This window comes from Sturnira hondurensis, unplaced genomic scaffold (assembly GCF_014824575.4).
Source record: "Sturnira hondurensis isolate 20B ecotype Veracruz unplaced genomic scaffold, ASM1482457v3 Scaffold0001872, whole genome shotgun sequence".
Classification (NCBI taxonomy): domain Eukaryota; kingdom Metazoa; phylum Chordata; class Mammalia; order Chiroptera; family Phyllostomidae; genus Sturnira; species Sturnira hondurensis.
In genome coordinates this window covers 17,998,477-18,142,655 of record NW_028074503.1, presented here as the reverse complement: position 1 = coordinate 18,142,655, position 144,179 = coordinate 17,998,477, and positions in this window count along the sequence as shown.

The window sequence follows — 144,179 nt, the reverse complement described above, 5'->3', positions numbered from 1 at the left end:
CCTCTAATGAACTACACTATTAACCCAAAATATAAGAGAAGAGGCAAATATTATTTCTTAGTTAAATTCCTTTTAGGTCAATTATATCTATTTCTTGCCCTGAAAACCTAGCCACGGAATGCCCAGGTCCTGGGGCACCATGATAACCAGGTACTCCCTGACCGGAGCTGAGCTGAAGAATGCAGGAGCAGAGCTCACATCCCTCCCCTCCCCGCTCTCTTTGAGTGAAGTGCTTTGTTTTCCAAAACCTCCTTTGGGAGGCTCCACAAACAACTGCTATTTAGCTCATAGATTCCAAAGATGATAAACAAAGGCTTTTTCCTGCAGGGACGGATATCTTACTTTCTGATGATTGAAATCTGGTTACTGGCACCCTCCCTGCAAATGACCCTGCCCCAAATCAAACAGAATCTGAGATATTCAAATGCAAGACGACTGAGAGTGTAGCAAAATTCAAATTAATGCTGACCTCTTCTAGCAGAATACATAACATGGTATACTTATTAAGAGGTGCATTTGAGCCATTTGGAGTTGAGAATTATGCTTTGCTGATTTCCAAAGAAGAAAAAAAAACATAACAACGAAGGCAGCTGTCCTAGTTTCTAGTTGGACACAAGAGTATTTACTCAGCAGAAAGCCAATCGGAGCTAATGGTTCTGAGTGCCTCTAATGGACCTCCCAGTTGGGTAGAGCCAACTTGGGCGTGAATAGAGAGATGGGGGTCCGAGAGTGGACAGGTCTGCTCAGATGTGGTCCGCTGCCTGCTCTCTCCTTGGGAGCTTCAAGATCCTCTCACAGAGCATGTGTGCATGCTTCCAAAGCTCAAGAGCTTGGACCAATCCCTCAAAGTTTGGAGGTTTATGAAATCTTCCAAATTGGAATGAAAACAGCTCCCTGGGTATTCTGCAGTGCTAGTAAATGGAAATGAAACATCTGAATGAAGGCAAAGCTTTCCCCAGACCTTCATCTTATTTCCTCTCAGATGTAATCCAAAATTAACACTTGCTCCAGACACCCAGCCTATTGCTCGAGGAACAATTCCTCAGCTTCAAAGAGGAGGGCAGCGGCTGGGGGCCTGCGTGAGTGGTGAGGGGCTCCCCCACTTGGAATTCCACCCTGATAACCCAACAAGAGGCGCACATTAGCATTTAATTATAATGACAGCAGATGCGATAACAAGGTTGTCTTCTCTGGCTCTGTTCCTGATGTCACCACAAGGGTTTCCAGTTGTTGCACTTTCTCATTTCCGGCTTGCTTGTTAATCTCAGCTCCTCCAGCTGCCCCCTGCCCTCCTGCTCTCCTTGCTGATATGTCTGATCCCACTTTGCGTGAGGCAATTGTATCCTTTCAGAGAAGTGGTTGCACGGGGCTGGGTCTTCCGCTTAGTGTGGCTCCAGCCATCTTCGTTTTCTGCAGGGCCACCTCACGCTCCTTTCCAAACCCTGTGACTTTATCTTCACCAAATTGTTGTATTTTAAAAAAGAGATTTCAAACCAAAATGATTCCTTTGTGGGATCCATGAAAGGCCACTTTTTTTCAATTCTGTGACTTGTTATTTGTAATTTGCTCCTCATTAGACTCTTGACCACCCCTAAGCTCCCTCCTTGCTTTTTTGTCTGTTTTCCCAACTCCCAGCTTCAATAGAATATGATCATTTAATTTTGCCCAATGTTTGGGCTTACGAAGCCGAAAATTAAGAACAAATAAAGTGGATTCATCAGTTGGTGATAGGCTGGAATTCTATATCGCTTTCTGCAAGAGTGAAACCTGAGGATGAAGGTGATTTGGGTAAAGTCGTGTATAAGTAGTTCACTCAATTTATAGTGCTTGAGATTTTGAACACAGTCAGGCATACGTATATTTTCAAGTTTTTAGTTTTCTAGTCCTTGTGGGGTAAATAGATGGTGAGGTACTATAGCAAATATGAAATAATGGGTATATGTAAGCTCTTTGAAGAGAAAAAAACATATCTTTTTCTTTTTTGTGTTATTTGCAGCATGACTCAAGATAACCAATTCTACAGTGAGTAATAGTAAGCTCCTACTTTTTTTGGAGCAGTTAACATATATCCAGTGTGGTGCTAAGCTTTTTATATATAGAATCTCATGACAGCTCTCTAGAGTCAGGACCATTGTACTATCCCCATTTTATAGGTACGGAAATGGAGGTGCTGGGGAGTTAGGACTTGACAAAGTTATTAGCAAAGTATTGTTGGAAACTGGCTGGAAACCCAGGCAGAGTATTCCTGTACCTGATAATCATGCTACAATTTTGCTTCTCCTGGAAGAGTGGAATAGCTGTTGTGATGAAGCATATGATCGCAGAAGCAAATCTCAAGCTTAGTAACAGAAAAGCCTGCATGTGATATGTGTGACCAGAACCCTAAGGTTCCAGAGACACAAAAGGATTTATTTTTTGGTCTTTAGAGGTGGACACATGGGATCAGAGAAAGTGCCTTAGGTATGGCAACACCTGCTGCAAACAAAGGGAAGGCCATTTGATTGCAGAGGATGAGAATGGGACCACCATTCCCATGCCTAACCTGTGGTTCTGCACGGGGAGTCACACACTCCTGGTCTTTTCCGAGGACAGGTTGCAGCGATGGAAACAGTGATAGACTTGAGGACTGGATTATTATTTAGGGAGTTTATTATTGCTGCTCATTTTGTAGCCAGCAGACTAACTTGTGCTATACTTGCAGTTAAAGTCTGAATGCAGAGACATCTTTCATACTCGGGGGTGAACTAAGGAGAGGAACTGGAATCTTTTGGCATTTGCAGGTGAGCTTTTCTTCTTTAAATCCTCTGCCTGCTCTTTAGGCTGGAGTTGTAGATGTACCCAGCAGGCACACTGGGCTGCAACATTGCTGATCAGAGGCCAGCTGTCTTCTTGATCGATCCTGACAAGATCAATGTGGAGTGCTCATATCAGAGGTCATTCCTTAAAGCTTCAAGTTTAGTTCAAAGACAAGGAAATATTACTATACATAAAAATGGAGAAGTTACAGATTTTTAGAAACAATTACGTCATTGTAGAGTTGAAAATATGAAAAATTTCAAGGAGTGAAATGTATTTATAGATATATAAATCCTTAGATAGTTCATATGAACCCTTTTCAGTGAGTCTTATTCAAAGATGCAATCAAGATTGATTGTAGATCAGGGTGACTTGTAATGATGTTCTTGAGTTGGGGACCCAGGTATTCAGGTATCAATGATTACAAATTCACTGAGCTGTATGGTTACAAGACTATCTACGGAGAGATGTGGGGAGAGCCAGAAACAAAACCACTTAACCCATTTCAAGTTTATTGTTGTTCCGGTGGTGTGGCTCTCGGTTATTTACGAGACTGTCTGTGGGGTTCAGCGCTTGAGACCTCCCGTCTAATAAAATAGCCGTGTCGTTTTTCCTGACTGAAAGGACCGACATATATCAAGACCTGCAATTTGTTTGATATCCTTTTGTGCACGAAGAGGAAAGGCTGCAGCATTTGTAGGTTAGTAAAAAGGAGGAGGAAGTTAAAGTGTATAGGTGGGTGAGAGGGACCTTACAGTTGCAGGTGCATAACAGTCCTTGTGTAGTTAACGTCTTGGGGGCACAGGACATTATACTAAGAATACTAAGGTTTCAAATATTGAAGTTGGGGCCATCAGTGTAAAGATTTAAATGGACCCCTTGCATATTTCTTTAGATTTTAAAGGCACCAAAACATCTCTTTCTTTCTAATGATTGGTTAAGCCACCCCTTACCTGAAGACACAAGTATAACCCTTAAAAAGCTATAACCCTGATTATGGAAGATGGCATTCCGACAAGTCCGCATTCCCACTGAGTTGCCATTCTATACATTACATTATGAATTACATTTTATAATGTAATTTCCCAAAGAAAGGTTTGTAATTACAGGATACAAAGATTATGTCCTGAATGAGCAATCTGACTCAGCACTATCCCAGGAAGTGAATAACCACTTAGTCTGTTGTCTAAATTATAAAATTATTATTTTTTACTGACAGAAAATAAAGCTGTGCCACATAAATTAAAGATACAAACATTGAATTTATTCTAGGATAAATTATCCTAGGCAACAGATAGGCCAGGATAATTTGACACAGGACATTTACTTAGAAGTATGTCTGTATGCTTGTGGTGTGTGTATGTATATTTACATATGTGAATGCATGAATGAGATACTGACATTATAAGGCTGAGGGTACAAGGGGGTACTGTTAGTACTGGGCTTGTCAGTGGGCACATGGAATTCTAAGTAGGACAGTGAGATTTTCTGACTAAAAACTGGGAGTTTCTTTTTTAAAAAAATTATTGATTGACTTGAGAGAGAGAAACTACATTGATTTGTCATTTCACTTATTTCTGCATTCATTGGTTGCTTCTTGCATGTGTCTCTACTGCAGACTGAGCCCACCACCTTGGCATAGTGATATGACACTCTAACCAGTGAGCTACCTGGCCATGGCAAGGCATTTCTTGTGGGCAGGACATAAATGTACAAATGAATGTGTGTCTGACCATGGACTTTTATAACAACTTATTGATGGCAATGGTGTCACATATCCCATACACACTCTTTCATGGCACGGTAGAGGGTAGCTTTCTTCTTCAAAAGGTATTTTTTCCACCCTGGCTGGTGTAGCTCAGTGGATTGAGTGTGGGCCTGCGAACCACACAATCATGGTCAGGGCACATGCCTGGGTTGCAGGCCAGTTCCCAGCAGGGGACTCACTAGACGCAACCATACATTGATATTTCTTTCCTTCTCTCCTTCCCTTCCGTTCTAAAGATAAATAAATAAATAAAAAACTATTTTTTAAAAAAGGTATTTTTTCTCTGGCTAGTGTTTCCTTCAACAATGCTGGGAATGTGGCTAAGATACAGTTTGGAGCAAAGACATCTTGTTCTTAACAGCTCCTGCCTTTTCCAGTAGAAATCATTTAGCCACTTCCTTCTGGGGTGGTCTCTACTAATAACATTGTTGAGTCATTAGGGAGCGATTATGGGAGTGACTTGGAGGAGCCCAATTGCACTCTTCTTGGGGCTCCCTAAGAATGGGGACACCTGGCATTGGGCAAAGTACTAGCTAGTAACTCACATGAAGCCCAGACAACTTTGCAGTAATTCTTCCAACTGTCTGACTCAATAGCAGCCTATGGAAGGGTATTTTTTATCTATGACAGTTGCAGCTTTCAATCCTAGATTGGATCTCTTCCTGTCCTCCCAGAAGATGTTTTAGAGATGTAGTAGCTTTAGCATATGATTGGTAAGGCCTTGAAATAAATCCCCAGCTAAAAGAGAGTCATGGTAGAGTACGGTGGGAAAGGGCGTTCAAATTCACTAGTAAATCTAATATCCTACGAGCACTATTTCTAAGAAAGGGGGAACTTCTTCATTTCTGCATTCCTGTGTTTCTTTCTAAGTTCCTTAACTCTCTTTCCCCCTTCTCTTTGTATTTTCATTCATCTGTAAAGTGGTTTTTATCAGATCAACTATCTGTACTTTGTGATATCTGGTTGCTACGTTTGGTTACATCTGAGGTGGGGTGTGGAACCTGTCAGTGACATGGTCTTTATGCGGGCTGAGTGTCTGTCCTCATTGTCCTCACTTTCTGTGGCCTTAAACAAATACCTTTCCTGTCAGAGCATTAGTTTTCTTTACCCTAAAAATACCTGGTGTTATCCATAAGCCACCTAACAAGTAGAAAGGAGATGGAAAGATCCAACTTGGAGAATGATGAATAGATGAGAAGACATGTAGTTAAAAAAATAAAAATTGCATTTGAGGCAATGGTCAATGAGTGGAATTTTGTAGAGAAAAGCAAAAGGAAAGGCAGAATAGGAAATGCTATGAACAGGGAGAATTAAACAGTAAAGAAAAACTGCACTGAGACAAAAAAGAAAGAGAACAGTTGGCAGAAAGGAGATTTGGTAGATGTGCAGAGAGAGATGGAAAGCCAAAGTTTCTTTAGTAGGAAAGCTCTCTGGGGTCACAGAACCTCTCTTGGGCACAGAGTGGCTGCCTGGCCAATGTGCCACACACAGACATTGTCCCCTTTTCTGGTGCCTGGGTTCTTCAGGACAATGTGTAGGTGAATGCTGCCAGGCATTTCTACCTTTAAAGGATGTCTTCCAAAGACCTCCCATAATTTCTGAAATTCTGAACAGAGTTATTAGATAAGAGCAGAAGCAATGTCTCCTGAAGATTCCTTAAAAATCCCCATTATTTATCTAAGAATCCACAAAATTATCCTCTTGACACGAAGGGGCAGTTCCAACAATAAACCTAGCATACCGAAGGTGAGGGGCCAAGTATTTGATGTGCCCTGTCTTTGCAGAGTTTCCGCCAGGGAAATACAAACCCAGACATATGACAAAGGTGGTAGAGATGTGTGTATGTATGTGCGTTTGTGTTTAAGTGACTTAAAAACTAAAGGGAATGGGCACTGATGACTTGAGAATCAGAGATATCTTCAGGGAAAAGGAGGAACATGAGAATAATATGGGAGATTTGACTAAATGGCGAGGCACGAGGTGCAGCAATTCCTGGTGATGAAGATGAGAACATGCTCAAAGGCATAAACAGTCATGGCATGAACAAGTGACAGGTAAGATACCCTGCTTATATCAAAGTAAAGTAAATAGATTCAGATGAGAAAAGGCCTTAAATGTCAGGATAAAAGGTGGTACCCTAAGCATATAAGATAAAAGTGGCCTGTGATTTGACAGTGTGAAAAGCTATGAAGCCTGTGTTTTCTTAGTACAGTTTGCTTTGCATTTTCAAATAATTTTTAATTTGTTTCTGCTTTGGGTACAAAAAGGTTCATTTTTTTGATGTATAGATTAGTATTATGCGTTCAATTTCATCAGTTTTGGGATCTGTAGGGGATGGCCACTCAGACTCCAAATTCTTATGATTTTTTTAGATTTAGCCTATTATATTTTATCAATAAGGACTGCATTCAGCTGCAAGTTACACGAACTTGATTATAGCTGCTTATTATGCAAACATTATTGTATTTTTCTCACACAATGAAACATCCAGAGGTAAGCAGTTCCAGGCATTGGGTCAGTGGTTTAGTGATGTTGAGACTGAATTCTCTGTGATTTTCTTAGCTTTTCCCATATTGTCTTAAGGTGTCTCCAGCCATTATATCCACAATCCAGACAGAAAGAAATAGTAAAGCAGAAGTTCCAGAATTGGGTCACCTAGCCTCTCTCAGTCACAGAGAAGCTAGGGAAGGGAGTTCTTGGCTTTGCAGACAACTCATTGAGGGGCAGAAATGGAGAAGAGGGATGGAATTAGTTTTTCATTGCCACAAATACTTATCTGGGTAATGCTTACTAATTATAATCTTTGTGTGTATTTTCAATATGAAAACAACTGTACAAACAAAGCCTGTGGTGATTGGTAAGTGTTCAGATGTTAATATTGTATACCAACCAACTGGATTTTTAAACTTTCATCCAAGGTTTGTTATTTGTAGTAGCTTTACACATATTATTCACAAATTTTCTATTTTCTGGTGCACAATTTCAATGCCAAATATAAGATTTCTTTCAAAACACTAATCAGTTCTTCAGCAAGAAGAACTATCTTTCCAAGAATTTTCTGCCTTAAGTTATGACTGTAGTCATCTTCCTAGTTGTCAATATTTATTTTGTCCTTGATATGCGCGGTCTTTATATTCATTATTCTTGTGTTCATGATGCTTCAAAGTAATTGTTGTTATCCTTATTTTTAAAAAATAAAGAAACCAAGGCTCAGATTAAAGCAAAGTGACTTGCTCAAGGACATGTGGTTGGAAAGTGCCTGGATAAATTTAGAGGCAATTCTCCATGTTTCAACGTCTGCTTATTTGGTTGGTTTATTTTCAGAAAGCTGTTGCTGACTTCCCTGTGCCATTTGAGAGAATTTGTGCTTTGTAATATCTACGTACCAATCCCATCTGGGTTAAAACTATGAGGATGAATTTGGAATAATTTTTCCTCGAATTCAACCTTGGGCTATGATTATCTAGAGTCAAAATGTAACATGCCAACTCCAAGAATTGTGAAAACAGGAGCTAGAATAGATATGTCTTGCTTCAACCATTAGGCAGAAGATAAAGATTAGGTTTTTAATAACTTGAATGTCTCCTTGTCCTCTGCTCTTAGCTGCTTCATTTTGAAGGTATGGTTTTTGCTCTTGAGCTTCTCCATGTCAGCTTTTCATTCAGTTCTTGCTTGAAAGGTACTGGTCAGATGTCTTCTTGTTAATGAACTTCCATGATGTGTTTGGAACAGGGTTCTCAACACACACATTAGAATCATGCTGGAAGCCTGAAAAAATATAAAAGCCTGTGCCAACCTCCGGAGAGTCTGGTTTAATTGGTGTGGAGTGGAGCCCAGACATCAGTATTTTATTTTGTTGTGTTTTGTTTTGTTTTTTTGGTTCCCCAGGTGATTTTAATGCTCAGCGTGAGTAGAAAACTACTGGCCTAGATGATTAATAGTGGTACTAATGGAGGGGAGGGAAGAGAGAGCCCCAGAGTGAGTGGTTCTCAAACCTTTTGGTCTATGGACCATTTTATGGCGTGTTGAAAGAAATAGGTCTCTTCAGGATTAGTAGAAATAATTGCCTGGCTTTTGATGAGGCACCAATGAGTGAAAGGATAAGTAAATGACTAACGAGAGAGAAGTTATGTGTAGAGAGTAACTTTATTGTTTCCATGATGCTTTTTATAGTTTTTTAAGTAGCATCATCCAAGTTTACTAGTGAAAAGAAAAACCAAACACTTGGGGAATAAATGCATTGAACAGAATATAGTTTTCGTTAGCGGCAAAACTTGAATTAGAACTTTAGTCCGATAAGACTTGGTCCAGATTCTGCTTCATTTATTCTGAAGATCCTCGGGGCCACCCCAATGGGGAGATCACCCTTCATGAATGCCTCTGGGAGCTCTCACTGAATGTACAGATTTGTACTGGGGGAGAGAATAACAGATCTGATTTGGTACCCAGATTTCATCTTACAGGAGCTCTGTCCTCAACAATTGTCTCCCAGTGATTAAAGAGGCCTGTTGTGTGCTTCAACCCAACGCTGTGTTGGTGTAGGTGCTCTCAGGGCTGTTTTCAATTTCCTGGGCCTAATGTATTTCCTTTTCTTTTGGTGTCAGATGCCTCTTTGTTCTCCAAAGCCCATTTCTTACACTTTTTTTTCTGTTTTAAAATTTGATTCATCTGAAATCTATACATTATTTCACAGACATCAGTGGCTTCTCTCCAGATTAAATTATTTAATGGCATTGTTTCATTGAAGTCTTCAGATTAGCTGTGGACACTTATTGGCAGAAAGAAACACGTCTTTACCATTGGGATAAAACATATTTTTTATTAGAGAAAAGAGCAACAAAATTGAATTTCTGTCTTTTAAATCTTAGCTGTGGAAAATGAAGACATCAGGTGCTTTAAAATGACAATTTACCTCTGAATCAAAATTAAGCAGCCGTCACCCAACCTGTATTTCCCTTCTCTTTCTCCCTCCTTCATCCCTTTTGCTGTTTCTCCCTCTCTCAATTTTCTCCTCTCACTCCCCTTCATTCCTTCAGCCCTCTCTCTCGTATGTCCTTCATCACTCACTCTCCCCCTACTCTTCCTCCTGCCCACTCTCTAGCTCTCCCTCCGCATCTCCACCCTTCCTGCGCTCCTCTTATTCATTTTCTTTTCTCTCTGTCCTTGCTCCCCCCTCCTTTGCTTGTTCTAACTTTCTCTATTCTGGTTGGCATATCTTCACATCTTTCTAGCCTTTATTCCTCTGGGTTTGGAGTTTTTAATTTCAAATGCCACTCATCTCAAGGAATAAATAAATCAGGGATCTGAGAGGAAACGGGGGGAAGAAATGAGGTCTGATTTCATTTCTTTCTTTTTATATGAAGCACTATCCTTGGGAGTTTTATAGAAACAAATGAAAAGAACATAAACTTTGCTTGTTTCACTCTCCAGGTGAGGAAATGGGGGCAAGGAGATCAGTGGCTACCTGAGCACTCCCTCCTGGAAGCCTGTACCCGCAATTAGGCATCTGGTTTTCAATCCTTTCTAGAGAATTGCTCTATCTGCCTGGAGTCCCATGTACTGTATATGTTCATGTATCTGCCAAAACAACTCCATAGCTGCAATCTGATATATATCATTACAATAACTTCCCTGTGCAGTGCGTGCCCATTTAACAAACGAGGTCAGGGGCCTAAGCAAGCTTTGGTAGGAAGAATCCTCAGCTGTTTGAGAGGAAAGTTGTGTCTTATATTGCAGACCCTGGAAACTCTAGTCAAACTTGGCAGCCTTGAATCACATCTTTCTGGATGCCAAGTTCAAAGGGGGCTTCATGAGTTGAGGGAGAGTGAAGCTGCGGGGGTCTGGAACATGCTGCTGAAGGAAGGAGGGAGCAGGGGCAGAAAGGAGAGGTCAGGAGGACTTTTCGCAGATCAATTTCACAATGCTGGAGGTTCCCAGAGCCCCCGGGGTGTCCCTGAAAATAAGAGGACAGCTTGGCAAAGGTGCTCCTGCAGTGGGATCTCTGTTTTCTGAATACAGGTACTTGGCAAGGGACTTAATGAGGTTGAATTCCCAGGCACTCTCAGCTCTCTAAGGTGGACTGTCGCCCTGGAGAGAGAAAGGTCTTTATCTTGGCAGATAAATCTCATAGGCTTACCTAATCAGGATCTACAACTTCAAATGTAAAAACAAGCAAACAAACAAACATCCCAAAAATCTAAGTGGCAAGCTCTTCTCTTCAAAATGAGTTAAGAAGACAACCTCAGAAATTTCTTTGAGTGAAGAATGTAGCAATCTCATGGAGAGCAGGCATTTTCCACGCCTGATTTAACCAAACACTTTTCAGTCACACTGTGCTAAAGACAGCACTTGACTGGGATGCTACACGCTCTTAGTCTTAATGGTGCTGCCATCTCCGCTTCACTGGGATTCCTCAGAACTGGCTTAGCCATGGGTGTAGTAATTGGACTCAATTATTCATTCCCAATAAATGAGCCGAGTAACTGGGAGTACATAGGATAGAAGTGAGGGAGGGTTGTTATCACCTTGAAACTGACAGTCAAGAAAATAGCATGAAAGTCTTCTTGACTATAAGGAAAGTTAAGAGTATTTCAGGGGAGGGTGTGTGGTCCTTGTTTGATCCCTCATTCCAGGTGAACTCAAAACAAAGAAGAGACGAGGGGTTGTCAAGATGGAAGGTTAGCACGATGGATTGTTGTCAGATTACCAGCTGAAAAAGAGTCATTACAAATGCTGAGTTGATATCTGGAATTAGGGGATTTGCAACCCACTAGCTGGGTCAACTCTGTAGATGTCAGGTTTTTCATCTGCAATATAATATATAGTATGTATATGGTAGAACAGTAGTGTGGGGGGAATAACACCTATTCTGGCTGCATTGCCAATTGTCATGAGACTCTAGCAAAAATGCGTGCAAAAAGCACGTTGAATAATAAAGCAAACTACTGTGCAATTAAACACATTTTTATAATTTTATACATTTCTTCTTTGTTCATGGTCTCTTTTCTAAGCCCATTACTCCTATGTCTTCTCTCCTGCTTTCACCATTTTCCTCTTTGTCTGCAGACTACAGCTGTCTGATTTGAGGAGTGAATCTTGTGCAAACAGATAGCAGAGCTCTTATACATGGCATGCTCAGCAGGAGAAGGAGAGAATGAATCCACATGTACTACCTTCTTTAAAGTGAAGGACCATAGAAAATATCCACTGATTCATTAATATAGAAATTTATTCATTAATTATGTATCTATAGAGGGTCCAATGTATCATAGGCACTGTCCTAGATACTTAGGATGTGGCAACAAATAATACATAGTCATCCTCTTGAAGATGTCAGAATCTAGTACTTTCTTGGAGTTCTTCCTGGAGAAATTTTATCATATGTTTTCTAAAAGAAGTCCAGAAGTTTGAGAGACTGTATAGGGACATTCTAAGCAGAGTGTGTGTGTTGTTTTGGAGGGATAGACTTCATCATACTACATACAGGGTGGGGCAAAAGTAGGCTTACAGTTGATCATAGAAATCTAGGAACCTCTCTCATTGTTCAGGAATCTATTAACAACTGTAAGCCTACTTTTGCCCCACCCAGTATGTTGAGAGTGCCTTTTGTATTTATTGTTTTTTTTCTTCTTCTTCCAGGAAGCAAAATACTGATAATCCATGTACCTAGGGAGTAAACCCATGATTTTTCCTATTTTCTGAATAAATCAAATAGCCATTGTATTGAGCCAAACTGGAGAGACAAAAGTGTTGCCAGACAGCTAACCAGGTTTTAAACTGTTTAATCACATGGTCAAGACAAAAACAAAGGAATGGAATAAACATAAAGTTGGCCATGAAGTTGGGTGAATGAAGTAAAAAAGGAGAAACTCTAATAGAGCAGCAGGTAAGGTGGAGACTTTCAAAAATAAAGTAGAGGACCATGTGTTAGGATACGGGTGAGTCTGCCATGGCTGAATGGATTCTTAAAAATTCCAAAGAATGGCATTTGGTAAGTGCTTTCTGAGCTAAATCACACCATTTAGAAGAATTCAGAGAATGATTCCAATATTCTCTATCAAAGGAAGAGAACACTTTTATTTATTCCATCAGAATGTGTACCCAAATTTTTATCTCTTTTATTATCAATATCAAATTAATTCAACATATATTTACTAGGAACCGCTCTGTGTAAGAACCTTAGGGATTCAAATAGACTAAGAGTCTTGGGATTTTCAAAGGTAAACCAAATGTTTTGGGTAGGTGTTGCCCTCGAGGAACTGACAGATGACTGAACAAATATAGCACACATAAAGATGACTCTCTAGGATGTGAGAAGCCAGGAGAGAGATATGTCTAATCTTGTATGGGGACTCAAGGAAAGCAGTGATCTTTTCATGCTGAAAGTCTCAGGGAGAATTAGGGAAGGGCACAGGAAGGAAGTAGCATTTGACCAGGGAAGTTATGAGATAATGAGAAGATGTTTGCTTCATATGAAGGAAATAAATTGAACCAAGATATTGAAGGAAGTGTGGCACATAAATAAAAAAACACACACACACAGGAACTCTAAGAGGGCAATGTTGGGAAATTAAGGTTGCAAAGGTGAGTTTGGGCTCAGTTACAAGATATGAAATCACTTAAAAGTTAAAAGGCTCATACTTTATTCTACAGCCAACAGGGAGCCACTGAGAGTGTTGTGTGTGTGTGTATGGTAATGTTATAGTCAGAACTGCACATCAGAAATATTAATTCAGCTATCAATCAACATGTATTTGTTGAATGATCTACTCATTGCAAGGTATTATGCCAAATGCTTATGAGAATACAAAATTAATACATCACATAATTCCTGATCTGAAGATCTTACATTTTGGGTAAGAAATAAATGCCATATTTAAAGGAGGATAACTAATTAGAGAGTTATTTTACAATTAATTCTGGATAAACAGTGATACTTCCAACAGTTTTTGGTTTCCACTGAGTAGAATCTGGAAACTTCCATAGTTGCAAATTTGTCTTTGTTCTTTGTAATCTGTTAGCTGGCTCTAAATGCTGCCTGTAGAAGGGGAATTACATAGTGAATCTGAGTGCTGCAAACTCACTACCCTGAGCAGACTTATAAAAATTTTTTTCCAAGGCCCTCTTCTGCCCCCAACTGTGAAGTGCATTTAGCTGAATGGAGAGTCTTCATTTCAGTGATTAATTGTATATTGCACTGTCCTAGAACCTGATATTTAATTATCCTAAATGCTTTATGAATATAGATTATGTGTCTCCAGGATCATCTGAGTGGGCCAGGGATGTTTGTTGAGTGATCTTTTCTCTAATCAATGTAAATTTTTCCAGAGACAGGCAGTGACTTGTTCATTGTCTGACTTTGAGCTGTAGCTATATCTGAAGAAAAGGACGTACCACCATAGGGCATCCTTTATCTCAGGCCAGGAATTTCGATGCTTACACCAGTTTCAGCTGACAATTCTGGCTTAGTTCCTTGTCAGTTAGGCATACATATGGACACACATCATTGGCAACATAAAACATAAAAGACGTTTTGTTTTTGTTTTGTGTTTTTCTTGTTTTGTTTTAGTTATTTATCTATTTTTTTAGATGGGGCGACCCCAAAGAAATTGCTTGCCCTTTACCGGTCAAAAATCTCTGGGAAGAACTTCCTCTTTGTCAACATCACCACCATCACCCTCATCGTCATGGCATTACTGTCAGCTTCATCATCAATATTTTACTAAATGCACTGATGTGTTTGGCTCATTTATTCGCTATAAAAGAGATATAGCAGCATGATTTATGGACCAGAGATGCCACTGTTATCTCCATATCAATAGACTATTCTCTCAAGTAATAGAATCAAAATCTCTCAAGTAATAGAATATAATGTGCTCTTGGTCAGGTGACTTTGCAATATGACTAACTGTGATATGGAGCTCAGCCCGAGGCCCCAAGAAGTAACACGAGTAAAGTTAGGACCTATACTTCTTTGTGGGTTAGATCTTATTCATTCCGTACAGAATCCACTGGGCTCATTGCCTACAGGCAAATAAGAAAGTGAGTTAATGTATCAGGTGCCTATGAAGGCACTAAATGTCTTCTCAAAACAGCTGCTTCCCTCCAAACCTTTCTTCATATTTTTCCTCCTATGGGAAGTTCTTCTTGGCCTTTCTCAGCCATACATTAAATCAGTCTTAAAACTGGCACAGATACAAGCCCTCATCTGGAAGATATTAGTCTTTCCAGAAGAACTTAGCCTGTAAACAAGTCAGAATTTAAATAAAATATCTGAAAATTAGATTTATTCCCTTGCCCTAAGGTTTCTACAGGTATTTATATCTTCTGGTTTAGCAGCCACATCCCTCAACATTGTTGAGTGTGAAAAGGGTGTGTGAAGATGTTGTGGGCTGGCGGGTGTTTTGAACTTCTCTATCTCCCAGATGCACCAGCTCTAACAGCCTGAAAATGATTTCCCTTTATGACGTTTCATACCACATTGCAAATCTAAATTGAGGCCTGTTTCTTAAATACATTTAAATATTAGCCGAATATAAAAATGTGAATACAGCCAACAATCCATGAATACGAAAATGCATTTCAAAACATTCTTCACCCTGAGAATCAGAAAATGGCATATCTGGGACAAGTGAAAATGGGTACAAAAGACCAAAATGGAAATGTGCCTCTTTGTGTATCTAAGCACTGCTATTGTGTCTATCACCAGAGTGCCTGGGCTTATTGTTGAGAAACATGTCTCCTTCTTAATGATGATAAACTCAGAAATATGCAGGAACAAAAGAGCGAATTTATAAATAACATGAACCTCATCTGTAATGGCCAGTATCGGGAGGCCCTTATGCAGATGCATCCAGATCATTAAGTGGCAATGCTGGCAACACTACAAATCCTTCAGCATGAGCAGAGGCCAGAAGGGAGAGGAGAAGGGAAGAAGGGATGAGAGGCAGGTGTTCTTTTTATTTTGTTTGGGGATCACCACAGTGACCTCCAGCCACAGATTTTAGCATGGCTTGCCCCTGTCACGTATTGCTGCCCTTCACAACCAAGGTCTTGGTTTACAGATCTTCTTTGTGAAAATTATTTCTAGAAATGAAAGAGGCCTAGATGGATTCAATAAAAAGCATATTACTTATTTAAATGCCATGGCTTTGTTGTTCCTGTGGTTTACATAAAATTTTCCATTTACATAGTTCCCAGTGATTCAGCTAAATCTATGCTGATATGTTCCATCTGACAGATGTAGAAATCTATCCTGACTGGTGACTTGACCAACACTGAGTCCAATGTTGTATAATTCTCTTTAACTTTTTAATAGAAAACCTCTGTTCCCCATTTTTCCCCTGCTGAGGCAGTTCTCAGTGTATCCTACACAGAATAAGGATTTACTAATTAACTTTCAGTATAGAGCAGATTCCCTAAATAAATATTTGTTAATAGAGTAGTTTTTTAATGGGCATGAACTGTTTTTTTTAATAATCACCCAAAGATCAAAAACAATTATGGAACAAATCGTATAACTTGAACTGTTTTTCATTCCATGTTTTGATATCATTTTCAATTTTTATCTATACATTTTATTGGAGGTTATTAACTATGTAAAGATTCACTCTAAGAGAACATATAATGTTCTTTTTTTCTCTTTAAAGAGTGGACGAGGTGGTTTTTTTCTTTGATCATACTGAAAATAACTTGTAGATGCTCCCATTCTTCTTGCATTTGTCTCATGTGCCTGTATTTCTACAGGGTAGACAGGAGCAGGTGTTCTTTGTATTTGAGAAACCCAAAAGGACAAGTGTCACTTGCCTTTGTGTAGATCCCCAGGTGCTATGTCAAATTCTGCAAATATAGTGAACAAATGACTGATTCTGGACCCTACTGGGCATAAAGTCTAGGGACAGTACTGTGTTCGATGCTGGAACGAGGATGAGTTATTTAACACATAGCTCTTGATCTTGGGGAATTACATTTAGAAAGAGAGAAGAGGCCTATACATGTAGATGATTAGCCATGTAATGCGATGTGTGACGTGGTGGTGGAGATATCAAGCACTATCAACACTCCTATGAAGGCATTTTATATTGAGACTTCCAAGGAAGACTTCTTGGGAGAGGTAGGGGCTGACTTGGAGTTTGGGGCAGATTGTGATTGGTGGAGAGGTTTGCAGTGTCTGACAACTAGGAAACAATGCCGGGCAATGTGTGAAGCACAATTACGTAATGCGTATCCAGAAGGCATCACATAGATCAATGTCATTAGAACAGAATTTGTATAGGAGGACAATGAGAACAACTTGACCAGGTTTGGGCTTGATGGTGAAGGGCTTTGAATAGCCTGTTAAGGAGTTTAATCATATAGGCCAGAGGAGTCCACTCAAGTTTCTTTAAATAAAAGAAATTGCTTCAGATTTATGTATCTAAGAGCTGGCAGGAATCTTGTGAGACCATCTGCTTCTAGCCCATGTTCTCACATAGCAAACCTGGACAGGTAGCATTATACCAACCTGGACAGGTAGTATTTCTTGTGGAACATTCTAACCCCCTCACCAAGTATATCACTATGTTCTTTCAGTTAAGATGTTGAGTCACTGCAATCCCACGTGGACAAACTGATTTTCACAAATCCAAGCCTAGTCTTGCTCATCTTGGACATATTTATGGGATAACTTTGATTACCTCGGACACTTGAAAGCCTGTCATTTGTCAGAAGTCAGTGTACTGGTCACCCAGCTGAATTTCAGCACGTTTTATAATTGTGATATATAGAGATGAAATAAAGTAATAACACTCTACTCCCTCACATGAAGATCCTTCTTACCCATCTGCTCTGATGTCTCTGTAACAATATTATGAAGTTGTATTTGACATGATGATCCAATGATGAGCAGGGTGATTCTCAGTGCAGCAATCTGAGTCTCAACTCTTGCATTCCTTTTTTACTTCCAGGCACTGTGTACGTTAAAGCTAGGTAAGCATTATTTTCTTTTTTTAAGTACATTAAGGGTGGGCAGTGGGCAGCCAGGAGGATAAATTAATTGTCTGCTTAATGCAGCAGAGTGCATTATCTTACCCAGAAGTGGAAATCTTTAGCTCCCAGGTAGCAACTTGATAGGAAAAAGCAACCATCTACTTCTCAGGGATTGAAAATATCACAAAGTGGCGCCGTCAGGGAGGCCTTGGACAAAAGCGAAATGTGTGTACTTGTCAAGATTGCATATGGGTCACGTTCTGGGCTGCTCAGTATTTTCTTCTTTTTACTCTGATGGCTGTCCTCTGGCCATTTTCTGCCCTAGAAGTGGGCTGGCCTCATTGCTCTCAAGTACACTTCTTGCTGTTTCTCCAGGCAGCTCTCTGTGACCCCTAGAACTTACAGCCTGATTTTCTGCAGGAGCTCAGGATGCCTGCACCCATCTAGATACCTGCTCCTTTGTTCTTGCTCTATTTATCTCCCACCCATTCTTGAAGGTCTGCCATCTCCAGGACACTTCCTGTGTCTATACGAACCCTCATTCACATTGATTTCACCTCTCAGGCCCACTCAGCCAAGGTCCATGCTGCATCACTTGGGACTGCATTGCATATGCTTGTTCTCGTTTCCGGTAGCTCCACAGAATCGCCCATGCAAGGATTTCTTTCTTCCTTTTTAAAAATATTGAATCATCGGGTTTCACCTTGGCTCTGCATCAGAATTAGCAATGGAACTTTGCAAAAACAAAGAGGCTGCATCCAGAGATTGTGATTCTGGGTAGCCTGATCCTCTGCATTTATATAAAGTCCTGTAGGTGATTCAGAGGTGGAGTTATGGTTCAGAAATTTTGACTTAGTGTTTTGCATAGCCTATTTTTGTTTTATGTGAGTAAATCTTCTCTTTGTAACTAAATTATGAGGCACTGCAGCTTTCATTGGAGTATTTTATCTTGCAGCATTTGCATTGTCAATAGTATAGTATATTGCTTTGGTTAATTCACTTGGCAGAGAGATTGGGAGAAGACATGGTTCTGACCCAAGATCTGCCTTTCTAGGGCAATTATTAAACAATTCTGATTACGATGCACGTGCAAAGGCTCCTTCTCCTCCCATCCAGAGGAGCCCTCACAGGGCATACACACTTCAAAAGAACACTGTTTATTTTGCCAGGAACAGAGAAGCCTGAAGGCATTTTTAGATATTTTTGATTTAGAATCCAGAATTTATATGAATAACAATAACCCCTGATGAAAATACAAATTTGGGATGATATGATAATGTATATCTAACCCTGGCTGTTATAAAATTTACTTGAGGCCCCGCCTGGTGTGGCTCAGTGGATTGAGTGCCAGCCTGCAAAATGAAACGTTGCCAGTTCAATTCCCAGTCAGGGTACGTGCCTGGGTTGCAGGCCAGGTCCCCATTTGGGGCTGTGTGAGAGGTGACCAATTGATGTATCTCTTGCACATCGATGCTTCTCCCTCTCTCTTTCCTCCCTCCTTGAACCTCTTTCTAAACATAAATAAATAAAATCTTTAATTTTTTTTTTACTTGAGGAAAGGGTAGAGTTCCATAACCTCATCAGAATCTCCAAAGAGACCAAAGCAAAGGAAAACGAAGTAGGTACAGCTCCTTGCTCAAGTGCCTGTGCCCCTCTGCATCCTGAAAAGAAATAAAATTAGGTGTGGGGGAGGATTTCATCCCACCCCATCCCCGCCCCACGGTCTTCCCTTTCTATTGCGGTGGGAATGTTATCTCACAGGAGGCGAGCACCACTGTACCACTGTAGAAATTCACCAGTATGGGGCACGGTGACAAAAATGTACCCATCTCTGGGGTAAGGACAGATGACCATCCTTGTACCTTGTTCAATAGCCAGACTGGTCAGACCAGACATAGATAGGCTACCTGTGCTCAGAAAGCGGTGCCCTTGATTGCCTGTAACCAGACATTGTGCCTCATACCAACCTGCACCAAGTAAGTTTATTGTACTGCCTTCTGACCGTGGCCTCCTCACCTGCCCACCACCTCCTGTTTCAGCTCGCTGTGTGAGAATTTGTTGAAGCTGGTCTTAGGGTACTGAGAGGTAAAGCAGCTGCCTCTGAAAGGCCTCATTCTTGCCTGGCTTTTAGGTCTTAGAGGCTGCTCGTCTCCTCTGTCTTAACTAGTTTTAGACCTCCTTCTGTCTCCCTCGTCTGCATTGAGGGGAAGCCGATTTTCACATACGTGCTCAGACACGCAGAAGCAAACTCCTAAGTGAATGAACTGGAATAGCTGTATTAATTTATACCTCGACAATAATGACCTTAAGACACAGAAGAATTATATATTAATTTGTTTCTAGCGTATAGCACTGCTCAGTTAACACATTTAGGAGAATATGCTTCCCTGTCTCCAGCTGTGAGGGTAAATGAGGCCGACTGAGGCTGCAGGCGGAGTTCAGGCAGCGTCCCACTAGATGGCAGGGTGGCCTCAGGGATGGACGGGGCTGCCGGCGGCTGCAAAACACTTTGTTTGCAGACATTATTTGACACACTCAAAAATCGACAATTTTTCTCCCGTTGTTCATTTGGATATTATATTTAAGCTTATTTATTTATGTGGGCACATACATCAGATGTATATTTACAAACAAATATGCCTACATTGTCCGAGAAGAGCGCGTGGCGGAAACAACGCCTCCCCTGCGCCCGCCAGGCCGGCTTCTGCGAAATTTCCTGCTCTGCAGGCGCCCTGCTGCGCTCCACAGCATCGCGCACACACCATCAGACCTTATTGATGTTGGGAAGGGGAGAGATGTCTTTGAAAGTCAAAGGGCATAATCCCTTCCAGGAGGGAAACTGTTTTTAACACATGGCTTGGTCAGTTAGGGGCGCTTAGGAAAAAAAAAATGTGGAACAATCAGCATTTTACATTCAAACCTTCCCTGCAAAAAAGATTAAAAGTAAAACCAGATTAGAGATTTGAATTGTATTCAAATCCTTTTTCCCCTTTCCTCTCCCTGGTCCTCTAATCTCTTCAACTCTTTTACCTTCCTGCCTCTCCTCGTCTTTGTTCCTGTTTCTATCACATCTCCCTCCTCTTTCTTTTCCCTTTTTATTCCTTGTGAGTCACCCCATCTCCCCTTTCTTCAATCCTTTGTTCTCTCGGAGTTTGTTGCTGCTTAGATGCTCCTGAGCCGGCACCCCTTTCTGCCGTCTTTTCCGGTTAGTGAATTGTTAACATGTCACAGGAAGAGGTAACTGCTCTTCTCTGCTCCTGGATGCTGCGGCTTGCACACCGCTTTCATCCGAGCAGGAGAGTCCCAGCTAGGAGCCGCTGCCCCTTGTCTGCAAATGGCTTTACAGGGTTCAGACATTTAGTATGCAGGAGGGTCTTTCATTATTTTGTTCCTCATCCAAGTTTAGGTCGGATGAAAATTTCAGTTAAAAAAGCCTTCTGGAAAAGGGAGACTACCCATGACAGAACGAGCAGAGTCCAGCAGCCTTCGAGTAAGCCTGGCTTTTGCCGTTGTCTGCTGTGGGAGCATTTCAGGAAACTCATGGAAGCGGAGGACCACTTTCCCTCCACTCCTGGAAGCTTCTCTGCCTCAGTGGTCCAAAAGGCAACTCTGTATCAGAAATTTTAACTTTTACTAATTTTCTTTCCAGATAAAATTCAAGTCACCTTTTTTAATAGTCTTCCATCCAATTATTCACACAGGTTTCTGTAGTCCTGTATGCCTTTTGTCTTTTCGGTTGTAGGATCATTACCTGATGAATAAATTGTGCGTAAAGAAAAATAGAACAAAAAATGATCAACACATTTTGGGCTAGATTAGAAAGCAATGCTTCCCCCTTAAATATATACACGAAGATATGTAGGCAGTTAGTTACATGCAACTCTTTATAACAGGTACGGATATGGTTAAGATCTGCTTTGATATTTACATGATGGTATATACTTTTTTGGAAAATGGTGTTGTCCTCACTTCTCTGACCTACCATAAATTTAAAATTTCATAGATGTGAACCACAGAAACAAATAGATATTATGAACGTGCTATTGCCTCCCACTTTATTACCTTGCAAAATTGTTGTTCATGGTAATTAATATACATTTAAGAGCTTGAAATTTTGAAGTTCTTTCAGAAGCTTTCAGAACAGTAATGTTTAATTGAAGTTTCTTTGTTAAACATATTGTGCTGTATTTTTAGTAACAGGAAAGCTATGTCAAGGAGTCACAATACATTCAGTTGTAGAAAAATATTACCAAACAAACCATCCATCTCTTAAAGATATTGGGTATCAGTATTTACTCTCCTGGCTTCCCTTTTTTTCCTTTCCCCCTTTCTTTCTTTACATCTTTCCTGTATGTTATTGTGGTCATTAATTAGAAATTCATGTCAGCTGTTTGTAGAATTGTTTAAAAGCCACTGAATTGCCTTGTTCAAGGTAGCATTTTCTTCGACTACAGATGCTGACCATCTCCAAACCAGTAGGCAGGTTATGGCATTTTATAAATGCATGTCCTTATCATAAATCTCAACCAAGTCCCCTAGATTATTTCAAGGAAATTTTTCTTCTCAGCCAATACTGGGCACATTTAGAAATGTAAGGAAAAAAATTGTTCTGCTCCTGGTGGGCTGTGGGAAGCTTCCTGTTGTTAGGCGAATAATTGAGCAGTTTACATTAATCAGGAGCTCTTTGCAGAGGAGGAGTCTGGAGAGGGTTAATTACTGAGGTAAAACAACTACAGAGTTCAGCTTACTGGGGTGCTAATTGGGTAACAGGTGAACATAAATAGTGAGGAGAAGCAGGAAATTAGAACATAGGAGGAAAAATGAAGATGTTAAGTTCCACAACCCTTATAAATGTACTTAGGTCATTGGTACGGCAAACTGAGCAGCAAGCTGTTTTTACCCCTTTCAGAAATCTCAGGCTGCTGTGCTACGACTGGAATTGGTTTGGGAGAGAAAGGCTTGTGGGTTTCCTGTTGAGTGAGTGACCTCAGCTGGACCAAACGCCTGCGCTCTGGGCTTTCGGTACTATTGCTGTGTGTGGCAGGTCAAGGGAACTGTGGGTGAAGCTGGGCTTACTGCCAGTTATGGTCTAACCAGGAGGCTCCAGGATAGCCCTGTCTTCCTGTATCTACTCAATGCCGATATATCCTTTAATAAGATTAGACATTGTTCACTTTTCAAATAAACGTTAGGTTTAAATTATCAACAGTTCTGAAAGAAGAAATATGGTGATTTGTTTCCACTTTAAGGCGTGTTGAATTGAGATCATATCTCTCCTTTTCCCTAGAGCAGATTTGAAAGAAAGGACCAGCAATCCACAACCTGGGCTGCAGGGGAGGTCACCCAGGAAGTGCTTAAAACTCCCCACACTCAGGCGGCACCCAAGACCAGTTCAATGAGAACCTCAGCCAATGGGACTCACACATCAGTAAAGGTAGAACATCCCAGGTGATTCAGACAAGTCAAGATTAAGAGCCATAAACCGGAGAGAAAAGCAGAGTTTAGAAAACAGCAACTATCCTGTGACATAGTGTAATTAGTTTGTGTTTAATGTCAGACATTTGCACGTCTGTGAGGGATACAGGGAGATTGTGTGCAAGGGCTGCAGAGATAATTAAAAGGTGATGTAATTCCTGTGCTAAATGCTTGGGGGAAGCAGTGGTATTTAAGACTAGAATTAAGAACTGGGGACCTGTAGAAATGGGAGCAGGGACTTTGTCTCTCTTGGTCCAGAGTGAGAAGGATATAAAAAGCTAAGAATGTTCTAATTTCTAAACCACTGGCCATCTCGATTTTCTAATCTCATCACTGGGTGATACCCTCTTCACCGTTTCTGCCCGCTGGGCAAGCCACCTTGCATAATGAATGTAAGCCTTAGACCAGTTTGGAGAGGTGCATTTGAATTTTAGCAAATCATTCAACCTCTCAGCATCTTTCATTTCCTCTTTGGTGATTAGTTATTGTGAATAGTTTCCTGTGGCTACTGTCCCAAGTTATCACCAACTGGGTGGCTTAGAAATTTGTTTTCTTACAATTCTGGAAACCAGAAGTCTAAAATCAGTGCTCGTGGACCAAAACCAAAGCATTAGGAGGGCCGTGCTCCTTCTGCCAGAGAATCCATTCCTTGTTTCTCCAGCTTCCAGTGGCTGCTAGGGTTCCTTGGTTCACTACCTTCACATCTTTCTCTCCTCAGTCTTCACATCGCCTCCTTCTCTGGGTGTGTGTCAAACGTTCCTCTGTCTTCTTTGTATGTAAGGACACATGTGACCGTGTTTAGGTCCGGCCGAGATAGAATAGTATCCCTATGTTAAGACCTTAGTTTAATCATATCTGTGAACACTTTGCCTCATAACATGTGCAGGTTCCAGGGGTCAGGGCCTTTTCTCCGAAGCTCTGCCTGAAATGGTGGAATGGACAGTTGGGCGGCTGCTGAATTCCACTGGGCACTGGAGTGGTGTCCCCAACGAGAACAGTGTCCAGGGGCTGCGAACCCTCTTTTACCAGCAGTTTTAATCTCCTTCCCTATAATCCTCTTCCTCGGGGCTTCCTAACAGTATCAGTTAATTAATTAATTAATTATTCCATCAGAAGGCATTTATCAAGGACTGTGTTCAAGGTGTTGTATAAGCACTGGGGTACAGAGATTAATTTTGGAAACCCCAAATCCAGAGGACTGCAATAATCATAGTCGTTAGTATATTGTTTTTTTTCCCAATTTTTTTATTTAATTATTTTTCAAGTACAGCTTTCTGTCTATTACTCCCATCCCATCCCACCCCCCATCCTCCCCCCTCCCTCCCATTTCCACCCTTCTCAGTTGTTGTCCATGTATCCTTTATATAGGTTCCTCTAAATCCCTCCCTTATTTCCCCTGAAATTCCCTCCCCTCTTCCCTCTGGTCACTGTCAGCCTGTTCTCTATTTCAGTGTCTTTGTTTATATTTTGCTTGCTTGTTTGCTTTGTTGTTTAGCTTCCTGTTAGAGGTGAGATCATATGGTATTTGTCCTTCAACACCTGGCTTATTTCACTCATGTATATTGTTAACTATCATTAACAATTAGCGGTGCAAGTTTCCTTCCCATTCCCTCCCGCCCCTCCACTGCCTTCCCTAGGCGTTCCCTTCCTGTCCTTCCAATAAATTCTCTTCCCACCATACCCACCGTGGAAGCTGTTTTCAGAGATGTAGCTTTGACAGCGCACTGTGTTGTTGGTACCATGTAGATGGTATACTGAGACCGAACCTCATTAAGGACTCTATATACACTTTTAACATTCTGGCTGATGGATATGGACATCCACATGTCTTGCAGTTGTCAAGACAAGCTTCTTATATAAGTTTCCTTGCTTATTAAAACTGCCGCCTGTCGATCTGGAGTGACCTCCCTCTTTCTCTGGTCTCTCTTCACCTTCCCTGTTCAGTGTCTGTTTCAGGTCTTCCCCAGGAAGCTCCGCATTTGCTAATCAACAATGTGTTTAAGAATCAAGTATCCTTAAACTTGGATGTATCCTTATGGACTATATATTGCTACTTCACATGTATATGCAACTATATTTTTTCAAAAATGTTGTGCTATAGGGCTGATAGTGTTTCTTAATGCTTAAACTCAGCATTTTGTTTTTAATATCCATTCATTTTGATGTATGTAATGGTTGTAACCATTGCTTCTACGGACTGTGTAATATTCCAAAATATTTATCGATCATATTTTTCTTTTCCATTCCTCCAGTAATGGATGCCTAATTTGTCTCTACCTTCCTGCTACAAGGCATATCCTTGTCCATGTCCTAGAGATTACGATGAGTACATGATTACTTAATTGGAACAGGTATTGCCAGATTGCTCTCAGAAGTAGCTATTGCAGTCTGTCTTCCCATTAACAGTGAAAGAGGGTAATTATGTTTCTAACCAATACTTGGCATTTTCTGGTGTCTAACTTTTGTTATTCAGATAACTGTAATATGTATCACTGTTTTGATTTTCCTTTCTCCGATTGGTTTTGAGCTTGGATACCTTTCATATATTCGAGAGGCAGTTGAGTTTTTATTTCTGTGAATTATCTGTCCATACCCTTTGGCCACTTTTATTTTGGCTTTCTCGCATTTTCTTGTTGATTTACAGGAATGTCTTTTACATTATAGAGTGATGCTGTCTAAATACAGAAGCAACTAGTCACTTAGGACTATTTGAATTTAAATACTAAAACTTAAAATTAAAATTCAGTGACTTGGTCACATCTATATTTCAAATGCTCAATAGTCACATGTATGTAACATATAGCTACTATATTTGACTATGCAGAAAATATTTCCATTATTACAGAAAGTTGTTTAGGACAGTGCCCTTCTAGAGATATTAGTTTTGTGTCAGTTTTAAACATAGCTAAAAATCTACCAAAAAATCTTCAAATCTACATCATTTTCTATGACATGACAGATTACAGATGGCTGGCCATTCTTTGATACTTTTCTTAATGAGAAATATAATCTATGTCCCTTCTCCTTGAATCTGGGACTCCTTTAACCAACAGAATATGGTAGAAGCGATGCTGTGCCACTTTCTGAGTGAAAGACTAAAAAAAAACCTGGCACTTTCTAACTTCTGACTCTTGGAACATTCTCTCTGGAAGTCCTGAGTCTCTGTGTAAAATACAGTGTAAAATATTGTCTGACCACTCTAAAAACTGCCACGTTACAGAGGCACGTGGTGGTGCTCTGGTCAACAGTCCCAGCTGGCCCCAGCCTAGCAGCCCTGCCTACCCAGGCGGGAGGCATTTAATGAAGCTGTCTTGCTGAGTATTCTTCTAAGTACCACCACGTGGGTTCAGTTAACGCAACATGGAATAGAAAAATTCAGCAGAGCCCTTCCGGAACTCCAGACCTACAAAGTCGTGAAATATTATAAACTGGGTTCTTTTAACCCATTATATTTCAGGGTAATTCGTTATGCAGCTATAGATAACCAGATGGCCTTTTAAAAAAACAATTTTGATGTAACGAATGCAGTTTACAATATGTATGCTATTGCATAGCAGCTAAGAATGATAGAACCTTAGCAATGGTCAGACTGGGGTTTGGATTATGGCTCTGTCAGGCTGAATCCTGAATCATGGAGGGGCTGTTCTAATGGAAGAATGTGCAGAGTGTACATATGGCACAAAGGATAGATGACTCTGCTTGGCCGAGTGAGGTGGGGAACAGTCGTCAGGCAAGAATTAAAGGGTTAGCGATATATCAGAGGTAGTACAGGGATTTATCGGACTAACTTGAGGAGGAAAAGGTATCCGAGGTGGAGCAGTTATGGTGTGCTAAAGCAGACACAAACTTTATTTATTTTAAATCTGTACATATTTAATATACATCTGTATATATTTAACACATCTATCCTCGTATATTATATACATAAATATATAAGTAGGTATATACACACACACAGAGATAACATTGTTTTGTTTAGTGTTGTTTCATTATAATGTTGATGAGATACTATAGGAACTTAACTCTTGTTTATATCAATTAGCCTATGGTAAAATTGGTTTTATTATACTTTGTTTCACTGCAGTTTCAAGAAGTTATTGACTACCTTAAGTGAGGATTTAATGCATAAACATTATTGTTTTTCATGAAAACACATGCCTAATTTTAAATATTTTTCTTTATGGTTTTATTTTTGATGTCTTATTTTAAAAAGAAAAAAGAACCCTTACTCACTTAGAGGTATTTCTTTTTTTTTTTAAGGTTTTATTTATTTATTTTTAGACAGAAGGGAAGGGAGGGAGAGAGAAAAATATTGATGTGTGAAAGAGACATTGATCAGTTGCCTCTTGCCTCTGCCCCCAGCTTGGAACCTGGCCTGCACCCCAGGCCTGTACCCTGACTGAGAATCAAACCGATGACCTTCTGGTTTGCAGGCTGGCATTCAGTCCACTGAACCACACCAGCCAGGGTGACAGGTATTTTCTTATGGCGTCTTTTAAGGTTTATAGTTTTTGCCACTAATGTATAAATTTTTAACACATATTAGAATGCATTTTTTGGTGTGGTTTAAGGTAGGAATTTGATTTCACTCGGATAACCAAGTACCCTAGGACAACATATTAAATAGTTGACCCATCCCCATGGGTTTGTAATGTTCATTATGTCATAAATTAAATTTCTAAATAGACATGGTCTATTCTCTCAACTCTTCTGTATATCTATTGATACATTACTACCTACTATGTAGTGATCTTGTCCTAATATTTAATATGGCAATCTTTTTCCTCTCTTCTTGCCTTCCTTCCTTTCTGTTATTTTTTTAAAAAAAGAACTATATTTTAGAGCAATTGTAGCTTCACAGCATAGTTGAAGGAAAGGTACAGAGATTTACCATGTAACCTGCACATGCACAGCCTCCCCCATTATCAATATCCCTGACCAGAGTGGGGCATTCATTACAATTGATGAACATAGATGTAACTCTATTTTTATTTTCACATTTTGAAGTTTCTTTCATTATGAAGGAAAATACTCATTGTATTGTTAAATGAATAAAATAGACACACAGCAGCCAGATTTCGCAATCTGTTAGAAATTATAGATATTTGCATTATTAAAAGAATAGAAGAAAATATCTTGAAGTACTTACCATGATTATTTCTGGGTGATGCAATCATAGTTTATTTTCTCAACTATTTTCATATTTTTGTGTTTTAAAAATTTTGTGTGATGAGCATAATCACTTTTACAATCTGTAAAACCAACACATCTCAAAGGATAGAACATTTATTTTGGAAATATATATGTGTAGGGGGTTTCAGCCTTCACCCCGTGTGTGAGAGACATCTAGGGAGAGACACTGTGGCTTTTTCACACCCCCAAACTCATGTTGAGAAGGAGGCAGCTGCTTATTCCAGTTATGAGGGGGATGGATTACAAGTTTGAGACTCATTGTTTTCTACGGCTCGTCAACAGGCTCAGAAGGCAGTTTCTATAAAAGAGTTCAAAGTTGAAATAGTTAATTAGCCCCCTGAAGTAAATACTTTGAAGTGCAATACACATTTTTGCTTATGCTCTGGTATATCTGATAACAGTCTATTAAATTATCTTTCTCCCCGAGGAAGATTGTCGCATAAAAACAAAGGGGAGGAAGAATAAGAGCTCTGACGAAGAATGCAGAACCTGGCTCTCACACTCACTCGCTGTGTGACTTTGATTGAAGCCTCAGTTTCCATTCCAGTAAAATGGAAACAATATCTACTGTGTTGGGTTATTCTAACATTTATTAGAAAACACTTCATGATATAACACAGGGGTTGTTATAGATGAAATCCTAATATTTAAAGAAGAATGAGTGGTATCGGCAGTGCCTTTCTCAGTACTGGCAAACTATAATTGCAGTATTGGTTCATGTGAGAGCAACCCGGATCAATTTTAAAGAAGTCCCGAGTTAAGAGGGTGCTCTTTTTACTGAAATGCCTCACAGTTCTTCCCTTTCCCCTCATTCTTTCTTTTTCACACCTGTGTCCTAGAGCTGCCTTATTGGGCACCTATGTAGCTAATACTTTTGATGATCTTAGCATGAAGGACAGATTATTGCAGAAAATACTGTCCCATCTAGCAAGCAGTTCTTCAGTTGCTCAAGTCGGATTTGGGTTCATAAACTCAATGGGACGAAGATCGATGTTGCAGAATTCTCTCTCAGGGCTTTGTTGTCAATTTTCTCTCACCAAACCTCCTGCCTTGGGGGTTCACCACCTATGCCGGGTGGTTACCTCATTTGAGTTGTTTGGGACTATTTTTAAAAAATATTCCTATATAATTCTATTTACTCCTCTGTGTAGTCTCTGTTGACTTTTGTATTCCTACAAGAAGCAGTACTAGTTTTTAGTCTGAGTTCTAAGTCAGTCTCCGCTCCTGCTTCTTGTTCTGAGCAGAAATGTCTGTACTTGTGGGATCCAGAGGTCATCACACGTGTGTTGATGGCAGTAGTGGTCAGCCTCTCCCTTGCATTCTAACTAGTTGGCCCTGAGTCCCATTCTTAAAGAGACACTGTATTGATTGAGAAACCTCCACTATCAAAGCAACCCTAATCTTAGGTCTTGGCTCACAGATGGAGATGATAGGACTTCAGTGGGTGCCTGGTTCAATGCTTGGAGACAACTTCTGAAAGTCATTGCTTCTTAATTATGTTTGTATTTTGTCAAGTTTATCCACAACATTGAAATTCTGGATTCTGGAAAGATCACTGAGAATCACTGTGCTTTAGAAATGTACGAAGCCAGATACTTGAAGGTTTCCATGTAATTTTCATTCTTTTACTGTCCTTTGGCCTATTGCCTATCCATATTGTACTTCTCACATTTGCAGATAAGACAAATTTATATACTTCGCAGGCTGTTGGAATGTCAATGATCCTCTGCTTGCTTTTTTTTTTTTTACTTTCCATTTCATAAAAAATAAGATCTTTGCACTAGAGTACTTCCTTTAAGGCTCTCAAAAACAAGACACCCGTGGTGCTTCTTTATACCTCTTTCCTTATATGCTCTGGGTCTGTAATTGACCAGGTTCGTCACCACAGCAATGCAATGTACACTTTCAGTCTTATTCTGATGTTGTTCGCTGAGTCCAAAATATCTTTCATGTTTCAAAGTCTTCGAAGTCTTTCTTGCCTCTATCCATGTATCAAGCAAATTCCTCGTTTTCATCAGATCCCTCCATCCACTGTAATAGTATTCCTGCAGACATTTAGGTAACTTGTAAAAGAAAGAGAAAAAGGAACTTTTAGAAAGGCTTCGTTTAAAACAAACTTCGCTTAAAAAAAGCCCACAGAACTTTTGTGTCTATTGACAAGCCCATCAAGTTCTATATGGCAGGAAATGAATCAAACTACAACTATTGATCAAGAAACATGTTTATTGCTGATCAGAGATAACATTACTTGTAAAAATGTGCATTTTGGTCAATATTTATTCCTTCCTAAAATTACACAATTATGTTTTCTTCTGTTAAACTCAATTTGTCCAATTTGCCATAATGTAATTTCCTGTACCCATGTATAATTTATTTATATGATTAGTGTATCCTCCATGGGAACTTAAACGGATATAACTTCCTTGGAACAACATACTGGGGCAGTTATGATGTGTTATCAGCAGCTGAGGGAAATGTCGTGCTCACGAGTCACCCAAACAACTGTGAGCAAACAATCGCTTATAGTGATCAATTTTTAAGCAAGGGCAAGGGTGGACAAGATTTATGCTAGTCATATAACTAAACTCTCCCAATCTTAAACATAGTTAAATCTAATCTTTGGTAATAAGATAATAGTAGCTAACAAAGTAAAGGATTTTGAATGATCGTTTATTACCTAAGGCACATTATAATCATTAGCTGATTCATACAATGTATATGTACTGTTTATGCAGGTAAAAGAGCTGCTAAATGAATAATCTGGTAATAGTGTAGACAGTGTTTGCTCAGTGAGTATCTACAAGGTGTCTGGAGTATGTACAATGAGGTACTTGTTGCTGGTAGAAATATAGATAAGTTTGATATGTCCCTGCAAGCTAATGGGAGGTCAAGATTTATACCAATGAACATACAGAGTCTAGAAGAACCATATGGCATGTGAAAACTAACTTCTTTAGTTTCCTCACCTGAAAATGGTTAATGCATATTGGCTATTAACATTATTATCAACCATACGTAAAACAGAAATAAAAAGAAGTCCTAGGTCACTCTAGATCTAAGAACTAAAGGACATTTTTATAAAAGCAGTTGAACTTGCGACGGTTTTGAAGGTGGGTTGTATTTGTACGTGTGGAGAGGGAGTTGGCTGCTGCCCGAGCAGATTGAAGTTGCTAAAATAAAAACTGCCTTTGAGCGTTAGGCCGACTGAAGGGAGACCAGGCTTGCTTATTGGAAGAAATTAGAAATAATACTAGAAAGACAGAGTGGGTTTAATTGGTGGCCTATCATATGGTAGGGTACAAAACGGAAAGTAATAATGTATTAGTCAGAAGAAATTATTTTAACCACTTTCTGTGGATTTGAGCAAGTCATGTAGCTTTCTTGTCTCAATTTCTTCACCTGGAACACGTTCATGTTGTAAGATAAATCTGTTTTTCCTAAGTATAATACAAGGTGGTTTGTGTTAACTCCTATAATAGGTAGCGACTTACATAGGGAGCACATCACTGCTTAGTGCTTTATACTTGTACTTCGTAAATGTGCTATGCATTCTACGTGTTGCATGAATATTTTATCATAACAATAATCACTATTATCATTATTGTTAATAACATTTGTAAGTTGAGGAATTGACTTAATTTCATAGGTGATAAAGAACAAATGGGTTTGTTTTATAACAGATAAATGTCATAAGAAAAGAAACATTGAAGTAATTTCCACCCTGAAATTTATTAGCATGTCAGGTTGAGGAAATATTTATAACATAGAGAGAAAAGTATTCTTGTACTTCCTGTATAAAAAGCTCCTATCTTTCCCAAGGAAATTGGACAAAAGACATAGGGTAGGAAATGCATGAAGAATTTCAAGTGTCTGATAAATTTTTGCACTAATAAAATTTTTAATTTATGCACAAAGAAATAGAATGAAATAAATGTAGCATTTTTAATCATCAGAAGGAAAACTAATACAAATAAATCGTGACTTTGGTGAAGATATAGGAAAATGGTACTTTCATACATTGTGGTAAAGGTGAAATGTGGTACAACTGTGGAAAAACAATTTGGCAATATTTGTCATCACTCTTAGAATTTTCTTGCCCTTTCATCTTAAATTACCATTTTAAAGAATTTAGCCTAAAAAGTTTTGGGCTAAAATTTATAGATGCCTATGTGAAGATGAACTTCATGGACATCACCACTATATTACTTATAGGAAAAAAGTTGAAAACAACTTACATTTATAATATAGGGAGTTGTTTAGCTAAATAATACTAAATCTATAGAAAGAAATGTATTTTTGGCATTTGAGTTATGTAATAACAATATATAATAATACCAAAATATTTATATGCACGATAAACAAAAGCAGTTTCAAATCTAACTCTATTATTTCTATTTATAATATATACATGTATAGGCATATACACAAAATATACATGCATGAAAGTAAGTGCATTATAACATTTATAGTGATCATTTGTGAAATGCTGACTTATAGTATGTTATTTTCTTCTTTTGATCCATCTTTTTTGAGGTTTTCTCTACTAACCCTATGTTCTGTAACTATCTGTAAAAATAATACAAATTTTGTGGCATGGATGAGATCACAGGCTGAAACTTCCTGAAGAGAGAGGACCACATTGTCGTGGTTAATCTTTCTCATTGTGGCTCACTGGTAGGATGCAGGGAAACTCTTGTGACTCCTGACCTACGGTAAGCTAAGGTTTATTATGTATTGACCTGTATTTGATTTCCTGTCCTAATGGGGACTTCATCTGAATAGGAGTGATCAGTCAGTTAATTCGACTATCTCACCATGCCTATTCAAAGACAAAGTTTCATCACTGAGGTTTATTTGGTGACAGTTCCCTACGCATTTCAAACTTCAGAAATAGCAAACAAAATCTCAAAAGCACTAGGAGATACAACTCTCAGCTTTTGAAAATCCTATACTAGAAATTAACTCAATGACAAAAATTGCCTGGTTGACGTGTACCCATTTAATGTATTTACTTATTTAAATGATCAGTTCACACTACCTTTTGGCCAGTTTGATCAAAGAATTAAGGTTAGCACAGTTTTATTCTTCCAAGCAATTGACCTTGTGCCACAATTGTTAAAAGACTATGCATAAACACTAGCACAATTCATAAAAGCCTTTTTTCCATTGCATTATGGCATACAGAGTAACAGAGATTTCAAGGTCAGCGGCCCCAAGTCAACACCCAACATTCCATAATCTCCCAGGGATGATTAAAGACGGTGGTGTGGGTAAAAATTTAACAAATGATTATCCAAGGGTGGGTGGAGAGTTCCGATTTGCACATTCGTTTATTCTCCTGGTGTAAATATTCCCACCATTGTCAGTTTTGAGATCTCGATGGGAAGTCACTGAAAGCTGTTGGAAAGTGCTGTGCACAATCAGTTCTCTTGTCAGGGTGAGCGAGTTGTCCTGAAAGAGGACCTCTCACTGCGTATAATGTGCCTGCATGGATGGCCGCGCAGACCACAGTGGGTTCCCTATGCCTGTCTCCTTCCATGTAATGAATTGTTCATTTGTGTTTCTCCAGTGCCTCACAAAATTCTGGGCACAAAATCTGTAAAGTTTATTTTTAAGAAAAGGCTTTGAGTAAAATTACACCAGAGTTAGAGAATATGTGGGGAGGATATGGGCTAAGAGTAGACTGCAGAAATTAATCTATAATTAAAATATTTTGGCATAGGGTATTTTGTATATAACTACCCAAACATCAGCCTTATTTAAATAAATGCAGGGGGTACCGAATTTTATTTGATGAGTTAAAAAACAATTAGTATTGTTATTAACTTTAAAACATTCTACGTGGTAGAATTTGTCTTAGAAACAAAGAAAATGGGGTACATATAAAAGCACACTATGAGTAAAAGAGAAATATTTCTCTGACTAAAGCTAAATGCCTGGGAAAAAAAGCAATTCAGTTTCCCAATATTAATTATTGGGCTATATCCTACTATTGATCTATGTATGTAAAAATCAATGCAAAGATAAGGACCTTCATAATTGACAGGAGTAATTTTGAGGTATGTACTCATTGACATTCAAAGAGCCAGGGAACACTGAAGACATTATAGATGAGCAAACTTTAGATTTATCTGAAGTTTTAATTACTACTTTTCAAACTTTTAAAGAAACTGTGGGAGGGAGACATGAGAAGCATATTATTTTATTCCCTATTCCTCTCAGGTTTGCAAAAAAAATGTACAGCTGACAGATTACAGAATATTGCATTCATAGAACCTCTTTTAATTTTACAAAATTCTTTCTCATTCACATTCACATTTGATTTCATTTCAGCCTGTGGGTAGAGGCCAGGCAGGTGTTTTTCTCCATTTCTAACACATGGGGAATGAGACAGCGACCCTGAACTGTGACTCTTGCTGCTGTCTACTTTTTATTAGAATATATTTTGTCCCTGATGAGTGTGTTTGAATGAGTATATGGATTTTTTGCTTGGAAAGACAAGGGTGTGGAAAATTAATCAGGAGACCTTATTCAGCTTTTATTTTCTGCTGGGGAAAAATTTTATTTTTTTCCCTGCTCATTCCACTCGTATCCTCTCTGGTTCATGGCAACTCTTGACTTGGCAATCTCATGGGAAGTGCATAGTAAAAGAACAGCACAGTCAACCAGAAATGAGAATTTAATCTTTTATTGTTTACTGGATTAATTTTTTCTTCTATTAAGTGTGGTGCACCCTAAGACTTCTTTTTGTAGCCCTCCTGACTTTATGTTACTCCTCATCAAAACACTCAAATGGTATCTTGATTTTTTTATTTCTTTCAGGGATAAAGTAAACAAATCCTTCCACTCTATCTTTTCTCTCTTTTCATCAAGCTCTAGTTGTAAACACTCCCATTTGTTTATTATGAAAAGGAAATAATATACAACTATTATTCTTTTGCTTAATTTAAGTACTGAATAAAAGTATTAAAATCAATACCACCATTTTTTTAAAATCATACACCTTTATTTTTTTTCCCGTGTAGAGTTTTAGAAGCTCTGCTGGTAGAGAGTGGTTAAGACCCAGCTGGGCTCTAAGAGGAGGGTGAGGAGAGCCTGCAGGTGTGTTTTAGTCAAGGATCACTTTGCTCCCAGGAAAAAAAAGCCTGCCCACCATGGCTCAGATGAAAAGAGAGTTTATTAAAAGGACATCACAGGCACTATTGCAGTTAGGAGAGCTCCCAAAACTAAGATCTGCCTGGACATCCACAGTGTGGTGAGATTGGGCAAGGTGGGAACAGAGGCTGCCCTGTCAAGCACTCATTGGGCCACACGGTCTCTGGCGTCTGTGCCCCTCGTGTGCTTCAGCCATTCTTTTCCTTCTCTCAGCGGGTCTGTAAGGCTCACTGATGGCCTGCCTGCTCCTTTTAACTTTTCTCTGTATTGGCCTTCCCTTTGCCTTGCTCCTTACTCTAGCTCTGACAACACAATCTCCCTTTTAAGAGCTAACTGTCTTCCAATTGACTATTGTCCAAATTCTGATGTGGTCCCTTACCAAGCATAGGTTAAATATTCACTCCTAGGTGAATTCACCCCATGAGTTGCCCTTCCCAGACTCTAGGGTATGACAACTTCCTTAAGAAGGGGGTATCATAGGAGAGGCAGTAATTTGGAAATTTTGGCACCCCAAGATTAAGAGGATGAAAGCCAAAAAATCTGAAAAATTTTTGAAAGAATCCTTTGAAATTGTAATCATCTCTAGAGTACTGAAGTGTAGGACATAGGTAGAGAAACAGTATCATTTAAGAATAAAAAAAATTGGGAAATTTACATTATTGTATTTCCCCCTTTGGTATTAAGGACACACTGATGGATTTTGGATCAGGAGAATTGTGTGCAAAAACATCCCCTCATAATTTTGTGGGATAAGTTATATCCTGAGAGGGGTTGAGGTTTGGAGCCATGGAGGAAGAGGTCACTACTGCATCAAAGGTGTACATGTAGTGTAGCTATATATACACCGTTAATTTGTATTTCCTCATCTTGTGGCTTTTCAGTCATTGCTTCTTTCACCTTCATATGGCAGAAGATCTCTCCCTTTCTCTTTCTCCATCAGATAGAAACCCTTCAGTTCTCCTATATAATTGCAAACTGTTTGAGTCATATTACAGATTAGTACATATTACATCATTTTGCCCTATATTTATCCATATATTAACTGTGTGTCTTTTCCCCCAATAGCCTGCAAGTTTCTTGAGGATATTGTGATGTATTTCTCCCATCATTGTATCTTTCCCATCTTGCATTCAGAACAGGGCCTGATGCATATGAGACCCTCAATAAATGACAATTCTCTTTTCTGTTCAGGGCATGTTTTGCTTCCATTAAAAAATGGTTTTCAACCTGGAAAAAAAAGACCACATTGTGATTAAGAGGAGATTGGATTGGAAGATAGCAAGAGGTGAGCCACATTCTGAAAAAACCTGGAAGTATGATCACAACCCCCATCACAAGTGTGGACCTTGGGGCATCTGTGGAGGATGTGAGAGGTGGTAAAGAATGACCTTGGGGAAGAGGTTGTCCTTAGATCACGACTGAGAAAGATGTAAACCTTTGCACTGGTTTTACTGCTCAAAATGACAAAGCTAGAACTTAGGAGGATGAAGTTAAAGAAGGTGGATTTCAATATTAAGTAAAGAATGACATTTAGGAGGTAGAGGTACCCCAAATGAAGTTCTTTTGAAGAATTTTTATTAACAGAAAATATTCAGACAGAGGCTAATTATCTGAGAGAGAGGACAGAGATTCTTTCACTGGACTGAAAATTTTACTAAACTCTAAAGAATGTATAAATTTAATATTTTATGGTGCTTTTTTTGTTGAATTGGATTGAAACCACATGTGCCTTTAAGATGCAATCCACACACGTGGTGATGTCTATAGTCCTTTGAGGACACTCACTAATCAGGTTGAGTAACTACTTCTTTAAAGCATTTATATGATTTTTTTCACATGAAAGTCAAGAAGAGACATAAAAACTAACATTTTAAATCATCTTGTACCTAGAGAAAAATATTTCAGAGAAGGAAGAAATGACAGGCTTGTTAAGAGTAAGGAAGGCTCTCAAGAAGATTAGCAAGTATGAATCATGTGTCTAGATCAGAAGGGTCAGTTCAATAAGGCAAGTTTTAAAAAGGTCCATTGGTTCGATCCCCAAGAGACAGGTTATTAAATGACTGATGCCAATCAAATCTTAACTTGAAGGCTCTGTGTGTGTGAGTGTGGGTGAGTATGCCTGTGTATTTCAACGGTTGAAATGTCAAACCCAAACCAATGTCAGTCATCATGGTGTCAGTGCGGTGGAGATGGAGTTGACATGTAGCAGGAGATTAGGGAAACTGAAAGGTCTCTTTAAATGCTGAGAATTCATGTTAAAGTATCAGCAAGCAAGAAAGCATTTAAGGCACAGTATATAATTCTAGGCACATTTGTGACTGGAAAAGTTTCTGCATTAATGATGGAAGGATATCTATTTATCATATTATTGAACACCTTCCCATAGACAAACTCCAATAAAGGCTTCTCATTTCTAAATAATTTAACCCCAGTATTATTGTCCCACCCTTCCATATTCTCTCCCAAAACCCTTTCTCTGCAGTTTCCTAAGCTGACAGTTGTCATATTCTTATGTGTGACTTATTTCATTTTTGAAATGTTCCTATATCTCCCTTCTAGTTATTCATTACAAGTTAGAGTTAAAAAAATTAAAAATACATTATTATTTTTTTAAATCACGACATAAAAAGTAAAAGTATCATAGCATGTTATATCACAGTATATCCAGCCAGGTTTCATATGCATCCCAGAGCCATCCCCAATCATTCTTGTTCACAGCTCTCCCTGTTCACTGACCTGGTACTGAAGGAAAGTGCAACACCTTCAAGAGGAATGAAAAACAACATAACAATAACTTTTTCTTCAGCATTTGTGTTGTGCCCTCAGTAAGGTACTATATCAGTTTTAAGTCTAGCATATTTCTTATAATTCTCTGTACTTCTAACAAGATAATTTTACAACACACCGCATTAAACTGAGCTCAGTCATAAAACATATTTTAAAAACTAACAACAAGGCTTTTGATGTTAAAATGCATCAATCAAGGTAAAGACTGAAAGTATCCATCCCGTCTTCATCTTATTGAGTAGGTTTTGGCTACTTCATTGGGACATGAGATCATCGAGGTAGGAGCTGTGACTTATTTAGCTATTTTGAAATGGAACCTACCACAGGGACCAGTGTATAAAAGGTGTTTATTTATCCATTTTGGAAATATTTTTGAGCCTAACTATGGTTTGGATATTGTGCACAACTCAGGGGAATAGCAATATAGAATAGGACAGCCTGATTTCTGCTATCCAAGATGGACAACATAGTACATTGGTTGGAAATGATCTGAATTTGAATACTAGACTAATTCTACCATTTACAAAATGTACAATAAAACCTGGGGAAAACTACTCAAGCCTCCATTTTTTTTAAAAAAAATCAGATAAAAGGGGAATCTCATTGGTGGGGAGACCTTGAGGATTCACTGAATTAGTGCAAAGTGCTTTGACCACCGTCTGACATTACACATGTTAATTCTTTTTAGGATCATGGAATTTATGTTCTGGGTGAAGGATGGATCATTTAAAAATAACAGCAAGAAAGTATGGCAGGGGTTTTAAGAAAGGATATCTGGAGTATTATGGAGAATCCCACAGAGGTTCACTGACGCAGTCTCAAGGGTAAGGGAAGTATCAGGGGAAAGTCAAGTTTGCTTTGAGACCTGTTCAGTTAATGCTGGCTTAATGAATGCCAACAACAACTTCCCATTTCTTGAGGGGACATTACTGAGTTTGCGAGTTATTCTGTTTTTTTTTTTTTCCATTTTACTCTCTAATTCCTCTTCTGCTAGCAGCAGTGGTGGCCAGTGTGGCCTTTCGCATTTTTTCAGAGGTTTTTGCTTAGCAGGCGGATATGCACAATCTCCTATATATGTGTATTATTTACTTGTGTGTTTTCCTTCATTGATTTTAATTGATAGTTAGAGTGGTTATAATCAAATATGAGAGATTGTACATTACATTTCGCATGTGAGGGCAGAAGGGCTGGAAACCAGGGATGAGTAGCATAAATGCCCCAGATCAGGTCAGGACCAAAGCAAAAATATGAAATGGGTGACATTCATCTTTCTCTTATGAGCATGTCAGTGTAACCAAAGACCTGTTGTCATCCTCTTTGTCTAGGGTCTCTTCTCTTACTAGGATAGCAAACTAATTGATTAAAAGTATAGTATTTGTAGGGTGAGTATAATTTATTGTTTAATATGACCTTTAAGCATGAAAAGGGTTGCTATTAATTAGTTTAGGACAATAGGCATAATCCAAGACTGTCTTGGATAAATGAGGATGTATGGCCATCTTTAAATATTAAAAACTCCATATATTAGCCTTTTGGAGATCTTTCAGTGTGCACCTAACAAATGCTACCTTTTTCTTTGAGCACTTTTTACTTAGAAATAAAAAGGCCAGGTGAGAAGACAATGACTAACCCAAATTAATGCATTTTTAAGGATACAATTTTAGACGTTTGACCTCACAATGAGGAAGATATTTATTTGCAGATCACATTCTTAGCAGCTGTTGAGTTTATACTTCATAAGTGAATCCAAAATGGGCTACTGTTTATCACATTATCAAATACCCATAGACAAACTCTACTAAAGGCTTTTCATTTCTAATTAATATAGCCTCAGTATTATTGTCCCCAGTGTTATTGGGGTATTTGTGTGTCCATGGAAATACACAGCCAGAAGAGTTGGCAACTCTTTTTCATATCAGTTCATACACACCAAGACAACTTACAATTAGGACTAGGATCAAAGCTAAACTATATTCAGTGGTAAATAATTCATAACACTTCCTTTTCTCATCTCCCTTGCTTAACCCAAACTGAGACCCATTTTGTGTTCCATTGCTCCTTTGAGAAATAATCACTCACCACCTCAGCCCTTTTCCCAATTTCTGTCTTTCTGACAATGTCCACTGTTTCAAAATACCTCATTATCTTCACTCTCCCACTGAGCCTGAATGTGATGGCATTTGTCTTGCCTGAGGAATGAAGAGACAGTTTTTCCTCTTGCAATAATCCTGCACATCAAGATCTGACCAGTGCATTCTCACACTGATTCCAAATGCATTCCCTGGGAAGGGGAGAGCAGACTTGCTCGTACCCATTGCCATCAAGTGGGAGAATGTTCTGCCAGGTCTCCTGACAGATTTCCTAGTCAAAGGGAAAAGCTCTGTAGTGCTTAGAAAACAAAGCTATTTCAGGTTGTTTGGCTCTGAGCTGATAAACAAGGCCTGGGGTGAGAAACACAGCACACACACAAACACACCTGCCTCCGGTCAGTTGAAGACAGAACTGATGTACTTAGTAGTCAGGCCACATTGCCTTCCTTCTGACCTGTTGGCTACATAGTCAGTTGATAGCTTTCTGCTACCTATCACAAAACAATAAAAATCGTTTGAGAAGACAGTCCAAATTGCTCTAATACCTTCTTTTAAAAGAACAAAAATGCAGAAAGTTAGCCTGTAGGGACTTTATTTTTCATAGATATGCAATTTGTGCTGTTTAAACATAAGCTTTTGATTTCAGGTTGAAATGATCTTGTCAAAAAGGTACATGAAAGACACTTAAACTGGGTCCTTTCTACTTAGGGTGATAGCTGATCCTTCTCACATAGACTTTTATCCCAGAACACTTGACTGGCACCTGACTTCACTTCACTTTGGTAGCTGATGTAGGGAAGTCTGTTTTCTGTTTTCCCGAATTTCCTTTCTTCTTTCCTTTAAATTTTTTTTATTTTTTGGTCATGAAGAGAGGTGGGTTCAGGGGCGGCAGTAGTGTGAGGTGAGTGAGGACTGCTGGCCATAGCTCTTGTAAAGGAACACCTAAGAAAACAGTACTCAAGATAATTTTTTAATGCAATCTTTTAAAAATAAAAATCAATTAAATAATCCATAATAAACAAAATACCAAAATTTTAAAATAAAACAGGATCAGTATTACTGATTTTTTTCTTCAACCTCAGGCTCCACTATAATCTACTGGGTGGATTATAATGACAAGAAACAGGAGAATAAGGTGGCCTTTATGAAGTGAGTGTACATCTATTTCTTTGGCCTTACCAGGAGCGCAGTGACTCTGGTGTCATGGATCAGAGTCAACTGAATCACAAGCATTCACTGAGCAACAATTCTCCTCTGCCCTTAGATACTATAATCATGAACAACAGCCCTGAAGGTACAGTTCTTAAGTCTAAAGAGAGAGATGGGGCAAAGGCAAACCAATTAAATATGGGATTATACCTTTGAGTGGATTTGCTCTGTAGAAAAGTGGAAAGGGAGGCAGGAATAGGGAGTTGGAGTAGGGAAGGGGTCAGACTGTTGTGGAAGGTTTAATGGTAAGACACAGGTGTGGACCAGAGGGCGTCCCCAGTATTTTAGGCAATAGTTATGAAAAAGATGCTGGCATATACATTGCAAACTACAAAACAACCTTGGACACATTGTTAACCTCTCTGATTCAGTATTTTTATCTGAAAAAGTGGCATTTATAATATCAGCTAATTAAAGGCAAATGATGCAATATTCACATAATTAATTATTGCTTTTCATCTTCACACTTCCTATGGAGACAAAGGAATTGATCCATAGCTGGGGTTTGTGAATCTCCTTCCTAGAACATCTCCCTCATCTCTTTTTTTTATTGTTGTGGTAAAATATATATAAAATGAATTTGCCATTTTAACCACTTATAAATGTCCAATCCCATGGTAGTAAGTACATTCACATTATGCCACTATCACCATCACCCATCTCCAGAAAACTTCCACCTTTCCAGACTGAAACTCTGCTTGTTAGATACTACCTCCCTCTTTCCTTCTCCTTCCCTCCTCCAGGAACCACCCTTCTGCTTGCTGTCTCTATGAAGTCGACTCCTCTAGCTGCCTCCTATAAGTAGAATCACACAGTATTTGTCCTTTTGTGTCTAGCTTATTTCACCAGCATAATGTCTTCAGGTTCATCCACATCACAGCATGGGGCGCATTTGCTTCCCTTTTAAGACTGAATAATATTCCACACAATGGATAGTCCACCTTTTATTTATTCAATCTTCCACTGATGGACCCTTGGGTCGCTTCCGCCTTTCAAATATTGTGAATAATGCTGCAGTGAACTTGTGTGTGCTAATGCCTTTTTCAGTGTGTACTTTCAGTTCTTTTCGGTTCATACCCAGGAATGAAATGGCTGGATCCTATGAGGCTGCCACAGTTCTTTACAGAGGCTGTATCATTTTACATTTCTGCAGAGTACACAGGGATTCCAATTTTTCCATATCCTTACCTACACTTAATTATTTTCTACTTTTTAAAGTGAATGTTTGCCATCCTAATGGGTGTGAAGCATCTCATGATTTCTGATGCTGAGCATATTTTCATTTTCTTATCAGCAATTTGTATATTTTGGGGGGGAAATGCCTGTTCAAATCTTTGCCCATATTTAAATTGGGTTGTTTGTTTTTATCATTGTTTTGGGGTATAGGAGTTCTTTGTATATTTCAGATATCAATACCTTGTCAGGTATTTGATTTGCAAATATTTTCTCCTGTCCAATGGGTTGTCTTTTCTCTCTGTTGATGCACAAAAGTTTTCAGTTTTGATGGTGCCCAATGATCTATTTTTTATTGTTGTTGCTTTTTGTGCTTTTGGTCTTATTCAAGAAATCATTTTTTATGTATATATATCACCATTTACTCCTTCTCAATCTATTGTGGCCTGGCTGGTGCTCCCACCATTCACTGTGGCTAATTTTGTCAAGCTCATTCAATATCTTTCTGTTTCTAAATTTAGGAAGCCTTACCCCTCCTGACTTTTATCAACAGCATCTTGAGATCATTAATTACTTCTCAAGTCTTAGAATAGTCTTCCTTTTTTCCTCGAAGTCCGCACCCTCTAATTTATTCCTATGTCTTTAGCTTTTCCTTCCCAGTCTCCTTCTTGGGCTCATCTGACCATATTCTAGAATTCTTCCTTTTCTACTTAGTAGTTGATTTTGGGTGATCTAATGTAGTCTCTCAACCTCAATGATTTTGTGAACTTAAGTACCAAGTTTAGCATCCCATAATTTTAATAGAACTATTCTTCACAGCCTGCTCTTTCTATTTCACTTACCCTGCATGAAAGCTATAGGTACAAATTTCTACAGAAAAAAAAAACAAGGGAATTTAAGCATCGATAGAGAGAGTCTTCCATTCGTAGAGGCAGAAGCTGCATCAGGAAAATAGGACACATACCTTGAGCCAGAGTGAGGGATTTGAGAGAAACTATGTCCTGGTAATTCTTTATTTTCTGTATGGAGTTTCCCTGTTGTAGCAGGATCTCTCAATGCATTAAGATGCCAGATTATGTGACCCAAACCACACAGATCACTGACTCCAACAAGAAAATGAACATGACTGTCCTCCTGCCCAGACTGCCAGCTCAGCACCTTCCTTTCTCTTTGGTCACCTGCCCAACTCACCACCTGGTCCATTAGGCTGGCTTTGAATATACTGGTCCCACATCTGCTGCATTTCGCTTGGGCCTGGTGTCTTTGGTTTTTTTTTTTTCTTCTTTTTTTCCACTTGGGATCAAAACCATACCTTTCCTTTGTTCTACAGTGTAACAAAAGCTCCTATGGAAATTTATTTTAAGTCAAGGTATTCAAGAGCTAATGCTTTATAGATTGTTATACCCATAAAAAGTGTTTGTCTTTCACTGGGGCCATTTAAGTTCTTGTCTTATAGCAGCTAATGTTATGATGCAAGTGTTAACACTTGAGACAAGTGAGATTATGGTGAGATGGCTCCTAGAGTGGGTAATGATTTGGACTTCTTCGTCCTTATCAAGAAGTGAGATTTTATTTTTAGCTTGGAGCAATGGCTAGAGCAAAGCATCAGCCAAAGATCCAGCTAAACTGACTGTATTTGCTTTCTTGGGGGTTGGTACTGGGGAAGACTTGGAGAGTGGGGGGTTGGTATTGCTTTGGATGTTCCAACTGATTCCCTCTTGATAGTTAAGAAATCACTCTGGCATAGCCATTTGCCGTGGTATTTTTCACACTTTATCTAGCATCCCATGTCTCTCTTGCCTGAGAACTGTATTTATATTTATACTGTGAAGCGTGAATATGCTGCTGTCCTTTGGGGAAAGGGATTCATCAAATAATCCTTTTGCTTGAGTATTATTAAGTGGACCATGGCACTTCTGCTTGTTTTTGCCTGGAGCCCTTGGGACATGTGAGGTGGCCTTGTCCAGTTCAATGGGTTTTAGCAGGGTGAGACAGATTTAAAGAAACATAAATTCAGTTGAGAAAGAAGGTAAAGTGTCATAGCTAAAAAATGGACTTTAATAGGCCAACCAAATAGTTAAATGCAAGATGCTTGCTGCATGCTAAAACTTAAGGAATGCATATTCAATGCAATGCATTATTAAATACAACATTGAGCATATGGGTACCCACAATTAATGTATATAAATAGCTGATAAAATTGCTCAGTATTAGAAAGCTAGCGGCAAAAATGACCTCATATGTCAAGCAGACAAGTAGGCAGCTACCATTTTCTTTGTACACCTTACAGATGATAAATTAGTTTTATGGTCTGCATGGGGCCCTTATCACACTACAGCACCAAGTGCATGATAAAGAAAAAAAATGCCTCGGCTCAAAAATCGAACTGGAATTTGGAGTCCCAGCGGAGCTCATTTTTTAAATGTAAAGAATTTTATCCCGCTTCCTTTGGGGAAGATTTATTGTGGCCAAGAGAAATGTAGATCTTGGTTATGTGTTTTGATTAAAACTTGATTTTTGTTTTTATTGACACTGGGTACAATGTGAATCCGTCATAACTGGCTGCCTATTGATTGAAAGCAGTTTGGCCCAATGAACACAAGGCAGGAAAAAGAAGGGAGAGTTCTGACTTTTACTTCCAGCTCTACTACTAATTGGCAGAGCTGACCTTGGATAAAACTTTGTAACTCTTTACTAGTTCTGCCTGCTCTGTTTAATTCTCCTCAACACTGGTGAATAAACACCATCCTTTGCTTTGTCCTAAGTTCATAGGATCTAGGAGAGCTGTTACCTGCTTTAGAAGAGGTTGGACTAAATTGTCCTGACATACAGGCCCTTTTTTTACTCTTTCCACTGAGGTGATGTCTCTACAGTCTTAGCAAAGTTCTGGCATGAGTATATATTTTGAATCAGAGGGTTTTGTTTTGGTGTGGGGGAGTGCCTTTTTATAGTTATAGGGATGGTGTGTAGGGGAGTTGAATAGCTCCCTAAACTCTGAGCAAAGTAAATATTTCTTCTTGGTCCTCAAAACATTGCTAGGATTTCCTATATGCCCCTGATATTTCATTCACCCATGCATATATTCGATCTGCATATATTTATTTAATAATCACTGTACTAAGAGCCAGTGATGCAGAACCCTTCATGAGCCCACCTGTCTCTTCTGCAACCCCAGGTTCCCCCTTGCTCACCAATGCCACCATTCCCCATGAAAATGATTCTGTCCAGCTCTACGGTGTGTCGTCATCCAGCCCTTGAGTGTGTTGTGTGCTCTCTTGCATCTGAGCATCCGTACGTTGTTTGTCTTGGCCCAAACTGTCTTGTTACTTTTCCCCTCTCACTCACTCCTAGTCATTTTTTGGATAACCAATTAATTCATGAATGCTCTCTCCAGGAAGTCTTCCCTAGACCTCTTAGAGTAGGCTGGATGCTCCTCTGTTATAATTAATCCTTAATAAGCTTGATTACTACAGCTCTTCAGTTGCATTTCATTCCCACTAGATTATATGTTCTTTGAAAGTGGAGTCCATTTTTTATCATTATATCCTTATATCCCAGCATCTATATAGACCCTGAAGCACAGACAACCCTTACTAAATACTTTTGAATAAATGAATGCAAACACAATGGTTTCTGTTTCATAAGCTGCAGAAGGGCACAAAGCTGAAGTTTTAAGCTCTAAAGGGAAAGATATACCTCCTCCTGGATGGCTGGTTTGTGATGACAGAGATTCAGAGAACTAAGGAGTGTGACGAAGCTTTTAGTTTACCAAATGTTTTAAAGCACAGTTATTATTTGTAGGCTTCTGCTTAGAACTGATCCTGATATATGCATGTGTGTGTATGTATGTGTATATATATATATATATATATATATATATATATATATATATATATAATTACATGCTGATATCATTAGCTACATAAATAACATTCAACACTAGTTTATTGGATGATGTATGTACAAGTTATTAAGTCCTGGGAATAACGAAGAAGAAAGGGTACATGGCCCTCTTTCCTTGAACTATTAAACCTGGGAAAAGCTATATGATGCTCTATAGGAGCCCTCGTCTAGATTGTTTACATGACTGCTCATGTGGCTCCACATGGCAGTTGTCATTCTCTTTGGCTGGTGATAAACTTGTCATCACTTACAGGAAACTAATCTGGATAGGTAATGACAGGGATGAATAAAGTCATTTTGTAAATGTGCAACTGTGGTCATTAAAAACAAAGCAGACCCTCCTCAGGGGGCTGCTAACCTTGCCAACTAGTTGACATTGTTTAGATCAGAGGACACTCAGCCTGTGTCTGAACAGAGAAAAGAACAGCAGGATTCCCAAACAAATGCTCACTCTTTTTTTTTTTTAAGTTTTATTTGAGTTTATTAGCAGCTGTGGAGCTAATTTAGAAGGGAAATGAGATGATGCCCACAAGTGGAGTCCAGCCTCCCAGTTGTTAGGGGCATAATGCGGGGCAGACAATCAACAGACATATGCACTGAGATAACCTGATAAAATCTCTGCCCTTTATCTCAGCTTGTCGCATGGGTCTGCCAACCTCCCCTCCTAGCAAGTATCTGGGCCCTAGAGATACTTACAGAAGGGACAAAATTCTTTGTCCTTGTTTGTTGGTAAAGTCACTCCAGAAAGTGCAGCTGACAACAGGGTTACCGATTGGTTTCTTTTCACAGAGATTCCAAATGAGCACACAGACACACATGCAGAAAGGAGGATTTATGCCTCTGAATATGGCTCGTAAGGAGGGAGTAAACCTCCTGAATTTAGCAATCAAATTTGTTAAGGCTTCTCTAAAGCCTAAACTTCCAATTAACAAGCAAATCATCATCAGACAGCCAGTGAATGGCAAATTCCTTCCATTCAACATCTTTTCAAAAGTGGATTTTGTGCACTTATCTCCATGAAAACCCAGCAGGAAGATTTTCCCTGGGAGTGCTCCTACATCCGCCTGTTTTTAATGACGGTAATGGCAAGCAATATTCTACAATTACTTGGGCGATCTCATTTCAAGCATGCAAATCATATTATTGAAGAGCCCAGCAAAAGCCATTTGTTCCTTGGAACCAGCAGATACGTTCTGTGGGGTGAGCAAATGCTGCCCGGAGAAGGCCAGGCCCTTCTGGCTCAACCTCGACTGCACAGTGGTAGAATTCGCTTCCCAAGGTCAGAGAAGCCGACCTAAGAATAGACATCAAAGGAGAAGTGAAACAAACCTTCATTCCTAAAGTGAAGGATTTCTTCTTTCTGTTTTGTTCATGAAAGAATAGCTTTGTGACTCATATGCTTAATTAAAAATAGCATCATTTAAATAAAAATGAAGAAAAAGGAAAAACACATGCTGTTGGTAAAATTCTTGAAGTTAAAGCCAAGGACTTGCTCAATGGTCCTGTTGCCTTTTCCATTTTTTTTTTTTTTTGCTTCTAGCTTACTCATCTGAGCTGTAATAGAGTCAGTCTTATTAGGCATGTATTTAGAGGCAGCACACATAACTTAACTTTAGTTTTTCTTTGCAAAGGCATTTCTACCTGTTCTCCTGAGACACTTGCTCACTTCCTGAATGTGGTGGACATGATGGTGCTCTGAACTCCCTTCAAGGACAAAGGATTTTTCTGCCCAGAGTGCTGCTGGCAGACAGTATTCAGTTATTGGCCCCCTTTAAAAAATGTTTTAACCTCTTCTTCCCGGGTGTCTTACATCAATGACTGATCAATGGAGGATCTTGCATCAGTGACTGATCAACTCATACAAACTTCTGAAGGGGCATCTCATCTTCACAACTTTCTGAAGGAGAGGCCTTGTTTTGAGACTGCATTGAGGATCAGGTTTTCCCTCTGCCAAACTTGCTTCCTTCTGGTATCTCTCACGGTGTCACTCCCAAGAGCACTCCCTAGTAAACCTCATGCACACTCACGCCCATCCCAGAGTCATCCCAGCATGAGACCCTGGGTGAACCTGCCATTGTACCACAAGCACTTTATTCTTTTACTCTAAGGTTTGGGCTGTGCCAAAATGCCAACACTTGGTGCTGTTTTTAAGCCATTTATACTTTAGTGTGGATGAGTTCCAGGTATTTTTTCCATAGGGAATTTCTTGAATACACAGAGTAGGAGACTGTAGACATGAAGGCAGAGGAGAATGTGTCTGCATCAGAAGATGGAAAAAATTCAAGGCTGTTAGACATTGTCCCTAAACACCTGGCAAAGAACCATGAATTTTAGTCAGGCTTTTTTAGTAGCGAGTGGCAAGTGCCCCTCATTCTCTTTCAATAATAGGGCAGGGAACGTTGCTGTTTTAAGGAGGCTTTGGTTTACTAAAGGACATGCAACCTCATGGTCATTTAAGAAAAACCATTCCCAGCAATGCCTCTCTGAGTTTGGAACTTGTGGATGGCAGGAATTCAGTAGCAGGGGTTTCAGAAGGGGAGGTTACCACTGTACCCTAATGTGACATAGGTCCTCTGCCTGATGTTGTCCTGTTTTACCGAAGGACTTCTTCATAACACCTGCTTTCTCAGTGTCTGCTGCTTTATAATTTCAGGCTGCTCACATCTGCACATGGCCCCATCTTTATACATTCTTTCCATGCGAACTTTTCACTGTAGTGCTCTCTGTTAACTGATTCTGTCTCCAACAGCATCTGAGAAGGAGAATCTGAATCTTAGCCCAGCGATTTGATTTTCTACAGATTTCTAGTAAGCCCAGGAGTTGGCTGCTCTAGGGGCCACGTGCTGTTCCAGGGCAGTCAATTGTTCGTACCTTGGTGGGTGGGGGAACAGTGATTAATCACTTGATATAGAACATGTTGGCTTCAGGTTTTTAAAATTTATAGTGTTGGCAGGTGGAGTTTCTCCTCCAAAGGTGGAACTATAAGTGTAGCAGGTACCAGAGTCTGCTCATCTAGCACACTATCACTGACCTCGTGCTTAGAAGTTTGGGGCCCAGGAAATGTGATGGAGTGGTTTGCCACAGACTGCTCTATTTGGCTGAAGCATTTCAGTGGAACCATCAAACTAGCCTATTGAGAATCCAGTTGTACTAAAAACAGGATGTTGCAAAAATCTTAAATAATGGTCCTTGTTCCCAAAGATTCTACGTATTTCTGGCAAAATAAACTAGATACATATGCAAAGGAAATGATTCTAATGTAGTAGCATTTGTAAGAGATAAAATTCATTAAAAAATACCGCATGTAAGGTTCAGTGGAGTAAAGAAAAAAACAAAGAACAAGGTGACTCCTCTTAACTGGCTCACAGTTGTGAAATGGTGTGTGTACATGTGCCAGGAGTGTCCAACCCATGGTCCGTGGGCCACATCCAGCCCTGGATGGCTGTGAATGTGGCCCAACATGAAGTCATAAATTTACTTAAAACATGATGAGATTTTTTTTCTGATTATGTGTTACAATGTATTTAATGGGTGGCCTAAGACAACTCTTCTTCTTCCAGTGTGGCCCAGAGACGCCGAAAGGTTGGACACACCTGCTAGACTGTGATGTTCAGGGATGATAGTATGCAAAAGTAGTCATTGAGTCTTGGTAGAATAATGCAATTTCAATAAGTGATGAGGACCATGAGATGATATTCCAGACCTCTGAGAACTCTGACCCATGTCAAAAGGTAGAGGGACCAGCTTATCTTTATAGAAGCCATGCAGGAGATAAAAGGGAACAATGGCTGCAGGAAACACTGCAGAAGGAAAATAGAGGCCTAGTGCAAGTTCATTGTTAGGGTTTCCACACTGTTAAGGGAAACTTTTGTAGTAGGTGTTCCTTATCAAATTTTATCCACTTTAGACACCAAGCTCTAGGTTCCAGTCATAAGTTAGGATCCTACTCTTTCTAAAATCTCCTTTAACATTTGTTGGAAGGTTCTTTAACCTGGAACTTCCTAAGAATACACATAAATTTGGCTAAGACTAACAAAACATACACATGGTAATATATTGTCTCTTAATGTACCATTCATTTCAGTTAAGTAGAGGGAATATTGATCTGTATATGAATGTAATATGGCCTAACATAAGTTAGCTCTCCAGGAAGGAGTTAGTGAGAAGCTTTATGTCCCTATGATAATGGGGACTTTTTTCTTTGTTGGGAACTATAATGCCTGGTTTCAGAAGCTGTAACCCTCCCATGGCTAAGGCTGAGTAAAAAGATCTTGGGACCATAAGCCACTAAGGAAATAAAGCTTATCTCCCTGGCAGGGGCACTACCTCTGCCCCCTTTTACTTCACCCTGCTTGGCCCTGAGCAGATAACCAACTAACTATGGGTACGATTCCTCAAGGGAGGGACAACCTAAGGTAGGCATGGTCATGGAGGGGCCCTCAGGGAAAGACTTAGGGGACTATAGAGAAAAGGGGTGAGGGACCCTCACCCCTCATCTTTGACATAGCCTGAGTCCTCATTCTGTCTGTGAGAAGTCTCCTAATTTATTGGCTGACTTAGTTCCCCTGCCTGACTTAAGCCTTAAACAGTGACAGAGGGTGGTGCAGCCCTGTGCCAGAAAGGGTGGGTTCCCCGGGGTGAACAGGCCTAAGAAAGAATGTGTAAAATCCTATGAAACCTACTTTGCTAATACCCTCATTTAAATGATAAGGGTCCAAGCATGAAATGAGTTTGTTTCCCAAATTTTATGGTCCTTTCGCTATCTGACTCTGACTCAGAATAAGCCCTCATAGTCCTTTGAATGTTATCTATTGTCTGATCATTACTGCCTGAAAATGACTGATGAGCTTTACATATACATCCTGTATTCCTACACAAATAAACCCAGTAAAAGCCCATTGAGGAACAGGCTCCTGGCCCGTCTTGTTTGGAAAGATCAGCTACCTTTCCTCTCCAAGCAGATCATGTCTTGGTAGACTTATTTTCATCTCACGGGGGTGGGGGTGGGGAGGCCCTGCGGGCAGAGCCCCCCACATCTCTTTAGATCCAGTCTGAGTTTTTCAATATTCAAATGCTGTTTGCTAATCTTTTTCTCTGTTTTTATCCCATGGCAGTTTATACTAGGTTGTAATTTCCTCATATTGGGGCCCTTGCCCTATAGGCAGGCAATCCTAATCGCAGTGTGTGAAAAAATGCTCAAAGTTGCCTCCAAGCAAAGCAATGCCTAAGGGTGGAGTTAGACACTGGAAGGTCTCCTTTTGTTTCTGAGGTTCTGGGGTCCATTTGTGCTTTCTTCTGAATGTGTTTGATGCTCTTGGCAAAAGCTCAGTTAGTCTGTCTATGGGTATAAGTGAAGGGGAGGGTGCTTATATTTGCCTTTTTATTAAAAAAGTAGCTTGCAGATTAAGATCTCAGCTGATAACAAATTTTAAGTGTGGACAGCATCCTGCCTCCAACGAAACTCTACTAGAAACCTCCTTGGCTTAAGTAGTTTAGAACCAATTTTGTTCAATTTTTTTGAATCCCTCTTCCTTGAACAGAAGAGACTGGTAAATTTTTGTTGACCTGAATGGTGTTCTTATTTAAGGAATGGGAGGTTTCCTAGAAGACAATGGAGCACATTTCTGAGCACAGTATTATTTCATGAAGATTTATTTACAAGCACTTGGCAGGATGTAATAATAATATTAATAGCTAACACTTAGTAGGCCCTGACCAGGTAGCTTGATTAGTTAGAGTGTTATCCCAATATGTCAAGATTACAGTTCAATCTCTGGGCAGGGCACATATAAGAATCAAACAATGAATGCATAAATAAGTGGAACAACAAGTCAATGTTTCTCTCTCTCTTGCTCTTTCTCTCTCTCTCTCCCATACACACACACACACACACACACACACACACACACACACACACACTACCTTCCTCTCTCTCTAAAATCAATTAGAAAAAAAAACACCACAGTAATACCATGTTCCAGGGTCTGCTTTCAGTATATTACCTATATGGTTTTACTTAATTCTTACAACAATTTTGTGAAAAGATATTATTATCTTCATTTTATAAATGAGGAAGCCAAAACACAGATAGATTACAGAGATAGATTAAGATCTTTCCAGATAGCACACACAAATTCAAATTAAAGTTCTCTGGCTCCAGAATTCATGCTTTTTTTGTGTGGGTAAAAGACACGTCAGGAGCCATTGAAATGATAATCATATGAAATGATAAAGGCTCACATATTTGATTTTTTTCTTAAGAACCTATGTGCCATAACAAAATAACTTAGTAATTGTCGTAGAGACTTTGCTTTTAGGAGACAGGGGCTGCTGGGGTTACTCTAAGACACTGTGTCAGCATATCAACCTTGCTGACAGCTTGGCCACCACGTCTGTTCCCAGACACATTAGAATTGCTTACAGCATCTGTCTTCTTGGTCTTTGAGCACCTGAGTTACATTCTGAGTGGTCATAAAAGAGTCATAGTGTGAGTCCTTCAGTCATCACCCATAACTGAGCTGCCACAGTTTCTTAAGTGTAGAGAGTCAGAACGGTTGATTCTGCTCTTCTGAAAGCACACTCACGCAACTCACTGGCCTTTCCTACCTTCCCCTTCCACTTCTTTCTTACATAAATTCTCATAGCAGTTCTCCAGTTCCTCTGAGAGTTTGAAATGAAACCTTTTGGTGATGGAGGGAAGGTAACTGTGAAAGTATAAGAACAAATATTCTTGTATCACTTTCCCCTCCTTCTCAAGATTTAGAACCAAAGCCACCGTCCTTTTCATTAGAAGCTTCATCCTAGATGAGAAGACAAGAGTATCTGTAATGCTTAAGAGCTCTGTGCTCTAGGAGTCACTTATTTTTGTCTTTAATGGGAGCCCATACATCTTTTGAGTTAAAATGATAAAGACAAAGCATGCAACAGGCGGATAACCATAGACACATCGTCTGTTAACTCAGGCATGGGCTAATCAGGCCATAGAACAAAGTGAGTGGTTGGGTGGACAAGTGACCAAGCTCTCAGTACTAATCCCGAAAATACTTACTAATACTGAGCATTAAATAGCCTAAAAAGTTCCAAGACAGTGACTTTTAGGAAATAATCAAGTTGATTGAACTTTTTCCCTTCCATCTCTAACTCTGAACTTTGGAATGTTTGGCATTGATTTTAACTTTGTTCATCCAGTGTCTTGACATATTGTGCATGCATTAATTGTACTTTTCTCTTTACTCTGACACCCCTTTGGTTTGGTAGGAATAGCCAGGGTTTGGGCTGGCTTTTGAACTCTATTAGGCTGGAAAATAAATGACCGTCTCTTATCTGGAGCTATGAAAGATGTGGGTGGGCACCCCTTCCCACAGGCAAGGGTGCGGAGTGGGAAGTCATGAGGGAATCCATTTTATTAAACCAGAAAGGAGAGCTTGAATGAGTTTACAAACTGAGGAGATAGAAATAGATATTAACAGCCAGAGTATAGGGTTAAGGAGGCAAGCAAGTCAGAGTAGAGTTGGACAATGACCTATAAATGGATTTCTGTCTATAGCTAGCCTTTGCCTGAGTGCTGTGTGGTAAAGGGGAGTGCCTGTGCTGGTAATTTTATTTTATTTGTTAAAAATATATCTTATTGATTATGCTATTACAGTTGTCCTAATGTTTCCCTCTTTCCCCCGCTTCACCTGGTAACCCACAATCCCTCTGGCAATCTCCCCCTTAGTTCGTGTCCATGGATCATGCGTATAAGTTCTTTGGCTACTCCATTTTCTATTCTGTTCTTAACATCCCCCTGTCTGTTCTGTACTTAATCCATCCAACTTTTCCCCCATTCTCCTCATTCTCCCTCCCAACTGAAAACCCTCCAGATGCTCTCCATATCTATGATTCTGTTTCTGTTCTGCTTGTTTGCTTAGTTTGTCTTTTAGATTCAGTTGCCAATAGTTGTGAATTTATTGCCATTTTAGTGTTTATAGTTTTGATCTTCTTCTTTTTCTTAAATAAATCTCTCTAACATTTCATATAATAATGGCTTTGTGATGATGAACACCTTTAGCTTTACCTCACTTTACCTTACTTTCTGAAAAGCACTCACCTTATTTACCCTTCAATTCTAAGTGATCGCTTTGTTAGACAGAGTAATCTAGGTTGTAGGTCCTTGATTTTCATCACTTTGAATACTTCTTGTCAGTCCCCTTTAACCTGAAAAGTTTCTTTTGAGAAATCAGCTGACAGTCATATGAATACTCCTTTGTAGGTAACTCTATGCTTTTCTCTTGCTGTTCTTAAGATTCCCTCTTCACCTTTAAACTTTTTCATTTTAATTATGTGTCTTGGTGTGTCCTGGTATGGTCCTCTTTGTGTACATCTTGTTTGGTCCTTGTATGGTCCATCTTTGTGTACATCTCTGAGCTTCCTGGACTTTACATGTCTATTTCCTTCACCAAATTAGGGAAGTTTTCTTTCAGTATTTTTTAAAATAAGTTTTCAACTTTTTGCTCTTTCTTGTCTCCTCCTGGCATGCCTATGATTTGAATATTGGTACATTTGAAGTTGTCCCAGAGGGGCCTTACCCTATCCTCATTTTTTTGAGTCTTTTTTTTCTTGTTTTCTTTATTGAATGTTTTTTCCTTCCTTGTGTTCCAACTCATTGATTTGATTCTCACCTTCATCCACCTCAATGTTGATTCCCTATAATTTTTTTTATTTCACTTAGTGTAACCTTTATTTCTGCCTCGGTCTTTTTTATGCTATGGAAGTACCCAAAGAGTTCTTTGAGCATCCTAATAACCAGTGTTTTGAATTCTGCATCTGATAGATTGCTTATCTCCATGTCATGCAGTTCTTATTTTGGAGTTTTGATCTGTTCTTTCATTTGGGCCATATTTCTTTGTCTCCTCATTTTGGCAGCCTCCCTGTGTATGTTTTTGTGTATTAGGCAGAGCTGTTTTAACTGCCTGTGTTAGTATCATGGTCTATTGTAGAAAAGGCACCTGTAAATTGTGGGGCAGAGCCTTAGGTAATTGCCAAGATAGGGAAACCCCTGTGAACCAGGTGGATGGAGTCTCAGATATGATGTCACTGCTCTGTCTTTCTGTGTTGGGGAGAGCTCAGAAAAGGAACAGTGGCCACTGTCTGGCCTCAGGAGTTTTGTCCAGGAGGAAGTTGTTTCCTCGTACTTGCCCTGATGCCAGACACTACAGTTTCTCCTGTATGCCATTGGTGCCATTCCAGCTCCTGTCCCAGTGCTGGAGCCCAGAGGGAGTGAGTCTGCATAAGTTCTAAGTACATTGAGCTCCATTCATGCTGATTTCTTAAGAGAAGATGCCTGAGAATACTGCAGTTCCTTCTGCTTCCTCACCCCCCACCAGACTATACAGCCAGAAGTTATGGGGACTCACCTTCCTGGTATTGGAACCCTGGGCTGGGGGTCTAGTGTGGGGTTGGGATTCCTTGCTCTTGAGGTATCTGTCCTAATTTTTATCCACTACACATGGGTGTTGGACTGCACTTTCTGTATTTCCCATTTCTGTGTCTCCATGCTTTCTATCCATCTGGAAGAATGGGACATCTTTAATTTTTTGGTTGTTGGATTTCCATACAGCTCAATTTTCCAATGATTTTGGGTGATAGTTGTTTTGTAGTTTAGTAGTAATTTTTGCTGTGGTTGTGTGAGGAGGTGAGCTGTGTTCACCTATGCCTCCATCTTCACCAGAAGTTCAATTTTAAAAGACCAGGGAAAGGAGAGTATTTCTCTCAAAGAAGTCCTCTTTTCATACTTTGCCATATCTGACACTCTTCTTTTGACTTTTATTATTTACTGTATTGTGTATAATTAATTACCTTTTATGTATGCATATCTTTGTGCTCAACTATATGGCAAGCTCTTGGAGGGCAGGAATCTTCTTTGTCTTCCATATAACTCATGGAGATTGTCTTGAACATTTCAAGAATTCAGTGAATATATGTGATGGATTGATCAAGACAGGTCATTAGGACTCACTGCTATGAGCTGTCTCTAACAGTTTTGAACAGATGGTGGTGGTTTTGCTGACTTCATGTGAACATAGTATGAGGACAGGAAGCACCTCAGACATGGCTAGGAGCTGAGCCAGTGGAACTTGGACTCTGTGTTATAGTCAGCTTGGATTGCGGTGGTCCAGTCACAAAAGGGAAAGTGTCTGTTACTTTGGTAGCACTGAAAAGGCCCTCTGTGTTCATTATCATTATAATTTAATAATTACCACTATAACTTAATGAAATATATTTAAATTTAAATACATCTACTTACTAATATTTATTATGACTACCAACATCTATTATATTGACACACATCAGACAAGCATAATAAAGGCTATTATGATGGCCCCAAAGTCTATTATTTGTTTTAAGTTTTCCAATTTATCCATTATTATCTACTAACTAGATAACTGCCTTATCTTCATGGAGTTTTTGAAATCTGTACTAAATACTTCAACCCATATTGGTCTCTGTCTGATCTGGTCTCAATTCATATTACTTGAATCCCTCACTTTGGCATTGAATTATATGTAATTGCATGTACAGTATATTTTTATTTTGTATGGTCTATGTATGGAGGCAAGTACTACATCTGTGTCTACTTCATATTCCCAGGATCACCTACCACAAAGATTGAATACAATAAGTGTCCAATATTTAGTTTTTGAGTTAAAATAAACAGTAATGGGAAATAAGTTATGTGGATTTTTATATGTATTTTAAAGCTTGCACAGAATTATTCGACTCTTCTTATTTGATTTCAAGCTCCTCAAGGGGTCTCTATCTATTCAAAATATAATATCCCTTAATACCAAAGCAGTGTCATTGAAGTATTATTTGCTTGATAAATATTCATAGTCTTTGATAACTATGGCTTTTAGGATGAGGGAATATGTAAAGAGAAAAGACATTGAATGTAATAAATAAATAAATACATACATAAATAAATAAACAAACCAGTAGCCTCCAAGTAGAATGTCTTTGGCTCATTGCCCTTTAACATTAAGTTCAAAAATGGAGCTGCAGAACTCAGGAAATGGTAATGGGCTTCGGGGCCTCTCACCAGTAGGTTGCCAATTCACAAGTATCAAGTCTTTCCCTTCTGATGGCAGTCTCATGGTATAAAACGAGAGTTTTGTCTAACTTTTAGCTGGGGTGTGTGTGTGTATGCAGGGTGGGGTGATATATGCTGTAGCCATCTTTTTAAGCCAACTTCTCTTTTTTTAATTGAATTCATTGGGATGCCAGTTTTATGATAAATCACCCGTATATCGTATCGTGTGTTCACCAAGGTCAAGTCTCCTTCTGTCATTATTTATCCCCCTTTTACCCACTTCTGCCTGCCCCCACCCTTTCCCCCTCCAATAATAACCATTATGTTGTCTGTGTCTGTGACATTGTTTAATTTTTTTTTTACTTAATTTCTTCAACCTTTTCACCAAGCCCCTTAACTCCTCTCCCCACTGACAGCTGACAGTATGTTCTCTGTATCTATGAATCTATTTCTATTTGTTAGTTTATTTCACTCATTAGATTCTACATATACGTAAAATCACATTGTATTTGTCTTCCTCTGGCTGGCTTTTTTCACTTAGTATTATATTTTCCAGGTTCATTCATGTTGTCTTCTTAAATATCACTGCTCAATTGGTTGCCATTAAAAATATTTTATTTATGTGTTTTTAGAGAGGGGGGAAAAGAGGGAGAAAGAGAGGAAGAGAAACATCAATGTGTGGTTGCTTCTCATGTGTCCCCCTGTAGGGGACCAGTTTGTTTTGGTCTGGCAAATGTGACTCAGTTCTGTATGGAAAACCTACAGAAGCAAAGTGGTGGGCAGGAGCCAAACCTTCGAGCCGAGTTTTCCCGTGGTAATCAGGCCTAGAAAATGCATACAGATTGCTATGGCTTGCTCTTGCTAAAACTCCATCACCCTGGTCCAAAACAACAAATGTGTATTGTCTATCTTCAAGGTAATATCCAAATCCTGTATGAATTTTCCCAAGAGCAGAGCTAATTGGCTCATTGCCATTCCCTTCTGCATGTTATTTTCATTTCCTTGATTGTACCTAAAATGTATACAATAATATTCTATGTGATAGATAATAGATCTTTCTCTGATGTAAGACCCAAGGAAAACAATAAAAGCCTGTCTAGGCAAGGGTTGAGGCGCTCCCCTCTTGAGGGAGTGGTCGAGGCACCCATAGGCACTCTCCCCTTGAGAGAGTAGCTGTGCCGTTCCCTTTTTCCCCACAGGATTGTTGTTGCCTGTGCATTCATTCTCCTTGTCAGCCACAACAGGTGGACTCTGCTGGCCAGGGTCTGCCACATCCCCCTACTGGGGACATGGCCTTCAACCCCAGGCATGTGCCCTGACTAGGAATCAAACTGGTGAGCCTTTGGTTCACAGGCCAGCACTCAATCCACTGAGCCACATCAGCCAGGGTGGTTGTCATTTTTCTGAATCCAGTAAGCAATTCTAGGAAACTATTAATATGTAATACAGGTATGCATATTATGCATTTCCACCTACTGACAAGTTGTTCTCAAATTACACATGTGAAATTCCTGAGTAGAGTCATTATGTCTTTTCTTCTTCTTACCTAAGATGAAGTTTGTGCTCAGTAAATACAATGCCTTCCTGACTGCCTCATCAGCAAGTGAATGATTTTATCAGGAAACACTGCTATGAAAGTGGTGAAAGTATCCATACAGAGAGCTCTCTGTCCTTTAATTTCTACTGAAGACTCTCACTCATTTGTAGACTTCCTGACGAGCTTTCTCTCTCTCCCTAAAGTGTTTTGGGGCAGTTATTAAAGGCAAGTGATTATTATTAAAATCCAAACTTTGCTATATCTTCTAGAGGTGGGTTCAGAAAGTTCAATACTAAGGCATCAGGGCCAAGCTCCCCCCAAATATGGCCATCTTGTCTCTCAATTTTCCTAGAGTGAGGACCTTCAACTCCCCAAAGCTGTCAACCTGATACTTTTTAGCAATGTTGATGAAAGCCACCAAACAGCAATGACAATCCCCTAAAATAAATTCACAGGGTTTGTGGTGGCGAAGAGCTGGGTTTACTCAAAACAAAGCTGCTTCTGCTCCTTCCACAGCCCTTTCTCTGCTAGACTATATTTAAAGTCCACATCCGACATTCTTATTGAGTGGCAAAGTCCCACGAGTGATTGGTGTCTGGCATCCAAAAATATTCCACAAAGAACAGTGTTCTCAGTGCCACATCTGACAGGCGCAGCTCGCTTTCAGTGTTCCTGGCTTCCCAATGAGTGGCAAGCCAATGGGTGAACAGGAAGATTGCCTCAGCCGAACATCAATCAATCAGTTGGTTCTTCCATCGATGACTTAAAACAGTTTCCCAAGCCTACCCTCACTTACCCTACACTGGCACAGGAGAGCAGGAGAAAAATTAGCCTCACTAATTGGAACACTTTTTGCCTTGCCAGTGCTGGGAAAGGAGAGCTCAGCTTGGTGGAGAAAATGTGGTTCCCTGGCGAGTCAGAGAATTACACTTGCCTGCTGGTCCAAATAGCATTCGTTTTTTGCATAGAAATTCCACCCAATGAAATGACTTTTATTTGAACCTGAGATTTGTGGTTTCCCTGGAAGGGAGAGATTAGTTTTAGGGAGAAGGGGAAAAGTCTTTTCCATCATCTTGTTTTACATGCTTTTGTCATTTGCATGAAAATGAGACAATGTGTGATTGTGTGTGGGTCACTCCTTGGAGTATCCTAAGTAAGAATGTGTTGGACAATGAGAGAGATTTTTTTTTCCTCCTTTGAGCAGTCAAAGGAACTTAATCATATGAATATACAATGGAATAAAATACCAGTCTTGCACTGAAAGGTTCTGTGATTTTAAGTAGACTTGCGCTAAACTCTTATCATAATTGTAATTAGAAAGAGCAGGCCAGTCTCCTGCTGCTCTTGCTTGCATTTGACATATGAACAGTATGAGGTTAGAAGCCTGAGTGGAATTCTTGATTTTTCAGTAGTTTAGAGTTGCTGTTTCCTAGGTTGCATGTAGAGATCACATAAAATAATGTTAACATTGCTGAAAACAAGTATATTACACTTCTGGATTTGTTAGAGACAGCTAGTATTTCAACCTTTCATTGCACCAAACTTAGTATACATTAAATAATAGAATGGCCTAACTAAGGAGACTTAGATGTATAAGAATTATATTCTTAGGATAGAGACAGTGATCCCAATATTTTGAGATGTGTATAATTCATTTGTAGGGTGGGTGGCTAGGGGCATACATTTCTGCAATTGATAAAATCCATTACCTAGGTCTGACTTTATCCCTGTGTGTCAAAGTGTGAGGAACAAAAATAATAGCGTCAAAATCTTTAAACAAGGGAGGAGTAAGAAACAAAACCATAGTTGTAATGGGGAAAGTGTCTCAGAAATGACTTTAGAAGGAAGCACAAGTAGTGTGGAATGCCAGTTATAGACATTTTTTGCAGACGGGACTGATAAACCAATACATATTGACAATTTATGCTTCACTTGCATCTTTTGGTGAGTTTCAAACAGCCTTTAAAGATGTTATATAAGGCAGTACTTGCCACAAATATAAGGTCAAGTACTTGCCCATTATTGCAAAGCCCATTTCTCTCTACTTAGACTACTAGAAAGATGAATGCTAGAGGGGAAAAGCTTCTTGAATATGCTGCTGTCCTTTTTTCTTCAGATGGAGAAGCTGTGACCAAATAAGATTAAGGGATAACTGTAAAAGTCCAATTGCTAATTATGAAAGATCTAAACTTGAATTTTGGTGACTTGAACACAGTCCAGGTACACTTTCTAGTTTGGATAATCACCAGAAGTATGGCATTGAATAGAATATGAGAAATGCGGGGATGTCTTACCCACTTTGCAATTGTACCATGAAGTACTACCATAGGTTCACTTGAAGCAATGGTGTGATGAAGCTGTTTTTGTCTTTGAATCTAAGCTTAGTAGAGCTGACCAATAAATCTTCAGGAATTTTGTTGATTAGATGATGTCAAGTAGGAAACTGAACTCTGCCATAATGGAAAGTGCTAGAATCCACAACCCTGGAGAAAAACACTTACCAGAATGTTGCTGGCTGGAGGTATTACTTAAGGAATGAGCGATTTTGAGTAATTAAGACCAATGCGTGAAATGACAAATGTAGTGTTTGCTTGTATTTGTTTACCAGTCTAATGCCACATGCCAAAGTCTTGCTCAATGTGAAAGAAACACTTAGTGACTTTCACTCCTTTAGCATGTGCTCAGAAAAATGGCTTCATCTATTAGAGACGGAAGAAAGCAATGCTAATATTGAAGAGAATAACTCTGATCTGGAGATGAATAAAGAAAGATGATTGCTATTCTTCATATTATAGGACGAACAAGTCCATCTCTCTTAAAGCAGTCTAAGAAGGAATTTTGAGACAAAAGTGGAAAGTTCAAATCTGTCTCTGGACAGCTGTTGCTTTTTTTGTCAATGGGAGTGATATTTACAGAATTAATCTATTTTAGGGCTGCCTAGAGAGACAAGATCTTAAGGTATTTTAAAACAGAGAAAATCACCCATCTTAAAGATAGTGGGGTATTCACTGGTGATCCGGAGCTGACATGCACTGGCTGGGGAGCCGGAATGTGCACATCCCCTCCCAGCTTTGCACTCTGTGAAATTACTTTGGAAGCTTGAAATCGGCCATGATGGAACTATTTACACCGTGAAAACTGACAAACACCATAAATCAGGGGATTTTTTTCTTTTTTTCTACACAAAGATGGTTGTTAACCATTTACCAGAACATCAGTAGAGATTATAGTACCCTAATATTAAAGCCACAAACAATAGTCAATATTTTATTCAGAAGGTTTTTTTCTTTCAAAACAATTATTTTAGAAAAAAAATTAGCTAAATCTATAATTATTACCTAGAGACATGATGAAGTGAAGCCCTTATAGAAGAAATGAGAGAATTCTCTCATATGGAGATATAAGCAGGTGTATTGAAATGCATCGTTAAGACCAAACTAAAAAATTGGACTGATACCTAGTGATACAATATAATGTAACATTTTATTTTGGAACCACACTATACCTAGAAATATGATAGGTGTTTCAGGGAATGCAAAAAATGTATAAGTTTGATATTAGAGAGATTGGAATATAACTAAATAAGCTCCTTCCCAATAAAATATTGGAGAAACGTGACACAGGGTAAATAAGTAGAAATTGAGAGAAAAAGAGCTTAATATTGGGTAGAATCATCAGACAAGAGTCCACAGTAAAACTGAGACTGGAGAAGAATCTTAAAGGAAGAGCAGTATTCAAATAATGTTTGGGACCTGGAGAGGCAATTGCAAACATGATGAAGGAGCCCTGTGAGCAAAGGGACTATTGGAGCAAATATAGCACGTGTAGGGTCGGTGAACAGACCTTCTTGCCAAGAGTGGAGGGTATGGCTGGGAAATAGTATAGACAGTGGGATATAGGAAAAGGAAGGGAGAAGGAAGGAAGGAAGGAGAGAGAAGGAAAAATGAGAGGGGTTACGTAAGAAGTAAAGCAAAGGAAGAGAAGCAGAAATGGACCTGTTACTCAGTGTAGGGCGTTATGTGACATAGCCCGCATGTGTATCACAAGTAGTTGTTAACACATCACTGGGAGCAGGCACTGTCCTTATTTCCCAGATGAGCAAACCAAGGCTGAGCCAGGTGAACTCTCTAAAAATTGCAAAGCCTCATTGGGGTGGAGCTTGGTGTCTAGTTTAGCTTCTCTGCCTCTAGGACCAGGGCTCCTGCCACAATACCACATACTCTGACGCTTTGTTCCTTGAAAACTTCAACAGTTTTCTTGAAGTATTGCTTTAATTAAGTGCCAATTACAGAAGGAGATACATCACATGAAGGTATACAGGAGGTTGAATCAGCTGTATTGCGGGCAAATAAACATTTAACAAGTGGCTTGATTATTCAAACATCCTGTCACGGTTGTGTGAAGGTTAAGGTTGACAAAAGGTCATGACTCCGTATGTAGGGGAGAAGACACCAAGGGTAAATAGCCATATATTATAGAAGGAAGGAGGTTTGCAGTCATTGAAATAGAAAGAGACAGAAGATTCAACTAAAATGAAATACTGAATTCTGAGCATTTATTATACACTGTACCTCTAAATTTATCCCAAATGACAGAATTACTGCAAGTTTGCTCACCAGGGAGCCAAGGATACTTTTGACAGAAGTACACAATCCCCTGGTAAAGATAAATGGGGTGTAATTTAAGTAGTCCCAAACTTTTCTGCAAGCTTCAAGATCACTGCACATTGTTGGATCTGTTCATAATGGCCTGGACTGTATCCCAAAAAATACCAGTGGGAGAGACTCAAGCAGACTGGCCAGACTAGAAAAGGAAAATGAAGCCATTTGGACTTGGCTGAAGCTATGGATGATCTGACAGTTTGCAATTTATACTTTTTTTTAGTCCTTTTAACATTCCTTATCTGCCTTTATTTGCTCAACAGCCCTTTGCTGAAGTTCACGCTCAGCTTACCACATTCGGTGAAGCACACAGCAGTGGACAGGGGAATTTAATCTAGAAATCAGCCTGACTTGTCTTTGCAATGTATTTTAGCTCCCAGGACTGTGCTATGAGGGTGCATTAGCAAGAGCCCCGTCTAGGTCAGGTGGCCTGAGAGCCCTGCCAGCATCCCTAACAATGCCTTTTAGGCAGTGCTGTCGAGCAGACTCCCATTGCCTTTACTGACAGCGATGGGCATTTTAATAAAATGGAGTTCTGGTTGTTTTGAAGCATGAAGTCTAGTAGAAAGGAGAATCTGATCAGCTTTCACCGTGCCTTTCATAATTGTGAATCCTTCCATCTGACTGCCAGTAATTTGCCTTCCCAGACATTCAGAATAGATCATTCTCACTTCGAGCTGTCTCAGGCACAGTGCTCAGGATTCTTTCAACCTGCCTCATAGCTTTCAGGTGGGAAGGTGGCAGGCATCCAGTCTCTCTGAAGAAAAAAGCCTCCATTGTTCATTGTGCCACTGTATCTCCCAACCCCTTTTGTTATATCCCCAGAAACCTACTTGCTTTTTAACGGCTGCCACATACTGGGAAAACATCTTTATCAAGCACTCCTCAATGCTTTGGCTTGAGTCCTTTTCATCAGGAGGCCTGTAAGTCCCTAGCTGAACTAAAAAGTCAGAATGTTTCTGTCCACCTGGTTATCTTTATGTCAAACCAATTTGAATGTCATTGGTCCTTGTGCTTCTTCCGTTGCTGAAATTTTCCTGGAATCTTCACCATCTTCCTGGGAGGCAAAATTCAAAACCACTGGTAAATTTGCTCAAATTCCTTCTGGTTCTAAATGTAGTATCACATTAACAATGTCCTACGGGAGGGTCTTTTCCAATATAACAAGGAAATTGTGGATCAAACATGCCGCAGGAGTGGATACTTGTGCACATTGCCAGAAAAAAATGTGCAATCTCTTCCCTGTATTGCCTAAAATCTTCTTTTCTTTTCAAGGCATTAAAAAGCATGATTTCTATGACTAGAGCTTAATTTGGATTTTAAATATAATCTGACACTCAATATATATATATATATTTTTTTTTCAGAGAGAAAGGAAGGGAAGGAGAGAGGGAGAGGAATATCAATGTGTGGTTGCCTCTCATGTGTCGCCCCACTGGAACTGGCCTGCAACCCAGGTATGTGCCCTGACTAGGAATCGAACCATGACCTTTTGCTTCACAGGCCCACACTCAATTCACTGAGCTACACCAGCCAGGGCAACATATATATTTTAAGTATACGTTTTCAAAGTGAATACAGTGTTGGTAAGATCAAGAAGGTATTAGTCATTCACACCTCAGATAAATTTAATTACATTGCTTCTCTCCTGATGTAACCAGAGAAGAACTACCCTAAGAAATGTCATTAATAATGTGGGTCAGAAAAAGAGGAAAATTAGGAAGTAAGCAAAAATTGCCTTTGAGCAAGTAACTCTGAGGAAAGCAAACCTAATTATACAGGACAGTTCTCTCTAAGAAAGACTAAGGGAGTCTTTTTTAAAAAAATATATATTTTATTGATTATGCCATTACAGTTGTCCTATTTCCCCCCTTCATTCCCCTCCACCTGGCACACCCCATCCCCCACCATTCCCCCCTTTAGTTTATGTCCACGTGTCTCAAGTTCTTTAGATTCTATATTTCCCATACTATTCTAGCTCTCCCCTCTATCTATTTTCTACCTACCGTCTATGCTACTTAGTCTCTGTACCTCCTCCCTCCTTCTCCCCCTCCCACTCCCCTGTTGCTAACCCTCCATGTGTTCTTCATTTCTATGGTTCCACTCCTGATCTAGCTGTCCTCTAGGTTTGCTTTTGTTTTAAGTGTGATTGTTAATAACTGTGAGTTTGCTGTCCTTTCACTGTTCATATTTTTATCTTCTTTTTCTTAGATAAGTCCCTTTAACATTTCATATAATAAGGGCTTGGTGATGATGAACTCCTTGAATTTGATCTTATCTGAGAAGCACTTTATCTGCCCTTCCATTCTAAATGAAAGCTTTGCTGGGTAGAGCAATCTTGGATGTAGGTTTTTGGATTTCATGACCTGGAATACTCCTTTCCAGCCTCTTCTTGCCTGTAAGGTCTCTTTTGAGAAATCAGCTGACAGTCTGATGGGAAGTCCTTTGTAGGTGACTGTCCCCTTATCTCTTGCTGCTTCTAGCATTCTCTCCTTCATTTCCATCTTAGCTAATATAATTACAATGTGCCTTGGTGTGTTCCTTCTTGGGTCCAACTTCTTTGGGACTCTCTGAGCTTCCTGGATTTCCTGGAAGTCTATTTCCTTTGCCAGATTGGGGAAGTTCTCCTTTATGATTTGTTCAAATAAGTTTTCCACTTGTGGCTGTTCCCTTTCCCCTTCCGGTACCCCTATAATCCGGATGTTGGAACGTTTAAAGACATCCTGAAGGTTCCTAAGCCTCTCCTTATTTTTTAAAATTCTTGTTTCTTCATTGTTTTTTGTTTGGTCATTTTTTTCTTCCTTCTGGTCTACTCCCTTGATTTGAGTCCCAGTTTCCTTTCTATCACTTTTGGTTTCCTGTGCATTTCCCTTCATTTCAGTTAGTTTAGCCTTCATTTGTTCCTCTAATTTGTGACTGAAATCAACCAGTTCTGTGAGCATCCTGATCACCAGTATTTTGAACTGTGCATCTGAGAGGTCCGCTATTTCTTTTTTGCTTAGAGTTATCGGCTCTGGGGCTTTGAGTTCTTGAGCCATGAAGTTTTGGACTGTTTGCACCTGTTAGGTATGAGGGGCAGAGCCCTAGGTGTTCACCAGGGTGGGCAACTCAGTCACTGGGTTATGACGCTGTATGTGGGGGTGGGGTCAAAGAGGGGCAATGACGGTCCCCTCTGCTGCTTCCTGTAGCTGGCGCCTGCGCGGTCCATCTCACTGCTCGCCCCATCTCACTGCTCACTCCTCCATTTGGTTTATCTGCCCGTGAATATATGACCACAGTCAGCCTGCCGCCCTGTGCCCTCACTGGGTCCGCCTGTCGCAACCCCACACCTGGGATCTGCCAACTGCCACCTGTGCGGCGAGGTCCCTGGGTGGGTCTGGCTGAGTTTTCATGTGCAACCCCGCTCGGCCGCAGACTCCGTCCCTCTTACCGGTCTGGCTCAACGGTTTGTTGTTGTTGGACTTCTGTATAGTTCAATTTTCTGTGTTTGGTTGCATTTTTGTTACTAAAACTTTGTTGTTTTTAAACTTGGTTGTGCAAGGAGGCACAGTGTTTCCACCTACGCCTCCATCTTGGCCTGAAAGACTAAAGAGTCTTGAGTTCTGGAAAAGCATGGTGGTGAGTTTACAAGCTGGAGGGGGAGCTGCGTGGAAACATGTCATTCTGAAGCCACTTTTTAAATTTATCATTTTGGAGAAGGACTACAGAAATTCACGATACCTTAAATGAATTGATCCAACCAATTGGTTTAACCCTGTTCTTTCTCCCTAGTTTCGGGAGAACATTGCCAGCTTGGCATACATACCACTCAGCCCCCTTCTCTAGTATCCTACCTGCCTCTTCTTTTGAACTCTGTTTTCCATGTTCTACAGCTACTCCCACTAGAGGGGAAACTGGCTCATTCTTACTGAGTATGTATTATTTTGTAGATTCAACCTATCAACGTATATGCTCCAAACAACGTGCTACAAGGAGCGGAGCATGGGAACAATCCTTGTGTGATTGCAACTACTAGAAGTCTTCACAGAGAAGGGGGGCCAGTGCCCCCATGTTATTCTACTTACAGAGCAGCCACTGTGTCTCTATGCCTCTCCTGAACTTAACCAATTTAAGGGTCGACACCATATTTCTTGCTTCTTTCAATTCTTGAAACAGTGCCTTGCACAAAGTGGTTATGATAAGAATGAATATTTTTTGTGGGATCGCTATATGTCAGACATGGGGCTGATCCTGTTGTGGAAATTACTTCATTTAATCATTACCATAGCCCTGTAACCTACAAGATGTTGTCCCCATTTTGGCAGATATGAACACTGAGGCTGGGAACAATTAAGTGACCTGTCAAAAGTCTCATTTCTCCTGTATGAAGATCAGAATTAAGTTCACATTTGATAATGAATACTTTCTGGGTTTGTGAAGAAAGTAATTCTCACCTTTAGGTGGAACCTAATCACCAAAACAAACAAGCAAGCAAAATACAACCAGAGACACGGAAATTAAGAACAACCTGACAGTGACCAGAGGGGAGGTGGGAGGGCATAATGGAGGGAAGGGGGGGAGCGTTCTCAGGAACAACTATAAAAGACACGTAGACAAAACCAAGGGGGTTGAAAGCAGGGGAGGCAAATGGAATGGGGAGTAAATGCAGACGACTGTACTTGAACAACAATAATTTAATTTAAAAAAAAAGAAAATTCTATCAATTCTGTAGACTGAGTTTTTTGGGGAAATCAGAAATCCACAAAATTCCGCATTTACAAGGCCACCATGACACTGTCCTTCCAAAATCTGACCAACACCTACCTGTTCAGTGTGTCTTCCCTTTTCCAAGTAGTTTCTCTGAGCCCATCCAGCTGACCTGGCACTGTTTTCCACCGCTTATCATTCTCCCCTTTGCCTCCCAGCCCTTTCTGCTCTTCAGGTCCTACTGAGGGTCTCTGCGAGGGGTTAGGTTGAAGATTTGACTCTTCTGGGTCACAGTCCGTGACAAGCCCTACTATCTGCCTAATTATGTGACCTTTTTCTAACCTGCTTTCCTAACCTGAAAGTGAAGGCAATGATAGTATCTGCCTCTCAGGTGTCATGTGAGGATTAAATAATTTTAGGCAGTTAAATAATTTGTTAGTATATAGGTTATATAATAATTGTAATTATTATTATTATGATACCCGTAAATATTATCATTATAGTTGTGTATTTGTGTCAGACCATCTCCATAACCCTCTTCTCTGAAGAGGCCCTCCCTTCCTCAGAGGCAGTGCTTAATACCGCTGTGCTTTACACACGTGCTATTTTATTCCATCTATGAGGGACCCGCATCCCTTGATGACAAGGTTGTGTCCAAAATTTCTGCCCTCACCTTAGTTCCAATCGCAATGTTCCTGGGTGACAGTGCTCTGGTCCCCAGCTAGGGGAGGGCTTTTTCCAGATCCTGAGTCGTCGACAAGTCGGCAGAAAACATATACGACAATTGCCAGATGCCAAAGGGGAATCATTTTTGCTTTAGGATTAAATTTGCTCTTATTTGTTATTAGTGTCAGTATCTTGCTTACTTGAATTCCAGGCTTCACAATAGGCACTTACTGTAAGCAGAAGGCCTGGTTATTCCTTCACACCTTTGAAGATGGGAATTGTGGCTTCCAGACCACTAACTTGCCCGTGATAACATATCTCAGCTGCCTGGCTGCAGATTTGCCCTGGAGTCCATTCACTGTGCGAAACTGCCGCAGCGCCTACTAGAACAAAACCCTCTGTTCAAAGGGGTTTGTGTGTGTGTGTGTGTGTGTGTGTGTGTGTGGTGGTTATTGTTTTTAACAGCATGTGTCTGCTTTCAAGAAATTTCTAGTTGGATTATGTAAATACATGTCTTTGTGTAATAAATTTAATCCCTTCCTTAGCCTCTTGCTTCTGACAACTTGAAGTAAATACTTTGACTAAACACTGTGCCCTGAGTGCCTGGTAAACTAAGTTATCGCAGCCTAAAAGATGGAGAGGGAGTCAGAAATTGTGTTTATTAAACAATTCCCTCCTTCTTATCTCCAGAATCTACAAACTGCAGAAATAAGAGAATTTCCATGGATACTTATAAATGATGTTTACAGGGATGCTAATGAGGATATATAATCCATCTGACACTTCAATAAGTACCAGAAACTGTAAGAACTGTTGCAGGCATATGTAGTGAAATATTACACATCTCTTTTATCCCACGTTTAATACTCGTTTCATCTGTTGTGATTGAAATCTTGGCCTCTGCTGGAGAAAACATTAAAAGAACTCAAAGATTACCTTTCAGTATTTCAGTATAGTTGAGAGTATCATGAATCCCAATTTTAAAAAGTAACTGCCCAAGGAAACCAAAGATAAGATGTGAGGAATCCAAAGTAAAGAAATTACTTGGAGTGGGAGAGAGCAAAGATAATAATACTTAAACATACATACACAAAATATAATTGCCTAGGTCTCCATTGAGACTTACCAGGGCAAGATTTATGAATGGAAGTACATAATTTGTTTTCAAGAGAGTTTAATACACAGAGAAGAGAAAGTTGTACATTTTCAAAATGTCTATACTTGTGACAAATCAATGAAAATGGAGCAGTGGGTATGGTGGGAAGTGTTTGAACTCAGATAAGGGGCATCAGTCACGGAATCAGTGATGTAGCTAGAGTACGCTGCAGAGCTCATGGAGAGGGAAAACATGGACAGTATTTTCAAATGTGGATCCTAGAACGTCTATATGAGAGACGGATTACTCATATATATGGAAGAACTAATGTTGCTAAAATAAGAGCTACATATTAAATACAATCTACTCTCCATGTAATCTTTATCAAATACTGAAGGAAATGATATTTCAAATGATATTTGATTTTAAAGGAAGGGACAAGAACCTTGGACAAAGTGATTACAGCATGCTAGAATTCATAATAAAGAGTAAGAAAAGACCATTCTAAACTAGCGGTGCCCAATGTGATGGAGCAAGGTGAAGGTAAAGATGCATGAGACCACCTAGAGCACATTGTAAATTGCATATATATTCCTCACACGTAATGAATAATGTATATGAATCTCTGGGGTGTCAAGGCTTGGGGAAGAACCGTGAGTGGGGGTGGGGGCAATCTCTCTTACAGAAGCCAAAATTTCAGATCTTCTTTGTCACTGACAGGATTCCCAGCAAGCTCTTGCCTGAGAGAAGCCAATTTCAGATTTCTTGTATGACCAAAGATAAATAAATGAACAAACAAGTAAATACATAAGAGTGATAATGTCAGTAAGAGGCCTTATTAGACTTCAATTGGAAGTAAAAGTTGGGATGATCCACTTTGGATACTGTACATATTTCCGCCTTTTTGTTTTAATCAGTCAGGAGGAGAACCTCAAGACCGAAGTCCTGAATGTCTCTTTCTGCAGGCGTGTTGAGTCTCTAGTCAGCCCTCTCTCTGTTTGGCCATATTTGTGACCTGACTTTGCGGAGCTGTTCAAGAGAAATATGACCCTGTAAAAGAGGAGCTAATTTGGGCCAATGTTGGTTCTGGGCTCACGGATTTTGAGTTGCTGGTGGGGCATCTAGTCAGAAATGGGACTGGATAATGTGCTAAGGAAGAAAGTCAAGAACAAGGATAGATTCAGAAAAAAGAGCTGTAGTGTTGCTGGTGGTGGAGTATTAAGACAGTGGAAGCAGAGACAGAAAGGGAAAGAAAAAGAATACGACTGAGAAGAAACTAGAAGAGTCTCTTCTTACTATGAATTAAACAGACACCATTAGATTAGTACTGAGGCAGATGAGTATCTAAAGAGGGGACAGGAGAGTCTGAAAAATAAAGTTCAGCTTATACATTCAGAGCGTGAAGAGTCAAGTAGAGAAAATTTGACTATGCTGCTTTTAACGTGAGATGGAGTCAAAGATTAGAAGGATGGAGGAGGAAACAAATACATACCTAAGAGCAAATGCAGAAGAGAACCATGGAACTATTTTTAAAAAGGGGGGGTTTAAGAAGCTCGCAGTAATAATATTTTAAAATGTAATACCAAGAATTTTTCATACTATGTACGAATCAAGAATAAGGAAAGACCTGGTGTAATGCTTGGGGACAAAAATGTAAAGGTAGCAGACAGCAAAACGAAGGTCAACTTTTTTTGCTCTGCTTCTGTTTTGCTTGCGCATTTTCTGACAAGCAGAAGGATTATTACTTTTTAGGCTTAAGTCTTTAGTATAGCGACATCAGTCACTGTCCTTTCTCTGCTGTAATTAACACCATTATTATTTTATAAGTTTATATTTATATATTTTTACTAGTAGAAATATATTTGTGGGTTTTCAATATCTTTGAAGTGCATTTCATCAGCTCCTTTACAGATCAAAGTCAGTCAACTGACACAGCTCAAGGTCGTCAACACCTCAATAGCTTGAGTATTGCTTTGCCCTTCATGAATATGCATCACACTCATTTTGGGCCTAATTTTTCTTTCTTTTCTTTTTACATGTAAGAACTAAAACCTTAGGAAAAAATATGAGTTTCTTATTTTAGTGTGAATGTGATCTGAAGGTAGTTAACCTTGGAAAGAAGGTAGAAATGAAGACAAAGTTTCCTCTGGCCTCCTGATGCTTCTGTGTGAATTGATGGATCCCTCAAGGATGAATGCGACACCATGACAAGTGTGGAGGGAAAAGTTATGCGGAAGCTGACATTCACAGGGTGTATTAATTATAAGTATTCATCTCCCTAGTGATCATGTACTCTTTTTCCCCAGGAAGCAAACCAACCAAGAATTTTACTTTTGATGGAAATGAAGAATGTTTGGAGTTCTTGTTAAGTTTCAATACCTTGAAGTTAAATTCATCTTCACAGTAAGTTTAGAGATCTGCAAATCTCAAACTTGTGTATAAAAAGTGGAGGTGGGGGGAGGGTAGGAATGTATATATTATTTTTACACAGCCCAGCACAGAACTTGAAGTGAACCCCAAATTCAATGAATTTGAATGGGAAAATATTGGACTTTTTTGGAGGCTGAAGGGGACAAAAATTCTTTGTCTATGATCAAGAATTTTCTATTAGGTTGCTGAGGTAACATTCCTTTGTTTAAATTGTGTATACTACATATATTCACGATCGTGGTGCCCAAAAGACAGGGGTGGGTGGAAGAGGTTGTTAGCACTTCTGTGAGGTGAAGCTTCATAAAAGATGTCGGGCTTTTCCACACCACCCAATAGGGGGGTCATCTCCTACAGACTGAGAAGCCGTGGTCAGCCACTTTCTAAAGGAAAAAAACAAAACAAAACAAATGTATTTGGGAAAACCACTCACTTTGACTGACTGTCATATTTTTGGTGAAGACATAAAAAGAAAATGGTGTTGACAGTATGTTCACAGGAAAGTTCTATGGCAACAAACTATATATACATTTATTTAATCTTCTCACACCATTTGCTGATATGCAGACACAGCTTTAGGCAGCCTGTCTGGCTAATTCAGGTCAAACTTGATGCATTTTCTCCACAGGTTCTTTTGCCCAAGCCAACATTTCACCAGCACATGCGTATTTTAATTCTCCTGATTTCCATATTTTCTGGGGGCTCTGAAATTATGTCATTTTCCTAAGTAGATCCTTTATTCCCCGAGTGGACTTTGTTGCTGCTTCTGTTACTGCTCTGTTACTTGTTTTTTTTTCCTCCTGCTATGTCCGTAAAAGCAAAAGAGCAGGCTTTTAAAGATTTGCACATAAGCTTTTTTTCTTATCTGAAACTTCTTTATAGCCCATTTTTGGGCCTATAGTTATTTTAAACTTTTAAGAAGTTTAAGATAATTGATTTCCATTTTAATGAAATCAATTATCTTAAGTGATTAAGCGTATGCAAAAATGTTTGAGAGGTAGTCTACAAAGTTGTTTCTATCTTTTTAAACCAACCGCTTCTCATGTGTTTTCAATTTATTGTGATAAACATATTAAACAGCATATACTTTTTCTGAAGTGGTTAATCACTTTTGTAAGTTGGTAGTACCTATTCTCCACCACTTTATCCAAATGTCCATCATATACTCATAGCACTTAATTTTCCTTCCTTTACAATGTGAATTTTATAATGTTCAGAGGCATATGAGCTATTTTCTTTTTGTCAAATGTTTTTCTACTGGAAAATGTCACCATGTAGATAAGTCACAGTAAGATCAACTCATGAATATTCACAGGGCATATTCTGAGTACTGTCTTACCCATTTAAAGCTCTTTGACTGGCTAGATCACCCTTATTCCTGATTACTTTCCCCCATTAAATCCTTAATTGCTATTTAAACCAGGAAATTTTTCATAGCAATTCTTGCCCAGTAGAGTTTTGGGATTGCCACTTGTTATTAGGTATGACATATAATTCCCTCTCATTCTTGAAGTTTATGTGTGATTCATTTCTGGCTTTACTTTTCAAGTCAGGATGTTTTAATTTTTTAAAATTCATTGGCTGTAATTTTCCAAAAGAGAGAACTTTTGAGCTGTCTTTGGAAAACAGAACCCAATATAGAAGTCCTGTAACATTCCCCATTCACATAAGAAGATTTGAGTTAGTATAATCACTCAAAACTCTTCATATCTCAATTTAGAACCAAATATTTTGCAGTTGGATCTTTTTTATACTTCGTGCTAGACATGTAGCCCCACCATTTTAAGTGGCTTTTCCTCCGTAGGAGGTCCTAGGAGCTAGTGAATGTCTCTCTCAGAATTTCTATTTATCTCTGACCACTTACCTCTCCAGCTTTTGCTATATGGCTTCTTGCTAACTAGTTACCAAAGATATAAACACTCTTTATTAAATGTCTTCAGAAATACAATATCATGTTTATCTTTTTTTTTGTTTAGGTTTTGGCAAATATTTTTGGGTGACTCTGCAAGTTTTGAGGAATCTTGGCTTTGTCTATACAGGTAATGTTCAGTAGAGTTGAACTTGAATGTAAACTTTCTGGTAAATGGAAATTTTAATTTTTCTCATTAAGTTAAAAGACTGATCATATAGACTTTCCAACATCAATCTGCTTCTATTCATAAAAACATAGTTAAATTTTATATTTTGGCCTGCTTGGAATATATGAATGTGAATTAGTGAACACACCACATACAATTGTGTTCATTTGAATAATTTAGGTAATTTTCTGTCTTCTACATGAAGGTAACATATTCCATACTCTGTGTATCTGGTTTTCAGTTTTTTCATTTTGAGTTCTGAGTGATAGTCTTTGTTTCAGGATTTGGCAGACTGAATCATTCTGGTCCAATGGGCCAGTCATGCTGGAAGTGCTTGTACTCTACTTCGCTAACTGCTTTATCCTATATTACAGTGAAAACATCCTGAAGAAAGGTAATAAATTATATAATGATATATTTCATTTTTAATTTTATGAGGATGTTTTCTGGGGGGAGATGAGGTCATTAGAATATAGCAATTTTGGAGTCAAACAGGCCTGGGGTTTGGCCCTGGTAACCAGTTTTTTGATACACCTCTTTGAGATAGCTGATCAATTTTTTCATGCTTTTGTTTTCTCATCTGGTAAACTTGTATTGTAATACTTACAGATAAGGACTAATCTTTTCAAGCCTGATTACTTGTAAAGCAGTTGGCTGCCTTCAAAGCTCCATGGGTATCAGTGTTGGGCCAGTGCCCTACGCCAAGGCTTAGATCCCAATCACCCAACCCTATCTATCACACCCTCGGAGGAGCTGGTGCTTCCTCAATTGAGGGTGGAGACTCGATAGATCCTGCCATTGTCTGGATACATTACCTCGTAGCAACTGCAAAGCTTGGATTCTAGATCACTCCAGGGAGGGGGACTTGTTCTCTTTCAAATCGTTAAGCACAAACATTCCAGAAAAGGACTAAAGCTAATATGCTGCTGTATGTTATTTCTGTTTGTGTCCTGCCTCCCAGTGATGGCAGCAGAGATTCATGACTACCTTGTAGTTTATAAAAAACAACCCAAAGATCGAGTCCCTGCTAGGTCTCCTGAGATTGCACTAAAATGTAATAAGGAAATGGAAATACACACACCTACTTCTGCTTCTGGCTCCACAACTTTTCCCCAAAGAAAGATGCTCCAGCAGTTTACAACAAAATTTTAATTAAACAAAGTCACTTTCTTTAGTGTTTAAATTCATCAGATAATTGCTCAATTATCCACTTTGTTTGGTCTGTGTAGATATCCTGGCTCAAGTCCATTAACCAACTAATGTACACCAAAGATGAGAAAATTAGGAGACTTTGCCTCTGTTGATATTTCTGTTTTCAACCCAATGGTTTGTCTGTATCACTGATGTCTGCTGTCCTCATTAAGAGTTATCAAATCAAAGTATGTTTGCTGCAACCCACAAATAAGTTAAAGTAGGTTATTTTCTCTTTGGCTGCCAGCTCAAAGAGGCATTGTTTTTATATTGGGAAAGAAAAGTAAAGGTTCCATTTAATATTAGAAGGCATGTCAGATAGTAAAATCTCAACTTTCAGTGAGAAGGTAAGAATTTGAGCATTGTTACTGATCCCCAGAATGAATTGTATCTTAATTTTGGCTTCTAATGGGCCACTGTATCATTCCCTCTCAAATGGAAGACATGATGCCTTTCCCTCATCGAGATCACCTCTCCCTGGTTCCTGACATGGTCCAGACCAGCAGATGCCGGCGTCAGTGACTCCAGCTGATCATTCAGTGGCACCTGATTTCCAGTGTGCTGATGACGCTAGTTAACCTATAAGATAGTGATCACGCTTGTGTTACAGAGCCATCCTTTCCCGCTGGAGCTATAACTCTGCCTTGAACTTAAGCTTAGCTGGGATTGCCTGCCCAACTACATGAGAGACTCTTGTGCTCAGCATGGCTTGATGAAAAAGTCATGGGCTTTGGAATCAGAATCCATAGAATCCATATTCTGCCTCTTTTAAGTTATTATAAGAGGATTCTGCTTTCTTGCATCTTGGGCAAGCTCTTTACCGTCCTTGATTATCATGTTCCTTATTTGTAAAAATATAATACTCATCTCACATTCTTTGCAGGCTAAATATATTAATGTACAGGAAGGAGCAAGCACAGGGCTTGACATCTTTTGGCACTCTATTATCGACATGGTCTTATGGTAATAGATTTATTACTTGAAACCCTAGCTGCCTACCCTGAAAATGTCCTGGATTACTGCTATAATGTCTACCCATCAAATCTGGCCTCTTTAGTAGTTAAATGCTTCAGTCCTAGAGTAGTGCCTGCAACATATTGGAATAGTGAACAAAGGGTGAGTGGATGGATGGTTGGATGAATAGATGGACAAATGCAAGGATCTAGGCTACACCCAGTATTAATTCGTTTTTCCTTTAGAACACAGACCTCTGGACTTCTGACTTTCTCAGAGAGACCAGAACCTCCATTAGTTAATTTACCCGTGACCCTCTCCTGCTCCTTTGCCCGTTCTTCTCCTGGTGTTCATTGTCCTGAGCCAGTGTGAATTATAACACACTATGGGGGGTTTCTGGAGATTCAGGCAGTTCTCTATCTTTAGCTTGCAATATAAAAGACTTAACAATATAGATAATTCATGATTATCTTGACTAGAGAATTTTTTTAAATTAACCACTGTGAAAGCACACAGTATGTTTGACCAGCCAATGTCCCCAAAGAAAAACCTGAAGGGCAGGCCACAGGAGCAACTTTATTTTAATATATGAGCAAATAGACTTGATAAGTCATTCTTTGATAGCACAGAACAACACAGTATTCCCCTCATAAAACTTATAAGTTATAAGAAGAAAACAGAATATAAGCATAGAATATTCTAACATCTTTGTGCCTTGAACCATGTTGTAATTTTCTCGCTATTTTGCAATCACTATAAAGGGATTTTTATCATTCAGTGTTCATACAATAAAAAGAACAATTGTGATTAGATGCTAAGATTGTTATTTTTCTTGGTTATAACAATTGTGATAAATATCTTAAGCCATAGGCCATGTCAGAGGGCCTTAGCTTGGATGAGACTCTTTTCCCCAGTTGCCTAAAAAGGGACTGGTGGTAATAAACAGTTGGAAAGGAGTTCCACTTCTGGTTGTACCCATGACATAGTAAACTTAGAAACCAGCATACGTAATACTGTGATTATTTTTATTGAGATATAATTCACATACCATAAAATTCACCCATTTACAGTATACAATTCAGTGGTTTTTAGTATGCTCATAGGCTGTGCAAAACACTATGTAATTACAGAACATTTTCATCACCTTGAAAAGAAACCCTGTATTCAATAACTCTTCATTGTCCCCTCTGCACAGCGTCTAGTGGCCACTAATCTACTTTCTGTCTCTAAGGATTTTCCTGTTCTGAAGATTTCATGTCAATGTAACCATATGTTATATGCAGTTTTGTGCTGGCTGTTTGTTTTCAACAGTGTAATACTTTCAAGAGTCATCCATATTGTAGCATGTATCAGTAATTAGTTCATTTTTATTGCCAAATATCCCATTAGATGGATATCATATTTTGTTTATTTATTCATCAGTCAATAGATGTTTGGGTTGTTTATACTTTTTGGCTATTGTCAATAACACTACTACGAACATTTATTCTATAAACATGTGTTTTCAGTTCTCTTGGATATTTACTTAGGAGTGGAATTCCTGGGTCATAAGCTTCCTCTGTTTACCTTGAGTAACTGACAAATCAGTTTTCAAAGTGGATGCATCATTTTATAATTGCTCCAGCAAAGAATGAGAGTTTTAACTTCTCTTCATCCTCAATAATACTAGTTAGTGTCTATCCTTTTGGTTATAGCCATTGTGCTTTGGGTTTGTATTTCCCTAATGACTTTATTGTGCTTTTGGTTTGCATTCCCCGAATGATATCTTTTCGTGTGCTTATATGTCATTTGTATATCTTCTATGGAAAAATGCTTTTTCGAATGTGTTGCCAAATTTTTTATTGCCTTATTTGCTTCTCTCTTTACCGTGTAAGAGTTTGAAATGTTCTTTATTAGGAAATTGGGATATTAGGAAATTATTAGATATATGATTAGCAAATATTTTTTGTGATTCTTTGGGGTGTATTTTTACTTTCCTTATAGTGTCCCTTGAAGCACAAATGTTTTTCACTTTGATGAAGTCCAATTTAACTATATTCTGTTTTGTTGCTTGTGTCTGGATGTAAAATCTGAAAAAAAAAAATCCCAGTTCACAAAGATTTACTCCTATATTTTCTTTTAGGGCTTTTATAATTTTAGCTCTTACTTTTAGGTTTGTGGCCCTTTGGAGTTGGTTTTCAGACATGATTTAAGACAGGGCATTCAAGATAGTTTTGTTGTCGCTGTTGTCATTGAAACCACTGTTCTCTCCCCTGAATTATTTTGGAATGTTTGTTGAAAGTCATCGGACATAAATGTGAGTTTATGACATTTATGTCATAAATGTCAAAAAATTTAGAATTTTATTTATTTAGAATTTCATTTATGTCAAAAAATTGAGAATTTTTTTCATTCATCTATGTGCCTAATCTATGGGCTAGTACAAACTCTCCTAACAATCATAGCTTTGCACCAAGTTTTAAAATATCAAAATGTAAGTCTTCTGTCTTTGTTCTTTTCTAATAAAAAACCTTTGGGTTATTCAAGGTCCCTTGGGGTTAGCTTATTAATTTTTGCAAAGAGGTCAGCTAGAATTTTGATGGATTACATTGAAACTGTAGATCAATTTGGGTAGTACTAGTGTTTTAACAAAGTTAAATGTTTCAATACATGAACATGGATGTCTTTCCATTTATTTAAGACTTCTTTCATTTATTTCAACAATATTTTATAGTTTTCAGTGTACAAGTTTTGCATTTTTTTTGCTTAATTTATTACCCCCAATTTTTAATTCTAACTATTTAATGAAATTGTTTTCTTAATTTCTTTTCTGAATTATTCATTGTTAATATATAGAAATGCAATCAATTTTTGTATATTCATCTTATATCTTTCAACCTTGTTAAAATTTTGTATTAATCTAAGAAATTTTTAATGGATTTATGAAGAAATCCACCAAATTTATATGATGTATAATCTGCAAATAGCTTTATTTTTTTCTTCCCAGTCTGGATGATTTTTATTTTTTTTTTCTTGTGCAATTTCTCTGGCTATTAGCTCCAATACAATGTTAATCAGAATTATGAGAATGGGCATCCTTATCCTGTTGCTTATCTTAAGAAATAAGCTGTCAGTATTTTACAATTAAGTATGGTGTTGATTGTGTTATTCATAGACCACCTATATCAGGTTGAGGAAATTTTCTTGTAGTCTTATTTGCTGAGTGTATCTATAATGAAGGGGTGTTGGATTTTCTCAAATTCTTTCTGTATTTACTGAGAATAGAGTGTGTTTTTGTCTTTTACATGTGCTAATATGACCATATTACATTGATTGATTTTCTTGCAGTGAACTAATCTTATATTTTTGGAATAAATCCCCTTGGGTCATGGTGTTTAAGGCTCTTTTGTATTTGCTGTGTTAGTATTTTATTGAAGTTTTCATATCTGTTCATAATGAATATTGGCTTGTAGTTTTCTTATGATGTCTTTGGTTTAGGTATTAAAGTAACACTGACCTCATAGAATGAGTAGGTATGCCCTTCCTCCCTCTCTGTGTTTGCAAGAGTGTGTGAAGGATTGCTGTTAATTCCTTAACTTTGGTAGAGTTCACCATTGATAGTATTTGGTCTTTGGCTTTTCTTTGCAGGAAGTTTTTTGATTTGTGATTTAATCTCTTTACTTGAGATAAATCTATTCTGGTTTTCTGTTCCTTCTTAAGTCAGTTTAAATAATTTGTTTCTCTCTAATAATTTGCCCATTTTATCTGGGTTAGGTAATTTTTTGGTATAAAGTTTTGCCTTTTAATCTATTCTGTCATACAACCATTTTTATAGACTGGTTTTAATAACTCCTCTTTTATTCTTTATTTTAGTGATTTTATTCTTCTCTATTTTTAATTGGTCAGTCTACCCAAATTTTGTTTATTGTGCTTATTATTCTGAGTAGAAAATATAGGACCTGTTCAATATCTCTTCTGACTATCAGGGTATAGACATTGCCTTATAAAAGTAAATTAATTATCTTTAGTTGACTATTTTCTTAAAGCAGCTTATTACTCACTATGGTTGTATTCTTTGGGACTTAAGAAAAGTTTTCTAAAATTATAGTACAAAAATTATATTCCTTTTTGGATTGCAAAGATCAGGAAGTTCTATGAAGGGAATTTAACTCTACTTTTTGATAATATATGCTATGTCCATTTCAAAAGGCTAACAGTATGGACTTCTTGATTTTCTGTGTTCTTGACATCTGACATCTGCTTATCCAATGCAGAACTGACCTATTTATCATTTATATGATGGTTGTATTTCTTTCTGTCTTTGGATTGAAGCATCCCTTTCTCCTAGTCTGTTCTTATACAGAAAATCCTTAATCTGTCTGTGTCACTATTTGGAACGTTTCTATTGTTATTATATCTTCCTTGAAGTAAAGTGTCCAGAATCACATGCTGTATTTCAGATACATAGGCATCATGGCTTTGTAACAGTAGAGGATTTGTTTTATGGAAAGAAGAGTTCAGGCAATGTGAGATGGTAATTTTGTGAAGAGTTTACAGGATGGTGGATTTGAAATGCTTGGAGAGAAGGAAGACAGGATTTTCTGTGTTCTCCCGGAAACAGAGGCTTCAAATAAAGATGACGGAACACATCTTTCTCCAAATGGTTCTGTGACAAAAGCACACACTTTTGGTGGAAAGTTCCTGTTGCCTACCAAAGCATTTTTCTGCTGTCTGAGATCAAAATCCAATTTGAATTCTGAATGCTCCATCATTCATCTTAGCATTCTCGTTTGCACGACTTCTGCTGTTCAGTAGCCAAATGGAAGATTAATCACAGAATTAGCATTTCCAAATCACCAACAATCTCCTTTGCAGATGTGCAGTTATATTACTGAAGTCTGTTGTTTTGCCCTACTTTTATTGTTAATAATTAATGTACATTTCTGGGTGAAATTATGTGCTATCACCATCTGGTTAATTTAATAGAAATAGTCAAATCTAAAGCACTTTATTAAATGTTGGAAATAATCATCATCATGTTTTCTCAATTAAAAATGCCAAGAAATAGAACAGTTCACCGTATGCTAACTTATTACTGTTACTCCAAACTTATTTTTTGAAAAATAATCTGCCTGTATTATGTAGTTGGCGTGGGAATTAACAGAATGCAAAGTTCATAGATTAAATGGTAGAATATAAATGGTTGATTAAATTTTCAGTAAAAAGCTTGGGTGATAAAAGTAAACTATATCTGATAGGTAAAGAGAAATTATTTTTTACCTCCTCATATTAGTCTTCATATTGAATAACAAATGAAAATTCTGGAGAGTAACAAGAATATAATTATTTGGCATTTTTGTTCTTGAAACTCTAAGGAAAACAAATGGTGTGAGGTAAGTGTTCCTTTCTGAATTTGTAATGTGCTAATATAATGAAGAAAACATCATTTAGCCATTATACAGTGTGTCTTTCTTGATACTCTTATCTCTGAAGATTGAAACATAAAGCACCACTAAGTTTTTAAAACCATCTTGTAGACACTTATGTCATGCTCAGTCTTTATGTCAGAGAAGTGTAGGTAAGCTTCTAGAGAGTCCCCACCCCATAATCAACATTGCCCTTGTCTTAAAGACCATGGCATTCCTTGAAACTTCTCTTTTCCATATTTTAAATGTGTTAGGGCATATCCTTTCCTTTCCACTGTTCCCCACTAAGGCCAGCAGAGGACAGAATGGTGAGGTTGCTTGGTATCTCATTTCCCTTTGTGATATGCCTGTTATCATTTATTTCCCAGGTACATGTCTTGCCCTATGCAATTCCCAATTGATCTTTTCTGAGCTATGAATGGATAATGGTTTACAATGAGATTTGATTCTGTGCGGTTATGCATTGCTATATAGCCAAAGAAGGCCCTAACTGCTTTACAGTTATGAATAGAGCATACCTTAGTTACATGATCTCATTGCTATGGTGAGAATGAATACAAGGCACAGTCCATATTTTTGACAGAAATGAAATAGGAAAGATTTTTATTAATAATGCTAGCTCTCATTCATTGAGTTTTATGTATGTACTAGATGGTATTTTAAGCACTTTTCATTGATTATTTCTTTGAATCTTTATAACAACCTTGTAAGAAAGGTGCCATTATTAAGCCCATTTCACAGATTGAATGACTAAGCCTAGAGCGATTAATTTATTCCACCACAAGTAAGTGGTGGAGCTTGGACTGAAATTTAGGCAGACCGACTAAATCAGTGTGGTTCTTACCATAAGCTGTCCATTGGAATCACCTACACAGCTTTGAAATATTACCTATGGCCAGATTATTTTCTGAGAATCTAATTAATGTGAGTAAAGCCATTGCATCAGTACTTTGTAAAATTGACTCAGGGACTGTACTACATGGCCAGAGAACTCAGACTCCAGAAGCTGCAATCTTAGAGGAGATTAATTGAGATTTAAGGAGAAGCAGAGGTGTCTACACTGTGCAAGGGGCAGCGCTATGAGCCCTCCATGAAAGGGCTCTTCTACTCCTCCCCGCAGCCCTGTGAGTGGTGATAGACATCATTGTCTCAATGATAATGAGACCTTCTCAGTGCAGCATACCCTGAATACAAGCAGAGTTTCTTTAACTTCCAAATCTAGGTCTTTTTAAAGAATACCATAGTGCATACAAGTGAACAAATATTTATTTAGTAGCTCATATGTGAAGGGGAATGTGCTAATCGGTGTGATGGAAATACACGGAATGACAGAAATACTATCAGAAAGTTTAGTCCTGAGCAGAGTGCTGAGGGGTTCAGTGACTAGTGGCAATTTAATCAATCACCTATGCTTGGTTGCAGAATGACTCAGAGAAAGAAAAAGAGATACATATTTGTAAAGAGAATCAAACTTCAGAACTGGATCACACAAAAAAAGGAAGAAAAACCAAGAATTTAAAGATTTTTAAAAAACAAGCAAAATTAACCAAGATCATCACACTTACCTTAGATGATAGTGAAGAATTGTCAGTTGCCTCACTGGATTATCATACTCATGAAGACTATGACTTATCTTTACACATCAGTGGAGAAAAAGCGACAATTTTATTCTAGAGAATCACATTTATGGAAAACATTGAGAATTTCTTTTGATAACCATAATGAGATGGATATTTTTCTGACCACGGTGTGCGGCATGCTAAGACAAATAGGATACAGAATGACCTGTCAGTTCTTGCTCCCATGACTTCATCAATGAGATAGGTTTTTCTTTTTCCCTGAGCTTTAATATTTAGAGATGAAATTTAAGCCCAATGGCATTCAGTTTAAGGGTTCCTATTGGGCGGGATGACCTGCTTAACCTTCCTCAAATTCTATCACTGATGTCTTGACTAGTAACTCGAGCCCCAATTTCCCTAGATTTTTGCAGCATTTACTATAAAATAGCCATTTTATTTTCAAACTCAAATGAACATTTATTTAGTACAATTACCATTCTTACACAAATATGACAAATTTTATTGCATACCTACCATGTGCCAGGCACTGTTTTAGGTATTGAAGATTAGCAGTAAACAAAATAAATTTCATGCTTATGTAGAGCTTACCTTCTGGTGGAATTGATGGGGAAAGAAAAATAATGAATAAGTAAATAGACAGTAAATTAGATCATGAGAGTTCAATGGAGATTAATGTATTATAAGAATAAGCATAATAGTTTTTAGAGATGAGTGGAGAAATAAAGGAAAGAAGTGATGAACTATTTCTGTAGCTGGAAGAAGATTCTTCTTGGCCAGAAAAATAGCAAGAGAAAAGGTTTTTAGACAGAAGTGACTTAATACATTTGAAAAATAGCAGGAAAAAAAAACAGGCAGCACGGCTAGAGCACAGTGAAGAACAGGGAAAAGTTAGCAGATATGTGCAGTGAGGGAGTGGGAAACCAAGTAGGTAAAACTCTATAGATTGCAGGAAGATTTGTCTCCTCAAATGGGAAGCAGAAGAATTTGAGTAGGGGAGAGTTATGATCAGGCATACGTTTTAAAATAATTTTTGAATTTCTGTAGGCAAAAGTAGAGATACCAAATGAAATGATATTTCAATGTTCTTGCTGAAGAATGATGGTATCTTGTACTAAAATATAGTTGTGGGTAGAAAAACGGTTACACTGTGCTTCTATTTTGAAAATTGAATCAATGGGATCTACTTGGGGGTTGGTGGTAAGTTATCAGTTAAACAGAGAGATCAAGCTTTAAGACCTAAGCACACGACAAAATAAAACTACCGTTTACAGAGATCAAGAATGCATCAGGAGGAACAAGATTAAAGTAAAATCAAGAGGTTTTACTTTATATGAGTTAAAGTTTAATACCTATTAGACATCCAATTGGGAATGTTGAAAAGACAGTTGGTTATAATATAATGAGTTTGTTGGAGACATCGGGGTTGAGAGCTGGTATCTATTCAGATCTTTAGAGTCGCCACTTAGATGCGATGTGTGGTTATAACAAAGCTATCTGAACAGTAAGGTCTGGGGTAGCCAGATGTTCAGAGTGTGGTAAAATGAGGAGAAAGTGGAAATGGAATCTGGAAAGAAGCAGCCAATGTGCCGGGAGATGAGTAAGGGAGCAGGGACCCAAAGGCCAAAAGAAGGAAAGACTTCAAGGAAGAAGGAGGGATTTACTCGTGTTAAATGCTGCCGATGGGAGGGGCCATCTGAAGCCTTAAATTTGGATCATTGGCTTTAGCAACATAAAGGTTATTGTTGGCTTGAACAAGACTTGTTTTAGTGGGTTTATCAAGGCTTTCCAAAGTTGAATTCTTACTTGTAAAGATATAAATGTTACTTTCTTAGACGGATAATTGAAGAAGAGATTCTCTTCTGGGTTTTTTGTTTCTGAATCCTATTACTACCTTGATCCTATATAAGGGATTTGTTTTTTCGAGTTTAGTAAGACACATGAACACATTTCCTTGTATGTGGAAAACTTCATTTTTATTTTTACTCTCACCTGAGAGTGTTTATTGATTTTAAAGGGAGAGGAGGGGGCAGAGAGGGAGAGAGAGAGTGATAGACTGACGGAAACATTGAGCAGTGTCTCCTGTATGTACCCAAACTGTGGATCAAACCCACATCCTAGGTGTGAGCCCTGACTGGGGATGGAACCCACACCCTTTTGCTATATGGGATGATACTCTAACCAGGTGAGCCATCCAGCCAGGGCTGTGAAAAACATTTCAAATGAACAAAGTTGAATATAGCATGTTGAAAGATAGGATGCAGTCAACCTGTGGTTTGGTCCATGTTACTCCAAACAACCAATTGAACTGTAAGTTTACTCACAATGATTCTAAAAAATATCACCCATCCCTGGCTGATGTAGCTCAGTGGATTGAGCGTGGGCCTGGGAACCACATGATCACGGTTCGATTCCCAGTCAGGGCACATGCCTGGGTTGTGGGCCAGTTCCCAGCAGGGGACACACCAGAGGCAACCATACATTAATGTTCTCTTCCTCTCTCCTTCCCTTCCCTTCTAAAGATAAATAAATAAAATCTTTAAAAAAATGTGATTCCTTTAAAAAAATAAAAATAAAAAGTATCACCCAGATATAAGTTGAAGGCCTGAGAGACAGGGTTTAAAATCTAAATACTTGATGTCACTCAACATTTTTGTAACACTTAAATAAGGAGGGGGGTGCAATCTGAAAGGTCATTATTACAGAACTCTCTGGGAGTTTGCCCACATATGTAGTTAAGTCTGAACACTGATTACAATGGAGAGAGTTGCCAAAGTTAGCCAGACATAATGTATTGGTGAAGCTTTGGTGATGAGCAATTGGGACATCCATCAAGAGAAACGGTGTTCTGGTGGGGCTGGCATTCATGCTGGTTTGGAGGTAAGCCTGTGATTCCATAGTCCATGTTCCGAACTGTATGGTATCTTACCTTTCTCTGTGTGCAGGGGATAATAAATGTCAAATAAGTGGTTTATTTTAAACCATATGAAGGTAACAAGCACAGTTCTGAATTCAATCTTAATCGGCCTGTGACTTGACACCCGTTTCTCACTCCATCTTCTCTTCCCACACCTAAGGACGACCCTCTCCCTCATTTCTCCATAAAGCCAGAGGTCCTCCACTACTCTTTATTGGATCCAAGTTTCTCTTATTCCAAGGATTTTGTGTTAGAAGGAGATATTTAAATTTTCTTAACCTTAGTTTCAGCTTTTTAAAGTAGATGTTCAGGTTAGCTGATCTGTATGGTCTCTTCAGGTGCTGAAAAATTATAAACATTATGGGTATATGTTAATAAACATGAAATCATGCTGTTAGATATGAAGAGTCACTTGAAGGGCTTTTCCCCCCATAAGGGCAAGAATAGCTCTATGATGGTGCTCAGTCACATTAGAAAAGTGGGAGAAAAGGTTACCAGTATCTCATAATCCTGAGATGTGCTGTGTAATTATCCATTTGCAAAGGCTTCCTTTATGTTCTATTTCACTGGGAAAGTTAGAGCAAAGTGAAAATAAAGTTCTGCAATTATGAAATCTGCTCACTTGGCTCTTTCTGCTCTTCAAAGTAAATTCTCTGTTAATAGAGAAAAGTTAGTTAGTGTAGCAGACCCCTAATTTGTTACCATTGTAATTATTTTTTTTCAGACCCATTAACATTTGTGAATGAATCTAGTCCTCAGTAAAATGACGATCTCAGCTGTGGTCTGATGCAGGCATGGCATCAGCCTGCTGAGATAAGAACCTTTTAAATTGCTTTCAATATATCTAATTTTCACTTAAAGAGTGTTCTCCTTTTAAACCTTTGGAGACTTGCATACCTGAGATTAAATGCTCTGGATATCACCAAGTAATCATTCACTCAGTATTTATTAAGTGCTGTGTGCATGTGTTGTTTTAAGCACTAAGAATCAAGCAGAGAATGAGAGACCTTCTGATTTTATGAGGAAGACAGCGCTTACGGCTGATCTGAGAGATGCAAACACTTTTCTTAAGTATTGTTACATATATCAGGTGCATAGGTTCAAGGTGAACCTATGGTGCATATATCAGGTACATGACTAGCTCTGCATTTGTTCATGTAGGTGACTAATGTCAAGCCACAACACTGAAGCCATCAGTTGGGTTATCATACATGTTTCCAAGAGTGTGTGATATTCGATCTATGCTATAATTTTTTTGACCACAACCTCTGCGGGGTTAAGAAAACACTACAAATGTAGAGTGTGGTGCATATTGTGGTGCATCAAATAAGATGCTATGGAAACAGGGTCTGCACTTAGTCTAAGGTCAGGAAGACTCTGGAGGAAGTAAGGTTTAAAGGTAAAATCTGATGATGAAATGGAGCTTGCTGTGTGAAGCATGTGTGTGTGCCTATGGGACTTTGTGTGGGAAGAGGTCAGTAAGGATTCAAACAGTACAAAAGTGTGTACAAAGAGAATAAAACATGGCAATACCTAGGAATCCAGTAGACCTCAATATTAATGTACTGTTAAAATGGTAGTATGCAAGGGAAAATAAAATTATTGGGAGATGTTGGGAGGATGAGTAGGAGGAAAATGGGGGGAAATCTTTGTAACATGGTAAGCAGCTTTGTACTTAATCCTGAAAACAATAGTAAGGGGAAAGATACAATTAGTGAGAATTAAGAATCATCATATAGGGTCTAATGTTTATCTTGGATTGGAGGGGAGAAGTCAGAAAACAGGGGCCATCATCTGGGAGATAATGGAATCTGGGACTAGGGCACCAGCAGTGGGTCTTGAGAATACCGGATGGCTTTAAGAGCTGTTGAAGAGACAAAACCACCAGGAGTTAAATGGATGTAAGAAGTAAAGGAGAAGACAGAGCCAATAATGACTCCCAGATTTCTGGCTCAAGTAAGTGACTTGACGGTGTGGGGTATGGTGTTGCCATTTACAAAGATGAGCAACTGAAGCATGTGACTGATATACGTAACTCAGGAGGACTGGATGTGGAAGATACAGTATGAGTTTAATTTTGGATGTTTGAAATTAAGAAGAGCATAGAACATCCAGCTGGAGGTTTCATGCAATAGGCAGCTGGATATGTGAGTCTGGAATGCAGGAGCTAAATCGGGATGAGATTTGACAGTTATTAGTATGTAGATGCTCTCTATTTGTGAAGCACTATAGTTGTCTCTCCTCTGCCATGGTGCTCACCTTACTTTGAATGATGACATCAGTGTGTATTTCTCACCCTTCTACTCTGGAGAGGGTTCCTTAAGGATGGAAACTGTATTACCTTTCTTTTCTTTCTTTTTTTTCTACCCCCTGACTATATGACTACCATGACTACCTCCATGACTACCTCCATGGAGCATTTTACTCCATGACTACCTCCTACACGGAGCTGTCTTCCATCATCACCTGACTTCCAAGTTGGGCTGGCCATGACCCAATGAGCCCTGCATCTTGGTTCTTGTGCCTGTGCTGAAGGAGTTCCCCTTTTTGATTTCATACTTTAAATCTGTTTTTTTTTTTCCTCAGGTGGTTCTTCATAGTCTAGATGAAAAGTGTAATGTACAAAAGGACACTGAACTGGATGTAGGAGATGCGTGGAATGTTATCAGTCACTAGTCTTCTGAGTTGGGCTATTGTGAGCAATTGAATTTTTTTTCCATGGGCCTCTGTTTGCCCTTTTGATAAAGAAATGGCATCTAAGATACCTTCCAACTCTGACAAACTCTAAATCAAGTTTTTGTTCTTTTTATATAATTTCTTTTGTTTATTCCCTTAAGTCTTGGACTGTGTACATTGGGGTTTATGTTCTTAAATATATAGCTATGTATGTTATAGACTTTCTTTGCTCAGAGAGATTAAAAGCTCATAAACAGTTTTATTTCTTGCACTCCACACAGCCTTTAGTCTACGGCAGGAGTCCCCAACCTCTGGGCTGGAGACCGGTGTAGGTCTGGGCCTGTTAAGAACCAGGCGGCACAGCCAGAGATGAGCTTGAGTGGAATAGGCTTGAATCATCCCGAAACCATCCCCACCCCAGACCTCCCAGTCGGTGGAAAAGTTGTCTTCCACGAAACTGGTCCCTGGTGCTAAAAAGATTGGGGACCGCTGGTCTAGGGAAAGAAAACCACAGCAAGATGCTCAAGAAGCATGTGCTGAATGCAACTGGATAGGGGAAAGGCATCACGGACATGCATATATGATAAGCCTGTGCTACTTGTCATGCCTTTGCCTCTTGCGCAGCCCCAACTCAACAAGGTATTGTGTGATAGGAGTTAAATTCTGTTGTTTTCCCCATACTTGCTCAAGGGAAAGTTAGATGATAATCTCTCCAGGACTCTATGTGAGGATTTCTCTAAGTTTTGTTTTAAACAGTGGAGAACTTTTCTTCCAAAACAATAATCTCAAATCATCTAATCTCCCCAAATATTTAAAAATTAAATGAGAGTGCATCTGGCTAAAACAGTGATGAAACTCGGTGCCCTGTTAACATAACTTCCCCTTTGTGCGTCTCCTTTCCGGGTGTTCCCGCAGAGCGATTAGATTCCTGTAAAGATTAGGTAACCGTTTAGTTTCCAACTACCCAACTCCATAATCCTGACTGCCAGCTGATGGTACGAATCGTCTCTGTTTCTCGTGTACCCAGGCTTGTGCTAGTTGCTCTGGGGAATTTAGAGATGAAGGAAATGTAGTCACCGTCATCACTTAGAAAGAGAACCTGCCTCACATACATGAAACAAGTAAAGGACCCCATGTAATAGCACTATGTACTTTTTCTGTCCATGGACTTCAAGCAGGTGATCCTCACGGTCCCCTCCAGTTTTCACATACTATGATTGTGAGTGTTAATGACGGTGTGGCCATGTGCGTTAAGTGCTTTGAGCTCAGGAGTAACACACTATATAAATTCAAGGACCATTACGTGCATAATCACAGCTGCTAAGCAGGGACAAATTCCCTATTTGCATGATATCCTCAAGAAATCCCAGGGGAAGCATTATTTGGGACCAAAACACTATTACCCTTTTTTTTTTAAGAAGAAGAGAAAGAAATGTTAGCCCCCTCTACTCCTCAAGCTTTTTCTCAACATGTTCTTGCAAGGAAATCATTCATTTGTCATTCAGGAAAATATCCCCAATAATATTTTCCCCTGATTCAAACAAAACTTCCAGCACTGGGCTGTGTTGCTTGCCAGAAGTGTGTCTGGGTTAATTGCACACCTGCATTTTATTTCAAGTAAATTGCATGGAGTCCCCCGTCTTTGCACCCCTCACAAAGCAGGAGCCCACCTGTCTTGAGGCTCTTTGGGCAATGAAGGGCTGCAGGAAAAAATTAGTCATCCTTTTTTCTTCCCCATGACTTCTTTGACCTTGAGACTTCTAATGGCATCTCAGACAAAATGAACATAATCTAATGGACAGCGGGGAAGAGGGAACGGCTGGGTACATCTGTCGTATTACTGGGCTGTCTGAACAGTCAATGAAGCAGGGCCGAACCATAAGAGGCCTGTTCAGTTTAGCTCCAGGGTCCGCAGAGAAAGGAGCACAATCATTTATCTTTATTTACTTAACTCTGCTTTCTGTTTAAGAAAAAAAAATTGACAGGTTGACAAAAACCCGTGTTGGCGCTGCCCGCTGCCCAGAGATAAATGCTATTTGTGCTCCGGAGAGTCAAGGACAGCTCACAGTGCCCTTTCCCTGGTTTCAGTAGGTGCCTATTACAAGAAAACAAAAATGCCAAGGCACCTGGGGCCTCTTTCCCCACCAGAACCTCCACATCTTCTCATACCAGGATCCAGTAGATGGACCCACAAGAAAGAGGTGTTGCAAAGGTTGGGAGGCATTATTCCCCAAGGACTCAATCCAAATTGAAAAAATTTGGGCAAGAGACTCGGGACAAAGGCAACTAGGAATTGTTGGCTATCTCATACGTTTATTTATGATGAGAAGGTGAAAGATCTATCCATAGCATCTATGAAAAATGTGTTTCAACTTATATTAATAAAAGGGAGACACATAAAATGCATATCCCAGCTGCAGAGAAAGCTTTTACTTTGAGCCATGCTGCAAAAATTTAAAAGTAGAATTTTAAAGTACCATCCATCTGTGTCTATTCTTTGCGGGATGATGCTGGTCACATCACTGACTCTTTTCATGTCACATCTACAGCTAGCTGCACTCTTGTTACAATGGTCCTCACTAAAGGGGCATTACTGTGTCTCAGAGTATTACAAGACGGTCCACTGGAGTGAGGAAAATATGAGCGCTTATTTATTTGTTTTCTTCTTTCTTTCTCTTTCATCTCGTCTTTTAACATTTCCCTTTGTTGTAGATATTTTATAATATTCAGAGTGTATTTATACAATAGTATATAGATATAATTTATACATATATAAAAAGGAGACATGTCCTTTAAAACTTTTTACAGATGGAAAGCACAATTAAATCGGAGGCTGCCTTGAGACTTTAGAATTATATTGTTCCTTTTTAGGCTAATTCCTCCAGCTAATTGCTCAGACTCAAGGTGCTCTATTGTGTATGGAGATTTTTTTTTTCAGAAATTCTAGTAAACAGCCACCTTTTTATACCCTCTAGTTCTTGAAATAAATAATGCTGCATAGTGCAATTGTTAGAACATTACTCTTTTCCCCTCTGCTTTGGTCATCCATGTGTCTGTTAATATCACTGTAGTTAGTCTCTGGGACAATTTCTGCCTTTGTCAATTGTCTCACGCCGTTTACATATAGTCCCCCAATTCCTTTATGGGAGAGAGGTTCTGGTTGGAGGCCAAGTGGTACAAACAGGAAAGGCTTGGTGGCTGTGGTTTCCTGCATTTGGGTCTAGGGACTTAGCAGCAGAGATCCTGTGCCCCAGGGGAGCCCTGCTTTGGGGCATCGACAAGGGCAGCCCAAGAGCTGACCCATTTGTTTTCATCCTCTTGATTAACTTCACTAGTCCATGTCTTAAGGGTTGGTTTTAACTATCAGATGTGAGGTGCAAGTGTGTGACTGTGAAGTCACATTAAGGAGGTAAAACAAAGGTTTGAACAGAGGCAGAAAAGCTGTGCTCTGGCACCCAGGCTGGTGCTCAGCAGCCCACTGCCGGCAGAGGGGCAGCACTGATGAGAGCCGCTGCACCAGTTCACAGGGCTGGGGTGGGTGGAAGCAGGGTGAGGGTGGAATCCAATGTCCAAGAGGCCAAGCAAAAAAGTCTGAAGAGAAGGTGAAGGGACACTACTGACAAATGTGATCTCATCACATGGGTATTAACGAACCAGACATCTGGATATGGGCAGACCGGGAAGAGGGCACTCAGAGGGTATGACTAGAGTGAGGTTAAATAATAGTGACCTGGATTGAATTAGGTTAGGTTTGTTATAACCGACCCTTGAATGCTGAGCAGTGGGGCTTGGAGAAGGAGGCCGGTACATTCTGCAGAGACAACACTGGCAGCTGTGGAGGCCAGCAGAGTGGGGAAGGTATGCCTCTGAAAGTCACTTTAATGGTCTGTGACCCGTGGTGCCTGCTGGCTTGTGACACGTCACTGTGTCAGGGTTTGTCATGTTTAGGGAACTCACTTTGACTGATGCAGCAGTATGGGGCCACCAGAACTTGACACCGCAAACCAAAGTCATTGAAGAAGCAATTTTATGAACACAGGGTTGAGTGCTGTGAAAGTCACAGAGCCCAGCAAGTCTGACTTCCCTTGTCCTGAGCAGTTTGCTAAAACTATTTTCTAATATTTCCTAACCCTTTCAGGAAATAATCACCAGGACTTTTTTGCATTAACTAAGAAAACAATAAATTTGTTCAAGTGTAGCTTATATATTTTATCCATTTACTTAATGATTTACATAAATAAAAACAATTTAGGAAGACTGTTTTTGAGTATTTTATGAAAATGTCTCAAATAATTGTCTTCTATTTACTTCGTTATAATTGAATAATTCAACTCATGGCTCTTAAGAATAATTATTTTGAGATATTAAACATAATTACCATTTTCTTCCTTGATGTTTGTTTTTTATATTATTGAGTGGTTATTGCGCACTAGTATCCATGAATGGCTCTATACTTTCTGTTCATTAAAATCTGTTCACATTGTGAGTTTTTTTCTATTTAATTTAATAAGCACTGAACATTTAGCTGTACACACAGCACTCTGCTGGGTGCTGAAACAGAAGGTGTGGGTTTTGAGGGCACTCAAACAGGATGCCCTAGGGCACACTTTGGTATCTAAACAAACTGCAATGGCCCAGGTTTTTAACACAGGTTATTTCCTTTTCGTTTCCGAGTCTAATGCAGGTCCTGGCAGTGTTCTTGGGGACAAGTTCTCCAGTCCTTGTCTAGGGTCTTTCCATTTTAAGACTTTGCGGTCTTCTACATGAAGCTTCCAAGGTTTCTATGGATGGAAAGAAAATCAGAGGACTTCGCAGAATAGATTTCATGTGCAGACCCACCAGTGACTTCATTATTTCTGTGAACATACTATTAGACTAGAAACAAATCACCTTTCCAACACACACTGCTAAGTTTTCCAACCTCTTCTAGTTCGGTAAGCTTACTAGGCATGTGATCCACTTTCTAAGTTATACGGCAGTTAACAGTCCTACCAAGAGTTTTTCCAGGACATAGCACTCACAGGCATCATGCCTGCCTCTTACATTGGTTTTATTGACTGTCATTGCCTAGTTCCTAAATCAGGGGTACACATTTCAGTTGTGAGTTACAGCAGCACCCACTGCAGGGCACCTACTTCTGTACTATTAAGTACAGCCATACTATGATTCAGCAACAAATAAAGTTTAGGACTAGACAGAGGAGAAGAGTCAAGTTAAAACTAGAAATGCCCGCAGGATCCAGACCACAAGAAAGAGAATAATATATGGAGTAGGAATGGTAATCTGGCAAGGGCATAGAGGCATGCAACAAGGAGAAATTGAGGCAGAGTTATCATTTTGGAGATGACTGCTCTAACCTGAGAAAGGGTGTCAAGGGTCTAAACCAAGGTTGTGTGGAAGAAACAGGAGGAAAAAAAAAGGAAGCATCTGAGAGATATCCTGAAGGAAGAACATCTGGCTTCCTAGAAAAGTAGTCAATCAAAGTCAAAAGTGCAGGTTCTGGCTCCAATTACTCAGTTTATTGATTGCTTAATTCCTTTATTCTCTGTTGCCTCACTCTAAAGACTCAGATGATCAGCTCTGGCCTGTTGGTTTCTAAAGTTTATTTTGAGAATTGCATGATATTAAATAAATAAATAAAAGGGGTTTTTTTGGTTTTGTTCTTTTTAAAAAATATTATAGTTTTTCCATTTGCATTTAGTTCCCTTATACCCCTGTCACAACCACCACACTCTTATCCATGTTCATGAGTCCCATTTCCTTTTCACTCCACCCCTCTACCTCCTAACTTCCCACCACCCCTGCCACTAGCTGCCATCTACTTTCTATGAGTCTGTCCCCATTTTCCTTGTTACTTCAGTTTGTTCATTAGTTTCCCATATGAGTGAAACCGTATCGTACTCATCTTTTTCTAACTGGTTAATTTCACTTAGCATAATGTTTGCCAGGTCCACCCATACTGTTGCAAAGGGTCCTTTTTTTTTTTTTTTTTTTTTTTAGTGGCTGAGCGGTGTTCCATTGTGTAAATGTCCCAGAGTTGTTTTATCCTCTCATCCACTGAGCTGCTTCCATATCCTGGCAGTTGTACATCATGCTGCAGTGAACATAGTGGTGCTTGTGTCCTTTCAAATTAGAGTTCTGGGTTCCTTTGGATATATTCCCAGAAGTTGGATAGACGGGTCAAAAGGCAGGTCTGTTTTAAATTTTTTGAGGTATCTCTATACTTCTTTACACAGTGGCTGCACCAGTCTGCGTTCCCACCAACAGTGCAAAATGGTTCCCCTTTCTCCACATCTTTGCCAGTACTTGTTCATTGATTTATTGGTGATAGCCATTTTGACTGGTGTGAGGAGGTAGCTCATTGTGGTTTTAATTTGCATTTCTCTGGTGATGAGTAATATAGAGCATCTTTTCATATGTCTTTTTGGCCATCTGTATGTCCCCTTTGGAGAAGTGTCTATTCAGGTCCTTTGCCCATTTTTTAATTGTATTGTTTACTTTTTTTGGTGTTGAGTTTTGTAAGTTCTTTATAAATTTTGGATATTAACAACTTATCAGATGTATCTGCAAATATGTTCTCCATTTCTGTGGGTTGTCTTTTTATTTTGTTGATGGTTTCCTTTGCTGTGTGAAATCTTCTAGTTTGATATAGTCCCATTTGTTTATTTTTTCTTTTGTTTCCCTTGCCTGGGGAGATATATCCAATAAAATATTGCTACAAGCAATGTCCCAAATTTTGCTGCCTATGTTTTCTTCTACAGTTCTCATGGTTACAAGTCTAACGTTTAAGTTGTTAATCCATTTTGAGTTATTCTTGTGTGTGGTGAAAATGTTTTGTAAACTATACAGTGTAATACAGCTGCTAATTAAGTCATTAAATAAAAAAAGAAATAATTCAAATAGCTCCAAAGCTCTGTGCCTGGGTGAGTAGAATGTTTGCATTCCTAACAGGAATGATGTCTGGAAGTGACAGATGGGCACAACGATGCTTTGGCTTTGGCCACGATAAATTGGAGTTTTCATCCGGATCTTCAGGTGGGCATATCCAGCAACCATGTATCTTAGTTGGGATCCCTGGAAGGTCCTAAGATGGTGAATTGAATACAAGTGATCTGTTCAGAAGGCTCTAGTAAGGAAGTGGGGAAAGCAGTTCAGGAAAAGAGAAGGACCCCAGAGGCTGTTAACCTCAACCTGACCCAGAAAGATTCAGCAGTTTGTCATGCCTCAGGGTTCATCCCACCTGAGGCAAGGGTGGCAAGCGTTGACGGAGTGCCTAGAGACACAAATTTCTAGGCACTTCTTGTGCTTTGCTTGAGCCAGTAAATCACCTTTTGGAGCCAGGGGTAGAAATCCATCAGGTTTGGGCAGTTTGAACCAAGACAATGGGAGCTAGAAATAGCCAAAGGGATTCAATTGGCTTTTAGGGAAGTTTCAAAAGGGTAGTTTTTGATTTTAAGAGAAAGAGTGAAATGAGAAATCTGTTTGTTTTGTTAGCATCTAATAAGCAATTGAAGTTAAGGGTTCTACATGTCAATGGGATTTTAAGTATCTTTTAATTATTATCTCTCTTGGAAAAAATTTTCAGTTTGTAGATTATTACTCTCTCTACCCCCCATTTTTCTTTCTTATCCTTGGAGATCTGCAGTGTAAGAATTGTGACTTAGACAGTCAGTTGTCTTTAATGCTCTACCAACCTTTGGAAAGCCCCTCCACCACCTTCTCAGTTATTGCAGGTATCCCACTAGTCTGTGTCTTCTTGAATACCCTGGACACCCTGTCTTTTCTACCAGCAATATTCTCATCAAATTCACATGTGGTTATGTGCACCTAATAGAGACTAAGCTTTTTTTTTTCCACATCCTGCTCTTTCTCCCTTCTCTTGAGCTTTGAGGGATATCATCATTTAATAACAGATTTATTTCTGATAGTGAAATTTTAGGTGAAGCCAAAAGGCTATTGGGCAGATTTTTTAAATTCTTACATTTTTAGTAGTTCACAACTTTTTACTGAATATCAGGTTTGGAAGAGATTTAGCTGATTCTTATTCCATACATCATTTAATATTTTTGATACATTTGATATTTAATGAGCAAATTACTTTTAGGAAAAGTTTTGTTATTCTCACTGTACTTTAGTATCACTGAGAACTAGGTGAAAAGTCTGGTGACTTCTGAGAATAAGTGGGGATGTCGAGAAAGAAGACGCAGGGCTTGAGCATGAGGAAGTGAGCCACAGTTCGCAGGGACCCCTGGTTTTCTCATTTATGCATCGACTTCTTAGATGTATCTTGAAGGCGAATCTTCTTCCACAGGCTGCTCTCGGAGCTCTCAAATGAGGTTAAAAACTTTTTTTTTCTCTCCCTGGGAAGTGAGAATTTATGTGGCAGAATTTTTACTTAGTAATTAATTTGGACCCCAACAGCGTGGAGATAGTGAGAAAGGGACCCTATTAAGACTTGATATTAAGTTAATAGCAGGTGACAGTGACTTCATCAAAACCCTTGTGCAAAATATCAAGTAGATGGAAATTTCAGTTCTGGTACATTGCCCAGCTGAGTATCATCAGACCTGCTTACAAGGGTCATAAAGACTATTTGTACATTGAAGAAGGGCCTGTCCATCAAGCTCAGTATGAAAGCGAAGCAGGAAAATTACCATCTCATCAAGTGCAAAAAATACCAGTGCAATTTTACTAATGAAACCCTCAATAATTTGGAAAATTTTTTACTGTTTTTTTAACATTATTTCTTTAGATACACATGTGCCCATGTGTGTGTTCACTCACACACACACACTTTTGCTGTAAGAATGAGTGAGGAAGAGCTAGAACAGACACCATTATCACTTCTGTATCTTACTTGTCCACGTAAACCACCGCAGGGAGATGGGCGTGGGAGGGACAGCGGGAAATATGGCCATTGTGATTTAGACAAAACTTGATAGCTAAATAGATGGCACAGCAAAGGTCACTGGATGAAATGGAAGCTTGCTAAGGCTAGGATAAATAGAAAGAAAAATCACAGCCTCTTCGAAGTATTAACCCTTCTGGTTCATAGTTGTATAAGGTCATTGCTTCGAAATCAGACATCAAGAAAGAAAGCAATAACTGAAAATATCTGAATACAATGGTCACTAAAAGGACAGCATTTCCAATTGTATAAAAAAGTATAAAATGGTGATTTGATTATGCGTTCAGGATACACAGGGACTTAGGAGGTCGGTCACAGGATGCGCATTTCATTTTTGAAAGCTTTGAACAATCATTTAGCAGGGAGGCTGAATTTTCTTCTCTCTGCTGAGAATCGAGTCCTCCATTTAGCAGAAGTTCTTATCTCCTGAATAGGAAAATGGGAAGTTTTATGCAAGTGGTTTGCATCAGGAATATCTTTGTTTCTTACCTCTGTCCCTTGGTACCTTCTATAAGCCAAAAGGACATTTCTGATTAATATGGTAATTAGAAAGTTATTAAAAACAGTAATCATGTAGAAATTATTTGGTGCCATAAACATCCCATACAGAGAAAATATTCGAACATTTAAAAGTTGAACATTACACTTGGCTTTGCATGCAAAAAGCCAAAGGGGACATAAAGAATTTTTAAGTTCCCAAGAAAGCACTCACATTAGAAACAAGTTGTCTTCTTGTTCAGGTTGGAAGTTAGTGCCACACATCCAGTAGATTCCCCTTGTGACCAGTAGCAGTGAACCAACTTCTATTAATGAAGAGCTCATGTTTATGGCTAATATAGAAGAAAATGTACTGAAGGGGGGTGCTCAGTCATTCACTGGAGATAGCTTAATTCTGGTAATTTCCAATTTCCAAGCTTGTTTTAATTTGTTATCAAAGTAATCACTCATTCTGGCTGGAGTCAGAAATAGCTTTTTGTCATCTGTAGCCTGACAGATTATTCAGATGGAACCCCATTTTTTAAAGCTCACCTGCTCAGCATCTGTGATATGCTCATAAGTTCCAAGAGGTATGGTTTGTAGCATCAGAGCCAGACTGAAAAGAACCGGGGCTGCTTTTCTGCAGTTGTGTGAGCCAGGGAGTATGTTTCATGACTAAATCCTGATCAAAATTTACATACAATGAACAGAATATCATGGGGATCAGAGAGAGGCAGATGGAATATATCCCGGACTTCAGCATGCTGGCCAACATAATCCTACAAGCTTCCTTGTCCACCTTGCCACACGGAAAGTTCATCTGGATTTTGCTGCAAACATGAGACTACTCTCATGGGACTGACTTTGGCGTGTCTAGTACTCGTCCACGTTTCTTTCCATCTAAAGTGTCCAGGAAAGTGGTCAACGAAATGTGTTAGCCCAGCTGCATGGCAGCTCAGCAAATGATGCTGTGCAAATACTAAACACTACAGTATTTAGAAACTGAACTTTGAGGTCCACATTGGGTTATGTAATTTACAAAGATGATTCTACAACTGGAAACTTGGGCATTACTCTGCATTGTTTTAAGAGGAACAAAATAATAAACTAAAGGTTCCTTCTTAGTGTCCCACTTACTTCTAAAACTGTGAAAGCAGAGGGCACCTGGGAAGCATATGGAATTTTATTTCCATATTCTGTGGAAAGGACTCAGGGCCACTTCCACTGGAGATGAGACTATAGCCTTGCTTGATTGACTTTGCCACATTTACACAGCTTGGTAAGGTCACAGTGAGGATTAGAACCCCGAGTCATAGATGTCTTTATATATATATATAAAGCTGAGACAGAAATGCCGGGAAAAGAGGAGATAAACAACAGAAGGTTGTCAAGGATGCAGTGGGAATTAAAGAGAAGGAGGGAACTAACTAAGAGAGAGGACTTATTTTTCTCAAAGAACATCCTTCTCAAGTTTGTCATCACTGTTAGACTGGTGGAGGCTCCAATTTTTACAAGCAAAGCAGGGGAGGAGGATGGTTCAGATAGATACAGCTGATAGTCACTGAACCCACAACTTCAGGACATGCTTTCTGAACACACACAGAGACACAAACAAACCCAAGCCGCAGCTCCCTCGTTGTCACTGAGTAGCTTCCAGGGATGATAACGAAGAATTGTCTTCTCTTTATTGCTTTGGCTGATGCTTGAGTCCGTGATGCCAAGAATTTGGATCTCCCAGAGCCAGGCAGCCGAAAAACAATACATTAGCATTAAATAATGGGCTCTCTGGTGCCTGGTTTGCAATGGAGGAAGGGTTAACCAAGCTGGCGCTTTGTACAGCGGGAGCCTCCATCTATAATCTCTTGTTTTTCTAGGCAGGGAGGAGGAGAAAGGAGCCTTGGGGGAGGAAAACACAGAGTGCCCTAATCTCATGATAAAAATAATATGATTTCTATACCTGCTATCTCTCCCCACCAGGTTTCTGCTCCCTCTGCTGAACACTAGTAATGCCCATAAATGTCGGTTAAAATAAAAATTTCTGTTCCATTAAACATATGAAAAATATGTTACATTGAACACAGTTGGTTTGGGAGATCTGTTTTTATCCCTCCTAACCAATCGTCCATACTAAGTGCAGCTGCCACAAGTGGGAGTGGGGTGGGCTGGGGCTGATATCAGAGCAGGGCCAGGCTGTGTCCAGCGTGAGCCCTGTGAGTCTGCACACCAGGCTCAAGTTCTGAGGTGCACAATTTGGCCGAGCTGCTCTGGAATTCAGGTGGGTTTCTGTTGTCGAGGGAAACATGGTCAGTCTGCTTTTGTTTACATTTTGGGAAGTTTGAACCACAAGGGAGCACCCTCAGCCTGGGTGGGATCCTCATAGCACACGCCACTGGACTTGGAGGCCAGTCTGTGCTGACTTCTTATCTCCGTGACAACAGCAATGGCTGTGCCCACTCACTCAAGGTAGCAGGTGCTGTAGGAACATTAGTCAACCAACCATTTAAGAGGTGTTTCTTGTCTACCCACCGTATGCAAAAGCCCTATCCTGGGGGTGCTGCCAAGTTGCCTAGCGTCTGCCCATGTGACCTACCTCACAGGGTAGTTATTATTTTTCCTCCATTTTTATAGGAAAGAAACTGAATTAGGAAAGATGCCTGGTTAGGGTCATGTGTTTTGATAAATGAGGCCTCTCCAGTTGAATTCCTCACTTTCTGCCTCCATAAACTTGACTCTTTGGTCATGGAAATTCCATGACCATATTCTTCTGTCTCTTCGCTTCAGGCTTGTGTATGAGACACTTTCTTCCCATGGAACTTCTTTCCATGTGCATCTTCTCCCTCTTTCTTTGCTTGCTATTCACTCTTAAAGATTATTTCATCAAAGGTAAACACTGAGCAATAAGGAAACTTACTTTATTTGGGTTATTGTAGTAGGAATTGCACTTCAGATCTGAAGATCAGGTTGCTCAGGAGGGTGGCTTTGACTCAGACTTTTATAGAAAGAGGTAGAAAAATTATGGGGTGGGGGCTGATTTTGAAATGTTTTTTCAAAACATTTTGAAATTGTTTTTGAAATCACAGGTCTCATCAGCCAGCTAAATAGGAAATATCATCTCGCTGATTTTAGGAGGATGACTTTTAATCCGTTACTAATTCCTGAGAGACAAACAAAAGGCACCTGGAGGGTCTGTGTCTGGCTTTTCAGCAGTTTTAGGCAAAAGAGGCAAGATCTGTGTTTGGTTTGTCACAGATGACGTAGTCAGCTGCAAACCTTATGGGGAGTTGTGAGGAAGAGTGAGCTTGTGTGTCTTATCTAAGTCATAGGGGAAGTGTCATTCTTGGTGATAAGCTATTTCCCAGAATACAAAAAGTGTGTGTGTGTGTGTGTGTGTGTGTGTGTGTGTTGGGGAGATTTCTTAACCCTTGCTGTTTTCACGCTGCTGGTGAGGTTCGAAATTTTCAAAATTTTTAGGAATTATCACCCATTGCCCCCCAGTCTTGGCTAGGGGCTTCCACTCTCTCATCCCAGAGTGTTCTGGGCCTGCATCTATGATCACATTCATTACACTGTATTTACCAATGTGTTTCTTTGACTGGCTTTCCAGTCGCCATCACCTGAAGGACAATTGTCTTCTTGTCTTTGTGTCCACACCCAGTTAAGTGGCTGGCCTACAGAAGGCACTGATGATTTTTGGATATAAAATTGATAGATACTGGTTGTGGGGTGGGGGGGGCGGTAGGGGTTTTAGGTAAGTAGAAAGTTTGAGCGAAGACACAGTGAATAAACCTGACTGTTGGCAAAGGTGACTGGTGAACGATGAGGCTGGAGAGCAAGCCCCACAGTTTCGGTGGGGGCCCCCCAGTCCATTCCTGAGTCAGGGCAGAGGATGCCCTTCAACACACTTCGTGATTATTCCTGGACCTTGGTCTTAAGTGATCCTTAAGAGCTTAGTAGTCACGTTCATCCTTTCCCCCGTGGCTGATTTTTCTGCAGTTCGGATGACACTGCTGTCACAAAGTTTTTTCTGGCAGCTCAGCAAAGGGAAACAGAGGGTATTGTATTCCGTCCAGTTACCGAGTAGCACATGAATCCCTTCTCTTCTCTCTGCTTCCACCCTACAAATATTTATAGATATCATTATGCCTCCCTTAGCTATCATTTATCCAAGTGCTAACAGCACTGGTCTTTCCATCTTGCCCATAAATCAACCCCTCCAGCTCCTGTAATCATCTCTCTGCTCCTCTCTGAACTCTCCAGGGTCTGTGAACATCTTAATAAGGTACCCCAACCTGAAGGCTCCTTTCCACCAGCATACCAAAGCAATTACCTGCCCATTAGGGAGACTGCATATGCTAAGATGACACTTTGGCCTTACGGATGCCATCGCGAAGTTCAAGCTCATTCTTATGAGCAGCCACTTCTCTCCTCCAGAATGTTTTTTTCTGTGCAATCACTGCTAGTATGCGCCTTCTCTGCCTACTGCTGCTACCAGACAAAGATCAGAAGTAGGCAGACTTTGCTCCCAGCCTCTTGCCATCTCCTTCAGGACCCCCCCTTCCAAATTTCACCTTCACATTCTCTAGGCTTTTATCATAGCCCAGCATGGGCCTCTGAGGTCTTCACTGTGGTGATCTGCCAAAACCTCAGGCTTTCTTTCCTCCCTGGTACCCTATCAAACATAGGGTTTTTTCCCTTGTGATAAGAACTTTTAAGATCTACTCTCTTGCCAATTTCAAAATATATAAAGCATTACTGTTAAAGAATAAATTTGAATAATTGAAAACTAGGTAGAAGGTGGTAAACTACTAAAAGGGATAAATGAGAATTTTAAGGGATTAAAGAAGTAGCAACCGCCACTCCTAAGACTGAAAATAATATGAACAAAATCCAACCCCCCTTGTCCAGCTGAAAAAAACAAAACAAAACAATGTCCTTTGAAGTATCCCAGCTCCAGTATCACAAAGTCGAACAACAAAATGTGGGTTTGAAGTTAGGGAGCAAAAAATCAATAAGTGGTAGATGTACAAATCTTATTGCTCTGCATTTCCATTGGCCAAGTTTTTACATTTCACCTTTTAAGTCACGAGGATATGGTCAAATTCAAGACAAACTGAAGTTTGTGTATTTGATTAAGGCTGAAACTATAGACAGCCACAAGTTTGGCCCTGGATATCCTGTGTCTTGAATGCCTCCACCAGGTATGATCCATTACTCTCCAAGGCTGCTAAATATGGAGTCTATCTTGATTGAATCAACAAGAGGAAATTCCCCTGTGTGTGGGCAGAATGCTGTTGTAGAAACTTAGGAAACTGCTTTAGGAAAAAGTTTCCTACACTGCTTTAGGCAACTACTTAGGAAACTTAGGAAATTGATTTCCTCCCCTCTTTGCTGATCTAAGTTGAATCCTTGCTTCAGGTTCTGCTGAAGTCTCATCCCTCTACCCAGCTGACATCATTTCTCCCTCAACATGATACTTTTTATGGTGTTTTTATTCTGTACCATTTACTTGAAAAAAGCCTAGTTGTGTGTGTATGTATGTGTGTTTAATAAGCCTTACCTCAGCAATCTTGATTGTCAGTGCCTTGAGTGCTTTGAAAGGAAGCATCTTGTCTAACAATTGCCAAACTCAATGGGACAAGCAATCTGAGCCCTTTGAATTCTCCAAGTCTAAGAGAGGTTTATGCAAATGGTGTAATACTTAAGCTCGACCACACCTTGCAGGTGATTTGAATTTTGGCAGGTGGAAAGGAGCTTGTGAACGTGTGAGTACATGCATATCAGCATGAGTGGGATGGGGTTTATTTTTGTGTGTGTGTCTTGTTTATGGTGGGGGAGTGGGTGTATTTCGAATTGATGACAGCAGACTGTGTGATGGTGAATATAGGGACTTAACCACCTAGGCTGAAGATCAGTAAACAAATAGACAAGAGACAGACAGGAGAGCGTGAGGCTAAAACCAAGACTTGGGGAAGTATTTCTGTCCCTTCTTCTGGTCTCAAAACCTTGGTTCAGTATCTTTGCATATTGAACTCAAGAGAGCACATGGCACCTGTTCTGATTAGCATTAGTCTCCTATCAGAAAATTGTTCTCATCCCCAGCATGTTGAGAAAACGTGGGCTCTTTGTACTGTTTGTCCTTGCTGAACGAGTGTGAGAGATGGATCTCTCAGGGCATCTCTTCACCATCTTTTTGGAGTTGCATTTTCCCATAATACAGTCTTCTCCCCCGCCTTTTGTCCATCCTGGTTTTTTTATTTTGAGAGCAGAAGCTACCTGCATTTAGTTGGATAGAGTGTTCCTGACTAATACCTCTAAGCATCAGGCCCTGCTTCTTTGTACTCACCTAGAATTTTAGTCTTTATTTTTCTGAGATTGGTTATGTACTTTCTCCAGTCATTATCTTTCCTATTATGGTTTTAGCTCAGGAATATTCTCTGAAAAGCAAATAGCAGTGATTGTCCCAGGTACTGTTCTAGCTCCCAATACCACTGCAACTTGGGGACATAGCGTGTTTAAAAATAAAATAAAAGAAAGCAAAGAACTCAGCTTATATAATCTTTTTTTTTTTTGGTTCTCCAATCTCCATTGCAAAATAAATTGAAATACACTTTTCCCTGTATCTTCCTTCCCTAAATATTTTCACTGTACCTATATCAAGAAATTTACTCAAGAAACATATTAACTAGCCCTGGCTGTTGTGGCTCAGTGGATTAAGTGCCAGACTGTAAAGCAAAAGGTTGCCAGTTAGATTCCCAGTCAGGGCACATGCCTCATTTGTGGGCCAGGTCCCCAGTAGGGTGTGCATGAGAGGCAACCACACACTGATGTTTCTCTCCCTCTCTCTCTCCCTCCTTTCCCCTCTCTCTAAAAATAAACAAATAAATAAATAAAATATTTAAAGTAAAAGAAACATATTAATTAATGGAAACAAGGATTATTATTTTTTAAGTAATTGCTATTTTCCAGGAGCTTTGTACATGTTATTTTTCACAACAACCAGGTCAAATAGGAATTACTTCCATTCTACCGATGAGCCTCAGAAAGTAAAATGATTGGCCTGCAATCACAAAACTTTGAGAGGCTGAGCCAGACAAAAATGCAGGTCTCCGAAAGTGCATTTTTTCCACTCTTGTGTGGTCAGAGCTCATGTGTAGATAAGCACATGGTCACTGTGCAGCAAATGAATGCTGGAGGAACAGCACACTGGGCGAGCACCAAGGGCAGAGATGAGCTATGCATTCTTCCAAATCCTTTTCCCTTCATGGCTCCTCTTGGTGGTGTTCGTAACTCCACTTTTCTTTGGGGAAAACATCGGGAAGAGGGTTGTCCAAAGGGGACAAGGTAGCTGGTTACAAACAGGGGCAGGCTGTAAATTTGGAGAAGGACAGGTCCTTTCCCTACATTTTCTGGGGGCTAGACAAGACCAACGAATACCTGTTAGAGGAAAAATGATAGTGACTCAGAATCAGGAAGCTCATTGAAGGGGAGAAGGAGGATTAGAACTGCTCAGAAATGGAACTGGCAGGGGAGGTGCATCCAGCTTCCTGCCACGGGGAGTGCTGACGAGGGCTCACACCCCTGTGTCCCTTCCGCCTCTCAGAGTCTGGGATAAATAATTTCGTATTCTCCCTCAGGCTCCACAATTCAGCTCTCAATGGGCAGAAATCACTTCTTTTAGTGATCATTTATTTATTTTAGCTTATGGTTGAAACCAAGAGTGCGAAACTCTAGGAGCCCCAGTTTCTAGATAGAGTTTGTATAGCTTGGTTGAAGAAAATCAATACACTAGCGTGTGTTCTCAGTAGAGCAGACACACAAGGAAAGCACCACTGACGTGGTGTTTGTTAAGCAAGTGGGTCTTGTGGTGCTGGTTGTGTTTGTGTCAAGGTGGACAAAGAAAGTGTGCGGAGTAAAAAATTTTAAACCCTGGCGTTGGGCTAACATCTGAGGATGTATCACTGTTTGATCAGCTCCTAACGCAAAAGGAAAATAGTTTCTCACGTAATTGCAAGCATTTTGAAATGTGGTCTTGAATTTTTTTGAAGAATCAGTATTTTATGCTATTGCCTCAATGTACATTCACATTTGAATTAGTTTAAGAACATCAATTTATTATAGCCAATCTAGAATTTAATTCCAAATGATTTAATCATGAAAAAATAAAATTCATAAGGAAGATTCTAGAGTGACATTTTTATCATTGCTGAGACAAAAATGTTTTTTATGACTATTATTGGCTTTTGGTCATTTCTGACAGAAATAAATTTAACCAACTTAGGCTTAAAAGACTAAAAAAATTGTGCTCGTTTATTCCTTAAATTAACCCACCACTCTTCCTAGATTCTTTTCAACTCCATTTTCTGGGAAGTAGTCAAGGATTTATTCAAAATCATACAATGCCTAAAATAATCATTATTCCCTCTATTATAGGTGGTATTATATCCGGGGCCCTCTCACTTACAGGCATGTCTGTCAAAGGGACCATTTTTCAGGCTCACAGTTCCCAAGACTCTGTCACTTTCTTACTTACAGAGGCCCAAAATGGAAACTATTTTTCTTTTCATTATGAGCTGTCACTTTTTCATCTTGGCACTGCAATGATAGACTTTCATTCATCTTCTATATTACCTTTCCTGGAACCTCTGACACAGACTGACACAATGCAAAACGCAGGAGATCTTGGAGCATACGTTCGCAATTTTGAGGGAAGGCAGCAGCTTGTCTCGCTCCGTTATTTTAAATATATATTGAAAATGCCAAGATTCCCGATGTGGTAGACTGGAAATGCTAATGTTCCATGGTCTGTTTTTACCCGTCCTTATAATGTCTGCGCCCTGGCTCCAAATCAAAGTGAAGAATTGGCAGAGGGCAGCCTTTGCCAGAGTGGAGGGTGAGAGTAAAAAGTTTGCTCTAAGCCCGTGAGGCCATGAGGCAGGAGAGAGGAACAAGTTACATTTTCTCAATTCCTTCCGAGGTTTCTGAGACCACAGATTCTTAGGTGTGTATGGGGCTGCTCCACCAGCAAATTAAGTCCCTAGGCAAGCCCACACCTCTCACACCCCCAGATATTGGGTAGAAAGGCAGTGACATCGGTACCCAACTTTGAGACCCAGATGAACTTCTGTGTCTCTGTTCTCAATCGAGTGGTTCCTGGGGCATTTACTCCTCGTGGCACAGGAGGGGTCACAGGTTAGAGAAGAGGCTGTATGTCAAACCCTGCGTACCCCCACTGCCCTCAAACCACACTGCCTTTTTATCCCACGCCTTAGAAATATCAGTGTTCAACGCGGTATCATCAGATCCTTGCCATGCCTACATTGTGTCAGAGGAAAAGGAGCTCACATTTTTGATATTCACATTTCCAAGAAGACACAGGGCTATAGGTGAAATTGTGAAAAAGACAAAGTTTGGCATCACTTGTTACACTCCCAATTGAGCCCGCATATTTAGGGGATCAAAATGTTCATTGAGGCACATATTTCTGTAGCAAAATAAGCAGAATAAGATCACCCATGAGGAATGAGACAATGCCGTCACAGCCCATAGTCTGTGAGTTGTGCTCTGTCACTCTGTTTGGCCAAGCCCCGGTTATATAAAACCTTACCAAGTATCATCTCTTCTGGAAGTCTCACTTTACTTTCTCAGACAGATGCATGTTTTGTCCTCCAAATGATTTATAATTAGGCTTGTGTTTGATTTAACGTCATATCCTCAGTGTTTGACACACTTCTTGTACCGATTGAAAGTATGGATGGTAGAAGATTCTGGTCAGCCTCATTGCCCATTTATTTCCAGTTCTGACCTTAGCTTTGGCCACTAGAGGTGTTTTCTTTTCACTGGTTTAAGTCTTTGAGTTGGAGTGCCTTAGGCTGGGCATGCCTGTTGCACTTCTCCACCACCCTCTTCATGTGTTTAGAACTGTCTGACTCAGTTGAATTTGAAGTTTGGACTCCCCCATTCCTTCTTGGACTGACATTCTAACACCCCAACCTTCACAGTGTTTTTGATGTCTCCTTGTCACATACATTGGGTACCTTTTTCTGAGCCTGACAAAGACCAAGGATGTTCTACTCATATGAACTTTATCACATGTGGGCCTCCCCTCAGTTAGCTGCCGCTCAGCCACACTTCAAGAACCTAGCCTACTCTGTACCTGAACAAGAAACCATTTTCTGCATATATCTAAATTTAACTCTTAGGGTTGAATACTAAAGTATTATGGAAGCTGGAGGATGAGAAGATAAGAGAAATAAGTAACAGTGGAAGGAAAAATTGAGGAAAGCCAAGTTTTACCCGGAAAACTAAAAAAATCAACTGAAAATTTATTTTAAAATATAAAAGGACATTATATGGTGAGTGAATGCCAAAATAATATACAGAAATGAACAATTTATATATATTTCTCAAGAATCTATGTAACAACAAATTAGAATATATACTGGAAGAAAAACACATAATCACAATTTAAAAATAATTTTACTAAGGTATAATTGGCATACAATAAAATGCACATGTTTAAAGTGTATAATTTCATACATTTGACTTATGCATACATGCATAAAAGCATCACCATAATCAAGATAATGAATGTATCTGTCACCCCCAGAAATATTAATATGAAAATATTGATATAGTCAATGTAATATAATAAAATGGCAAATAATATTCTAACTAGAATTTCAATTTATATAATAGATAAAAGGTATATTATTTAATATATAAAGCATTTCTACAAATTAAGAGAAAATATAAATAGTTCAATAGAAAACATGGGAAAAGAGACTAATATACATTTCATAAAGAAAGAAATAGCTTTTTAATAAACATGGTCAATATTACTGAAGCAGGGGAAGTACAGAGTAAAGCCATGATGCTTACTATTTCTATCTAAAAGATGAAAACTAATTTAAAAGATAGATAAAGCAGCATATTAATAATTATAAAGAAAAAACTCTCATCCTATTATGATTGGAAGATATTTTGGGAATATTATTCAGTTAAAAAAATACTTTCCACTGAAGCCAGATTAGGATTTCTAGGTGTTTGTTCTACAGATACTCTAGCACATGTGCTAAATGATACATGAGCAAAAATATTTTTGTGACATTATCATAATAGCAGAAGATTAAACTTGAATACTCTAACATATGGGACTTGTTGTATAAATGATGGTCTATCAGAAATATAATCCCATGCAGGTATTAATATAGGCTAATACATGCACATGGTACAAAATTCAAAACATATAACACCATATACAATATAAAGGAAATCTCTCTCTTTCCTATCAAAATCACACAATTCTCCTCCCAAGACAACCATTGCAACTGATTATATCCATTACTTAAAAAAAATATGTAGCACAATATTATACAACTCATTAAAGGAATGATGTGGTTCTATATAGAATTCTAAAAAAAAGGTCTGCCATTAAAATTTAGTGAGAAAAGCAAGGTACAGAGCACTGTATACAGTATGTTATCATATACATAAATGTGTAGAAACTTTCTATAATAATGCTGGTAACTGTAATCATATATCTACTTCATGTAAGGACACATTTTTGAGACCACAGTTAGATTTCATCACCAATCAGAGTTACTCTTCTTTATATAAATCACATACACTGAACTATCGGTCTTTTCCTTGCTGACTCCTTAATTTAAATAAAGCCTGTTCTTTATTATCTGACTTCAGCTTCTTCAATTCAGCTCTGGTTTTATGACTTTCAACCCCTATTTCAATTTCACTTCTTTAACGCTCCAGCTAGGATACCCGAACTTAGTTACGGCAATGTTGCATTTCAATCAACATACTCTGGAGCTAGACCACTGGCTCTCAATCTCGAGCATCAGAATCACTTGGAGGACTTGTTAAATCACAGGTTGCTGGCCTCATCCCAAGAGTTACCAATTCAGCGTTATCTGGTTGAGGAGTGTGTGAACTTGCTAGCAAGTTTAAGGTGATGCTGATGCTATTGGTTTGGGAATCATAGTTTGGCAACCACTGGTCTTGAGCATTGAACAATGACAGGATCTGTCCCATACCTAGACTCAGTCTAAATGTGTGCTCTACATGTGTAACCAAATTTGCATCTTCAACCCACTATACGCGTATTTAGGACTAATGGCTTCATCCATATGGGGGAAAATGACATTTGGTGAAATTCTGTTATTCAGTGCAGTCCCCTTTTCAGGGAGCTAAAATTTATTCTGAAAAGAATAAATTCCCTTTGGGACACTGTTTAAAAGGTCCAAAGCATGCATAGTATTAAATTGCCCAGGTTCAACTCTTTGCTTAATGTTAGGGATGGGCATTTGTGCCATTTTTCTTTTCTTTACAATTGAAAGAGACATTTGCAGTTACCTAAGAAGCAGCACATATGGGGTAGGTGTTTGGCAGCTCTGTGTTTTCCTGGACCTAGAAGGGTTCATTAACATAGATGTGAGTAAGGTGGACCTATGCCTTCTATAAATAAATTGAAAGACTTTTTCTTCTGTGCTGTCTGTCCCTTTTGCCCCTTATAACAATCCAGTTTAGAATTTGCCAGCAGAGAGTAAAGTAGCGAGATTAAGAATTCTGGCTTACACAATTCAACAAGAATGGCTTAGGACCCAGAGGTGAAGGAATTCTCCATGGTATTCTTTTTTTCTTTGAAGTCACCTCCTTTTACTAATAACAAGCTTATTTTCAATCTCACCCTGTCTCATGCTGTTCTGGGATTGGGGAGAGGATGAGCCAAAACCAAAACCAAAGGCAAGCTTGCAAAATGGGAAAAAGGTGGTGGGAGTGTCAGAGTTGCAAGCTGGTATGTTAGCCATGGAGGTGTGCTGCTTAGATCTCACTTGAAGACAGAACTCATGATTTAGGTGCAAGAAGCACAGTTATCAGACGTCACACAGCTTCAATGTCTTTAGGACCTGTCTCAGCTTTTGAACGGATGCCACATTCCTGATGGGTAGTTCCCAGCTAAGGACTGGGCCCAGCAGGTATCCTAGGGCTTAGCTCTTTCTGTCCATCGAAGAACTCCTCCAACGGGCCATCTTTGCTCTGAGGCCCCTCTCAGGTTAGCTGGGAATCTGTCAGATCTGTATCATGATCTGAGGCTCTCCCTGCCCCATCCTGCTTTCTCTGCCCTTTTCCTTCTTAGGTGTCATATCTGCACAGACTCTTAAGTCATCCCCTGCCTCATTCTATCTTTTCCCCTTGCTCTTTTATCTTTCACAGGAGTTGGTTCCCCAGTAATCATTTGTATTACTGACTCCATCTAAGGACCTGCCTCCCAGAAGACCCAATTGACACATCTGGAAATTAGGAACATACACTTGTTTAAAGAAAGGAGATGTGATTTTTCGATGACAGCCGAGAAAGGGGATAAAATTACTACATAAATGAGAGGGAAATTTCAAAGTGCAAATGAAAACAATATTGGCCACTAATTTCCTCTGCAAAGGCTGCTAATGGCTCACCATCACCAACAGGATGGGTACACACCCTGCTAAGTCTCTTCTGTAATATCTTTCCATGGTTCTTTCTAAAATTTCTTTTCTACTCTCCTATACTTTACAAACCAGCTGCTCTACTGACTTCTCTATGTAGACACAGACATAGAATTTTAAAGCTGAGAGAGGCATGGTTCACATTGTGTCCTTCCTCGTTTTATAGATGAGGAATCAGATTCACAGAGAGCCAAATGACCAAACTTTCTGCCCTCTCTACGCACAGACCTATGCACATTTTCAGTAGTCTAAGCCAGGGCTGCCCGATGGGGAGATTCTATGATGCTGGATGTGTTCTATAGCTGCTCAGATTGATATGGTTGCCGCTTCCCATGTGTGGCTAAGTATTTGAAATGTGGGCAACACATTGGCTACACGTGACTAGTGGCTAAGGTATTGAACAAGGCAAGTCTAATATCTTGCTTATCCTCTTTCATCTTTAATGGCTATTCTGACCTCTCTTTGTCTTTCTAAATTCAACCCATTCGATGTTTTTCTTAAGGTAGTCATTTTTCCTTAATGAGGACTCCTGGACCATTTTAGCTTACTTGGAAAACTTGACATTCTCTGTACTATTATCTTTGTCGGCACTGTTTATCATTCAACACATGTTTAATGAATACATACTGTGTTCAAAGCTTTATACAAGATTCTTCTTTTAAAAACAAAAACTATAGTATTATTATGTAACTTTAATTTACTATATAATTTAATTTATAACTCTTAAATTATTACTAATTTTTATTTTGAAGTGTAGTATATCTCATTCTTCTTTCTAACACTACATTTTAAGCTCTATAAAAATGGAATTTTGTCTAATGATTCTCTGATTTGCATAAAAACAGGCATCTAATAACTAATAAGCTAGTCAACTTGATAGATAAATTATGTCCTGGATGCTAGTGACTAATTTTAAAGCAATAAAACTTATTGTCTTTGATGAGCCAAGACTCTAAGTTAAAATACTAATCTTTTTGTCATCTTACTAGATAATGAGAAAGTAGTGAATTGGGATAAAGAAATATAATATTGATTCACTTGTGGGATTCAAGTTAAAATTCTATAGTAGATGGTCCAGAAGCTTAATTTACTAAATTATTTTCCAAAGAATCTTGGAAATATTAAAACGTTTGCTTCTTTGAAGTAGATTATTACAGTCTCATACCACTATAGAAGAGAAAGAATTTTTGGTTGAATGTTATTAACATAAATATAGCATATCCATGATCTGTCTATTGGTTTTCTTTGCTGTGCAGCCTGGCATTGGAAATTGGTGACTCTGATGGCCAGCTGGGCTGCTCTTTCCACAAGGGCTTTGTGGTTCTTTTAGAAGATGTGAGCAGTCTCAGCACAGTAACACTTGTTGCACATCAGTAGCACGTCAAGCTCTTTGACGTTGTAGACCAGGAACTTCCAAGCCACTGGGTAGCATGTTCTTTGTTTTCTTCTTGCTCCACTAACCAGGTGGCACCAGGTTGGGACACCTGGATCTGGCCCTGGAATCTTCTGTGCATACTTTTGTTGATGCCTCTGGGTTTACAAAGCCAGTTCTGCTTAATTTTGACATACCAGTCTGAGGAAGAATTGTAGTTTCTTATTGACAATTTCTATTCATTTTAGATTCACCAAGGAAACATGATGTTCTTTTTGACTGTACAATGTGCCAGTCATGGTACCCCAGTGGAAAGAAGTGGGTGGTTTACATTTTGTAAAATGTCTAGAATCTGTCTGGGATCCACAAAATTGGAAAGGTCTAGTTAACTCAATTCCTATGCTTTGCATTGTTCATATTTTTATCCCACAAACCTAAGCTCAAACATTCATTACAGGCCGATGAGTTTTAAGTGTTCAGCTCTATTTTTAAATTTAACACATGATTTGGCAGTTTGCACAGGGATTGACAGATGCCTTAAATATATCAATAAAAATGTATTATATTTTAAGAAGGACTGGATTAATTCGACTGCAGTAAAAATGTCCTTTCTGAAGTATTGAGAGCCACTGTGAGATTGGGGATAAATAGTGATATAATTTAGCTGCTCACTGGCAGAGACTAAACAGTCAGGATGCTTTAAATAAAAGAGGTCTGGATTTGCTTTTCTCATTTTTTGTCCTAACCAGAAGAGAAATCAACGTTGGGTAGGAAGCACTTTCTTTTCTTTGCCTCTTTTCTTCCTTTCAAACCCACTCAAGTGTCACTTCTCTGGGAGTTTCTACCTGTTTATTCATCTTATGCAAACTCTTCTTCCTCTAAATTCTTATATGTAATCCTCTCTGTATAACCAGGTACTGCCTTTCATTTTCTTTTCTTTTATCTTTTATTTCTCTCCACCTCCCTCCTTCCCTCCTTTTCTCCCTCCCTCCCTCCCTTCCTTCCTTCTCCCAGAAGAAGGAAGAACTCCTGGCTTAGATGATATGTTCCCAGAGCAACAGGACAGAATGTGCCTGTTGTCTGCCCGACGTGGGATGCGTAGAGAAGAGGTACTTAAACATTTCATGTTGATTTACTACACTGATTTTTCTTTGGAGCCTCTCAAATCTCTTGAGCATTCTATGCCTCACCCTACTCGTGTATTTGCATAACTTCAAGTGAAAACTCCTCCTATGGTGTGCATGCTCCTGTATATACCTGAATCACAGGTAAGCAGATGAAGGCAATTGCTTCCAGGTGTTTACCAGAGGAAATCACTGCTTCTGGAAATCACTGTCAGTAAGCCAGTGACAGATCGGTGATAATTTCTCAAAAGTAGTAAGTAATTAACTCTCAGGAATCTTGGTGATGTATTTTGGGAGAATAAATCATTCTCATCACTGTCTCTAGTGATAATATTTGTCTATGTACAAACAACACGCAAACCCAAAACCTCACCTTTTTGGGACCTTCTTAGTTTATAACTACATTCATTACTTGGGTCACTGGCTGAAATAGTACATATGCAAATGTTTACTGGCAGAAAACAGGTTATCTGTACTTTAAAACAATAACGGCAAAAATAAATAAATAAAATGAAGCAATAAATATTATGTGCAGCCCCTCTTTGGGATGCATCTGTAGAATCCAGTATTCTCTTTACAAGGGGTCTGACTATATACTGGGATTTTTGGTAGGCAGGCACATGTAATATCTTCTCTGCAGAATGCCTAGTTGGAAGGAAACCTCGGGAGTAGAAAGGGAACAGGCAACATCTATCCCTCTAGGTAAATCGGTGGGACCAGTGCCAGGGCCGTGCACTGATCCACAGGATAGCTCCAGATCTTGGTGCTTTAACCACATTGAACAGAGGTGGCTAAAAAATAACTTATAGTAAAATAATAATAATAGCAATGTTTTCAGTTATAAAAGTCAATGAATATTTTTTTCCATACTGATGTCTGCTGTGTACCTTGTACCTTGTACTGGCAGATGAGGGCCCAGGTGGCAAACATTTTATCTTCGTAAATAAACCACCATTACAAATGAATTGATGAAACCACAACTTAGTTCATTGTTGATTTACACTATAAGTTACAAAGTTTTCCTATGGTTGGGTTAGTGGTGAGAGACTACCTGTATCTTCAAGGATTCAAAAATCGGCCTGAGATAGTGATCTTCACCCATTAGTGCATCAGAGTTTCCTGGGAGGTTCCCCAAAACAGACAGCAGGGTCACACCTCTGGGATCTCTGGTTCCTTAAGTCTGGGGTGGAGCCTGAGGGTTTGCATTTCTGACAAAGTCCCAGGCGATGCTGATTTCTGCTTCAGAGACTCCACTTTGAGAACAAATGGCTGATATATAGCTGTGATTAACCATCCCAGATGGCAGAAGTTATATGGCATCCATAAATATTCATTGATCACGTTATTTCCAAAGTAGAATGAGTACAGCATGTTTTCTGTTCTCAATGGCCTTTTAATCTAATTGAGAAGACACACTTTAAAAAGTGAAATTAAAAAAAAACAACAACAACAGGATTTGAATTGCATAGTGCGTGTCCTCCTGCTATAAATGAGAGCGCAGAGTTCCCAGAGTCCTGACCCGAAGTAGAGACAGACCGGGAACTCTTCGGGCAGGATAGGACACACGTCACCCGAGGAGTGGCAGACACAGTGAGTATCGACACTCAGATGTAGAGGACAAATAACAGTGAGAACTCTTTGAATACCAGCGCTCCACAGAGGACAAGGGCAAGTCCCTGTTTTAACTTTGAGAGAACCTAGGAGAGCAAAAGCAGTGACAGGGAAATTCAGTGGGCCTTTTGAAAATGGATCGCTATATCGCCCTTGACAAATAGTGTTTATCTTGCTTGAAAACAAAGTTTCACTTTCCAAAGATAACACTTTTTAATCAAAATGTCTTTAGAATATTAAATTTGTCCAACGGTTAGCCAGTCATTGCCCTCTGCAGAAGTCCAACTGGGTTTTCTCATCGCTGCTATTCAAAACCTCTGAGCCTCTTAATAAATCTATCCGTGGACAAGGGCAAACACCTGCTGGTTCTGGCTGCTGCTTCTTATCTATAGTTAAGTAGTGAAAATATGTGAGCGCTGAGGTCAGCAGAACTAAACGCAGAGGGGCAGGCTGCTGAATTCTAACAGGTGAGCCACATTCCCTCAGAAAATAATTAGGAAAAATGGAAATGTGATGTGTGGTTATTTATTTATCTAGACTATCGGAAGTACAGGAGAACTGAGGGATGAGCTGGGCTGATACGTTTCTTTTATAAACCAGGGAAACAGAGTTCCAAATAAATGAATGAGCGGTCAGGGACGGCTCTGCGCCTTAGAGGGCCGAGTTCTCTCTCGCCCTTGCCCTGAGCCTGAAACCAACCCCAGGGACGACTCTTTTCCAGTCATTATGTGAATCTCAGTTACTCGTGGCTAAGAACAAAAGCGTGTGAGGGTGCTTGTATCATCGAACAATGAAATGTTTGTTCACGTTATGGCACTTGACTGTAATTTTCTCACAAATATCCTTGAAGAGTCCAACAAACAAAGAAAGGCGTTGTTGGTAGGAGGCTTTTGAAGCTGTCCTTATTCACAGAGCTCAAATCGCAAATTCATGCCGAAAGCCCCCATACTTATTAACTGACATGTTCAAGCAGAAAAGAATTCGGGGTCGCCGAGGCTCCTTGCCTGTTTATAGCTTGAGCTCCAGCGGAACAGTCCTTGTAAATGTCACGGGAGATAATAATTACAATGGTAAAGAAAGAAAATGTTTAGAGCTTATGAGGAAAGACCAAAGCACTCCCAATCACAGGACTTGCAGAGGTCAAAAAATTATCCCTCGGGCAAGAGAGATGAAACTTCCCCATAGTCTTGAAATTAATGCTGACACCCAGTCAGCTAAGTAAAGTGCAGAGCAGAAAGACGCAGCCTGGCGGTGTTTTGGCTTATGGATAGAGCTGTGCGTGTACAGTCCAAAGAGAAACAAGTGTAAAGATCATCTTATCACTGTAAATAAAAATCACCCCGTTGCCCAAGGGAACCAGAGCTCAGTTACAGTCTGGTCAGCTCCGGCCAGGCCGTCACTGTGTCATTATTGATGATAATACAGGAAGAGGGTCATTTTCTCTGTGGAGAGGGAGGAGGTGGCTAGGGAGCTAATGTGCAATTACGTTAATGAACATGAAATTTGGCTCTGTGTGGGCATTTCTTCCCGTGCTCTCAATTAGATTTTAGAGGGTAAAATAAAAGATAATAAAAGTCTGGTCTTCAGCACCATTTTTCTTTGGCTATGGTTATAGGAATATGTGTGATGGAAACATAAGTATTCTGGTTTATTAAGCCCAAATGCACTCAATCTAGTGTTTAACACAGGCTGAAATTCTGGAAGGACAGAAGGTCACTCTTATCTCTGTCCTTTGGGGAGGTTATAAATAATTCAGAATCTGTTTACCTGAATTTGGGCTGCTTTTAGAAAGCCAGTGTGAAGAGCTCAGTGGGGTTCTAAAGGAGAAAAAAGCTCTGCAAAAATGTGTGATTAGACCTACCCTATCAAAGCCCACTCTCCACTGCCCTCAGGGAATTTCCCTCACTAGGTGAGGGACTGTGTTTGCCCCGTGGTGAGAGTTATTTCAAAGGCTGGGATGATATCTCTGAAGTCCATGACAATGTGGGCTGGCGTGGGGGAGGAAATTGAAAACAAACAAAACAAAAAGTGAGGTCCAGTGACAATACTGGACTGGGGGCAAGAAAAACGCAGGAAAGAAAACAAAAGAGTAGACTAGGCAGAATAATGGTTCTCAACCAATTTGTCTACCTCTTTCTTCAGTAAACATTTATTTGTTAAGAGGCAGCAAACAACTTTATCTCTGGAATCTGTAGACAGATTATATTCTAGTATTATCACAGGGTGTTAGATTGCAAAATGGACTTTGCACTAGGAAGATGTGATTAGGTTAAGCAATTTGTGGATGAGTTTATCCTGGATAATCTGGGTGAACACACTGGAATCACAGGGTACTTATGAAGGAAGGAGAGAAGCAGAAGGATTAGAGAAGACGAGATCACGAGAGGATCATGTGATAGGTGTCTTTGAAGAGAGACCAGACTGCCAGCCAAGACCTGGAAGCAGCATCCAGAATCGGGAAAGGGTGACCGATTCTCTCCTCCAGCCCCCAGAAGAAACCCAGGTGGCTCTCTGCCTACATTCTGATTTTAGCACAGTGAGACGTCTGACCTTCGAAACTATTAAATCATACATTAGTAATGTTTAAACCACTACATTTATGGTACTTTGTTACGGAGAAAATGGGAAAGTAATACGCAAACATGGAAGGACTGTGTGTCTAGACTCATGGCCTCACTTTGCCGCCATTTCATACAATCTTCATCTGAATTAATTAAAAAACTTTACGTTAATACTCCCTAAAGACTCTGGTATCCTTACCCCTATATGGTTGTCCCTTTCTCTTCACCCAGAAACATACAGCTAGAGTAGAGGGCGGGTTGGCTTCCTCATTCTGACCCTGTAAAAGTCGAAGAAGGATAATTTATCACAGGGATGAAGCTGCTACAGATGGTGTGCCTGGAATTGTACTGAGTCCCGAGAACGTGAGGAAATGTGAGAGAAACAACTTTTCAGCCATATCTGAACTTAAAATGCATTTGACCACAGCTTAGAAGCATGTGCACGCACACCCACAGACATTTGTTGAGCACTTTAGTGTTCACAAGACATTGCTTTTCCGTCACGCCGTTAGACCCCACTATCACTCCCTCACATAGATGCTGCGGCTCTCTCCATGTTACAGAGGAAGGGACGGGCTTAGAGCACTGAGAGCCTGAGCACTGCCTTTCAGTCACTGAGAGCTGGAGGAAGATCTGGGGTGGTGAAAGTTCATGTTCTCTTCCCTTTTCCCTGCTGTTTTGGGGTCTTCTAATTCCATGACAATGGACCTGAATGGTTCATAATAAGCACTTAATAAGTACGCTCATGCATGGCTGGATGTCCCTTTTCAGAAACCCTAAGGCCACGTCTTCCTAGAGAGGTTTAAGTCATTTATGTATTTGGAAAATGAGCCTTGAAGACAATGATGACATTTGGAACTCACCTGTTTGAACTAAGATGTATAATTCTAAGATTATAATTACAAGGAGAAGATATTTGCTTTCTCTTTCCCTGGCTAGTGTAAACCAACCACAAGTCACTCTACTGCCTCATACTGCCCCTTCTCCAAACCCTCGACTCATTGAAGAATGACTTTATTATCTTGTGTGAGGAAACACTCTGATTCTGCATGTGGAAGAGGAGACAATTTCACATACTTCAAGGATGCCCAAGGGTTCTGTCCTGCCTTCTCGCCATGCAGGTCATTTGCAGATTCCATGCCTTTCACATAGCTGCCCTGTGCCTAGCACAAGGGGCCGCACAGGGCAGCGACATGACAATGGACCATTGATTCTTGATGGTTGCTGCCTGCCAGCACCTGGGAGCTATTTTTGCACATCATGCAGAACTCAATAATAAAATGAAACAAAACAAAACATCACATCCTACTGATGAAAGCAGAAATCAGACCCAAAGCAACGGTTCCTGTTTTCTGTCATTTAGAATGTGACAGCTAGGACTGTGGTTTAGTCCAGTGGGTTGTGTCTAATTTCATCTGTCATCTAATCATGAGACAAAACAGAAAATGTCTTGTTCTTCAGGGTCTAAGTTCTTCATTTATTTATTTAATATATATTTATTTGTTGAGAAGCAACAGAGAAAACCAGTGAAGAACTTGGCCTATGTTCTTGTTCTGTTATCAAAAACTGTGTGACTTCAGTTAAGTTTTTAACTTCAGTGCTACATCTCCATTCATCAGTTTGCAGTGAGGATTAAATGAACCTCTCTATATGAAGTATTTAGAACAAGGTCAGACACACAGTAAGTGCTCAATAAATGTAAATTGTACGCATTATTTTTTATTGGACATCCACTAAGTGCATCAGTCTGTACTGGATATTGAGGGGTACAAAAATAAATCGACAATCAGCTCACATCTCACTGCATGTCATCTCCATACTCAGACCCTTTGAATAGCTTTGTTGTAATTTATTCTAAACCCTTGTAGCACAGGCTTCATCTCTCAGGACTCTCTCAGAAAGTTGTGCTCTGCTCAAATTAGACAAATCCACCTGCTTGGCAACGCGTCTCGCTTTCTTCTTTCTACAGTGTTGTACGTGCAGTGTACTTTAATAAAAATGTCTCCATAAGCTGCTCCTATTGAAATCCATCCAGACTGTCTGGCCCATTTCAAAGAATACTTCCTCCATGATGTGTCTGCTCCATTGTCTGCACCCTCAGGGTTAGTCTCTTCCTTTCAGGCTCCTTGGGCATTCTTCATTTGCCTCCTTGTGGTATATTTTACTTTCTACTTGGAAGTAAGATTTTGAGCCCTTAGTTTCCCTCTGCCTCTGCTCAGAGAAGAGTCTGTGACTAATTCTTCTTTATAGCTTCCACAGCATCTAACTTGTGGCCTGGTGCATCATAGGTGCTCAATAAATATATAATGAATAAGTATCTGTTGAACTGATGAATGATGAAAGTATTTGTGTTACTAAATTCCTTCTCCACGTGTGAGAACATCTGTGTAATGACACTAAATGATATAATATTTTTTATGTATGGTTTCTGTAAATCATACAAATGCACATGCATACACACACCTCAATTGACAGAATGTGTCTGAGCAATGGTTACACACTACCTTCCTAACTGTATTTTTATGTTAGAAATTCTGTTCATGTTTTGCTTGCATCTTTTGTTCTGACCAATCTCTCAGAAGCCTAGAGCCATTAACAATGCCATAGTTATTGTAACACATGTTCAACACACAATGTCATATACAGAGGAAGTATTATAGAATTGTACACTTGAAACCGGTATAATCTTATTAGCCAGTGTTACCCCAATAAATTCAACAACAAAGTAAAATAAAACTTGGGCCAGCTGAGTTTCCATTCCATGTGTAAAACTCACCTGTTTACTTTGTTGTGATTTGATTACATGTCTTTACATCTTCACTCATATAATTTATACACGCCCGTGTTTAGCATTTACATAGTGATTTAAAAAAAAGATTACCGTGGTTATAACATCTCAAGAAAAGGAAATTTCTTCAGATACAGAGACCTCTCTGTGAGCTGAGGAACAGAAGATAAATCTGTCCGTGGTATAAATCAACACCTAAATTAAGAGGGAACACTACATGGACAGGGGCCAGTGAAGTGGAGAGTTCGCTCTGGTCCCCAGCCTCTGTCAGTTGCCTGAGTTATTTTGTTTTGTTTATTCTTCAACAGTCATCAAGGTGCCAGCTTCTCCTCCTCAGTGGAAATAATTTTAGAAGATAGAATCTGTCCCCAAGACCTGTTTCTGACACAGTTACCATAGCGTGATCAACAATACTGCAGCCTTTTACAAGCAACTTGGACTATTGCTCATGTCACTGCAATGTCCCCACTTAGGATGGCAATTAATTTTAATACTTTTGTCTGAAAAGAAAAATGGTTTTCATTTTTCTGATCACACATGGGTTCGACTATGTATCAATTTTTTTTTAAGTTCAATATCTGTATTTTTGATTTAAGTGCAAACGTGAAATCACAGAGAGAGGAAAAACACCCAAGCAAAAGAACAAGATGCAAATAAAGGCAGAAATATAAAGTTCATAGTCCAGACAACTTCCCTCTAGAGTTTGAGCAAATGAGGCAATGCAATGACTTAGAAAGTGCTAATAGTTGTAATATTGATTGCTGTGTGAATAGCCTTCATATTTTTCATTCCTTTTTTGCTGTTGTTATTGCTGCTGGTGGCAGTTCTCTCTCTCTCTCTCTCTCCCCACCCCTTCTGTCTCATAGAATAGAAGTTTAAAATGTGAAAAAAAAAGAGATCTGGAGGAGGACAATTCAGAACCAGAGTGGTAGGTCACCGAAGCTCACAGAGCCAGAGCCCTTTCAGATCACAATTCTGCTTTCCAGAGAGACCACAGAGACTCTCATTGTTCAGTCAGTTTGTCATGGTGTTTGCCGAACGTTTTTTCACTCCTTCCCCACTTCTTTGTTGAATTGATCTTTTGATCATTGTGAAATGTTCCTCTTTATTGCGGCTAATACTTTGTGTCTTGTAGTTTACCTTGATTGATATTGATGTAGCAACACCTGCTTTATTATACTTATTGTTGATTTCTTTTCAGTCCTTGGACCGTCAACCTCTCTGTTCCAATGCACCTTTTCTACACAGTTGTATGCATGGTCAAACTTTGTTTATCCAGTCTGACAATCTCTGCTTTTTTAAATTAAATATTTTAAGTTCTAACACTTGCTAATATCTTTTATTAAATACTGAGTAAAGAAAAAGGGATATTCACAAAACATGTCTACAATGCAAAGAATAGCAATAAAATGAAACACACAGGTTGGCCACCAGCCAGTTTAAAAGTCATCACACACACATTTAAAATACACTGTTGTCCTTCCTTTTATTACACTCCTGCCCAAGAAGATCACTAATCTGAAGTATGTGCTTATGCCCCTGTTGTGTTTCTCTTTATTGTTTCACAACACTGATAGATACACCTAAAACAACATACGGTCTGTTTTTATATTTTTATAACTGTAATAATATTGTTTGTATTTCTATGATTTGCCAATTTTACTATGCTCTGAAATTTCATCCATGTTTTCCCATGTAGTGTAGATATTTCCCCCTTTTCTTTCAGATTTTATGTATTTACTTTTAGAGAGAGAAGAATGGAAGAAGAAAAAGAGGGAGAAAAAAATCTATGCCCAAGAGATATATCAATAGGTTGCCTCTCACACGCCCCCAACTGAGGACCTGGCCCTCAACCCAGGCATGTGCCCTGACCTTTGGGTTCACAGGCGGGCACTCAACCCACTGAGCCATACCAGCCAGGGCTTCCCCCCCATTTTTATTGCCATATGGCATTTAGTTTAATCAAATGTGATTTCTGTATTTTACCGTTGATGGGTATTTCTGTTGATTAGATTCATGCTTGTACAGTTTTACTGTGAGCATTCCTTTTGAAAAAACTCATGAGGTATAATTGGCATAAAATAAATACTTTAGGCACATTTGATACATTTTGATCTATGTATACATCTATAAAACAATAACCACAATTGACATTAGGAAATTGTCCATCACTCTCAAATGTTTTCTTGTACCCCTTGTAATGGAAATGTTTCTATTTATAAACATTGCAATAGAAGTGTAGCAATAGCCCACTGTACTTTCTATTTGTGTTCTCTAATGACTAATGATGTTGAGCAACTTTTCATGTGATTTTTTGGGGGGAGGGGCATCAATACACTTTTGGCAAAGTATTTGTTGAAATTGTCTGCCTCTTTTTTATTTGGTTGTTGTATTTCTCATTGAATTTTGAGAGTTCTTTACAAATTCTGGAGTCCAATCTTTTATCAGAAATGTGGTTTGCAAATATTCTCTTCCAGTTCATTTTGACAAAGAGGAGAAAATGTGGATCTTGATAAAGTCAAATTTATCTACTTTTTATGGACTTGATATTATAAGCAAAAAAAATCTTTAAGCTGAGATCACAAAGAAAAATCTATGATTTTTTAATAAAAGTTTTATAGTATTAGATTTTACATTTAGGTCCATGATTCACTTTTACTTAAGTTTTGAACATGGTGAATGGTGGTGGGTTGGAAATGGACATCATGTTGTTTTAATACCATTTATTGAGGAGATTCCATTGAATTACCTTTGACACTTTGTCAAAAATCAGTTACTCATATATGTGAGAGTTCACATTTCATGAAGTTATTGCTATGGTTCAACTATTTTCTATTTGTTCAGTCTATCGTAGTTGGTGTTCCTTGGTTCTTTCTTTTCTGTCTTCTTTTAATCCAAATAGAATATAATTTTAATATATTTTTAATTTATCTATCATCTTCTTAGTTATACCTCTTTTTATTTAAAAAATAAGGATTGGTGGGATTACAGTATGTTTCCTTAACTTGCCACAGTCTACGTACGATTAATATCATACCACTGCAATAAAATGTAGGAACTTACAGCAGTATTATTTCATTTATTCCCAACCCACTTCATGCTCTTCGCTGTTACTGTCAAATATTTTACATCTACATACTTTGTAAACCTCACAATAAAACACTATTACTTCTACTGTAAACAGTCATCTTTTAAAGAAACTGAGGAACGAAAAAAATGATAAATTTTGTAGTTACTCACATATTTACCATTCCCATTTCCTTTCTATGAATCTGTATTTCTGTCTGTTGTCATTTACCTTCAGGATGAATAATTCCTTGGCATTTCTTCTTGTGCAGGTGTGCTGACAACAAATTCTTTCATCTTGTATATATCTGAAGATACCTTCATTTTTATCCTTATTTTTAATGGACATTTTCCACAAATGTACAATTCTAGATTGCCTCTTTTGTTTGTTGTGTTTTTAAAGTATTTGAAAGATACCATCTTATTGTATTCTGGGTTTTGTTGTTTCTGATAAAAATTAGCCTCCATTTTGTTTTGCTGTGCCTTTTTCACTGGCTGCTTTGATGACTATTTTCAGTTCCAGTAGTTTAATTTTGATGTACTCAGGTGCAGTTCTCTTTATATTTATCCTGCTTGGTATTCACATTAGATTCTTAGGCCAGTAATTTGATGCTTTAAAAAAATAATTTTGACATTATTTATTCAAATATTTTTCTTCCCCATTCTCTTTATCTGTTTTAGTGACTTCAGGAACATGTAACTTAGCTCTCTTAATATGGGTTCACAGATTTTAGAGTCTCTTTCCATTTATTTTAAAGTATTTTGCCTCTGAATTTCTAGGTTTGTTTGTTTCTATTGGTCTGTGTTCAAGTTTTCTAGCTCTTTGCTTTAAGCCTCCAAAACACTGTTGAATCCATCAGTGGTGTTATTATCACTTCACCATTTATATTCACCAGTTCCAGGTTCACCTTTTGTTTTATTTCTCATTCCCTATCTAGTCAATAATGGCATCTACCACCCCCACTAACTAGTACAGTGAAGTTGGCATTGTTCATGCATGTGTGTTCCAGTCCACTGTCCTTGGCTGCCAGGTGACAATGATGTAGTGCAAATCATTCTCATTATTCATTATACCATGTGTGGGGAACACTATGGAAAGTTAGATTTTGCTTGTGCTGTAGATAGCAAACAGTGGAATGCAGAATCTTTAGTCAGTTATCTGACTGATGCCCAGTGGTTTAATAATTTATTTTTATTAGACTCCATGTTGAGGTGGACTGAATAGACCCTTTATCTCAAATACGTTCAGACAAGAAAGAACAGTAAAGAGCAGGTTCCTTGGTTTGTAAAGCTAACTGGCCCATTTTGGTGGTAACCAGTAGAAACCCAGGTATGAGTGGTACAGGCTAGATATCTGTTGCTTCACCTGTTTATCAAAGTGTATGACTGAATCCTCATATAAGATTTATGTACTTAATTTATCTTTGATTCTACAAACTTTGATGTAAAGGAACAAATTATGTTTTCCATTTAGAAGAATATGCAGAATTACTTGCCACTAGATACCTAGGAGAAAGAGAAAAAATAATACTTATTTTAAAAGGAGTGTCTTACCCACAGCATATAACCAATGAGCAAAACACCTGCATATAGTCAATGCTCAAAAAAATATCAGATGATTGAGATAGATTAAGCTTGAGTTGCCTGTAGGAAAATATTATAATAAATATTGTTTTCTTTATTCTGGCAGAAACTACTTGGCAGAAATTAAGTAACCAATATCTAAATAATATATTTAGAATACATGATAAGAAATTATTGTCACATCTCCACAAACAGTGTACATTTATTTTCCTATATATTTATAGCACTGTGGTTAAAATCAGGTAGGACAAAGTGAAATTTGGGAGTGTGAGAGCAAGTTATACCTGGTCCTACACTTCCACCCTTTATTGTTGCAAGCCAATTTGGAAAGGACATTTTTCACAAGATTTCAAGGGATATCGTGGCAAAATTTGGAGGCAACTGGAGGTGTCCAGACAGAGTGGTAGGACTCTCTCAGAAGGATGTCACCATTCGTGATGGTAGAAAGTTAGTGCCCCGAATGTCCTGGTCAGTGGATTCCTGCACAGGCTGAGAGAGAAAGGACAGGTACACTTTTATTCTTGAACAAAGCTGAGCTAAGACTCACTTGAGGGCCTCCAGAAATAGCTGAAAGATGATCAAAGACCTTCGGGTGTAGGCCAGGGGAATGAAAAATGTGAATTTGTATTTATTCAGGTGTGGCTACAGACCAGAAAAATTATATTATTAATATTAATGTGACCTCATTTTTACCCACAGACTGCTGAGACTAGGAAAGTCAGGTTACATGTAGTATATTTATTTTTATAGCACTTTTGTCTAATCATATTCATATTCAAGTCTTATGATCAAGGCCATCTCTTGGGTACATGAATCCAAGGCCAAATCTTACTATCTAAGACATTTGTTCCCCATGATATTAAAAAACAATCTGATTATAGTGAACATCAAGAGAATCCCTGAGAAGAATGTGAGTCACGATAGCCATGTTAGGGAAGAGATGGGCTCCTACTCTTCCCCTCACTTTGCTTGTATGCTGCTTGTAAATGGGGAGAAGATGTATATTGTGCAGGTAACAGGGAGCTCAGGCTCAGCATGGGCTGTGTGTACTCCTGGGTCCAGACATGCTAGGTGTGACGAGAAACTGTGGAGGGGCCAACCAGTGAGTTTAATTTTATGAGGATATGAGGCTATTCCCATCATTAAAATGGGACTCCATGTTATGTGCTAAACTGTGTGTCTCCTGAAAATTCATATGTTGGAGTTCCAACCCCCAGTGCCTTACACTGTAACCATATTTGGATATGAGGTTATTGAAGGGATGAGTAAGTTAGAAGGAGGCTGTTAGGATGGACCTCTCATCCCATATGACTGATGTCCTCACAAGAACAGAAGCCGGCAGTATACGCACAGCAGAGGGACAACTGCGTGACGTGTCAGGCAGTCAAGCATGGTGGTGGTCATTACAAGGCAAAGAGGAAGGCCTCAGAAGAGACTATCCGTATTAGCACTTTGATCTCAGACTTCCTGCCTTCAGAATAGCGGAAAAGTTAGTTTATGTTGTTTAAGCCACTTAATCTACGGGATTTTCTTATGGAACTCCTGGAAAATTTATATAGTCCATAAAATGCATGTACTCATAATGAAAAAGACTTTTTCTGTCCTAGTTCCTGCTGTATTCCTGATACCTAGAAAAGTTCTTGGCACGCAGCTGGTGCCTAAGAACCTTTTGCTGAAGGAAGAAATGGGGCACCTTTCAGAAGTCTTTCATACCAGTGGTACCTATATTAGTCCCAGGACAAGAGGTCTGTTTTGGGTGCTGAATATCAAAGTTTAAACACTCTCCAATTCAAAACCTTCTATGTTCTGAATTTTCACTTTATAGTGTTAATTTTCAGTGTTCTTCTCTCTGAGGCCCTCACATCAGTGATTTGACCTATAGATTATTCCCAGCACAGAGTGATTACCTCACCTGTGCCCAGGTCATTCTCCAGGCTTCCCTACACACACCTATGCTTCTCCTCTATGGTCGAGCGAATGTTCTACCCACTGCCTGGTATCTTAGTGTCTCTTCTGACTGCCCTGTTTCAGCTCTGGAGTCCTGTGTCACTTACCACCTATGTGTTCACCTGAGAAACAGCATCTGCTTATGTACGTTGTTACTTCCTTATTATGTCACTCTAGCTGTTAGTAGGTATAAGACATAAATAAACATATAATAGGACTTAGTCTGACATAATCATGATGATGACATAATTACGGTGACGTTAGTTTCTGAAGCAGTTATGATGACGCTGGTGATGACAAAGAAGAAAGTTCTCCCGATACTGCACTGAGCCACTGAGAACAAAGTAGTCCTGACCACTCCATTCTGCCATGTCAACTACAATAGGAGGCTGAGCTGAATTTCTCAATAGCAGCAACTGTGGCCATATTTCCATCAAATGTCAATGTTAGTCTCCATATCAGTTCTAGGTGCTGATCCAGCATCATTAATCATCTCCAGGCATCCCAAAGGAGTCAAACCACCATTGCCCTATTGAAAAGTCTCCTGAAAGCACTAAGTTAGGGGCTTAGGGGGGAATGAACCTCATTCTGCAATAGTCTAACAGCGAATATACAGAGCAGGACTTGCAGGCTATTACAATGATAATTGCTTATAGAATTGCTAAAGCATGGCATCCTTTCAAACAAGTCCACCTGAGAAATTCAGCTCCCGTACACCTGAAGAGTGACTGAAATAAATTAGGAGATGGGAGAGATTCAGAACTGCATCAAGCTTAGACGAGTCAGGGGAAGTGAATCAGATAAATACATTAACACACACACAGTGACGGATGAGGCGGGTGACGTTTTATGCTCCTTTAAACTGACTGATGAAGATCAGACAAATTAGAAATAGCTGTGGACAAGTTCAGGCATGTCTTTCTGGTGTGTACTGAAAAGGAATCTTAAGGAGCAGAGATGTGAAGTAGCCCTGGAAAATGAAAAATGAGGTAATGGAAAGAGTATTCCAAGAGTCACATCCCTGTGCCCACCTGTTATAAACTTCAAGAAGATAGTTTTAAATGTAATCTTTTGAAATACGGTATATATTTTTAAAGGATGCCACAGCAAAAAAAAAAAGTAATATTAAAAAACTAGGACCATTTTTATGCAACCTGAGCATTTTCGATACCAAGTAATAGTATATAACCTTACAGTTTATTTTTTATTCTTTTCTAATCATGGAATATGAAGTTATTAATTTAAGCCATAATTCAGATTATGAATACCATCCCATAGATGCTGACTTTTAGTATTTCTGTATTTAGTCTATGTTTTTAGTGTAGCTAAAAACATAGTGTGGTGTCAGTATTTGCAAATTAAAGTATGTATTATTTACTTAGATTTGAATTACATATATGCAGATTATAGAGCACTCCTGATTCAAGGTTAAATTTTCACCACCAGTAGACAAAAATGCATAACCTGACTCTTTTTCAACCATGTAGGACTAGCTGAGTGTGTCTCTACTGTATGTTTATTTTATCTTACACTGGAAGTTCACAAAGCTGAGGAATAAAATGTGGTAGCCAACAATGAAAGAACTGGAGTTGAAATATGTGGCTGACGGCAGTCTGCATTTTGAAGGTGTATTAAATTTGGGAAACTAATATGAGTTAACCTTTGAGTGGAGAAGAAAAAAATGCAAAGGGCAGAGGTTGTTGGCATTTTCTCTTCCCTGAGTTGTTATGCTGTGACGGCTAAGCCCTTCCATTACTAAAGTCATAATGAATTTTTCCCTTACGGATGCTCACATACAGCAGAGTCATTAGCTAATGAACACGCAGTTGGTACATGCTTAAACAATTGCATAGAGGTGGGAAAGTGAACTTTAAGGTCAAAGCTGGACAAAAGTGGAATGATAATTCATCTAGAGTGTAGTGCCTTGTTTGTATGAAAATATGAGGAGTCATTGCATAAGACAAACAGGAAAAAATCAAGTTTCTGCTTTCTAAACTTAACATCATCATTTTACAACAAGAGTCCTCATTTTAATTAGATTGAATAAAATCCAAAACTCATCTCTTCTAGCCACACCTTCCCTCAAAAATACTATCAGGAAATGTGTCTGAATTTGTGATGGTGTCATTCTTTCATTCTATAATGGCCATCTTCCTCTGTTTCTTCCAGCTGCTCTCATTTTTTATACATCGCCCATTTAATGTTTCATGTATGACACTTCATAATATTCCCATTAACGTGGATCTCATCTTGGCTTCACTGTAAGATTTTTGGGGGCACCTGCCGAGCCTTTTGGTTCTGGGTTCTGTGATTTGCTTACTGAAAGACATTTATTAGACAGAAAAAATAATTATTTAATGAAATTTTATATGAGTTTTTTTCCATTTTTGGACTTTCAAACAACTATTTCTAAAATCTGTGATCTAAGAAAACATATTTGAGGTTTACATTCAGGAAACCTTTCATTGAGGATTTATTTCTTGAATATAGATCCATGTGATATAGAAACTTCACCTTGTACACAATACAGGCTTTTAACATTTCTTACTGAAAACTCCATGATGTAATGTGCACTACCACTACTTACCCAGAATAAACTCAGAGCTTTCCAGGGTGAAAGGAGAGCCCGACATGGCGGAGATGTGAGAAGTAGCATTTTAAGTGTAGAAGGTACTAGAGGGTGTTTAGGGGAATTAGGGCAGTGGTGGATTATGTGAATTTGGTACCACCTCCACACAAAGGTAATGTCAGGGAGCTTTGAGCTATGAGATTAGACCGATAGGCAGGAGGCCTGGCTGTCTCACTGAGTGGCAAATCTATGGTAGCCTGCAGTGGAGGAGGAGGTCAAGGTTAGATGCATATTTTATTAAGACTACCACTCTCTGTGGTAGGGACGTTTGACTCATTTTCTCATTAAGGTCTATAGCCATGACACTGCTAGTGATGAATCCATTTAGATATCAAAGTCCATTTACCTAGTCTGTTAGGACTTGTGACTAGCATTACATGTCCTAGGCAGAACTCTTACTACATAAAAGAGAGGTGGTACACAAGCATACTTCATTTTATTGTGCTTTGCCCGTGTGCATCACAGATGTTGTGTTTTTTTTCCAAATTGAAGGCTATGTCCTCCACCAAAAAAAGATTACAACTCGTATTGTGATACTTACTTTATTGTGGTGATCTGACATCTAAACAGTGGTATCTCCAGCATATGCCTATATTCTCAAATAGTTCAAATAGGTTGACTAATCACTGAAGATTATCTTGATGTTTTATTCATCACAGGTGGGAGAAAGGCAATAAATCTGTCTAGGTGGGAAAACTGCTAAAACCATAGAAGAAACTAGTATTCTATTTGTATCAGAAGCTCATATTTTAAAGATGGAGACATACTGAGTTGTAAAACAAAGAGAAGAACAAAAACTCCTCCCCTTTATTTATATACATTAGCAAACAAACAAACAAACAAAAAATAACTCCTCATTGCCTTTCTAATTAAAGGTTCATTTTGATTTCCCTAAATCCCTGTCATTGCTCTTTAGGACAGGAAGAATGTGTAGGAAATTTAAGATATTGACCAACGAAGGAAGATGTGGCAGCTGGCTTGGAAATAAATCAATTAGAACTTCCTAATTATCTAGCCAGTGACACCTGCCCTAAACTGCCTCAATCCTCCAGATGTCAAAGTGGTAGATTGGGAGAAATAGTTGCAGTAACTTGCTATAGGAGTTTTCTTTTGTTGGTTGTCCAGAAAATCTATGGTGTCACTATATGTGATACTAATGATTACAAAGTGTTTGGGAAAACAGGAAAGCACAGGAGAGATTTGAAATCCAATAAACCTGGTTCACTGACCCATGCCCTGGAATTTGGGCTTGGAAAAATCTGAAGAGTACAGATGTGACTTCGCTCAAATGTCATATTGAAAATTTGGAGATTTGTCAACTGGGGAGACCATTAGAACCTCCCTTTATTGGACTGCTTTCATTCAGTCATGCAGTAGATAACCCACTTTACAGAATAGGGATGCTTGGTCATATTTTTGAAGTGTGGGCATGGAAACAAGAGCCATATTTTACCTACTGACCACCAGGATTGGTAATTGCTTTCAGAGGGGCCTGTTCTTCTCCAGTGAGTTGACAGGCAGCAATATCATTAGTCATCAGACACTCGTGTTCAAAGGTGAGTGAAACCGTGGTGTTCAGACCACTGTCCAATGTTTTGATGACAGATGGAGCCTCTTGTCCAGAAGTGATTTGGTGTATAAGATACAAGGTGGAAATCAAAGCTAGCCCAAACTCAGATTCCTTGGTGATAATAACCGGAGGGGCCATTTTGTCATCATAGTCCTATTGTACAGCATTACATGATGTCTCAGCTTGGACACTAACAAATGCCAACTGATATGTTATGTGTGTGTGTGTGGGGGGGGCGGTGCTCCCTGTTGATAGGGATCAGGAAACTTCAAGTTTCAAACACCAACTTTGCTAAATTGTCCAGCTGGTGTAAATACAGCAAATAGAAACTACTGTAATTCCTTCACTTACTTTTTCACTCCTTCATTTAGGCAAGTGTCTTTGTTTTACTGGAATTCACACACTGCTGGATTTGGGGAGCCATTAATTGCTGGTCAGCAAAACAATAAGAATAAAACCACTGACAGTCAACTTACATTACGCTAGTCATCCTACTTTGTCTTATTTATTCATATTTTTATCTTTGAGATAATTTCTATTCAACATGTAAAGTCTTATTGTTGAGGGGGAGTGCTGTTTAACTGGTGATTGGCTACACAACCTTGCTATCTTATTTCTCTCATTATTTTTATTATTCCTCAAACAGTTGATTTTTCTGGTAGCACGTAGAAACATCTGAGTGGTGGAAGTCAAAGAGGAAAGATTGTTTGTTGCCTACAACATTAAAACAGACACATAATTTTGTAGTGTTCCAAGTGTCATGATACCAAAGACTCAGAATTGTGCATTTCAGTTGACGTTTAAGTTGCATTTTCTTCCTCAATAAATTTTCAGAATTTTTGGAACCAACCGAAGTTACCTCACTGCAGGTAGTAAGAGTCCACACTTTTTTTGTTCCAATATTGGCCAAAACGTATTTGTGCAAAGAATGCTCCGTAAGGTTACATACACTTCTTAACATCTTCTTGCTTTTGGGAAAATCAGAGCTGCCACAGACACTCCACATACACGTATCCACATACACATCCACATCTTTCTGAGCTGCCTTCCCGAAATGAGACAGACCAGGCTCCCTGACAGTGATCTCACTCTCTGTCTCTCTAGCCCTCCTTCCCCTCTCCCTATTTTCCTTTCTCTCTCTTCTGCAATTGCTATGTGGTGATTATGTAAATTTTCACAGAAAGGACAAGTGCCATGAACAAATGTATCTCTGTAGAACTGGATGTCTGCATAGTCTTCTGTCCTGTGCACGATTTCTTGGAGCTTTCTGGGGAAGGCTTTCATATCCCCCATTTGAATGCTGCATCCATCTTACACTGAGAAGGATGACCATAGGAGACCAAATCTCCAGCTGTTTCAACAGAAAACTCAAATAATTATTTGTCGTGGCTTTACTATTTTTTGATTTTTGGAATGTGACATGAAACTCCCAGGTTGACTTTTCATTTCAGATCTGTTTTTGTTGTCTCTTACTACCATTGTTTCATTTCTGTCTTACTCTGTTAGGCCACGTTTTTCTTTTTTTTATTACATTTATTGGGGTCACATTGGTTAATAAGATTATATAGGTTTCAAGTTGCATTTCTGTGATACACGATCTGTATATTGCCTTGTGTGCCCACCACCCAAAGTCTTCTGAGTATCTGGCCATATGCTTTTCTGCTTGAATTCAAACTGTCAAATGTGCTAATGGGCAGAAACACACAGCGTGAGAAGTTAGCCTTCTTGTCTTTCACTGTGTTCCCCTGGATATAATTTTCTTAGTATTATTGCAACTGAACATTTGACTCACAAATTATAAAGCCCTCCAGAAAGGGCAGTGGGATTTTTATCAGGAGCATGTTGTCTTTTTCTGTGGTTCCAGTTATCTTCTTTTTATGGGGTCACGCTCAGTCTGAAGACACAGAACTGGAAAAGAAGACTGGCCACATTATCCCCCTTATTTCTTAAAGGAGATCACTCATATTCCATATGACCTTTGCTGCTAAACCTGGGCTGCCCCAGAAGGAGCCTGGACCTTGGCTTGGGTACCTTTTGTGCACGAGGCTGGGTCCCTTTGCATCTCTCAAACCACCCCCCTGTGGCATTGTTACTTCCTGCCTCTTTCTCCCTGGCACTGTGGCAAATCACCTTCATTTTCTCTTTCCGTTTCCATTCTTAAAGTCAAACTTTCTTTAAAGAGTGCAGGTTACCTGGAAGGTCAAAGGCAAATCTGGGCTGTGAGAAGTTCTAGGCCCTTCCTGTGTCTGTGGCAGACACCCTCTTTGGCCTTGTGCAGGTCATTCCAGTTTTCTCCACTTCTGCTTTCCCATCTGTTAAAAAGTGGATAATAATATTTGCCTCGCTGGGGTGTATTTATGCTTAATTACTGTAATTGCTTGTAAACAATTTGCTATCCTGGGATAAAACATATGACTGAAGAACAAAAATTAGAGGAGACAATTTAATATCTCTTTATTTATTTTTAAAATTTATTACATGATTGCCTTTTCCCAGGCAGTTTATTTTAACAGCATGCATAGCAGCCTCTCAAGGCAAGGGATAATGTGATAATGTGAAAAAACACCTTGTTTTGAAAGTCAGACTCCTTCTCTAGTTCCAGCCCTAAATTGCTGTGTGACTTTTAAACTTCTCTGGGCTTCAGACGCTTTTTTGAACTAAGACAGTGGCACCTGCCCAATTTATCCTACAGAGGTGTGAAGAGTATTGTATGTAACAACTGATGAGAATGCTTTAGGAAATTAAAAGGCCTATTGTAAACACTTTCACTCAACCATACAATAGCAAAATGAACCTTAGAACTGAGGCATAAATGAGAAAATAGTTCTTGGGCATATGTCAGATATTTTATACGAAGATATTCTATGCATTCATGTGCTAGGTAACAGTGATTTTGTCAACAATGGGCCATTTATATGATGGTAGTTGCCCAACATTATAAAGGAGCCGAGAAAATTCCTACAACCTAGTGACACCTTAGCTGCTGTGATACCACAGTTCAGCACTTCACTCACATGTTTGTAGTGATTCCTGTGTAAACAAGTACTTCATATGACCGGCTGCACTGTCAGTCAGATAAAGTATAGCACACACAATTACTGTAGTAGTCCATACCATCTAGGCTTGTGTACATTTGTTCTATGATGAAAGATTTCTTAATGACAGATTTCTAAGAATATATCCCTGTTAAATATTGCATGCCTCACTCACTTATTTCCAGGTCATTCAGAAGACTTCATGCATGCCATTGGACTCCATGGTACATATAAGTTGTGGGGTTTGGTTCCCTTGACTCTGCGTTTCCCACCCATATAGCATTAACTCTACATGGGAAGAGAAACACATTTACTATTGATAAAAGATGCTGTGAGCCTTATTGAGAACCTCTAGTTTGTTCCCTATTCACTTTGAATGTTTTAGGAAACTGTCATTAGAAGTTTACTTCTTTCAGTCATTTCACAAAGGGAAATTCACCCTAAGACAGTTCATTGAAGTTACTATGGACTTGAAGATTCTTAACTTCAAAAGGCAGGGATGGTCTGGAATGAATGAGGATCTACCTGGGAAAGTCTGAGGAAAGGTGAGGAAATGAAGATCCCAAAGGGAAAATGGAGACAGGGAGGATAGAGAGAGATATTATGTAAAAGAAATAGAGAATAATAAAGTAGATAGGAGAGTCCTGCAAGGGGAGAAAGTGCTAACACTCAAATCTGTCATGATAGCTAGCTAGCTAGATATACAAATAAATACAATAGAGCCACATATATTTTTTACTATATATTACTGTTCTTACTCAAGTCAATGGGGTTTAACCTGGCTTTTCAAAGTCAGTTTGATTTATAATCATGTCTGAGAAGAGGCCAGGTGGTAGTTTAAGGAACAAATATCTCCATGCTCATTAAAACTTCTTTCTATATAAGAATCCCTTAACTCAGGATGGTATACAGGTGGAGACCCCACATTGGTAACTATATACACATTCCAGACGTTAAAATTTATTTTTCTCAGCTCTCACGGTGGGCGGTATTAGACCATCTTGGGCCCGTGAATGCTGTAGATCTGTTTCAGTAAAGTCAGGTATATCAAGTTTTGGGGCCCAGAATTGGAACTTGCATTGATATATGGCTGTTGGCTCCTGAAGACTACACCTCACCTGAGTGAGTTTGTCCCTAGGAGAGCAGATAACCTTGGCAGTCGATTCTGAAAAGATTTTTTGTGCCTGTGTCCAGCAGAGAAATTCAAAGACTCATGGATCAAAAGAGGAATGTAGCATACACATAAATGTGTGGTCTGTTTGTGCAAAAGGTGTTCAAAAATGCCCGCAGTGCTTATCTGCAACCAGGGGAAGAATTAGCATAAGGACAGTGGGAGTGCAGCCCAGGTGAGCTGTGTGAAAGCCAGCAGGGCTGAGTTGAGTACATCTGAGTGGAGTTAATCTCCTATACCTATTATGTGTTTTATTGTATGACTGAAAGCCCCTGGACAGGTCCAGACAAAGCCACTATCGATTCCTCCGCTCCCCTTCACGGGTTTGCATGCTCGTTCCTGAGACCATTATCTAAAACACTGTCTGCAATTAATCTTCAAGGCAGCATCTAATCAGCCAAAGGCTACAAGACTAGGGTTTCAAACAGTCACAAATGCTGAGATTTGGGACATATGATGGGGGAGTTTTGGTAGAGAGTTAACTAAGTGGTCAAGCTTCCTTGAGCAAAGTAGATTATTATGAGTGATGAGTTGGGACATGAAAACATGAGGACGTAGGATATGAATGAGTGTATTTCCTTATAGATAGATCTGTCTGTGAGGTGGGGGAAATTGGGATGGGGGCCTGGAAGGTGAAAGCATCCAGATGTGGGCACGCAGTAAAGCATTCCTGGCTGTTAGTTCCAGTAGGTCATTACTGCATTCATTTGGTGCTTAATTAAATGCCTGTGCAACAGACCATTTATTTGTTATCTAATATTAGCTTTAGTTCTTATCAATTAAATGCTAGCTGAGGGCTTGATTCACTTACATTTTATGTCCCCTTATACTCCTTTCAGAAACAACATCCAAACCCAACAAGGCCTCACTGTGCCTGGGAAGATTTATGCACACGGATTTTAGTTCAGGGAATACAATGTGCTGGTGTTATTAGATGAGAGTAAGGGAAATAAAAAGAAGATGCCATTTTGTTTTGAGAAAGCAATTACCCAAATACATGGGCTGTGGCCTCCCTCCCTCCTCCCCTTGTCCACTGTACAGTTGGAGATACGAAGGCCGGGGGGGCGGGGGTGGTTGCACGGGGCATGCATTTCCCATCCTGTGTGGACATATTTTCTTCCCCGCCTTTATTCTGCCTTCCCCTGTGCTGAAGGCAAAGGCCACTGACTTTCTCCTTGCTGAATTTCTCATTACTTTTAGTGAGACTGGTAGCACTACCATGAGATGCATGAATTCTAGGGGGTTGTGTACTTACTGTCAAGCTAATCAAGGTGTGCTTCTACTGTAATATTATTTTGGGCAGAAGAGAATAAATAGTCCAGGAAGGATGAAAGAAAGGAATTATGTTGCACGGTGAAAATGCTGAGAATGTAACCTAAGCCAGTGTTTGTTACCAGTCATTTGTGTATCACTGGCAATATCTTCTCCATGCCTACTGCCACGTAACACCTGTCTATCACTTATTTACATTCTTCTTCAAACCTATTTTTTTTATTAGAGGCTTATTTTAAAAGAAAAGTTGATTTCACTATCTCAAATACATTACTGGTCTTGCTTTTTCTAAGATGACAATAAGTAGGAAAATAAATAAAATACAACCAAACAATGTTATCAGTATATGGGAACATACCATTGCCTGTCAAAGGCTTTGAGCTTCAAGCCTGCACTGTCTTTGTTAGAGAGAGAGAGAGAAAAAGAAGTGTCTTCAGTCTTGGTGTCATCAGAAGGATGAAAAAAAACTGAAAAGGGACTAACTTTCTCATTACATGATACCATTTTATTTGCCAAACTTGCGCATCACCTAACATTATCTGTGGCATTTCACACTTGGGGAAATACTGCTCTAAGCCATTGGAGTTCAGTTCTAAACTTCTCAGAGGTTCTAGGAAAAACTCAAGAACATTTTGGGATGGAATAATGAGAGAGGAGAAATAGGACATGTTGGAGAACAATAGTCAGTTCCATATTAGTGAGCATGTCAGGCAAAGGGACATTGCAGTGTGGAGCTTCCCATGGTTATAGTTGTTCCAGTGGAATCTAGTCACACTCCTTCCATGCTCAGTCTTCCTTCCCCTTGTCCTGTTGCTCCATCAGGAATACAGCACCGTACATATAAGTTCTCCTTTATCATCTATCTATAGCTTTCAGTGCCTTGCACAATGCTCTGTATAAATATCATTCCTTTCAGGACCCTTTCTGTGAAAATTTGTCAGATATCTTTAGTATAAGTAGTGCATCAAACCATAAGCAGTCATAAATTTTATTGTTTACAACTGGGTGAGAAAGTGTTTGTAACAGAACTAGTATACTTTGAAGAAGGAAAACGTTGAAAAAGTCTGGAGAGTACAGGTGGGATGGGGTATCTCAGTGAGTCCCACATAACAGAGTGAGTGTCCCACAGCTTCCTGTAGGTGCATCCCTAATGGGTCTTTTGTCAGATCTTAACTGTTTCGTGGCCAATCCTGTACTGGCGCATTATTCCAAATGTAAATTATCTGTTAATCATCTAGCAATAGCTTCGCATTTTCATATAACATGATAAAGCTTGTGTTCAGGGGCTAAGAGGACTCAAAGAAGGAAGGACAGAAATCAGGTCTCCAGGTTCCACTGAGATTAAAAAGTGCCAGTGAGAAACTCTACTGTAGGTTTAGGGAGAACACTAGATACTAAAGAAATATGCCAAAAAGTTATAATCCAAGCACGGCAACTACTTTGGAGAGATTTAAAACAAATGAAAAGATCTCCCAACAGGAAGAAAAAAACCCCACAACTTTGGAGAAGGACAAGCAGATGCCATGCCAATTTAAGTGGACAAACTGACTGGTAGGCAGCCAGCATCACTGAAGCATTTCCCACTTAACAGATCCCCAGCCTCTGAGCTGGGGGTTCACATGGCTATTTCTGTGAGTGGAAGAGACTGTCCAGAAGCTGTGGTCCTAAAGGACTCAGAGAAATGGGTGTATGATCAAGACAGGAGTCCAGGATTATATTGAGGCATAAGACTTCATAGCAAAATCAAACAGATCAGAGTTATTGCTAGATGCTGGGGAGGGGCAGTGTCGGGGAGTGAAGAGAAGGGAATGTCAACACTGAGACTGGGCAAGACCCCCATCAAACCCTCCCACTCCCATGTTAACAGATCAGTTATTATGGTTTGGGGAAGCAAGAACGACCTGCATTTAAGAGAACTATGACCAGGAGAGAGGTAAGTTCTAAAGGAGAGGAGGGAAGGAGAATGGTATCTATAAACCTACGTTTTTTAAGTTAGGGTTCAGACTGAAGGAGTAAACTGTAATAAAGGCATCAGAAAAGAATAGGCTGGGCCAGTCCACTGCCATAGCTTCCTCTCCTTGTTCACAATGCATGGCTCAAATGATCCCCAAGCAATGTGTTTTGTCTCCCTTTTTCTTACTATTAAACTCCTTCTGCTCTTTGCTCTTCTCCACACTCAGAGTCACATTATAGCTATTGTAGCCCTTCACTCTTCCTTCCTCCACTTCACATTGAACATTCACCTTTCCTTGCATTTTTGGGTGCTTCTACCCCGCCACTGACTCACTGACACCATTACTTACCCTTAGTTGTACCCCATAGCCTGGCCATGTCTAACTGCAGGGGATGTGGAAGGTCTCATCTCCATACAAGTAAAACAGGCACAGTTGTACCAGTTGTGCTGTCTCCTGGGCTGTTTCAAAGATCCAGTGAAATACAGGTTGGGTAATACTTCATGAAATTAAGGGTGCTTTGTAATTCCTAGAAAGCCCCTCCCTTAGAATTATTTAGTAAATTGGCAAGTGTCTTTACTTTACTCTGCATATGTAGACCTAACTGTGGATGTGGTTGGTTCAGGCCCAGAGGGGGTTCTGGCTGCTCGGCAAGGCAGCTCCCCACCGCCGCCCGTATGTTGACAAGGCCTCAGCGGCAGTGGTGGTAGCAGGCGCTGCTGTGATAACGTCAGCTCCAGTTGAGGTGCAGGGAAACAGAGAGGCTGAAGACTGAAATCTGAGTGATAACAGGAAATGGAAAATGAGGCAAAGTTATATCTTCTTCCTTCATAAAGGGTCCTGTGACAAATGGAATTGCAGGCATCACACAAACTGCCTTGCTGAGCTGCTGGAGGCCAGAGCTATCTTGATGGCATGTATTCATCCTCTGGTTATCTGTGAGAAAATAATAAGCAAATGGTGAGAGAGACACAGAGAGAGAGTGAGAGCCAGAGAACACTTTGTAGTTAATCACCAAATATAACTAGTATCTATAGCATGAAATAGCCGGCTGTACCTCTATGCTGAAATTTAAATATCTAATAAAATTTGTGGTCTTGTTGAAATGGTCCTACTAGCGCATGGCAACATTTGCTAAGTTGTTTTTTTTTTCTGGGTGGAGTACAAAATCTGAGAAAGCGAGTGCAACAAAAAGGAAGTAGCCCCAACAAACACACTTTTGTTTTCTGATGTCCGTGACCGAGGCTGTCATCCTGACTAGAGATGCTAAGATTTAGCGTTTTGAATAATGGTGTGAATATAGACTTCATTTGTATGTTTTATAATTAACACCAGGTTTGAAATTAATCTTTTCTATCCACATAATACTCATATCCACGCACAAATGTGCAGCCAAGAAAAAATAATCTCTTTGACTTTTAACTTATTCGAAAGTAAGTCATAATGCAATATTGTGTTGGAAAGATGCTACATGTTCAGTGGCAGTGTATTAACTAAATGAATAAACATACTCTTAGAAGGGCATTAGTACCAGAGTGAATTCAGTCTGCTTCTTGCCACATTTGCATCCAGAAAAATCAAGTGAGAGTATTAAAAATTTTGAAAGAGAAGTAATTTACAAAATATCATCATGTATAAACAGAGTTGTTCTTGAGGAATTTAGAAAGGTACAGGAAGAAAGCTATGCCACATCTTTGCTAGGGGAATGGGGAGAGTTACCACCAGATCTCTTCAAGTACTAGCTAGTAAACTGTTTACTCGACTGGATGCAAACCCAAATTGCCATTGAGGAATCTGGGTTACTAAAAATAGCCTATGTGGTGCATTGGTTTGCTATACCATGCAGGAGAACATATTTTGGGTCTCTGCAGGAATAACATCACCTGAGTCCTATGAAGAAATTGAAATATGTAGCTATTCTAGCTTATCATGGTTTATTTTCTGCTCTTTGACTCTCTGCATTGGAGGCCTATAACAACAGAAGCATTGGGTGGACTGGCCAAATACACTGGAACAATTTGGAACACAGAATATTTAACTTAAATCAAATTCTGTCATCTTTGGGAAGATTTAGCAATCTTTTGTGTGTGTGTGTGTGTGTGTACCAATATTAAAATTTAATTTCTTTTTTTTTCTTTTTTTTTAAATATAATTTTTATTTAATTCTTGTTCAAGTACAGGTTTCTGTCTTATAATCCCAACCCTGCCCGCCCCCCACCCCATGCTCCCCGCCTCCCTCCCCTTTCCACCCCCCACCCTTAGTTATTGTCCATGTGTCTTTTATACTTGTTCATGTGAGTCCATTTCCCTTTTCCCCTCTCCCCTCTGGGCCCTGACAGCCTGTTCCGTATTTGAGTGTCATTGGTTGTATTTTGCTTGCTTGTTTGGTTTGTTTAGATTCCTGTTAATGGTGAGATCAAATCCTCTTTCCAGTGTAGTTAGTTTCTAATTTGTCTGAAACTATTTAAAAAGAAAAAACCCAAACTGCTTGCCTCATTTTATGTTTTTAATTTTTCAAGCCCCTCCCCTTTTTTGCTTTTTTAAAATAGACACACTATATATTTTAAAGATGCTAGATCAGTATCTTGCCCTAGACAGGATCATACCTCCATTTTACTTTTCAGGTAAAAGGGTGGTTATTTAAAAAAAAATTAGGGCAATACTTATCATAGTTTAAGTAAACCAGTATAAATTTGTTGAAGACAGACACTTGAAAAGGCTTGTGTTCTCTTACATAAGCAAATGAAAAAAAACTTGGCTGACTGATTCAGATAATATTCTCATTACCTAATGGCTCAAATTTATTGTTTTAGTCCTTGGAAGCTGTCTATCTTATGTGTGTTTATTTAAAGGGTCCCGGGGCCTCACATTCTCTAGACATACTGAATAAGACTTCAGTATGTCTCCGAAGAGATAAAGTGCTGTGGTACCTGAAAGATGAAAGTCTTTTCAGCTTCTGCTTAGTATCCAAGTCTTTGCTTACCTAAGAATGAGCTAAAACCTTTAGGCAGCATTGATTTAAAGCAGAAGACTGGACATCCTTTCCAGAAATCTCTGTCTGATTCTGGCTTGGATTTGTCTTTTGAGTGCTGTCCACAAAGAGTGCTCTCTTGACACTTCTATTAGAATCACCTGGGTATTTTTTACAATGCAAGTATCTGATGCTAAACAGATAACTGTGGAGTTAGAATCTTTGGATGCAAAGTTTACCAATTAAAACTTTAAATAAGTTTCCTAGACAGTACTTAAGAACAATGGAGTTTGAGAGACACTTCTCTAGTAGCTTCAGAAAGTGAGTCTGGGTTGGTGGGGTCTGCAGCTAATTCCAACAATGTGGACAGTTGAGAAAGAGGGACGTGTTGCCTCTCTGAGAGCCAATGTTTTACGAGGCAGATGAACCCACTCCTTCCAGTGGGCCGAGTGGTAACCTGAAAGAGACATGTCTCCGTCCTAAATCTGGAATCCATGAACAATATCTCATATGGCCAAGGGTGTAATTAAGGTAAGGATCTTGAGCAGACCGCATTATCCAGGTGGGCCCTATTCTTAGAGAGTGAGGCAAAAGGAAGTAACCTGTACACACAGAGGAAAAGGCAATGTGAAGACAGAGCAGGAAAGATGTGGCCATAAGCTGCGTGATGTCGGTAATGCCAGAAAGTGTAAGAGGCAAGCAATGGGTTGTTTCCAATAGAAGAGCAGCTCTGACAACACCTCCGTTTCAGAATCCAGACCTGGGCCTCCAGAACGGTGAGGATAATTTTTGTTGTTGTTAGCTACCCAATCTGTAGTATTTTCTTACAGAAGCCACAGGAAACTTAGGTACAACCTATGCTGCTTAAACCAAACAAGGGCTTCCTCAGAATTCACATTTTAATAAAAAATATCATTAAGCACCTCTCATGTGCCAGGGATAGAGTAGACACATGGGTCTTAAGGCGTGTCCCTGGCTTCATGGAACACACTGATTTGTTCCCTTGGATGCCGTCAGTCATTCCCACTCAGAAGCAAGCACTGCAATGTGGAAGATCTTGACTTTTTTACCTACCATAGGCCCTGACACATGGGAGTCCCTCGCACGTTTTAGCCATATGAATAAATGAAGCAAACAAGTTAATTCTTAGTTACACATTATAAAGTATAGGGAATAAAGGAGGAAACA